The sequence below is a fragment of the Ruditapes philippinarum genome, unplaced genomic scaffold, assembly GCF_026571515.1.
Source record: "Ruditapes philippinarum isolate M1 unplaced genomic scaffold, ASM2657151v2 ctg24_1_1_1_1, whole genome shotgun sequence".
NCBI lineage: Eukaryota > Metazoa > Mollusca > Bivalvia > Venerida > Veneridae > Ruditapes > Ruditapes philippinarum.
This window is the reverse complement of record NW_026853760.1, coordinates 253,572-397,750: the sequence shown is the minus strand read 5'-3', so window position 1 is coordinate 397,750 and position 144,179 is coordinate 253,572. Positions and strand designations below refer to the sequence as shown.

The 144,179-nt window shown below is 32.4% G+C and overlaps 7 protein-coding genes and 1 long non-coding RNA gene across 9 annotated transcripts in view; 4 read left to right on the top strand and 4 right to left on the bottom strand.

Annotated features, from left to right (window-relative positions):
* Window positions 1-13,504, bottom strand: part of LOC132737758 (apolipoprotein(a)-like) — a 29,352-nt gene extending 15,848 nt beyond the window's left edge. For both annotated transcript variants that reach the window (XM_060725099.1, XM_060725100.1), the window contains exons 1-6: window positions 13,389-13,504; window positions 11,878-12,051; window positions 10,229-10,353; window positions 4,425-4,560; window positions 741-914; window positions 286-366 (exon numbers count right to left, since the gene is read on the bottom strand). In XM_060725099.1, the coding sequence (XP_060581082.1) occupies window positions 286-366; window positions 741-914; window positions 4,425-4,560; window positions 10,229-10,353; window positions 11,878-12,051; window positions 13,389-13,446 (748 nt within the window). In that variant the 5' untranslated portion in view covers window positions 13,447-13,504. The remainder of the gene's footprint in view (window positions 1-285; window positions 367-740; window positions 915-4,424; window positions 4,561-10,228; window positions 10,354-11,877; window positions 12,052-13,388) is intronic.
* Window positions 13,505-16,037: 2,533 nt separating this feature from the next.
* On the top strand, window positions 16,038-22,694 carry LOC132737779 (uncharacterized). Its single transcript, XR_009626777.1, has 3 exons — window positions 16,038-16,515; window positions 17,146-17,231; window positions 19,466-22,694. It is a non-coding gene; the product is annotated as an uncharacterized LOC132737779 (long non-coding RNA).
* A 3,004-nt stretch (window positions 22,695-25,698) lies between these two features.
* Window positions 25,699-29,256, bottom strand: LOC132737778 (uncharacterized). Its single transcript, XM_060725125.1, has 6 exons — window positions 29,197-29,256; window positions 28,184-28,315; window positions 27,678-27,725; window positions 27,363-27,424; window positions 26,647-26,737; window positions 25,699-25,953 (listed from the first exon to the last, which is right to left on the bottom strand). Exons 1-6 carry the CDS (start codon window positions 29,203-29,205, stop codon window positions 25,780-25,782), a joined length of 516 nt encoding a protein of 171 aa, XP_060581108.1. The 5' UTR covers window positions 29,206-29,256; the 3' UTR covers window positions 25,699-25,779.
* On the bottom strand, window positions 29,238-54,423 carry LOC132737763 (uncharacterized). The gene is made up of 9 exons (XM_060725104.1): window positions 54,334-54,423; window positions 35,270-35,416; window positions 34,593-34,733; window positions 33,154-33,192; window positions 32,619-32,680; window positions 32,249-32,339; window positions 30,408-30,614; window positions 29,532-29,657; window positions 29,238-29,330 (listed from the first exon to the last, which is right to left on the bottom strand). The coding sequence occupies exons 1-9, from the start codon at window positions 54,421-54,423 to the stop codon at window positions 29,238-29,240; spliced, it is 996 nt and encodes a 331-aa protein (XP_060581087.1).
* Window positions 54,424-59,941: 5,518 nt separating this feature from the next.
* On the top strand, window positions 59,942-100,154 carry LOC132737762 (uncharacterized). The gene is made up of 6 exons (XM_060725103.1): window positions 59,942-60,089; window positions 93,612-94,144; window positions 94,840-94,971; window positions 95,265-95,319; window positions 95,675-97,840; window positions 99,694-100,154. Exons 1-6 carry the CDS (start codon window positions 60,077-60,079, stop codon window positions 100,152-100,154), a joined length of 3,360 nt encoding a protein of 1,119 aa, XP_060581086.1. The 5' UTR covers window positions 59,942-60,076.
* On the top strand, window positions 65,604-74,347 carry LOC132737776 (uncharacterized). Its single transcript, XM_060725122.1, has 5 exons — window positions 65,604-66,137; window positions 67,788-67,931; window positions 70,281-70,359; window positions 70,728-72,874; window positions 73,860-74,347. The coding sequence occupies exons 4-5, from the start codon at window positions 71,110-71,112 to the stop codon at window positions 74,345-74,347; spliced, it is 2,253 nt and encodes a 750-aa protein (XP_060581105.1). The 5' UTR covers window positions 65,604-66,137; window positions 67,788-67,931; window positions 70,281-70,359; window positions 70,728-71,109.
* Window positions 100,155-104,226: 4,072 nt separating the features above from the next.
* Window positions 104,227-125,029, bottom strand: LOC132737760 (cilia- and flagella-associated protein 69-like). Its single transcript, XM_060725102.1, has 21 exons — window positions 124,726-125,029; window positions 122,708-122,770; window positions 122,271-122,336; window positions 121,511-121,697; window positions 121,013-121,111; window positions 120,506-120,658; window positions 120,174-120,351; window positions 119,513-119,688; window positions 119,017-119,138; window positions 118,426-118,645; window positions 117,176-117,344; window positions 111,135-111,216; window positions 110,205-110,397; window positions 108,622-108,759; window positions 108,294-108,370; window positions 107,468-107,665; window positions 106,902-106,988; window positions 106,443-106,507; window positions 105,663-105,705; window positions 104,873-105,004; window positions 104,227-104,395 (listed from the first exon to the last, which is right to left on the bottom strand). Exons 1-20 carry the CDS (start codon window positions 124,846-124,848, stop codon window positions 104,879-104,881), a joined length of 2,565 nt encoding a protein of 854 aa, XP_060581085.1. The 5' UTR covers window positions 124,849-125,029; the 3' UTR covers window positions 104,227-104,395; window positions 104,873-104,878.
* A 4,131-nt stretch (window positions 125,030-129,160) lies between these two features.
* LOC132737775 (14-3-3-like protein) lies at window positions 129,161-139,087 on the top strand. Its single transcript, XM_060725121.1, has 2 exons — window positions 129,161-129,428; window positions 138,331-139,087. The coding sequence occupies exons 1-2, from the start codon at window positions 129,267-129,269 to the stop codon at window positions 138,922-138,924; spliced, it is 756 nt and encodes a 251-aa protein (XP_060581104.1). The 5' UTR covers window positions 129,161-129,266; the 3' UTR covers window positions 138,925-139,087.
* The last annotated feature ends 5,092 nt before the right edge of the window (window positions 139,088-144,179 follow it).

The window sequence follows — 144,179 nt, the reverse complement described above, 5'->3', positions numbered from 1 at the left end:
AAACAAAATCATTATTCATGATAAAAAAAAGTTTTATTTGTTGAGTAAGTTTAAATAACATAAAAACTTTCGAGACATAACTTGATGTCGTCCCTCTGCGCATTATTTCTAACAACAGTAATTCCTGAGTAGAACCATTGACTTTTAATAAGCTAGCTGGGTAGCTTTTCTACCTAAAAGAATGCAAATTTCTTGTCGAGATTCGGAGTTTTTAAAGAAAAGTGGTCTTCCCAAAAGTGAATTATATAAATCTAATTACAAATGATAACCGATAGTCCTACTTACTATTCATTGACGCCTGCTCACTACACGAAGGTATACCACACGAGACCTTTTCAAACTCTTCAGTGAAACAATAAAGAACCCCTATTATGAAAATAAATAAATAAAAAAAATTGCGTGTGCTTTTTGAGTTTAAAATAGTGTACGTTTGTATTTAACAATCGGGACTTTACATTATTTATTTACACGTCTGCTACCACGAACTGTTATCTATTTTATCAAATAAATCGAGTGTTTAATGTGACTTATGTGGCCGTATATAAACGGTAATGTGTTATATAACCTAACAGCTGTTTGTAAAAAATGGGACATCTAACCTGTCAAAAATCTTTGAAACTAAAAACAGGGGAAGATTAAATTGCAAACATACAGTTATTACAAAAATTCTTTATTTTAGGACCAAGAAACTATTTATCAAAATATACAAAATAAACAATAATTATATGGAATAATCTTACCGTCATTCACCATGTCCCTACAGTAATTGTTTGATTGTGTAATATGAGCTGAACTGTTAAACTGTGTGTAGATCAACATACTTGGTGGTATAAGTGCCCATTTGTGACATTCTTTATAGGTATATGTATGTTCCCAATCTTCAGTATATGTACTTGTGCTACCTTCATAACATCCTTAAAAATTGAAAACATGAAATGAAAATAATCTGGAATTTAATATTACTCTTTCTGGTGTCATCCTATAAGCCAATAATTTTTTCTTTATAAACAAAGAATGTCAATAGAGTTATCGATTTCTATGCTTTGTACATTTATAATTCATTGTGAAAAATTGGTAATTTAGCATGTCTTTATTGTCAGTTTACATTGTTCGGCTAACATATTGGTATTTTAGCATGTCTTTTCGTTAGTTTACGTTGTTCGGCTAAAAATTAGTATTTTAGCAGGTTTTTGTGTCAGATTACGCTGTTTGGTTTCAGCATGTCTTTTTTGTCAATTTACGCTGTTCGACTAACATATTGGTATTTTAGCATGTCTTTTCAACACTTTTCGTTGTGCGGCTGAAAAATAAGTATTTTGGCAGGTTTTTGTGTCAGTTTACGCTGTTTGGCTTACAAATGGGTATTTCAGCATGTCTTTTTTGTCAGTTTACGTTTTTAGGCTAACGAAATGGCATTTTAGCATGTTTTCGCATCGGTTTATGTTGTATAGCTAACAAATTGGTTTTTAATTAATTGTTTATATTGCGATTTGTGATGGCATATCTGTATTTTACATATGTTGATACAAATTTACGCAGCTACCTTACTCGAAAAATAACGTCGTTATAAGAAACCTTTCTAAATATATTAACCTTGCTGGTCGATCTCGTACCGGACGCTATAAGAAATGATCATGCACTTATAATAATGACCTGTTAAGTCTGACCTTTAGAGTAATGTTACAATTTTAATGATTAAGTGTATTTATTTTTGTTCGTTTTTTCCATTCTTCAAGCACATGCCTTAAAAAGTACAGGTTAATTTATAGTAATATTACCAATTTCAAGAACTATTATTTATTTTTGTCACTTAATTTAAGTAATAAAGTCAAATTTACTATGATCGTTTGTTAGGAATGATGACTTAAGCTCTTGATAAATTCAAATTTTTGTTAAAGTACATTAATGATAAATATTGTTAAAATTATTTGTACAGTGAATGCATTCTTCATTTGATACATTTGCACACTTTGTTATTTTCTATGTTGAATTAGCTGACATATTTTACATATTAGCTCCTAATCATTGTGACATTGGTAATTTTATTATTTCATAACTTGAAACAACGAAGTACTCCATGATAAATGTTCTTTTCTTTTCTTCTTCTTCTTAAAAAACATGGATTGTTAATCTCACCATCAGTGGTGGTATATCTTTGTATCTAACCTCTATTTATACAAGTTTGCTTCTTTAAAAGGAAGCATTTGCAGCTGTGAAAGATTTGTATTATTCGAAAATTTGCATAAAAGGCACAATGAATGGTTATAAATTACAATTTATGTCAGCAAACTAAATTTAAAATAAATGTATATATATATATTAAAAGTAGTATCAAAATAAAAGTTTCTTGTAAAATTCAATAAGCAATTTTTCAGTTAATGTTTTGTTAAGTATATAGAAACATTTCCTCTACATGTTCCAAAACGGGCATGAAGTATGCTAAAGGGACTCAACTCAGTCAACTGAGGTTCAAAAGCCTAAAGACATAACATTTGAATTTTTTACATAAATGAGCTGGGGCACTTTAAACAGAAATATAAGCAAAGATAGTTAAGAAATATACTTTGAAATAAATTGAAAATCGTTTTTTATGCTTTTCTCAGCCTGATCTGCGTGAAATGTGTTTAAACGCTTTCATTTTGGGTCATTTTTTTTTAAATTTGAATAATTATTATGGAAAAACGAAGTGCGCGAATGATCTGAAATTTTGCACAAAGATTAGTGGTCTAAACCTACATCAAATGGTACATTTATCTGGAAAAAATATTTCAGTCCCATCATGTCAAAAAACCTCCCTTTAATCAAACAATTTTAAATCCCAGATTTACATAAAAAATGTGTATATCATTTGATTGGAAAAAAAAACAGTATGTAAAGCTGAATGCCTCCAACCCAATATTTGAAGGAAATCAAACTTGAGTAAAATGTGTGCCATTTTCGCCAAAAAATCTCCCTTGCGTCATTTAGTCTACCGGTTCAAAAGTTAAAGGAGCAGCAACATTTCGGTACGCGGTTCACTCGGTCATATAATAGTGCATGACGATTTTGCATCTATAATGTTCACTGTTACTATTTATTGGAACATTAAATAGTAAAACGTTATTCAGTAAACAATACGGTACAGTTTAAAAGATTAAAACGGATAGCGCTAAGTAACGTAAATGATAATTTCCAAATTTTTCTATGTATAGATTTGTTCCCTTCGATGCTATTTTTCCGTTTAAGTTAAGTCGTATTTTGAAGCGGAGCATGCGCAGCACAGTTTTTGTAGACTGCTCCTAATCATTTTACGCTTAAAATGAGATTCATTCACTACAATCAGATACGTAAAAATGGATGCCGCCAGCAATCAGACCTCTCCTGACCTCTCCAATAACACATTTAGTGTATATCTTGACATCAGTGGTTGTATTTCAAGTATCTTCCGTGTATAAAACGTGCATTTATTTGTCTCGTCATCAGTGGTGGATTACGTATCTTATTTCTGTTTATATAACATACATTTATGTTTTAAGTATCTTGCAAATAGTGATCGTATTTTCTGTATATAACCTCGCGGTTCTAATTCAACATGAACTGTTTATCTCGCCATCGGTGGTGTTATATTTTTGTGGTGTTATATTTTTGTACCTTACCTCTATTCATAAAACACATGTTTTGTGTATCTTTCTATCAAGGGTGGTGTTTTCTGTATGTGTAGAACATCGATAGTTTATATGGTATACTATTATATATTACCTTAATTTATATAACACATGTATTGTGTATCTTACAACTAGTGGTGATATTTTCTGTATCTTACCTCGGTTTATATAATCTATCCATCGGCGGTATAGTTTTGTATCTTACCTTGGTTTATGTAACATATGTATTAAGTACCTCGCTATTAGTGATGGTATAACACATGTAATACATTTTTGCCATCAGTGGTGGTATTTTCCATATCTTACCTCGGTTTATGTAAATATGGATTGTTTATCTGGCCATTAGTGGCGGTATTTTTGTATCTTACATATGTTTATATAAAACATGCATTCATTGGTTGAATATTCTGTATCTTAGCTCTATTCATATGACACATATATTAAATTTCTCGCCGTCAATGATGGTATATTTTTGTTCATACTTCTGTTTATATTACACATGTATTGTTTATCTTGCCGTCAGTTGAGAAAAATCATGTATCTTACTTCTGTTTACAAAACACATGTATTCAGTTGTGAATATTTTTATCTTACCTGTGTTAATATAAAATGTGTATTAAGTATCGGTGAAGATATAATAATGTTGTATCATACCATTGTTTATATAATACATGTGATTGCCATCAGTGATGATATATTTTTGTATATTACTTTTGCTTATATAACACACGTTTGTCTTGTTTATCTCGCCATTAAAGATGTATTATATTTGTATCTTACCTCTATTTACACAACACATATATTTCAAACATGTTTCACCGTCGGTGGCGAACATCACACACAGTGTCTTCTCAGTCATGAAACAACCATCATCAGGAATATAGTGACATCTCCATACATCATCGAAACTTTTTAACTGAAAAATTTAAATGATATGAGCCGCGTCACGACAAAACCAACGTAATGCGTTTGCGACCAGCATGGATCCAGACCAGCTTGCGCATCCGCGCAGTCTGATCAGGATCCATGCTGTTTGCTATCAGAATCTCTACTTGTAATAGGGTTGGTAAGCGAACAGCATGTATCCTGACCAGACTGCGCAGGCTGGTCTGGATCCATGCTGGTCGCAAACGCACTATGTTGGTTTTGTCGTGACGCGGCTCATATATTCAAATCATTTGTGTAATACTTGTACTATCCTCGGTAGAAATACCCAATCATTTAATGTTATAACCTAATGCCTACTATAAGTACCAAATTCCTAATTACATCTGTTTAATTGAAACTCTGAAATACTGTGCATGCATGTAATAAAACAGTTATTTCATGGGTTTTGTAGAACAGTAATCTGTTGAAAACATATATTTGTATATGTATGTTTTTTTTTCAATAAAATTGTTTATTTTGTTAATTTGTTAAAAATGAAACCCTCATTCACAACTTTTACATAGAAGTCTTTTGAAATTGATTTAAGATCAAAACTGATAATTCCCAGCTATTGTTAAGGTATTCTAATTACTAGCTTGATTACTAGATTATAATCATCTATAACAGAAATAATTGATTAATAAAGAGGTTAATCTTTAATAAGATTAATAAGTAAATGTGAACATTTTCTGGAACTGAACTGTAGCAGAGACTGTGAGAATAATTTATCAATAAACTGTGCTTTATTTCATCCATGTGCTCTTCATCTTCATGTTTGTAACATTTTTAAGCATGTATGTATTAAAGTTGTGTTTTTATGTGTTTAAAAAACTATGTTTGGACATCACATGTAGGTGACATAGTGCTTTTGACCCCTTTACAAAAATTGATTAAACATTACTAATCTTCTGACGCGTGTTGTGTATATGAAAAGCTATGAATTCAGTATCGCATGCATGCATTATTTCATCTGTTATCATACTTTGTTATCACTTCAATTTATACATTATTAATAATGTTTTAATGTTTATTAATAAACATTAAAACAAATTCTTTTCACTTTTATTAATTCATTTACAATATATGTAAATTTGATGGACCATGGGGGGGGGGGGGGGCTTTTGTCCTACCTTTACATTTTTATTGGGGGGGGGCTTTTGTCCTATGTTTAAATTTCATCGGGTTTTGTCCACCTTGTCATTTTTAGACCGGGAGGGGGCTTTCGTCAGGGGGGGGGCTTTTGTCCTACATCCTTGCCCTCGGCCTTACGTCCATCCCTGATACTTCGAGGCAACAGGTTTGACTGTTCCGACAACACCCATGAAAGAATTGTAAATTATTGAATTAATGTTTCATCATACTTTTTTATTTTCCATTAACTATTTTTTTTGATAATTTTCCAATACAAGGCAAATATTTGCATGCAAATTGCATTTATATTCTACTTAAACTCAAACAATAATTAGATAAATATTTTAACAATTAACCAGCTGAATTTATTGTAATTGTCCCACTCACGTTTGTGGAAATGTGCATTTACATGTAAGTGATGTCATGATGAATTTGAACCAAACTATACTAATGTACATGCTGACTAGGATCTACTATTGGCAACGGCTCATCACTTTCATTTCAAGCAGAAAAGATATTGAGTTTGATTGTGTGTATATATTTTGTTAAGACAAAACACGTTGTTACGTTTTAAGAATGCCATATCACGCTCATTTAAGATGACTTAATAGCACATTTATCAGCGTTATAACTATACTGCCACAGTTTTGACTAATTGACACACATATCAAGCATTTGTTTTACATCCCGAACTATAAATGATATACGAGGCATGTTATCAGCGACATTTGGGGGAACTAAGTCACGTGCCATGCAAACAAATTCCACATCTACTTTGCTCTAATGCATTCAAGAGGCCATAAATGTACAAAGGATACAAAATTGGTGAAGTCTATCCTTCTTGCCTTGTGCCATGAAGGACATTAATTATATTTACCAGTGTTTCCTCTGATTTCGTATACAACTTGACATGTGTGTTCATTGCACAGAATGCTACAAATGTAGCTGTATCGAAATAAGTTTCAAAATGAAGTTAATTCAACATGCCATTGTGTCAAACTGTACCGGAAGCCTTACGTCTGTCCATGAAACACACTGATTTTGACAGTAACACAGATTCCCAATGTTTAAGGATGACTGATAAAAGTGTATTTGCGCTATAATAATTGCGCTATAACTTAAGTATCAAGGTCATTTTTTATTTGTTTGGGTCGTCAGACCAAACAGATAAAGGTAGCGAAATTTCAGACACTGATGCTATTAATTGCAAATGCCGAAAGTAGTCCGCTTTTTTGAAGCGGTTACATCCCTTTATATGAACACTAACACCGAAAAATTCAGGGGAGATCACTGCGTAAAGACGGTCAAATGACAGGCGCATTAATTTTCAAGCAAAATAGTTCCCGAATGGTCGAAGATTTCAATATTGTTTTATTCTTTATAGATGTACATGCTTATAGTAAGCTCCATGATTACTTACATATGTGTTAAACAACAGTTAGCGTCGTTACAAACCCTAATTTAGAATAATATGATTTTCTTCAGGCCGCTAACATATAGTTTCGGTTTGGGCGCTCGCTTAGGAAGCGAGAGGTCTGGATATCAAATCCCAGTTAAGGCAACTCATTTTTTTTTCAATTTGTTTAAGTCATATAAACATTGAATTGAATATCAGTGTTGCAATTAGTCTTATAGCCAATTTACTACAATTAAAACGCCGCTGGAGAGCATTGGTGGCACTATACAAAAACAAATTGGTTTATAATCTCACAACCTTCACCTTTCTGACATTCTGAGACCCAAACAAATTCAGCGCCTTCTGTGCTTTGATTTCTTTTGTTCTCATCTTTATGTAAGATTACAATTAGCCCTCTTTTTAAAGATTTCGGGACAAAATCACTTCTCAACATCCATGTGAAAATATTGGCTATCACAGATCTTAAACCTCCTTTGCATAAAAAAGATGTTCACATTGAATCTGGTCGTATTTATAGCTAACGTATTCGGATACAATTGGTTACATGTTTACCGCATTGAAAAACTTAGCATTTAAAGCTGCACGCCTCCAGATGATCCAAAAAATATTTTAAGAAAATTAATATTGAGAAAAATGCATCAAACTTTTAAGAAAGGTAAAAACATTCAAGATAGGAGTGATATTTTACATGTTATGTGTGGTTTAATACTGATTTTGCAGTATTTTATCATCATTTTTATTGCGTTACTAACACAGAAAGGGCTGTTTTTTTGCATATAATGACCACTTTTTTTGGTAATTTTCGTGGATTGTAAATGCCGATTGCAATATGTAAATTACTTTATCACACACCCGTGCCGATTTTGCGACTCCGTGAATATGGTATTGCACGGCCGTGCATATATTTTGACGTGACGTCATTAGCGTAATTCAAACATAGTGTAAAGACGCGCTAAATGTTAGCGTTATACTATAGAAGCGTCAATGAAAAATGACTCTTATTTTACCTTAAACGGTCTTTATTTTGGGTATGTGATTAAAAGAATATTAAATTCGTGTAACTTCATTACTGAATTTATTGCACTCGTTGAATAAAATAATATTATGCTCGCCAGAGGCTCGCATAATATAATTTTATTCAACTCGTGCAATAAATTCAGTACTGAACTTACACTCTTTCAATATCCTCTATTTATCACACACCCGTGCCGATTTTGCGACTCCGTAAATATGGTATTGCACGGCCGTGCATATATTTTGACGTGACGTCATTAGCGTTATACAAACATAGTGTAAAGACGCGCTAAATGTTAGCGTTATACTGTAGGCGCGTCAATGAAAAATGACTCTTATTTCACTGTAAACTGTCTTTATTTTGGGTATGTGATAAATAGAATATTAAATTCGTGTAAGTTCATTACTGAATTTATTGCACTCGTTGAATAAAATAATATTATGCTCACCAGAGGCTCGCATAATAAAATTTTATGCAACTCGTGCAATAAATTCAGTATTGAACTTACACTCATTTAATATCCTCTATTTATCACACACCCGTGCCGATTTTGCGACTCCGTAAATATGGTATTGCACAGCCGTGCATATATTTTGACGTGACGTCATTAGCGTTATACAAACATAGTGTAAAGACGCGCTAAATGTTAGCGTTATACTATAGGCGCGTCAATGAAACATGACTCTTATTTCACTTTAAACGGTGTTTATTTTGGGTATGTGATAAATAGAATATAAAATTCGTGTAAGTTCATTACTGAATTTATTGCACTCGTTGAATAAAATAATATTATGCTCGCCAGAGGCTCGCATAATATAATTTTATTCAACTCGTGCAATAAATTCAGTATTGAACTTACACTCATTCAATATCTTCTATTTGTTTGTTCGCCTCACATTATCTTACTTTTAAATACATTTAAAAAATGAAAATTAACATGAATCTGGAGGCGTGCTGCTTTAATTGTCTCAATCGTTTGTTACATTCTTTTTATTTCAGTCGTTCTTTGCTGCAGAATACATTGTCAGTTTAACATGCAACTTAACTTAAATAGTACGCATGGGCTACCGAGGATGAATTTTTGTACGAAAACGGTATTTTCACTTTTGTATTATCGCTCAAGATTACAGACACTAATTCTCAAATTGTTGTTTATTAAGATCGCTTAAAGCGATAACGGTTTGATGAATTTCGCTCATTCATTTTTTTCCACCATAGAGATATTTTCATTCTAATTAACCGTACTTTCCTTTTTTACAAATAACTTTTTACTTAAAATCCAAATGTTAATGACAACAACAACATCGACTTTAGGAGTGTATATACACGCACATGAACATATAAATTACTGTGTATTAACTACCAAAATCATTATTTTTTAGAAACCGAATATACACATTATATACAACAGAAATTCAGGGAGTCTGTTGGTACTCGCCTCACCCCTCATTTATTCCACACACCTCTTTTATTTCTAAAGTGATTCAGTGACAATCTCGGTAATTTATATTGTTGGACTTCTAAAGTTTAGTGGTCTGTAACCGCAAATGAGATTTAACAAAACGCACATTTTAAAAAAAAATGTTCAAAAAGTTGTCATGGCAAAATAATATCTTTCGTGGTAAATCTTTCCATTTCAAGCATGGTAAAATATAAAAAATTCAACATTTCTTTCAGGACATCATAGCTTCATGGAGATCACTTAATACGGATCTCAAGATTCGGCATTGGTTAATTACATACATGACTTTCAAGGCATCCATATATGCAACTACATATGTGAATGCAAAATAAGAAAACTTTGTAATCATTTTTATAAAATGTAAAACTTAAAAAAAAAGATATCGAATGTAATCCTACCCTGCTGAGTTACTGCACGGCATTTACCGATTTTCGTACTGAATATTTTCAATGCAGTCTTCGTGAAGTCATGCGTTCTCGTGTGTGCATGCAATACGTATAAAAAATGTTACATCTAGAACACAAAATAAAATTTACACGGAATCTGACCGAATAACAATGCTAAAAACTGAAACAAAATTTTATGGAAATACGTTGCAAATAAACTAGATAAAAGATTTAAGAATATTTTACCATTGCGGTTTTGTTGTCTCCCCTTATTAGTTGATAAGATTTTGATACGGCAGCATCCTCACAAGCAACGATGGAACAATTTTCCACTTTTCTGACAGGATTTGTGGAGTAACACCACAACTGTCCTGTCAATGAATCAATCGTAAGAAATCATTTATTAAAAAAGTGCAATAGATAAAATAAACGGGTGGATAAATAAATAAAAAAAAAACCTGATTAAGAATATTGAGAAACTTTTAAAAATGTAAAAGGTTTGGAATTGACTTTCATGACGTTAGTCTTAGAGTCTCTTTACAATTAAACATGACTTTGAATTACTCTTATTATACATTTAATATGTAAATACATAATCCATTAAACTGATGAATAATCATTTACCTGATTTTACATATGCTCAGAAGTTGAAATATATAGAAAATGTTTAAAAATCCTAAGAATGATAAGAGTGATTAGATATTTGGTATTTGGTTAGGTGAAGCTCTTACCAATTTGTAAAAGTTATGAACCTCATCTAAGGGGCATACTGATTTACAAAATTCATACATCCTCATTAAAGAGATGCAAACTTTGTCTTGCGTACTTACATGAATTGTTTGAATCATGGCCGTCGCATTATAATTTTTCCTAAAGTATTTCTTAGTCTTTACAAAGATTTACCTATGATAATTTATAAATCTCACTGGTTTCGCACCATGATGACCTCGTTTTTATATAGACCTTGGTAGTAAAAACCTTGAAATAACCATTTTGTTTGAAACCACAAAGCATGTACTTACTGATCGGAGTATTAATCATCGGCATTGCCTAGTAAATCATTTATTTTTAGCTCACGAACTTACCACAGCACAAAGAATGAGAATAAAGATCAACAAGGCGAGGCGACGTTTAAATGTCATATCATATGGCGAAGGTGTACCTCGAGTGCTCTTGTGAGCATTATTTTAGGCATAAATTGGCCATCTGGTTAGAACCACAGACATTTTGTTACGTTAGCTGGTTTTGACACATAAGAATCCAAAAGTTTTGTCAAACCTTAATATTCAAACTCAGCGATCGTAAATAGTTGACCACAAATGCCGTCACAAGTTAGTGCACATTTATCGCACATATTGTAAAGAATGATAAAGGAAAAGTATCTATCTCGCTTCCAGTCTGATCATATTAATGTTAAGTTTAAATTTTCTGTAAAAAAGCAACCTTACGTATTTTATAAGGTGCCTGATTAATTATGGCATCTCGGATGAGTGTATTCTTTGGACGAAAGGGCAAAAGGCTGAAAACACGCAATCATGACGACATACTTTTGGATTGTTGTTGTTGTTTTGTATCCCTATTTTATCATATTTATGTCATATCTGATTCACCAAGCCGGGTTTTCTTGATAACTTAGAAGTTATCAATTTCTCCGCTGGTGACCGACTACTAAAGTAGTTATAGTACTTAAGGGTTGGAGACACATGACAATTAGACTGAATGTCTGAGATCAATTGTCCGCGCCTGATGATATATCTATACTCATGAAGCCTGAATTAACGGGTATCTTAGCGATAAGTCAAAACACGACGTGACTTAAATAAACAGAAATCGTCCGTTTTTATAATTGCATATCACTGTATCAGTTATTAATTATTTCAATATGTTTTTCGTACCAGATGAGTTCGGGTCCCTGCAATAGCTTCCAGCCTTCTCAATGGAACCGTCAACACTGAAATCCCATGTAGAGTTTACATCTGAAATATGTGCATCCCATCTTTCACAATGAAAAAGAGTCACTGTTACATTAAGATAACCACTGTAGTTAGCTGTAGTTCCGTAATAACATGCTTAAATGGAGAAATAAAACGAGAAAAAAGTGATAGATAACTATAATAAAAAGTAATATTAAAGACAAATAAAATTATCAATTATAGATACGGTACTAACATCACCTACATTGAAAGCACTGGAATACAGAATGATTGGCTGTCTGTCTGTTTCACTGCATTGCATTACCGACAGTTTGAAAAGAACATAGATAATTGATGAGACTATGTTGCCAGGGGGATACTGTTAAAGGGTATTAAGAAAATGGTCTCTTGATAAACGCGTTCTCCAATCAGTGAGTATGATATTCATTTCTACAAATAATTCAACTGGTCAAATTTTTAAATAAAATATTAAATACATGTACAGTAACATTTAATAATTAACATATTACTTTGTTGATAACAGTTAAAATATTGAACATCATTAACTTTAGGTACCTGATAAGCTCTACTATTATTCTCGTTATTTTGGACAAAAAATTCAGATCTATTGCAAAATATTTCAGTAAATTCTTACGTAAAATAAAATGTGCACTAGAAAAGGTAATGAGATCTTAATGTAGTGTAAAATGTTTTGTGGGAGGAAGCATTGTTAAACAGAACTTAAATAGCTGAGCAATTTAACTAGAATGTTAAAGAACTAGCCTTTACATTTTATTTTAGAACTATTCTTTTACATTTTATTTTATAATGGCAAGAACTATCTTTTACATTTTAGTTTAGAACTGTCTTAGAATGACAAGAACTATCATTCACTTTTTATTTTAGAATGGCCAATGAAATTCCCAGATTTCATTTTATAAATTTAAAATGACCAATGAAAATCTTTTTATATTCTGTTCTTCCCTGTGAATTTTACAGGAAGTTAAACTGATATTGGAACGGCCTTGGCCGTAAAAAATCAACTTAGTCTTTCTGTAACAAAGTTGAACCAACATTATCATTAAGTCAACTCTCCCTACCTTGCAGTGTTGAACTTGAGAAGTTACCCTTCTTTTATTCATTGAGCAAGTGTTGATATCTATCCTACTGATAATAAGACATACAATGAGCTGTGTTTTATTCAGAAAGTAAAACACAAATCAAATTATACGGGTTATGATCTGTGTTTAAGAAATAACATCGGCATGAGAGGTGTATATCGGCAATTTAACAACGGTTTGGAGTTTTGATGCGTAGGAATTGACCACGAAGGCCGTAGGCTGAATGCCTCCAGATGATCCCATATATTTAGTAATATACGTAACATGAATTTTAATTTACAAAATATTATTTCTGAAAAACATATGAGTTATTTCAAAACAAAACTGGCAAATTTAAATATGAAAGAAGTACCAAATTGTTTTTATACTCACGCGTTTGGAATCCTAAAACTGAATATGCTGAAACTGTAAGATAGAATAATAAAATCATTGTTGTTATGATTAATTAAACGTTCCGAAACAATGTTCCTTTATTAGTGAGGTCTTTTCTATCGAGCATCGCTAATTTTAACACAGACTTTACCACACCTTTGTAAAATTATTGTTTTATTATAATTGGCCGGTGATATTTGCTCCCTTTCCAATTAAAATCAGAGTATAACATGCGAAAGAAAAAAAGAATCAATTATATTTTGTAATTCAGCAAGTAATCAATGTGCATAAAGCATATTGAGTTACCAATGTTAGAAAGGATGGTTCTATATTATCTTTTGTCTATATATTATTGTGTATAGTGTACGCGGTGCACATACCACGTGACATTTTAGGCAGAAAAAAATAGATACAACTGACGGTGCTGATTTTCTTTTCTTCCATGACTTTTTAAATGCTTGAAAATTAAATATAGCGTACACCACTCTCATTCTAGTGAGTAATATATACTTAAAACTGTTTAAGGGCAGAAGGAAAACTTCAGTATTTTTATGGAAAGTGAAACAGCATATTTGAACAAAGAGGACTTTTCATCCCATAAAAATTAATAAAATATTTACAATGTTACGGCATAAAAAAATGACAACTGGACCGTCTTTTGTATTTGTTATCCACCACAGTAGGCACCGTGATATATGTAAATGGTGTTTTCACGTTAAAGCAGATTTCATATTTTTACATATTTTCATATTTGATTTGCCCATGTTATTGTAAATAAACTTAATTGATTTGAGCAATTGCTTCATATAATATGAGGAAATGTCATGGTGATCTCAGTATGGAGTGAAACTAAAAGACTGGCACAAGGCTTCCACTCACCTCGAAAACAATATACGAGAAATTATGTGTATGAACGTTTTACTACTATGGGTTTATGGAGGCATACTGCTTGCATGAGCATCTTTTCTACCTCATAAAGCTTTATAAACATCGTCCCTTTGCAGCGTGAAAAAGTTTAAAATACGATTTAACCCTAACCATGATAGATATTTTAAATTGAATTGCTCATCTTTTCAATCTAGATAATGTCATTCTTAATATTTAGGAAAAAGTTTTAAAAAATCAGAAAAGACTGACTAGTGAACAGTGCAGACCAAGATCAAATGACATGGATGTGCCGACCAATCCTGGTCCGCACCGGTCACGTGGGTAGATTCTGTAGCCACCAACATGCTGAGGGCTAAAACAATAAAATAACATTCGGTACAACACTGGGTTGGTGTCACTTTTTTGTTACGACAAAAACTTTAATTCACTTTTTATTAGTTTTGAAACATTTGTATAAGTAATGTTACCCATTAATGCTATCTGTATATATTGATTGTAAGAATATAATTATACAAAAAGTAACTGTAATTTGTCTTTTTCTTATTCATCATAAATGAGTTATATAGATTCACACTGAACATTACATAGGTTAAAGAAAAGTAGTATTTAATATCATTAACACAAAGGAATAAACAACATTATAAAATATCAATTTCTTCGTTTGTACATGCAAATAATGACTAAACAAAATTTTAGATCATATTTTGTATCCTATTAATTCGTAAAAAATAAAAGAAAAAACACTTTGCAATGAAGAGAGCTCTGAAAAGGTTCTTTCAGCTGCGTTAATTAGTACCTTCTTATTTCAAGATTACAATTATAATTTTTTTGTTAGACACGAAACGCGTTTATTATTTTTATTCATAAATAATTATGACAACATAATGATATTATCAGAGACTTTAAACAAACACGAAAATGAACATAAAACTGTTTTTATGTTATGACAAAGCTTTTCTTTAAAATATATAAAATGGAAAAAGCAAATATATAAAAAGCTTTTCAAACAAAGACATTATTTATAATGTATAAAACTACAGTACAATAATATAAATTCCTGAAAAAATAGATGTCAGCACAAGGCTATAATATAACCGGTACCCTTGGCCTAGTGGTTAAGGCGTCCGCCTTCGGATCGGGAGGTCGAAGGGTCGAGCCCCAAAGGAAGCGTTAATTGAAGGACTAGTGTTTCTCATGGGACTCGTCCGTAGTTAAAATGAATGGTTACCGATTTCTATCCGCCTTGCGCCTGGCATAGTGGTAGGAGTTGGGAGATACATGGTATGCAAGCAAAAGATGTCTCATAAGTCAGAAATGGCCGACCCTTTCAGTAGGGGTGGCAATATAATAAACAAGACCTTTCATAAATGTAGGCACTATTACATTTATTATATATTTTCCTGAATTTACAAGTATAGGTTTATTTTCTGAGTGTAATGATTTTGCTTATATCAATAATATACATGTATAACATTTACAAAACATTGCTTAAATCGAATGTCATATGACAAAATTAAGTTAAAATAAACCCCGAAAAACAACTAAAAAAACGATATTGAAATATGTTTTTTAAATTCAAATGCTCTTCTTTAAATTTTTGTGAAAGCACCAAAGGTATAGTCAAATGGTTTTACTTTTTATCTCCTTATCTGGGTTAGACACCTCGACCTATTATCCACATGTTAGTTCCTCTTCTTTAGTTTAAGGACATTTTTAATTTGAGAAGTTTATCTGAGAATGAATGTTACTGATAAGGTAATTTAGTTTGTATACAATAGTAAATAAGTGTGGACATAACTTCTCTTTCAAGAGTACACAGTAGTGTTTGAATGTGAACATAAACATACTCTAGAACTCGGTTTTAAATGCGAATATACTACTTGGTATAAACAGAATTGTTTGAATGAGAATATAATCAAACTACAGAACTAGGATTAACAGTAGTGTTTGAATCAGTCGTGTGTGTGTTAACACTCGGTGAAATAATATTCTAACAGTTTAAACTGTGTATTTTTTGGTGTCCTCGAATGTAAAGACAAAGATCGTGAACCTAAAGGAATTACGTGACTTATACGAGAGACATTTCGTCTGAACAGAACTCATTGGACATTGTAAACGACTCATACAATTGAAGGGGGAGGCAATTCTTTGCTGTATGAAATAATTAGTGATCAGCTGATCTAAATTATGACGTTATTGGTGATATTATACCTGATTTTAGAAACCATTGTACAAATTGGTAATATTATGTTTTTGTTTTTAATATTTGCTCATTTTCAAATAATTAAATTAAAAAATAGAATTGGTTAACTTTACAATCGGTCAGCTACACTAGAAACCGTAAAGAAGATATATTTCGTCATATCCTACACTGTTTCGGTATAATGCTTAGTTTAAATGAAATCCATCGAAGTCCAAAAGCATAAAAACTTAATATTTATTGCATAAGAAAACACAAAAATGAGTTTTTTTCTGCTATTCTTAATCCGTTTTACTTAATTCAAATGAGTATTCTGGCGAGTGATCTGAAAACTTTGCACACAAGTCATTGGTTCAGCACTACATCAAATGGAAAGAAAAATATTTCCGGTCCCGTCATGTAAAAACAAAATCTTGGTGGAGTCCTTTAAATATCATTTTTGTTTCTTATTCTAATAACTTCTGTTCTGTTCTAACATAAAGTTATGAATATTTCGTTTTTTACTGACATGTTTTTGTTTATGTTTTTCTCGTTTTGTTGTTGTTATTGTTTTTGCTGCATTTTATTATTATTAGAAACATTTTATTTCAAGAAGGTAACAAATTAACAGACATATGTCTTATTTGCAATATTAAATACAATTTATGTTGCTTCTATGTATTCGCACAGAATGTGTTTGTCCCTATGGATGGATTAAAAATGGAACAGCTTGCATTCAGGTACCGACGGTATCTCCGACAGTTCAGGAAACAAAGGTATGATAGTGTTGCTTCTAAGTGACTTCAACACTACAATAGCCTGTTGTGTAATTAATTTGTTCAACCAGATCAAGAATTTATTGTATTGTTCATTCTAGTTAACTTCACTGCGGTCTCATATATCATATAAACAGCATCTTTCTAAAGTTAATATTTGTGTAGTAACAATAAATAAAATAATGTTTATATATATCGTATACTTATGATTCATTAATATGTTTAATAATGATCAATTAATTTATGCTTATTGTTAAAATTACCTTAAATGTGTTTATATATTTTTTAATTTGTATGTTTATATATATTGTGTAATTTGTATGTTTAAATAGTGTCTTATTTGTATAATTGTATATTATGTAATTATTGCATAATAATAAAGTTATTTTTTATCTAATTTTTATGTAATTATTACAGATAAGATATGTATGCGTTTTGTGTACGGACAATATATAGAGCTGTGTTTTCCTTTGTGCAATGCGTTAACAATGTAAACACTTTGTGTTTGTTGATTGTTTTATGAATATGTTTTTTGGGGGCCAGATGGTCTCAGTGCAAGGTTTCTAAAGTTATCGGCCCTTAATATTGCCCCTATACTTACCACTATATTCAATAATAGCATTCTAAACAATACATTTCCTAAATCATTCAAAAATGCCAAAGTCTTTCCTGTTCTAAAAGTGATAAAAGAAACTATAGGCCAATTTCCATACTTCCCTTGATATCACTTATTCTTGAACGTCATGTCAGTTCACATTTAAAGCAATACCTTGAGAACAATCAACTTCTATACCAACGTCAGTCTGGATTCAGGTCAAATCATTCATGTCAAACTGCACTGATTAGAATTATTGATGATTGGATTACAGCTATTAACAAAAATGAAATAGTTGGTTCAATTTTCCTTGATCTCTCTAAAGCTTTTGACCATGTGGATCACTCTATTATTATTAAAAAGCTTAGAATGTATAACCTAGACCCTTCATCAGTTGCTTGGTTTTTCCTCCTATTTAGATTGCAGAACCCAACAAACTTACATATCCGGTTTATATTCAAAGTCAAGTTCAGTAACTACTGGAGTTCCTAAGGGCTCAGTGCTAGGTCCTATACTTTTTTAATCTATATCAATGACCTGCCTTTGTCTATGGAAAAAACAGAAACTAATATTTTTGCTGATGACACCACCCTTTCAACCTCTGATGTATCCCTTAAGAGAGTAGTTAAATCTCTTACTCATGATCTTTTAAATGCCAACAAATGGTGTGATTTGAATCGCATGTCTATCAATGTTAACAAAACTAAGGTCATGTATATTTCCTCAAAAAACAAGCAAAATTATATTCATGAAAGTAATCCTTGTATTTCATATAAAACAGAGCAAATATTTTGTAGCTCTGAAGAAAAATTATTGGGTATTACAATTAATAACACCTTGTCTTGGCAAAGCCATATTGATAATGTTCTTAAAAAATGTAACTCATTGTTACATTTATTATCACGTATAAAATTATTCATATCTATACCTGTACGTAAAATGTTTTACAATGCATATATTTTACCACATCTTGATTATTGTTGCATAATTTACGGTAACTGTACGTCTTTTCTAGAAGATAAACTCATTAAGTTCCAAAAGAGAGCTGCAAGACTAATTCTAGACAAAGAGTATGACACTCCATCTGCTGAACTTTTTTATGAACTCCGCTGGATGACCTTTTCACAGAGGGTTGTTTTTCAAAAAGCTATTATGATGTTTAAAATAACGAATAAGCAGGCGCCTTCCTATTTATTGAATAATTTCATTTTATCACTCGCACTTTGCGTTCATCATCTGATTTTCAACTTTATATCCCTAGACCAAATACTGAACAATTTCGTAAGTCTTTTGTTTATTCTGGATCTTGTATTTGGAACGGCCTTCCTGATTATATTAAGTCTGTTACATATGTGAACCATTTTAAAACCTTATACTTGAGGTATTATCACACATTGATGTATGCAAATTGATAATCTCCTGTATGTTTTTACATTTATGTATTTTAATAGTTTGAATATGTTAAATTTATATTGTTCCTTGTTGAGGGCCTCATGGAAGATTGATATGTTTGGTCTTATTATTATTATTATTATTATTATTATGTGTAAACTGTATCTGTACTAGTATAAACAAAGACATTTTAAATAACAAATATTGTAATGATACAACATAACATTATGTTTTTTTTTTATTACAGAAACTTCCTGTGCCTGTATCAAGGAGCTATACTGATCCAGTGAACATTGTGTTAATTATAATTGTATTAGTGGTAGTACTTATAATTTCTTTTAAATGTGTCAAACGATTTTGCAGGAGGTCTAGGAGCAAGAATTGGGTTTGAAACAAAATGAAATATATCACAGTTGTTCAGAATCATGATATTAATATATCATGTCAGATTTTTTCAAACGTTAAATCATATTATTTGTATATAATATATATTGCCCTTAAAACGAATTTTTTCATTATTTTGTCATTTATTCTTCAAGCAAAAAATGATATAGAATATTAGAATACATTCATTAATGTAACGATGTACAACAAATAATATCATCTTATTTTAAACATTTTATTGTGGCTACAGTATCTGTGTGGTAAGTTTAATTAATAAATGGGGAACGATCAATCATTGATGGAAGTGAAATATTAAATGGTATAAATAAGGTTAAACTTTTTTGTTTGAAACTGACAGACAATTATAGTTTTATTTTTATGATGTCAGTTACCATACTGGAAGAAGGATATGTATAAATGTTAACAATATTCTTAGAGCCGCATGTCTCCAGATGAACCACAATATTTCAACAAAATCAAACTTAAGAAAATTGAAAAGTGAAAGATTTTAAGAAAAGTAATATGATTCATTATTCAAGATTAATTTTCATGTAATGTGCGACTATTTACTGATTTTGCAGTATTGCTCACCTTATTTCTCCTGCGTGATTAATGTCACTTTTCATGACTTATCTTAAAGTCAAAAATGGTTTATATACAACAAAATTTGTTTTTCTTTCTCACGTTCAAAATTTGTATAAGAATCGATGAGTGGCTCACTTTTTCCAGACATTTTATTTAGTAGCGTTTGAACCAATTCCTTGATAACCTTTTTTCTTCTAACATTTTTGATAACTGCTTTTTGAGTGAAAAGTAACTGTTTTAGAGGAAAATAAGAGGTAATGAATTTATCATCATATAATATTTTGATTGGATGGATGAGACAATAAAAGGACTGGCGCTGACATTTTCTAAAAGTATTCAGACTTGATTTCTAATATCATTCAACATTGATGTGTTCGGTCATAAAATGCTTTCTCTAATTTGGTTTAAACATATTTATTTAAGCTCGATTGCGAAACACAATCTTGCAACTTATATTAATCACTTTCGAATCCGCTTCCTTGGACCAACCATTACTGGTGTCATATAAAAAACACAGTCGTGGCCGGAGTAGGGCCCCTTACCCATGATTTCTAGGTTGAGAGACAGACACCTTAACCATTAGACCACCGCTGCCCTTTCTCTATTTTGATTGTGTGCGTTACGTGTTTTTGTTTTGCAAGCATTGAAAAGGTCAGTTAAATTATTTCATAAACTCCTCAACTTTTGCTAAGCACCATACGTTAATTTTTATATTATCACAAGTATAAAACAAATTTCTTTTTGATTTTTGAAACATTCTGATTCAGCAATGTTTTGCGATAGTCCCCTGACATGAATCCGAGTTGATTAATCCGTAACAACTCGTCTAGGTAGCATGTAAATCATGCACTCCAATATTTTGGGTGTACATTCACATGCGACATTACCAGCTTAATGCTAACATTATGCGGCTAATGAGAGAAGCAGAGTTATGGAGGGCTGAAGGGATTGCGCAGCAGGGGCCACTTTCCGCCAAGTTGGTGCGGTGCTTGTTGTACACTACAACTTCATCATCAGAACCTGGGAAAGATACCGGCTACATGTTAAACCCGCCAGGAGGCATGCTGGTGGTCGGCAAAGGGTCACAACACCAGCTGAGGGTCAGTTTTTGGTCGGTGGTTCAGGCACGTTGTGCAAGGTTTTCGACAGCAACTTCTCTTCGAAATGACCTTTTGCTAATGCTGCGGTGCGGGGGTCCGTGCTCCCACGCAGACGGTACGTAGAAGGCTGTATGAAGGTAATTTGCGGTGAAGACCTTGCATACGTATCCCCTTGACTCGTCGACATCGCCAGACCCGTTTGGAATGGACCATGGAGCTTACACGGTGGACCATGCAACACTGGAGACACGATTTATTCACTGATGAGTCCAGGTTCTGCCTAGGCGTGTTCGAGTCTGGAGAAGATGAGGTGAACGGTTTCAGACTGCAAATATTGTTGAGCATGTCTGCTACGGAGGTATGTCAGTTATGGTATGGGGAGGCATCAGCTGGGCTGGACAAACACCTGGTTGTGCTTAATAAATACACATCAGCGATACATAGACAAACAGGTTAGGTCGTATGCTGAAGCAGTCGGTGATTAGTTAATTTTAATGGACGATGATGCCCGTCACAATAGGACAAGGGTGGTCGAGGGCTACCTAGAGAGGGAGTCTATTGAGCACATGAACTGGCCAGCTCGCTCACCTGACATTAATCCAATAGAACACATGTGGAATAAGCTGCAGGTTAGAATAATAGTTCGTCAGTTGCAACCCAGAAGCATCCAGGAGCTTGGAGCCATGTTGGTCCAAGAATTGGCAGCCATATCCGTTAGAACGATCAGAAACATAATAGGGAGTATGAAACTGCCATTGATAGTCACAGGTCACACACACGGTATTAAGTCTGAAACTGTAAACAAAACAACAAAAAACGAATTCAACAAATTTGGAAACTCGCTACATGTTCTGAAATTTTCAAAGAGGGGGAAGGGATCATTCTCTTCTCTAGCACAAAATCAGTGTTAAATTGATTTACAGGGTTAAATTCGTCCTTCAGCTGAATTTATAAAACAGTAAATCAACATTTAAAACCTTTCGCACGGCGTTAGTTACATTATACCAAAAATATATTCAAACTCAAACATATGGTGCTTAGCTTTGAGTAGTATATTTAAGCTGTGTTGTATTTGGGTTGCCATTTTTACTTACGTTTTATAATTTTGTGATTTTCTAGTTTACACTAAATGGTGTAGCCCCCGACATTACCATTTTTCTATTTCACAACGAACAGGAAGATATATTTACGAGTACCTAAACTAGAATAGTCATCCTTGAAACGTCGTGCACGGTAATGGGCCATTACTTTGCAAAAGGATTGCATTCCATTACCATAACTTTGGGGTTTGGTGCTGTATCAGTACCAGTACCATTACTTGATTTTGGGCAAGTAATGCGGTACATTACCATTACTTGGACCAAGTAATGCAGTATCTTTACCATTATGTTGAGCATAAGACAATTACTTTTTGCCAAGCTAAGATGTGTTGTAGCTTATATTTACTAAAAGTCAAGCTAATCATGTACATTTGTATACATATTATTAAATTTCTTAATATATGAGACACTTTCAAAGAGTTTTAAGTTGTAATATAGGCATATAAACATTAGAAAAAGTTACTACTATCTACCGTTTTATCATTTCACTAGGTTTCACAATGTTTCTAAGTTGTAATGTAATATTGTAATACCAGAAAAGTCACTTATTTTTCACTACTTTCAACAGGTTGCTTAGAAATTGTTTACAGTCAAGAACCATTGATAGTTCAATGTACACAATATAGTTTACAACATATTGTCATTCATTTAATGACTAGTTATGGAAGTTGTCATCGTTAAAAAGACATCTGTCTGGGTGGAACACTTAACCCGCCACAGAAAAAAAACTTCTACACTGGGGCAGAAGTACATGGGGTAATCAGGTATTTGGTTGCGCAGACTACCAGATATCATGGAAGAACAATACATGCACTTTGTCTTTACATGCCAGCAAGTACAATAATTGATTCAATTGATACTAATGTTATAAATCAGTGCAGACATATAAGTGAGAGGGGACATTGAATTTTTCATGATTTGATATTTTATTTGACTGATTAAGGCTATCACAATTTTATCTTGTGTTCTTTGTATGCACCTTCATTACCTGAATTTTGCATTCCAGTACTATTACAAGTAATGAAAATTTGTATGCAGTATCATTACATTGCAATACTCTCAAGAAAAGTAATGCATTCCTACTGCATTACCATTACCAGTATCATTACCTCAAGCCTGTTAATGGGCCACACAAACGATACATGTGAACTCTGATGATAAAAGTATGTTCAGTTCTGTTCTGTTCTTAAGTAAATATTGTGCAAGTAAGTTATTTTTATTAGAGTGACATTGTGTTATGCAAAGTATTTTAAAATAATCATAGAAAAAAAAATGGAAATACAGTGGTCAATTACGAATTATTAATTTCATTTACGGAGCATTGCTTATAGAAGCAAAGCATGACAGAAAGTGTATACACTGTTAAGATTTTCTTTTATTACATACTAATAAATGAAACATTGAGAAATATTGATGAAATAAAATGAGTATTTTCATTTTCCGTATTTTCACTTTAAAACTACAGTGAAACATATTTTCCGTATTTTTACTGGTAGTTTGTCGGACTACTTTCTTCTTCGTAAAGCTAATACACAAAATTAAGGTAGAAGTCTTAAGAATTATAAGGTCAAAATAGAGAAAAGTATATAATAAAAAGAAAATTCAAGTTTTTTTCTATAAATACATGATTTGTTATCAAATTGTGATATGAAAATTATCATATTTCATACCAAATTTGGAAATGTATTTAGAAGTAAAATACTGTGAAGTGAACAAAGAAAGTAATTTACACAATACAACGGCACTTACAATCCACGTAAATTACCAAAAAGAGGTCAATATATATATAAATACATCTTACTGCGTTAGTAACGCAGTAGAATTTTACCTTTCTTAAGATCTTAATACATTTTTTCAAAAGATTGAATTTCTTGAGATATTTTGGCTCATTTTGAGGTGTGCAGCTTTAAACAATCCTGGAGATTGTTTAGATATAATTCGCAATAAAAAGAGAGTTTCAACCACTACACCATCGTCAGTACAAAGTGTGCAGTGGGAGAATACCACATCTCAATTGCGCTAAATGCGACAGCTCTGCTTTAATTAAGGAAAACTTATGATATATTCCTGTTTCATAGTTTTGTTTGAATGTAACATATGTTCTCAGTTTTGCAACATTTGTAACATTGTCAGACCAATTGATTTATAATGTGAAACTGAACAGTCTTCGATACTGTTCAAATTAACTGGAAGTTAGTTGTCATACAAATATGACACATAAACCTGTTGTAGAATATGCTTAACGTCTGAACAACATGTGTTTCCAACCAACAGTAGTATCATACAGAAACACTTTCTTTGTGAGTTTATCATCACCCATATGTGCAAGTCTATCCTAAAGTCTCAGTATATTATCCCAACGTCTATGTTGAGCACAAATCCACACAATATCACCAGCAATTGCTTGTGTAAATCTATGTACACCAATAAAAACTGATTGCTCAATGCTGATAATACCTAGTGTGTTGTAGTTTTTGAAACCCCATATTAAAGAACAATTGTCAGTTACATGCACTGCACAAGAGTAATGTATTTTTGTAAATATGTCGTAAAGGCAGTATCTTTATTCTGAATTTTAGATATATATGCGCCCTGATTTACAAAGATTATCAGCACAGTACGAAAAGTATCAATGCTCTTGCATTAAAACACCTAAATACACTGCACGACAGAACTTAGTCGTTGTTTAATAAGGAAATAATGAGGACCATATAGAAATAAAACACACATCGCAATTATAATAATAAATAGCCTGGATAAAACATAAAAACTAAATTATTATTGGTCTTTTATCAATTTATTTTATCTTATAGGCATATTTTATATATATATACATGTAAACATCCTAAGATATCAGTTTCAAAATAAAATATTTTCCACAAGAGATTACATTTTGCTTTCTTTGCTATTTTCTTTTCTTTTACATTCTTAAGAGTATCAAACACGATATAAAACAAACAAATAATAAAAAAACTCCGCTTGAACCTCTCATTGATGAAAGTCTCATTTTTTAACTTTCAACACTTATAAATGAATAAAATAAAAGTAATTTAAGATTGAATTTTTATAACATGAAAATTTTACCAGAACTTGATAATTTTAAAACTTCTTGATATATCTGTATATTACTAAGTGATTCAATTAAATAAATATTTTAAACAAATTTAATGATTCTCTATGCTATGTCTATATATCAGGAAAAAAATTATTTAGAAAAATAGAAGTCATATATACCGAAAAAAAATTCAAAATCTTCTATCTAGTACCTAAAACAATGTGCTTCAAACTTACACAAAATAAATCTCTACAAAACCTTCAGAAACAATACTAGAAAGTAAGAATTTATACATGTAAGATTAAATTATCAATCTCTAGATTTTGTTGTTATTAATTCAGGATTCGTCCCCGTCTGTAAGAAGCCTTTGATAACCTTCCTTGACGACTGCATTACGACGATGACGTTTATAGCACGTGCAGACGACAACCGTAAGTGTTAATGCGGTTACCATGGTTGCAACGCTGATTCCAACCAAAGTTCCCATATCACTTCCGTAACCAGCAGGTGCCTGAAAATCATATTAAAAGTTCCTTAAAAAATCAAAGATTTTAATTTTAAGACTTGTTTGCTAAAATCTTATACTATAGTATTGGTTTTCAAAGTCATTTTCTTTCGAGGAAAAAAATTTAAGTACATGTATGACTAAGGCATGAAGTAAAGTCATGATACGCAATGGATGTGTCAGTGGATAAGGGTCTTAACAAAAATTCGTTCCCCATTCAAATAAACATAACCAGATATATTTGTGCCCGTTTACGATATAGAGATCAATTCAAAAGCATAAATCAGCCGCTTACGATCGGCACATCGACTCATTTGGATGCACATCTGAGAATTCAGAGTAACAACCCAGACCAAGCAATCATTTTTTCAACTTTGACGCCTAAGTATGACATTGACCTTTCATTTACAATTCTGCTTCTTGTGGATAAGACTTGTCGTTAAGGTTGACATTTGTACAAATATATTTTCGATTTCAGACAAATTGGACTGACACGTACACTAACGAACTAACACACGTTGGTACACCGAACCGACTGAAGTCGCTTTTTCAAGCAGTCTCTAATTATCACATTATTTACAGTCGTTCTTGAACAAACTTAATAATAGTTATCATTTCAAATGATCTTTGTGAGTGACTTTGACTACTTTTGACTATTTTATAGCTGTCTTAATATTTGCAAATGTTTAATTTAAATACCTGTAACAACGCCAAGCATGTAGTGGGGTCATAATTGCATTCATCTATAAGATCATCTACAACTGATGTAAACCAGGACCAGGGCTTGAAACTAAGGGAAAAAAATGAATAATTGTGATATCGAAATACTGGCCATAAAAGATGCGTTATGGTGATCCAGACGCTTTAGAGAGGTTTGGCCGGAAGTGGAAAAATGTTTAATAATTAATCTTTGGAAGTTAAATTTGATGTTAGGGAAGTAAAGTCAATGGTTAAATAATCACCCATACTCTCATTTGAAAATAAAATATAACTGATTCACATATACAGAAAAAAAATTATTAAAATAATTACGCGCTTAATGTAAGCATTTACTATAACGCGTCAACGAAAAAATGATTAAATTTTTCTATAATTTGGGTATGTGATAAACAGAATATTATATTCGTGAAGCTACATTAGTAAATTTATTGAACGAGTTGAATATGAATAAAATATCATCATGCTCACCAACGACTCGTATAACCATAATTTTAATCAAATTATTCAATAAATTAAGAATTGGACCTACACTGATTGAACATCATCTATTTATGTGCTGTTTGTCTTTGTAACACGAGTTTTTTGTGATGTCACGATAAAACAAGTGATTTGATATGAAAGAAAGCATCTCTTTAGAAATTTAAAGGAAAACTTTATTCTACAGGTGAGAATCATATTATAAAAATAGATAAAACCTTTGAAATGTTTCTGATTCGCCAGGACAAGAATTCTCAACACAAATCAAACCTTTCGTCATCTGAAATTAAAACGCATGGAAATATTGTATATTATTTTTATTATTCTGTTAACAAATACGCTTTAAAGTAAAGGTTTCTGTTGCGTACATTCATTGATCCCTAACCCATTGAACACTCTTATCATACTAATGTCAATACTGACCTTTAAATATTGGTGCATAACGAAACATTTAAAACAAAAAGTTTTTTTATATAAATTATTTTGTGACATCCTATTCGACAATACTTTAAATGAAAATCCACGCGGCTTACATGTGCTTCCGGTGACTCGCAATTTTCGTTTGATGATTCATCATTCTCCTGCAATTACAAAACACAAATGTTATCCTTATTATTGTTATTCAAACATGTCAGAGTGTAAATATTCTAAAATATTAGAAAGAGGAGCAGTGGCCACGTGGTTAAGGAGTTTTCCTCTCAACCCATGTATCATGGGTTCGAACCTGACTAGGGTCACGACCATGTTTCTTCATATGACACCAGTACTGGTTGGTTCAAGGAAGCGGACTCGACAGTGATTAATATAAGCTTCAAGAACTTGTTTCGCAATCTAGCTTAAATAAATATGTTTAAACCAAATATTCTAAATAACGAAATGTTGAATAAAGCTATTAAAATATCTACATTATATCAGTTCGCAAATTAAATATATATCATATGTATATAGATATCTAAAGAAACATTCCAATAGAGGGATACTGCATCCACATGTTTCTATAAATGTGACATAATAATAACAACAAGGAACTTTTTATTACCTTTTCTCTAAGGAGGTCAGCGAGTGTCACGTGTAATGCTGATATCACGTGCATATAACAAGGTGACTCTAATCGGGGATTTTGTTTCATGCCACAAACTAGTTTCAACACTTCAGTTGTATATACCATTTGCTGAGAAAAAAATTGAAATTCAATATAGAATCTTCAATATAGATCTTTAAACATAGATATAAACTTTCTTTTAAAAACGTATTCTGTCATTAACTTTACCACACTTATATGGACTTGTCCATCTTTCACTTTGTACAAGACAAATTAATCATTTTAGGGAAATTTTCAAAATAGTCTTCTCTGAAAGCGAACACTGCAGACTATTATCGGATGAGGTGATCTTCGTCTGCACTGGAAGCATTGGGAACATATCGAAAACCCTTGGCAAACCCTTAGCAGTTTTCATTAGAGGTGTAACATTATCTATTTAAAAAAAGTTCCCTTTGTTTGAACAGACAATTACAAAATGATTCTGCAAAAATAGTACAGAGTCGTATTTGTGTACTGCAAACGATTCATTAGTTATATGGAACCATTGATAAAAATTCAAAATTGATACAAAATGAATCAGATTAATGCACAGTGTCCTTTTCGAAAAAGTACATACGCAGTTTGTAATTTATCCCAATTGAGTCATGTATGGATTTCAAGTTTCACAAGCTATGGTAACCGGTTTTGTTTTGGTAAACATATGTTACAAGCAAGAATTGATTTAGGACATGTGTCACATTTATATGGTTATCTATTCAAATGTATGTAAACGCTCTCCGAGATTATCCAAGCTATCTGTTAATCAATATATACACAAATAAATGCTATTTTGTTATAAAGCTTGCAATAAGAACTTTAAAAAGAATTGATCATGTGCAAGTTGACTAAAACAGACAGCAAACAAGTAAGAACCGGTTTTAACACGATTTCACAGGAATTACAACCCTATCCAAAATAAATAAGTAAATGATAATAATAAAAACAAACAAAAAATTCAATAGTAAACTTACCGAATACATGGAACAGTTATTAAAATTGTTGACCACTCTTTCTAAGCACACCTACACATACTTTCTGCTATCTCTGAGTGCATTACCATGTCAACCCTCTCTACTATTAATGACTGCCAATAATCAAATTTATCCTGAAAGGAAATGTAAAATGCTATCAATTTAAATAAAACAAGCGACATTCTTAGCATGTATGTAAACAGACGGACACTGCCCTACTTACAATATTGAGCAGCCATTTTTTAAAAAAAAAGATTACTTCTTTAAGATAACAAACTATTACGAGATCATTTTAAAACTTAAAAAAGTAAGCATTAAAGACTATTTTTACAAACTTTGAGACACCACGATCCTTTTGTGCAGCCTATCATCAATGCATCTAGCACAGAGTCCGAGAAGAACACCGAGTACAAGTCCCAAAACGACACATCCGCCATATCATCTGGTACTGGGCAAAAATTCTGAAAAAGTAAAGAAATGATTAAGTTTGCATCGTTGAATCATTTTATTGGAGACAATATTGTTCTCATATTGAAACCTGGTGTAAAGCCTCTTTAAAAGAACCTGACCAGACCAGACGCTTATATTACTTTAATTTAAGAAGCATCCGTAGCAAATCGCTTGTCCCTTGCTTGCCAAAATATCAAAAAAGTAAAGACTTTGGAATTATTCATGATGTCCAAATAGCTTTCAGATTGTCAATGGTTTTACCTGAATATAACTTGTGCACAGAATGGCACCTGATATCACCTTACAGCATTGCCAGTCTTTGCCGGACTTTGCAAACAATATAACATGTTGGCCGAAGTGTATTCTTATTTTATTATATTTTATGTATTTATCATAAACGTATTATTTCATTGTCAGGATATTATCGTCTTCAGCCAAACGTCTTGGTCAAAGAAATATACACAGGATATCAGAAAAGGAAGATTCACCTGAACATGTGACTTCAGAAATAACGTAAAACGATATTGTATTATGATGTAAATGCTCTTTTGCATATAGCTAGAATAATTATATCAATTTTTTGTTGCATATTGCTAGAATACTACCAATAGTTTTCTTTCAAAATAAATATTAGCGCTTTTCCATGCCTAATTGGTCATCTGAAAAGTACACCGTGCAATATCGAACGATAAAGCACTCGAAACATTAAGGTCTAAATGTTTTGTTTTTTAATTGAAAGCCTCTGGTTGAGTTAGTCCTACCTGGAATACGGCATCTGTGTAACATTTTTCATCCTCTGGCGGGTAACTCGTAGACGACTCCGGCCATGTAGTTGATGATGAATATTGTGATGTTGTAAATGAAGAAGTTCCAGATGTAGCCGTGTTTTCTTCTTGTGGCTTCACTTCCAGTTGCGGCGCTTGTTTACCTGTCGTTGTGACGACATTTCCGTTTACTGGCGTTCCTGTCTGGGAAACATTAGAAAGAAAAGACTGTAAAGCTGCCTTGGAACTGTCATTCATCGGTCTATTTGCCACGTCTGTTAAGTTTGTGTTCGAACCAAAAAGGTTCGTCAGCCAGTTACTAATAACTTGGCCAATAGTTTTAGAATCATCAGCGTGTGAAGCGTTGTGATTTCTTTTAATTCTTTCTAACTTTCCATCAACAGCATAGCATGTATAAACCATCAGTGCTAGACAAACTGCCACAAAGCTTAAATTCCGTAAACACATTTTTGAGAACGAAACAAGAAAAAGTACAGACTATTCTTAAATATACGATCTAACGCATTTCTCTAACTGTGATTAAAGATATAAATTACTGGGGACTGACTTAATGTCTTATTGATCGTATTTGTTTTCATGCTCAAAGGTTCTATATAACAGAGAGCAACAGCTTGGCACGGATAGAAAGAAACTAAATAGTGATCTTCTGATCAATATCTTTAATTTGGCGGAGTACATTACGAAACCGTTAACACTAGTTTTATTTAGCGGTGTACAACCAGCATTTGACGTAATCGGGCATAAAGCAAATGATGCACAAATACACCTTCATTTTGAAGAGTACAGCAAATTGCTGAGAAGCGACAATACATAATTATTTGAAACAATATCTGTGATTAGAAATTTATAATGAGTATGTCGTTTCATTAAAATAAGGACAAGGCGTTGGCCTAATCCTTCAACAAGAAATTGGCACAGTTCGAAACATTGCATAAAGAACACTTTTTATTGTTGTAAATCTACAATGTTTGAAATAACCGTAAATTATTTAAGGAAAGGAAGAGGTCTTTTAAAACAATAAAAAGATATATTCAAACACAATGATACAAATGAAAGTTAAAATTAAACGGGAGTGTTTAACCTATGTTTTCGTGGCGGATACTGCAATAATATGAGGACTAAATATGACTTCGCTGGAGCAAAAAAAAAATTATGTAAAAATGCTCTACAAAATTACGAAGACTTAGAACTGTACGAGTCTCGATACCGCCAATAAAATCTAACAAGAATAAACAATTCAGTACGTTTTCAAGAAATGAATAAAATCCTTTCTTGACTTTTTTCAGAAATGACATACAATACATGTATATACCTTGTATATATACTGTTTTATCTCCGTCAGTTATGTCATATGTACGCTTAAAGGATTAAGCATGCAACATTGAACAAGTCAACCAAACATGAAAGGTGAAAACCTGTTTTGCTGAACAATCCATGTATGATAATGCTACCTATTTTTGTAAGAGTGTTTGTCGTAATTATATTGGTGTTTATTGTTGTTTCTGTTTTCTGTTTATATACGTATAAGAAGACATTTTTGTTTATTATGTACTGTTAATAATTATGTCACCTTCTCAAAATAAAGTTATTATTGTTATTAAGTTTAAAAAAGAAAAGAATATTTAACTATGTTTTGATTTTAAATTGCATAATAAACAAATGTGATTATGTTTTGCAAATAATGATGTACTTATTTATGTCTTAAATTGACCAGTAAAAGTTTGTTTATTGGCAAGAATAACCGATATCAAGTATGAAAGACCTGGCAGACTAAACATTGTTTTATATAACAAAATTATATATACACCTTTATTTACCTGTTCTGGGACGTCACATGATGATGGTGTAAGTTTACATTCAATCATAAGATCATCTTCAACTGACATAAACCATGACCATGGTGTAAAACTAGAAAGGAAAGCACATCATATATTATAAATGTGTACCAAAAAATGTCAAGTATGCACGCTTAATAATTCGTCAATTTCGATGCAAGTGGCAACAGAACACTGGCCGATGTGTTTCATTTTATTTCTAGCAAGATGAAATTCGTAGCACAAACCATATTCGAACAAACATTATTGATAAACTAAACTACATTTTGCTGATCTTTCAAAATAATATGCCTGTAAATACACTATCTTATGCTTCTGGTTGTTTATTTCGAAAAAAAGTAAACCTTTTTACCTATGGAAAGTTTTAGATTCTTTCGGACAGGCCACTTCAGCACAAATCAAACGCTTCGCCATCTGAAGATATTCAATTAAATATGATAACTATACATTTAATATCTTAGATCTTTTTTTACCGCCGCTGATAAATAAATAATGTGGGATAATCACTTGACACTTGTGGATATTTGGTAATTACATTTGTACTAATTAGTCCCGGAAATCGGTAAGGTGGACCAGGAAACGGCGTATAACCGCACCAACAAACTATCAACGTTTCTTTAAAGGAGAAAGTTATTTCATGTTTTGGAGAAATGAGGGGGAAAAGAACAGATTCTACATAGTGGAACTTATAGACGTTTCTTTCAAGCATATAATGAAAACTATCAATTAACATAACCTCCGATAGTTATATTTTAAAAATGTCTTTCAGTTTGTAATATAATATTAGAATAGCCTCTTTATATAAACAAATGTCTTACCCGTATTTCGTTAATTGTATTAGAAAAATAACAAAGAAGAGTACATTATTATCATATATTGTAACTCACATACGCCTCGGGTGACTGGCATGTGGACACCTCATTTTCCTGAAACAAAAAAAAAGTATCCGGCAATTTATAAAGAATTCGCTTTCACACAGACATTCTGGTAGATAAAGGTGGTACTTTATATTTCTGAAACTTAACGGATACATGTATTTACAAACAATAAAAACTTGCAAGATGTCAATGGTTGCATACTTAAACCTTTTACCGCATGAGTATATTGTGAAAAATGGCCGTTACCATGGCAACGGGGGACGTCTCAATATTGCCAAATATCACTATTTTGCATTATTTTCTCCATCAAAACTGATTTCAAAGTAATGCAACTTCTCAGTGGATTGAGATAGAGTAAACGGCTTTTCAGCGTAAGTTACACATTACCTTAAGATCGAGAGCTGAAGCTATTTTTAGCCTGTCACATGTCCAAAATTTTCTTGGCGATGAGGGCTACTGCCCCCTTCAAACCCCCAAACAGAAGGGAACACATCCCCCTCTGGCATCCCTTTGATGTGCCTTTTTGATAGGAGGCGGCGCCGTAATATGATCACTTTTTAACAACATTTCTCTCAAACGAAACCGTGTTTGGGATCTAAATAGGGTATTTTTTCACTATTTGATGTCTCAAAAAAGTGGGGGGGGGGGGTGAAAAGCCGTCAAAACACGTCTATATGATGTAAAAGGTTAGACAAAGCTAAAACCACTTTACTTGACTCTGACTAATGTTAAGTATACTCTAAGCGTTGAACAAACGATTTTGTACTTTTTGTGCGAGAACAAGATAGAAGAAAAACAAATATGATGGTGTAAATGCATTTCTCGTAAAAAATAAATCTGTGGAAACGTTTAATATACAGATGAAATTGATCAACTTTATTTTTAAGAGTGTATGCTGTTTCTATTTTATGAAAGAAATGATACTTGAAAATTAAATTGATAACAACGAAACAATTAAATGGCTATGCGTTGCATTGGTATAGTAACTTTAGTTAAAGACAAATTCACAAACCACGGTTATCGTAACGTCACTTACCCAAATAACGTATTTCGCAAGACGCATCACTCTATATATGCAAATAGTGCTCTAACGGTTTCCGAAAAGTTACAGAGGTGTATGCATCGGTGCAATATGACATAAGTAATTTTAATGTACACCTTCTGAATATCAAACCGTTTATATATTATGTATTTTCGAGCCTGTAAAGAATCTTGACATGTTAAATGGTCCATTTTAAATAGTAATAAGATTATATCACGAAATCAGCTTAAATTTCTGTTATAGTGTCATCTAAAAAAAAACTTGTAATAAAATTTACTTGATGTGGTGGATCGAACTTGCAATCAGTGTTAACACTTGACCGTTCTTATTAAAGTTTTGAATTGAATATTTGTACGGGATTGGGGTAAGTCGGTCGATTTTACACAACATGATACAAAATTCTTACTACATTGTCTCCATTTCTTAGAACATCAGCAATGGTTACGTGTAAAGTTATCAGAACTTCCTTGTAGCAAGTTGATGTAAGGTTTTTATTCTCTTTTAGATCACATATAAGTTGCATCACTTGTGTTGTTATTTGCATTTTCTGAAAAGTAAGTACTATTTAAACACAACTTAACTGATGAGGCTAAAATGGGCTTTTGACTCTAGAAAATATCGCGTTATACGTTTCATTATATCATTTAAACCGTGTTTCATTAATTGTAACTATGCAAACTTAATATATATAAATATAGTTCGTTACCACAATGCATGTTCAATGATTAATCTTGTCAATATATAAAACTCTTCACACATATATATTCAAGAAAGTTGATTTTCTTACTATATATAATTGTTAAAAGTATGTGTAATAATTCTTTGTCATTTTACGTTACTATAATATAACAAATTATATAACAAAATTATAACGTACAATTGTATGTATGAGTGCAATAACAAATAATGAAGGTTAAGCTAAAGACTAATGAGGACTTAGATGTAATAGGGACTTTGTTTAGGTGTAATAAAAGTTATTTCATATAATAATGTTCTGTACATCATCTTGAAGTAAGGCTGGGGAAAAAGTAATAATAAACTATACACTGACAATAGAACACAATTATTTATAGTTCTATATACCGGATATAACGAACAGTCCACGAAGTTGTTCATCATATTGTTCACGCATGATTGTAGTTCTTGTGTACACATATTCGCGGACAGCAACGATCTTGTCGCTGAATCAATCTTTTCAAAAATCAAAGATTCCCAATAGCCTGTAGAATCCTGTAATATATAAATAAAATTATGTACATCTAACTCAATTTACAGCATATTTAATAAGCTTACTAAACTGTATAAAATTTTACCAGTACGTTCTATCAATAATTGTTTATATCAATAGATTCAGAATAATTAGATTAATAGTTTTTATTCAATAACGACTTTGCCAACGTTTTTGTATGAACTCAAGTTGACATACACTTATAAATATCAAATATTATGCAACCACCACTTAAAGAGCTTAGTCCGTGTGGAATTTCATATTCTATATTACAACTAGCATATTTAATATCATAGTTATTCCTTTGTAAACCCATTACATTTACCCCCCTTCCTTCAGTACTTCGATATGTTTTTATATGTCTAACAAGATTTTCACTACCCAAACTTTAAAAGTAATCACATTCTTATGATAAGTGGAAAATGCGAACATAATGTTATGAAAAGGAACATGTTTGCTAGGCCTATATCAAAATATCAAGACATGCTGTATATCCTGGCCCCGTGTTCACAAAGAAAAGATCAGGATCAGGGTCAAATGTAAACATGCCGTATCTTGTAAAAATAACAATGACTTTATTCTAAAATTTCATAAACATGCTATTTCAAGTCCAGTTTTATCAAGTTAATATGTAATATTTAATTAATGGAGAATGTTTGAGTTTTTGAACTTGATTCTGATCCTTAAATCTTTGTGAACACGGAACCTGGCTATTATTACTAAACTAGAAAAGATGTACATTATACACATTGTAATAGTATAGATTTCATTCTAATCGCTCTTTTGAATCTATACAAAACTAGAACTGCCACTATCATGGCGTGAATACCCCCGCATACCACTTTGTCAGAATCAACAGTGGCCATTTAGAGCTTAAGGACAACCTCCCTGCCAAATCTGAGGTTACTAAGCCAGTGCATTGCTAAGTTATGTATTCTACATGCTTCAAATGTGAAAATGTCAAAATCAATACATTGCAGACAGGACATTCTTTAGCAATTGAGAAGAAAAGCTTTTTTTGTCAAGGTCCCTGTGACCTTGACCTTTGACCTGGTGACCTCAAAATCAAAAGGGGTCACCTTATAGTCATGATCAACATCCATGCCAAATATGAAGACTGTGGGTCAAAGGAATCTTAAGTTAATGGGTGGCAAACTTTTTGAAGTAAAACTCCCTATGACCTTGACCTTTGATCCAGTGACCTCAAAATCAAAAGGGGTCATCTACTAATCATGATCAACATCCATGCCAAATATGAAGACTGAGGGTCAAAGGAATCTAAAGTTATAGGGCGGACAAGCTTTTTGAAGTCAAGGCCCCTGTGACCTTGACCACCTGGACCAAAACCAATAACATTTACAAAGCTAACCCCGCAAAATAACTTATAAAAATTTTAAAAGGGGGAAAGCTTTTTAAGCAATCCCCTTACCTTGGAACCTTTACCTGGCCTCAAAAAAATAGGTCACTCAAAGCAACCCCCATCCAAAATAAACTAAATTAAAAATCTTTAAACGGGGCGCAATAAAAAACCAAACAGGCCCAAACAATTTTTTATATACCCCTTTAAATTTTTTTTGGGTAAAAGCATAATTTTCAAAATTCAAAATTACAAAAATCCCCATTTGGGGTTTTATCTATAAAAAAAATTAGAAAAAATTTTTAAAAAAAATAACCTGGGGCCGGGCAAAAAATCAAACTAAATTTTTCCCTTGATGGGATTTTCCGGCTTTTTTACAAGAACAAAGAAAAAAAAAAGAAATTTACCTGTAGACACCAAACCGGGGACATCGTTTTTAAAGGGCGTTTACATCTGTCCGGAAAAAACAAGAGTCCCATCGAAAAAACACGTCGACTTTCCACCGGAAATAACAAAATACTGGGAATAATAAAATCTTTAACGTTATAACATTTTATTACTACACTATATTCAATGATTTTCTGTAAAAAAATTGTTTTCATTTTCAATCGACTGTTTTTCAAAAATAAAAAAATTTTTTTTTCTTCAACACCCCATCACGTCACATCATCCCCCACCACACACCAAAACTTTTAAAAAAATAAAAAATGCAATTTTTAATTTTTTATAATTTTTTAAAAAATTTTAAATACAACAACAAAAAAAAGCCCTTTCAAGATTAATTTTAAGATACATAAAAAATTTAAAGGGGCAAATTAACATATTTAGGTTTCACAAAACATTTTAGATATATGATAATAAGCTGCTACCAGAAATAACTGAAATTTAAAACCCTTTAAAAATGTGTACAATAACATCTGCCATTTTCTCCTTTACATTTGTAGACATTATTCCTGCAGACGACACTGTTTAAGATTTCGTAAAGATTTTTCAACTTCCCGGTTTCGCATTTGTGTTGTCAAGGGTTTTGTAAGCGGTTTAGCGTTTGAAGATGACATTTTTCGGGCTTTGTTTTTTTTTTCAATCTGGGCCCCCGAATTTAAAAAAATTCCTGGGGGGGCATTAACCACCAGGGGCCACCTGTGTCGTTCTTTTTGGCCAAATAAGTGACAGAAATCTGGGGCACCAACATTGAATTACCAGGTCGCTTGACTCACTCGAGTTTCCTGTTTAAATTACCATTCACAAAAAAAATATGCAATATAAAGTAAAAAACATAAATATAAATAAACCCAAACACATTAATTTCATTTTTTTAGAAAGACATAAATAATTTCGCAACGATCGCACAGGGTGTAAACTAAATCAAAACGAAATAAAGTAAATTGTTTGGGTAAAAGGGCTCCTAGCGCATAAAATTTTTGCGAAAATTTGTGTAAAGCAAGGGAAAAAAAAATATCATTTAAATTTTTAAAAAAGGGCAAAATTACGAATAAAATTTAAAAAAAAATAAAAAAATCGGGGGTTTCACAGAAGGCCCCTTAACCCCTACCCTTAAAGATATAGAGCACTACACGATTTTTTTGTTAAAAAAAAAACAGTTTGTTTTCACACAAGTAATACTATTTTAAAAACCTACTACTAAAAGGGGTACACAGATATAAAGTTCATTAAAAGAAGGGCTTTTTTTTAAAAAAAAGACAATTTAATTTTGACCCTAAAGAAAACCAGATTCCCCATACATATATTTGTAGTTCTTTATCTAAATAAACAATTCATAATAATTTTAAAATTCAAAAATATCTCAATTTAAATTTTTTTATAATAAAATAAAACATCAAATTTAAATAACATTTCTATTAGCATATAGCCACCTTCTTTATCAAAGCAGTAAACATTAAAAACAATTTTAAATACGGAATACCGCGTTAATGATTTATAAATAAAAAACAAACCATTAAAACAATTCCATTAAAACATGTAAAAGTAAAACAATTCAAAAAATAATAATTTTAAAGCAAACCATTTTGCAACCCTATTTTCAATGAAATTTTTTCATCGACTGCACAAGTTTTTTTTAACAGAATTTATTTAGTGCGATTGTGGTTGGAAGTTTAAGCTTATAGACAAGACTTCGAATCCGTCCTGCCAACCAACTATTACTGAGCCATAATTGTAAAGTCTTGCTCAGAAACAACGACTTGCCACTGACGGGGTTTGAACCCATGCGGCTTGCGATCATGAGATTACTAGTCCGACGCGTTAACCACTCGGCCATGCCGCCACTGCACAGTTCTGTCATCTTGCACTGTCGTATATAATGAGGGTTACTACTTGAATACCTTCCAAGGCTAAAGAAGAACTTCAAAAGTAAATATCATCAAAAGAACATATAGACGATACTAGCCCTATACTAATGAAATATTCATGTGCAACTTGCAAATTTCTACGTTTCAGTCTGATTTTACACCAACAACGATTCACTCACAAAATAAGTTCAGTCTTTAACGTGAAATATAATTGGATATTTCTATATCTATATAATATTAATTAGTTCGGTGACAGACTGAAAACAAAGGGTCAGGCTTTTGAAAGTGTTACACCCAATTAAAGCAATGCGCAGCCCAGATTCTTTCCAAAGTAAGATGATCTAAAATTAAATTTCGTTTCACATCTTTTTTATCAATCTCAAATAAATGGAAAAGTCTTATCACACTGTTGATAACTAATTTATGCTTTAAAACTAAACAAGTTAAAAGCAACATACTTAATCACCTTGTTTCACAGCAATTGTTTTGTTGTAACAACTTTCTTGGCAGAAGTGTTAATTAAAAATAAACTAAAAACAAAAGAAAAAAGTAAACCTCTTCTGAAATTGACGTTGAAGATGCTAAAATGAAAAATGAGAAAATCAATCATTTCAGTACTATGCATTCTTTATTGTACACTTATTTCAAAAAGGCTTAACAAGTTCAAAAATATTAATAAAATTTACTTGCTTTTGCCCTGAATTTATGATTTACGTCCGAAGTGGGAAACTTTTGTGTCCACGGGGTCACGCGGACAATATTTCAGCAAATTTCGTCCGTATAAGGGTCCTGCAATTTGCAAAATCTGTGCTGAGTTTACGATTGTATTGTCGCGTTTATCACGCACAGAAAATAACTGCACAATCACGTGTGTCCGTTTTAAAGCAGAAAAATCATTGACATTTTGACCATTAATGTCATCACCATTATAAGCATTTCAATATTACTAAAGATGTAAACATAACAGTTTCATTAATACGAAGATGGATTCTCGTGAATGAAATATTTTACACAAAATATCTTGAATGTGCAGAAGTGATAATAAGACCATAGATGTAATATGACAATCTTCATCGTCACATATATTGTAATGGTCTAGAAACTTAAACCTGCTTACATAATTCGTTCATTTTTACTTTCTGTCAATCATGGATGCTACTTTCGTTCTGAAGCCTTACTGGCAATAGCACATAAGTTGACTGGTGTCTTTTCACAAGACATCAATTCAATGTCATGTATAGTGGCAAATTTTATTCTAGTCTGTAAGTTAAGTTGATATCCCTATATTTTTTCCATGCCAGAATCGTGTTGTGTCATGTTTTAACAACTTTTTTTATTTTTTCCATTAAAATTGAACAACCATTTTTAAATTAACCACCTTTTAGCAAAAAAATCCATGTCAAAAAAAACCCGAAATTTAAACCTTTTACACAATACCGGGGAACCGCACATTTCCCCACTTTTGGCAGGTCCAATCAAGACATTGGGAAATTTACCCCAATCCAAAAACGGACTGTGATTTAAAGGGGTTAATAAAAACTGTTTACAATTTTTCCTAATCTCAACTTAAAAGGGGCCAAAATTTTGAAAAAAATTTTTTAAATTAATTTTGAAAAAAGTATTCATTTTTTGTGAAAAAAATTTTTTTTAAATTAAAATTTTATTTATCCCCTTTAAAAAAAAAATTTTAAAACCAATTTTTTTAAAATAAAAACCAAAAAATTTTTTTAAAAACCCGCAAAAGTAGCATTTGCCAACCAATACTCCTTTTAAAAAAAGCAAAACAATAAATAAAAAATTTTTTATTAAAACCCTTTCATACACTTTTGTTTTGAAAATTTTTTTCCCAAAAGATTGAAATTTTTAAATGAATCGAAAAACCAATTACTTTTTAAATCGCAAAATGTGAATCCCTCTGTAAATCGACGTTTTTAAAAAATCAAAAAAACTCTGGTTATACTTTTTTATTCGTATTTACAAAATTAAATTGGGGCGCAAGCGCGCCTCTGTCGCCGTAAAATTTTGGCACGGGGGGCCAATGGGTTTTGATAGCACAATTTTTAAACCAAAAATGGACACAAAGGGCCCTATTCGGTTTTTTTATACCCAAAACGATTTTCCTTACCAAAAAAGCGCAAAAAATTAAAAAACCAACGTACGCCACGGAGAATTTTTTTTTTCAAAAACCGTTTTTAAAACCGTTTATTTAAAAAAAGAAAAGAATGAAAAACGGAATCGAAATACTAAATCCTCTCATCGCCCCCATCATTCCACACAACCACAGCACCCACCGCAAAAAAATTTTCATCCAAAATAATAAACAAAATTTCCCCCTTTTTTAAAATGTAAAAACCAAAAACCCAATTTTTAAAAGTGTAAAAAAAAAACACCAAAAAAATGCAAAAATATTTTCCATATCTACTGCAATATCCCTTAAACAAGAATATATTTTTGTTTTCCTAGAATATTTTGTATATTTTTTTCTGCTTGAAAAAAATGATCCAGGGGCCCTTTAATTATATTTAAAAAACTAAAATTTAAAACCGTTCTTAATAAATAAACGAAAACCGCTTTCCCGGGAAAACCACTTTCAAAAAAGGAACAACGGGCCGAGGGCCCAAAACCCCCAACTTGGGGTTAAGGAAACCACCCTTTGTTTTATTGTATCATCCCTCTTGTGATTTATCAGGGAAAAAAACACATCCCAGACACGTAATGGCACATTTTGCAACCAAAAAAACACGTGAGAAAAATTTTTAAAATGTCTTTAAACAAGGGCTATAACATACGCACATCAAATTTACAATGAAAAACCCCAAACCAAAAATTAACAAGTTAAATTTCTGATTTTGACAAAAAAGGGCAATAACTTTGCATAAATGGGGATATCGCAACGAAAAACCCAAATTTTACAACTTTTATACGATTTAAATTTATTTAAATTTTTATCCTCTCAAAAGCACATCGCACCACAATAAACGTTTAATCTTTAAATTTATCTGGGGGAGGGCCGGTATACACCAACAGTTTTCAGAAATTAGGAACAATGTGAAACATGGGGAAACTGTATTCAACAAAGGGAAATTTGTTTAAATGGAGTAAAAGAGTAAATTATAAGATCTTCGCAAAAGCAGCATAAGGTGTAAAAACTGGCAATTTATATTTAATAATCATATGGAAAAGTTAAATCAGTAAAGTATGCAAGTGGTTGTGTAACAGTCTTCTCCGGTTCCGGTTGTGAAAAAACGCCATAAAAATAGCTACAGTGTCTTAAGGTTTTTATTATCTTAAAATGCATTTCTGTCACAAACTTTTGGTTTTAAACATTACTTTTTAACCTTTGCAACGACTTTATATTCAAGACCTCGGAAGGAAAGTGGTTTTTGAAGGTTTTCTTTATTTCAACCTGTGTTATCAGACGCTTGACAACTGATTTCTCTCGTCCGAATAACAACGATCGAGTCGGGCGCTTGATATTAAAAACATTTCGCTTCTCACTAACCATGATGATAAACATAAACTACAGCTGTTTTGTCTGACGCTAATCTCTTTTAATAGTGTGACAGTTGTGTCTAAGAATGAGGGTGCCCATGATCGAGATGAACAGGTAAACCAGAACACAAAATGATACATATCATGATATAAACTTTCGGATTATGCTTGAACATCTGCATTTGAAATTCACCAGAAGGAGCACGACTCAACCAATTAGAGTCAATAGCAGACTTTTTGCTCTACTATTATCTGGCGACATAGCACTAAACCCCGGTCCTTTTAAATGTGGAATTTGCTTACGCACATTAACAAAAAACCATAAGGCCATGTGCTGCGACCAGTGTCATAAATGGATTCATGTAAAATGTGCTGGTGTCGCACCGGCCAGATATACTGAACTGGGAATTGTAATAGCATTAATAATATCCATATCATTTTCAATTTCTCAAACTCTTTGTTCGAAGATCTACAACCATCAACGTCAGTAAACTTTGTGTCAATAAATAGAAACATATCAACAACTGATTTTGATAACCATGTAAATATAAACAACAGTTTCTGTCTGGTGCCAGATCCAGAGGAGGACTGGCTTATTAACAACAATAATATATCAACACACATTGAACTATCAACAGACCCAGAAGATTGTGACTCTAAATATGACATATTTGATAAACTCTGCAATATGTGGAAAGAAAATAGAAAAGACCAATCATAAGTTATTTAAATATAAACAGTATACGTTATAAATTTGATGACCTACATCAAATACTTCATGATAAACTATGTGACATGCTTATAATTTCAGAAACCAAACTAGATATATCTTTCAACAACAATCTATTCACGGTAGACGGATACAAGATGGAAAGAAGAGATCGAAATTCCCATGGTGGAGGGATTATGACTTTTGTACGAGCCGATCTCCCCTTTAAACGTAGAAAGGACTTAGAATCAGATTCTCTAGAAGGTATTTACCAATGAATTTTAGATCATACAAAAGTTTTAACCATGAAGATTTTAATAACGACCTGGAACAGGTACTATTTCATGTTGCTCATGTTTTTGATGACATTGATGACGTCTACTGGGTCGATGAGATGCTCCTTAAACAGGTCGTTGATGATCATGCCCCTGTGAAAGTAAACAAACCCAGACGTAACCCTTCTCCTTATATGAACTCGAGTTATAGAAAGGTCATCTACAATACACGTCAGGCAAAAAAACACTTTTCTCAAACACAAAAGTAATGAAAACTGGTTAAAATTCAAGAAAATGAGAAATATGAAAACAAAGGTTAAAAGGGGCTCAATCATTACATATTTTCATGAAAGGTGTGGTGGCGGGCCAAAATCAAAAGATTTCTTCTGGCCTACCATCAATCCCTTCTTATCACAAAAATCTACTAATAAAACAGACAACCCAATAATACTGAAGAAGTCAAATGGGGAACTCTTATCTGACCAACCCACAGTCGCCAACACACTTAACTCTTTCTATGTCAACATTGCAAAAAACATTGGTATAGAAGAAAATGAACAAGACACCTTCACACTCCCAAGCATAGATAAAATAAGTAATAATCGTCCACAATCACAATTTACATTCAAGCTGGTCACTGAACAAGATATATCCAAGTCCATAAAAAGGTTAAATCCAAAAAGGATTACAGGAGTTGATCAAAATTCAAATTCCACCAAAGATCATTATTGCAAGCAAACCCTCCCTGGCCTGGCCCATTAGGGATTTATGTAATACTATGTTAAGTCAGGGTCAATTCCCAGAAAATCTAAAACTTGTCCAAGTAACCCCAATTTTTAAAAAAGATATATAGAAAAAAATTATAGGCCAGTAAGTATTCTACCCACCATGTCCAAATTATATGAAAGGGTTATCCACGACCAACTCTCGGGTTACTTTGAGGAAATTTTTCACCCTTATCTGGCAGCCTTTCGTAAATCATATGGCTGTCAGACTACCCTACTAAGGCTAGTGGAAGACTGAAAAAAGGCCCTTGATGAAAACATGTTCATCGGAGCAATACTAATGGATTTATCAAAGGCCTTCGACTGTCTTCCACATGACTTAATTATCCATAAATTAAGGCTTGTGGTCTGTCTGATAACGCTTGTAAACTAATGAGCAGTTATCTACAAAGAGGAAACAAAGGGCTAAACTAGGGGATTATACCAGCCAGTGGGATAATATTATGAAGGGCGTCCCTCAAGGATCAATATTAGGGCCCCTGGTCTTCAACATTTTCATTAATGATATATTTTACTTCATAGAAAAATCCACCCTTTATAATTATGCTGATGATAATACTTTGTCCATCTGGCATAAAAATGCTACAGTTGTCAAATCTACCCTTGAGGATGAAAGTAATATCCTCATAAATTGGTTAAAATCTAACCAAATGTAGGTAAATCCTGAAAAGTTTCAAGCTTTTTCAGCAGGGGTTAAGTCACATTTTCATTTGCGAAAAAGCTGCAAAACAGTTAAATGTCCTGCAAAGATTAAGTAAATTCCTCTCTGTACCTACCAGGCTTATCATATTCAAATCTTTTATCAGGTCAAACTTCAATTACTGTCCCATCGTGTGGCATTTCTGTAGTAAAGCCAACACTGACAAACTTGAAAAACTCCAGTACAGGGCTTTACACATTGTTTTCAATGATTTTACATCATCATATGAAAGTTTCCTTAATAAGGTTAAACTTCCCACACTCCATTTAAGCAGGTTAAAACAATTGCCATCGCTACTTTCAAGTGCTTACACAATATATCACCAAAATATATTCAAAACTTGACCAAGTTTAAGACCTCTGTTTACAATTGCAGGTATGATCATATTCTAGAAGTGCCTACAATACGAACCACCAGGTATGGACAGAACTCCTTTCGTTTTGAGGCTGCCCGGGTGTGGAACAGCCTCTCTAGTGACATCGGAAGAGTAGAAAACTTCAAAGAATTTGGGAGGCTGGTTGGCACCTGGACAGGCCCAAAATGTAAGTGCTCAATGTGTCGCTTGTAGCCTTTGGTTAAACACATGTGTGTTTAACATGTGCTTGTATGAGATAAACATGTTCTAAAGTGCTTCTATGTATAGTCTTTAGATGTTGCAAAGTTATGCTTATAAAATGCTTAATGTTACTTTTTATTTGCATTATGTGATAGTCCCATGCAATTTCCTTGTTTTTATATATATAATGTATATTTTTATCTATTATATTTCTTTTACAGGTATGTACATAGTTGTATATGTATATCTTATTTTTCATATTCTTCTTCTTGTAATTTTTGTAGATTTTAAATAGCTCATGAGCTAGTGTTTTCTGTTTAAATGTATCCGACGTAAGCTTAAAAGGAATGTTAGTCAAAATGGGAATGGTGGTAATAAATTAAGAACCTGTAAGTGATTATAAAACTGCACATTATTGTAAACTATATTTGCCACGTAAACACATGTCTGCACTAGCGAAATTCAGATGTTGAGTAGCTCCCATAAAGCTTGAAACTGGTAGATATGAAAGCATCACTGTTGTCAGTAGGATATGTCCATTATGTAAAATTACAATTGAATGTGGAAAACATGTACTGTTATTTTGTAATGCATATGAGCACATAAGGTTACCTTTGTCAGAAAAAGCTCGTAACTTATGGCCAGAATTTGATGACCTCTCTGATGAAGATAAACTTGTACTTATTCTCTCTAACAATGATATTGTTAAAGTGACAGCCAAAACCTGTTACAATACTCTTCAACACCGCACAAGTAAGGATTTTCAGACCACTTAGTGTTTAAGTTTTTTGTTGTTTTTTTTTAAGTTAATTTAAATATTGTCTTTTAACAGTTTATAGATGATCTGGTGCTTATAGTACTTGATAGTAAATTTTATTGTACAAATGTTACATATCTGTTTAAACATTAAGTTGTTTTATCTACTAACGTATAGTACGGTCTGACCACGGGTGATATATTTAATTAATTTGCGTAAAAGTGCCACATTTTACTACACTCAGAGATTTATTATCAAAATATCTTATGGCATTTATTTTTTTATTTTTTTTTTAAATTGTAGATAAGTGGGAGTAATCTAACTTTTTATGTAAAATGTTCTTATAATGTTGCATTACTGTAATCAGTAGGAACTAACTATCAATTGTATACGGATAATGATACTTCTAGTATATACATGTACATGATATTCTTTTGTAGAATGGTCATATGCACTTTTTAATCAGTTTTAATATGTTTTCTTTATTAATGTATGCATATGAATGAGACTGAAATAAACTAATAAACTGTGACATATACGTTCCGTGCCATATACGGTCCGACACGCCGCGCCTGAGCAATTTAATTTTGTAAATACGAACTAATAAACTTTAACCTATACTTAATAAACGTGATTTCAAGTTATGTCACTGAAAAACAATAGTACCGAGTACCGGTTTTTGTGCACTGCACTTCTTCTCAATCAGATCTATCATCCTATGAAGATTCAAGTTCATAGGTTTTATAGTTTAGGTAAAATGGCTGGGATAAAATAAAGTAAGAAAATAAACAAAGGTCAATAACTCAAACATTATGGAGTATCGTTTTTTTTTGTGCACTGCACTTCATCTCAATGAAATCTATCATCCTATGAAGTTGTCATGTCCAAAGCTTTTATGCTTTAGGAGAAATGGCCCAGACAAAACTGAAATATGAAAATTAACAAAGGGCAATAACTAAAAAATAAGAATTGCGGAGTACCATTTTCTTTGCACTGCAATTCTTTACTATAAGATCTATCATCCTATGAAGTTTCAAGTCCGCAGCTTTTATAGTTTAGGAGAAATGGCCCCGGATAAATATAAAGTATGAAAATTAACAAAGGGCAATAACTCAAAATTTAAGAAGTACATAGTACCTATTCTTGTGCACTGCACTTCTTCTAAATGAGATCTGTCATCCTTTGAAGTTTCAAGTCAAAAGCTATTGTTTAGGAGAAATAGCCCGGACAAAAAATATGAAAATTAACAAAGGACAATAACTCAAAATTTTAGAAGTGCAGAGTAACTATTTTTATGCACTGCACTTCTTCTTAATGAGATCTATCATCCCATGAAGTTTCACGTGCATAGCTTTTATATTTTATGGGAAATGGTCCGGACAAAAATAAAGTATGAAAATTAACAAAGGACAATAATTCAAAAAATAAGAAGTGCACTGCACTTCGGGATATTGAAAGAAGCATGCATCAAGGCGACACAAAATATTGAAACTGTTGATCACTTGCTTGTTTAATGAGAACATCAACATAGATTGTGTTATTATATGTTAATTCTTATTTACTTCATACTGTATAAGACAAATCTATTTACATCTTGAAGGTATTTTGCAAATATGTATAGAAAGCAACTACTAGTATGACAATTTCCTAGTATTAGGTAAATAATAAAAAGTGTGCAAATATTTATATTACATTCATAAAAAGACAAAAATGTACAAACTATCGGTTTAGATATCTAGACATCAGTCTCCTGGAAGTAGTCAATTTGATGTACAGGAAACAAAATGCAATAAATAATATTATACAGAATGCACAAGTTATACATGTACATAAATTTTACAATGTCTCTAAAGTGTGTACAATTGAAAATGCACAATAAAATATATATTCCTACTTATATCTTTAAAACATTAAAGAACAAAAAGCTGTAATGTGTCTACAAATATATACATGTATATATATATATATATATATATATATATATATATATATATATATATATATATATATATATATATATATATATATATATATATATATATATATATATATATATATATATGTTGATCACGTGATGTCATGGTGAGTGGTTTTGCTTTTTCCGCGCGTTAAATAATAAAGAAAAAGTGGAATAAAACAAATATATCATGTGGAATAGTTAAAAGTTTTTTTAGTATTTTGTTTATGTGACTTGTTATGGAAGCTTCGAAACGCAAAAAAGGGAAAAATAGAAGTAGTGGAAGTAATAGTGATAACAGACCGAAAAACAGTAGAGTAGGAGGTTTTCCAGGGAACCAAGAAAAGATCAGTGTAAGTGAACTTTTACAAGAGGCAAACTCAGTTTTGTATAACGATAACAATATTGATAATTCTGAAGTATTTATGAACAGTTCACAAATTCCACTTAACGATATGGCTACCAATCCTAAACAATCGAACTCTAATCAGCAATCGCCAAGCATTGCTGATGTTATGAAATTTCTAGAAAGAATCGAAGGCCAGCTGACAAAAGTTAATGTAAAACTGAAAAATTTAGATAAATTGGAAGAAAAAGTTGATAAAATGGATAAAGAAATGAATAAACTATGGGTTAAAGTGAATGATGTAAGCACTGAAATGAACAAAAAGATAACGAAGCTTGATGATAGAGTTGAAAACCTAGAATTTGTAGACAATTCAGGAAGCGATAAAATCAATGCTCTGATTGACGAGAATACCAAAATTAAAGAATCGCTGACATACATAAAGTCGCAGTCGATGAGGAATAACCTTATCTTTCACAAACATAACGGAACATCCTAATGAGAGACCGGAAGAAACGGAGAGCAAAACTCCGCAATTTTATGAGTAAGGAGCTGAAAATTAGTTTCGATCAAATCAAAGACATAGGCATCGATAGAGCCCACAGACTGGGACCACCCGAAACAGGGAAATTCCGTTACCAGAAGTATTGTATGTAAATTTACTTTATTTAAAGATCGTGAATTCATCAGAAAGCAAAGCAAAATCTCAAAGGCTCCAATTATTATATAAATGAGCAATTTCCGCCAGAAATAATTGAGAAAAGAAAAAAACTAATACCACAAATGAAAGCAGCCCACAAGAGAAACAAGAAGGCCTGGATATCATACGACACATTATATATTGACGGAGTGCCAGTGAGGGATAACTAGGGAAGTGCGGAAAATGGAATTAGTGTGTTAGTCTGGAACTGTAATTGGATTTGACTAGTGAAAAGTTGTGCGATGACTCATTTTTGAATAAATTATTTGCTAATTATATAATATTTATGATTGAATATTGGGGACCAGTATAAATAGCCAGATTGAGTTACCAAAAGTAAATCATTGTTTTTAATTTATTTCAGGAAATTTAGACATAGGAATGCTAAAAGATGTAGTGGTGGAATAGTTATATACATAAAAATCAGATATTGTTCCAGGTATAGAAATAGTGAAAAATCATTTTGACAGTATACTATGGTTGAAGTTAGATAAAATATTTTTTCAATCTCATCTGATATTTATTTATGCTGGTTTATACTATGGACTGATGATAGTCCTGCAGCTAAAGTTTACAATGTTAATTTATTTGATTTACTACAAAATGATATATATGAATACGAGCAGTTAGGCAGAGTGTTATTAGCAGGCGATAATAATGCTACAGTAGGCTTAAACCCAGACTATATTGTATGTGATAGTTTTGTACCAAATATTGACCCTGAAAGTTATTGTCCTGACCGAATCATTAGCCGGGCCTCAAAGGACAAAACATGTAATTCACGCGGCAGTCAATTACTTGATCTATGTAAGGCTACTACATTTAGAAATAGTAAATGGTCGTCTTGGTAGTGATTTCAACTCAGGTGAATTCACGTACTTGAATAACAAATCATGTAGTACAATTGACTACTTATTAGTGCGCGAAAAAGATTTTTCCATAATCCACGATTTTACCGTTGACAATTTTCAGTATTTTCAGTGATCATGCATCATTGCGTTTTTAAATATGTTGTGATCGTATACGTGATTTAAGTCAATCTGATACAAATTTGATCTTTACGTATTTCAAATGGAATGCCGACCATGAGAAAAACTTTAGATGCAGTTTAATTGCCAAGTTGCCCGATTTGTAACGAGTTATTATTAAATCATGGCAATCGTTGATTTGATTTCTGTTGACAATATAGTCAATAAATTTACTGGTATTATTTCGTGAGATAGCAGACCCATTATTTAAGGAAACCCGAAAAAAATTGTAATATACCGACTATTGATGATAATAACAAAAACTTGGTTTTGACCATTGAATGTCGATCATTAAGATCTATTTACGAGGGCGGCACTTAATAAGTTTAATGGGAATAAAACTCAAGAAAATCACATTGAACTGAATAATGCAAAAATATGCATATAAACAATTAATAAGAAAAAGAAAAAAAATTTACATTATCAAAAAATGTCTAAACAATTAACAGAATTAAAGCATGGCGCGACCCCGTGACTTCTGGCGATTTATTTAGAAAACACGATAATAACAAGACTGACTTTATCTAATGATGATTTCAAACAGTATTTTTCGTCAATGTTTGAAGATATTCAGGTACAATGTATCGATGAAGTTGTAATTTTTTTGTCAACAGACGAAATTAATATTAGTTCTGATGATGATGTATCTAAACGATTAAATGAGCGTATATCTATTACAGAAGTACGCGAAGGAATTATGCGTTTAAAGCGTAACAAAGCTTCATGTCCAGCTGACAATTTACTAAATGAATATTTTTTTAAATGCAGCTGACATTTAGACGGCATTTAGCGGATTTATTTAACATTGTTTTTGATTCAGGTGTTTTTCCAGAGAAATGGGCCGAAGGTTTCATTATACCGCTACATAAAAAAGGTGATGTGAATAACGTCAATAAGATGCGCGAGTCGTTAAGTGGTGTGAGAGTCAAAAAAATTACCAGATGCGCAATTCGGTTTTAAGAAAAAAATCATAGTACCGTATATGCAATCTTTGTACTGCAGAATTTAATAGAGCAAAGCTTGAACGACAAAAAAAACGTCTGTATTTGTGCTTTCGTTGATCTGAAAAAAGCATTTGATTCGGTGAACGTGACGCCGTTGTGGTTTAAACTGTACACAAAAAAGGATTAAAATGGTAAAATTTTAACAATGTTTAGAAACATGTACAAATATTGTAAGTCTAGTATAAAATTTAATAATGAATTTTCTGATTTTGTTGAAAGCGCGGTGGCTTACGTCAGGGGCAGACAAATCGCCGACATTTTTTCCCCTTATTTATTGAAGACATCGAATCGTTTTATTTGCAGCAAGATAATACAACTGGCCTAAAACCATTAATGAAATGGCCTAACCATTAATGAAATTTGTCTCTAATTTTGTTTATTTGCGGATGATATGGTAATAATTGTGGCGATTCTGTAGAAGATTTACAATCGAGACTGAATTCTTTACGCGAATATTGTGAAAAATGGGGGTTAGAGGTAAACACTGCAAAAACCAAAGTTGTTGTTTTTAGGAAACGAGGGCCAGTTAAAAGAAATGAACATTTCATTTATAATGATGAACAGTTAGAAATTGTTGATGATTTTCAATTATTTGGGAATAACGTTGAATTACACTGGTACTTTCGCTTTAAAATATAAAGATGTCTAAAAGCCAAAGCACTTAGGACGAATGCATCACATTGTTAAATAATATCAAAAGATATAACATTCGTCCGATATTTCATTGCAACTTTTATGCATTCGTAGGATCGATATTAAATTATGGTTGTCCTATTTGGGGGTTTACTAAGTTTGTGAATTAGAGCGTATTCATCTACAGGTTTTGCCAAAACAATCCTTGGTTGTAAAACAATCGACAAGTAACGCAGCTATATATGCAGAATTGGGTCGCTATCCTTTATATGTATTTCGTTTTGTACATATTATTAAATACCTGGGTCAAGATTATCAATACGGATACTATGCTATTAAAATCAGTTAATGCACATTCAATTGGCGCAAGTATTATAATGGTAGAAAGAATTGGGTTTTCCATGTTAAAAAACTGCTTGATGTATGGTTTTTAGCTCTGTTTTGTAAATCATGAAACATAAATTTCAAATTATTTGTAAATTTGTTTCAAGAAAACAGTAACGGATTGTGCCTTACAGAAACTATTTGGAGATATTGGAGAAAATGAAATACTGAAATCCTTGTACATACATTTAAAACCGAGCTTTGGTATATCGGATTACTTGATTAAAATAAATTTCGTTTAAAATACGTAATAGCATAACTAGATTTGCGCGTGTCGTCGCATAATTTATTTATAGAATCTCTTAGACATGGGCGTAATCGAAAACCCAAGAAATGAAAGATTATGTTATTTCTGCGGTAAATGACATAGAAGATGAATTTCATTTTATAATCACATGCAAAAAAAATTCTGACCTGAGAAACAAATTCATACCAAAATATTATGTGAAAAATCCGAGCATGTACAAATTATTGATTTATTAAGTTCTAAAAAGAAAAAAATCTTGTTAAATTTGGGAAATTTTATAGCAAACAAGCATTTAAACGCAGGAATTAAATCAACCGAATCTTCAGACATAATTATAAAAATGTTATCTTGTCAGTAATATTACCTTATTCTTTTCATTCTCCATGTTTTGTTAATGCAGTCCAAAGATGTAGTTTTATCATTGTATGACACTTTGCTACTAAATAATGTTAACTTTGATGATTACGTGGTGTTTAATTATATTTGAATGTATGTATTTTGTGACCATGTGCATTTTGTACACGTCTTATATGAATAAACTATCTATCTATCTATAATATTCTTTAATCAATCAATTCCTTGTTTTCAATTGTAACTGTTTTTTCTTAACAAACAAAGAAGAATAACACTCTTGCCTTGTAATTACAGGCAAATATAAAATGTTTGATTAGAGAGTGCAATTTTTCCTTCTTTATATCGTATACAGTCTTTATCAGCTTATAAGAACAATCTTTCTCACGTGACAATAGACATTTTCTAAATTCCCCACCTAAACGTTCCATAAATGGATAGGTAGTGTCCCATGTTTAATACTGAAAAGAAAACACATACACTTGGTGTGTGGACCTAAAAACGCCTTTAAAATCTAAATAAAACGTATATTTGTCAATCCCAGCACATGTGCTGATCATATTTATCAAAAATACTTAGTACGAGTCGTACAAGCCGTTTTGATAAAAAAACATCATATTTCAACGTCTATAATTATACACTAAAAAAAATGTTCGCTGTACTGGAAAAAAATCAGCATATCACCATGTATTTTTTTCCATTTCCAATAATTTCACCATCAACATAGAAGATATTATTTTCCACGATGATGATCAATTTTAAACTTTAACATCAATATAAACAACGCAACAGTCGAAATAAACATCAAGATTATCGCCGTTTTACTCCACTTACAAAAACGTTTGATAAATACACGATTGGCTGCCCAGCTTTGCCGTAGTCAAATGCGCAGCGCTTCAAATGAAGATGAGAGCCACCTGGCTATAATCAAAGCCATTCGGTAATATGTTGGTTCCCATATTCAGAATATCTTTTATATTTGATGGGGAACAGTAAGAGAATATCTTTATTTTTGGCGGGGAAAAGTTGACAGTGTGATCAGATAAAAAAAAGACAAACAAGATTTTAGAAGAATATTATAATTATTTTATTTCTCGACTTCTACATTCAAAAAATACATCATAGAGGAGTAGTTTTTGATAAGTTTTATTTTCTGTATACAACAGCAAAACAATTGACTTTTGTGTACAAGTAACAAACACAAAGTGCACTCTTCAAAGTTTCTGTTTTATTTAGCGTCAGTTATCAACATAACTGCCATACATTCAGAAATAGACGAAAGAAATTTATCTTTCTCAACGTTATGGTTTTGAATATATTATAACAAACCTGCAACTTGTATGCCAAAAGAATCTGAGCACGAACAAACATTCCATAGAAAATCTGTTCTTTCCAGTACTGCTCAGTCTGAAATGTCATCTTCTTTTTCTTCTTCTTCATAGCTCAGGAATTTCGTAATTGTTCAGAACTTTATCAAATAGAAACCCCTGCTTCAGAACAGCATACTTCAGAGCTTCATCAGCCTGATAGTCTTCTGTTTCAATGAGTTGATTGACAGTGTTCTTTATAGACATAAAGATGGGGTCTTTCTTCATAACATTAAACCAATGCACTTTACTACCAAATGTGTTCATAATGGATTTTCTGTAAGTGTTTTTCATATTTAAGAAAACATTTTCTCTTGCTTCATTTTCGCTGATATCACTATCTTCGTCCATCATTTCACTGACTTTAGTTTCAAACCGAGATTGACACTCTGTAAAAACTTCCTCGGAAGTCGTAGACATTTCATAGTCGCTGTCATTGTATTCGTTCTTAGTATCCGACTCCAACGGAAAAACTTGTATGGAACTCTCTAACATCGTATCTTCGTCCGAATCCATATTGGTATGTGTAGATCTTTTATGACGCAACATAATGTCCCGTCTCCCAAATCCTGTAAAACGAATATCATCTTTTATGACTCTAAACCGCCCGAAACTTCATGATTTATAAACAATTTATAATAAAAAGCTGAAAGACACCAATCACATTCATGTTTATTTCAATCAAATAAATAAAATTTTGGAATCGGAAAATAGTGATAAGATATATCTTCATAGCTACATTTGTATATCTTACTTGTTTGACTTTTTGTACCACTTTGTCTGACAATTATTTAACAAATTTTTATATCTTATATAATTCATGTTCAAAGTATACGATTTCTCTATGTCCTAAACGATAGAGGTACGTTACCTTTAAAACAAATATAACATTGATACATGGTTTTCCAACTTCTAACTTATGAATTTCTAGATTATGAATGAGGAGGAGTGACGTGAGGAGGTAATTTATACGCTTTGTTTGTTTCCCATATTCAACTTGTATGGCTTAGTTTTGTTTTCTGTACATGCTTTCTGTCGTCGAATTTTCTTGTTTCCTGACTTCTGACTGGAACATTGACGCTGCCGTTTTTTACTGGCATCCTTCATTTGTTGCAGTTCCGTTTCTATTAATGACACTATAGGTTTTGACTGATTTTTTATTATGCTCTTTGCTATGGCTACCATCTGCGCCCTTGGAAGCGCCATCCGTATATACATTTCGGATCAAGGACTATGGTAGTGGTAGTGTTGGTAGTTTTCATTCCAAATCACGACAGTAAGCCACATTTAATTCACCAGAGCACAGTTCAACCACCGCATCGTTCCTGGGCAGGCTGTCAAACAGTTTACCAGTACTAGTTACCTTCACTTTCGCTAGGAATCGAAACTTCTATTCATGCCAGAGCAGAGGTACAGTGCGAATGACCATTGAAAGGATTTCATGATCAATCACAACGAAAGTGACCTGAGCCGTCCGGGAATCGCCCGATTCACAGTCCAACGCTCTACCTATTGAGCGAATCGGACGGATGTCGAGGACTTTGTCGGGAGGTACTGGTTTTTATCCTTCTCCTTAATTTACTTTTAGGTACATGTGTATATCAAACAAATCCATCCCTATTAATGTTTTGGATGAACGTCTTAACATGTTGAAAACTAAGTATATACTAAGTTTAATAATTGTTAGTTATTTATTTTAAAACTTTTTATGAGATGATAAAATGCTTCATTACAATTAAAAGTGATTTCGCAAATTCATCGACCATCATATTAAAATCAGAGACGAGAGACAAGTTACCAGCGCAAACTATACATAATGCTACTCGGGTGTCCTGGTGGTGTTAAAAGCATTTCTCGGTGTTTTTATGTACGTTTCATTGTTCGTTATAATTATTTTAGGTGCATTGTTTTGAGGCATTCCTTATTACTTTTGAAACACTCCTCATTGCTTTCGAGACACTCCTTGTTGCGTTTGGGGCACCCTTCATAGCATAGCTTTCGAGGCTCTCCTAATTGTCTTTGAGACACGTTTTATTGATTTTTGAGGCAGTCCTCATTGTTTTTGGGGCACTCCTTATTGATTTTTGATATTGCTCGCGGTCTTAAATTTATATCTGCTTTGTTTTTTGTAAAGCATACGCATCCTGATCATTAATCCATTGCATGATATAGTTTAAAGACAATCTTCCAGGACATTTCTTGTTCAATACCTGAAATAGCTTTCTGGGTCCCGAAAATGCAGCAGCCTTTTTAGATTCAAAGTAGTAATGTTTAACCCTTCATTAATAGACCTTTCAATGTAACGCGTCGAAAAACTGAAAACATTTTAGTATGTGTTCATGACCAGGGGCGAAACTAGGCGTACTCCTGTACGCCCATGCGTACAAATCAATCCTGTATTCTGAAGATCACCGAGCATTGACACCATGCTTCTTATTCGGCGAGCAGGTCGCCCGCAGTAATTTTTCCCCAAACCTTTTACTCTTTATTTCCCGTATCGGCCCTTCTGTGTCCTCTCCTGTTTTTGGTTGGGTACCTTCTGGGTGCCCTGCTGGTGTGGCTGGATTATGTGGGGAGCTGCGTTCTACCAAAGTCGCCTTGGATATTTGATTTTTGTTCTCATAAGCAACAAATTGGTGTACTTTCTCAAAGATCGTTGAAAGACATGCAAAGTTCTCATGGCATATTAATCAATTTATTGCTGCAGAAAATTGCTTTGCCGTACCGAAAAGGTAGAAAAAGATATAGAGTGTACAATGAATCTCAATGATATGCATTTATTTAAAAAACATCGCCAAAGCCTTGTTTAAGTTGTTGAGATGGTCAGCAAAACATTGCGATGAGTCATCAAGCACGTTCTATGCGAAGTTACATAATTGTTTAAGTCGTATATCTGTTAATGAATTTATTTTACCACAAAATATCTTAAATGAATCCTTTAATGTATATTTAACCCACATAATCTATGTTATACGCAACGATTTTTTTATTAAATCATAGGTCTACATTTCTGAAAGGAGATTTTAAAATACCTTCACATGTTATATAACGCGGCATAATTAGTGTTGCACTTTTCTCATATTCGGCAATAGAAAACGCTAAAAAATATTACTGTTATCAATTTTATCAAATTATGTTTTCTTACCCTTGTTAGTATTTCATGTAGAGACAGTAGCGGAAGTTAAACTGTCAGATATTTGCCGTCAAACATTTTATATTTTACTTCAAATAACTTGTCTCTAATGTATATGAGGCAATGTATATGAGGCAATTTCAGTAAACGTTTAGCAGCATGATTGTGCACAATATAAAATAACAACAACAGCCTATGCATACACGCTGGGAAGACGCCTTCCCAGAAACAAGGCAATGTTTGTAGCAGTGGTATATTTTTCAATGTTAAGATTTTTATGATATAAAAGAAGAATTGCAAATAAACAAAAGTATCGATTTACTAAACTTATCTCGTATAATAATAACATATCCGGAACATCAAAAAATTGCAAAAGAGCATAAATTTCTGGAACAACTGTTATAAAGATAGGGTAGTAAATGCCGAGTAGACAAGTTTGCATACCAAAGAAACAGACGTCTAGCTTTGTTTAATTTTAAATTTAAAATAAATTTTACTGAATACGGGAGATTTGTTGCTATAACATCAGTTTTAGAGTCGCAAAATAACAAATTTTTGCTGCAAAAAATCGATTATAAATATAAAAAAAGTTTTATGGTACATGTATAATGTAAAGAACTTGTTCATTTTACATATTTTAAAACTAATAAAATGAGTTTGAAATCATCACCAATATGTTGTCAATATAGCCTCTAGATAGTCACGAAATGCCAGGATATCGCATCCTCTTTCAAAAAATTTCTCGGGGGAACATGCCCCCGGACCCCCCTAGTTACGGAGTACATATCAAAATAGCTCAGTTATGCCCCTGATGACAACGAAGTACTTGTAGATTAAAATTTAAACATTGTTTAGTGGAGCGTATTTACATAGAGGAAAAGCATGCGTGAGATAAACTTTCATGGTTCATTTGCTAGATGTTTCATAATAAAATGATAAAAAATTTCAGTTTTTAAAAAAATGTGATAAGATGCGAACTTCCACATTGATATATTGTTTAACTGAACTATATACGCCTTATACACTTTGTTTAATAAAGATAACATTTGAAAAAAATTGTGATAAAATTAACTGTGTGACTTTCAGTAAACTTTATTTAATATCGCAATTTTTGTTTGTCTTTCATCTTACACTTTTACTGAACTTGAATATATGAAACAAAGTGAATGAGTTTAACAAAAACAATGTGACGCCTAATTAACTTACATGACATTTAAACAGTCATTTCAATTATAAGCTATTACTAACATCACTTGTTTATGTTCGCAAAAGTGACTGTAATATTCCACAAAACAGAAATATTCCCTATTTGTTTAGCACGTTAAATTCCACAAGATTTCTGTTTATCATCGAATATTTTTTCTTACACTTAAAAGAATAACAAAAGTGAACACAACCGTTGAACACCACTGCTGTTCAAGTCAATGATTTTTTGTTATTTACTTGTTCATGTTTTTTTTTATTAATTTATTAATATTTCTTAATGCAAACAATCTGAATACAAGAATGACATGAGAAAAACAGTGGGTTTGTGTTGCAATATTTTAGATTTCAATACTAATGATATTAAAAAATGATATGTCCTTACATTTTCAAGTGAAACAGTTAAAGGTATATATTACAGGAGAGCAATAAAGTTTGTCATGGTAACTAACTTCCTTTAAAATCATCATATCTTGCACAAAGTAAGTTTTAAATATGATAGCATACGTCAAGGATTTTTTTTAAATAAAAGTTTTGTTGTAAAAACAACTTACTGTTTGTCAAAAAACGGTGAAGTATTCGATTACCATGGATGCCTAACCTGTCAAACACATCTTCATAGTGTTACAAATTAATTTTATTTTGGGTGGAGATATCACTCAGTGGCAGCTTTATGTATTTCCTAATTGACACAGAAGAAACTTCGATTTATTAAATTGGATGTAAATGCAAATCATTAGAATACATTTGTTAAGTCTAACCTTAAAACATATCTCTATCGTCCACTATCTTCTTTAATACTGTTATATTTCTTTCATTTTAAAGTCTGCACAAGATTGAATGTGTATGGTGTTACTGCAATATACAGCAATAAGACCAGACTTTCAGGCATATTTTGTACCACCAGTGCCTTTTTACGTAATATTTTGTACTTTTTACTTTTTCTCTCTACAGAATGCTTTTTCATGTTTACATTTAATTCTTTATTTTTTTTAAATTGCACTTGAATATTCTTTTATATACCTATTTGAAACTACCATAATGTGCATGAAATATAGTTTATTAATAAATTAAAAAATACAACTTTGATTTACCAATAATACTGTTTGCAGATCACGTGCTACTCCATGTACTCCATGTAAATAATCGCATACTACATGTAGTACAGCTTAACAACGTTGAACAACAAACATATTATCGTATTTCAAAAATTGGATGATTGCCAATTTATAATGTGTGTATTAAATGCGGGTACAATACTGATATAACATAAGACGATAATCAATTATCAAGTTATGTTATTTTACGTTTCAATGTTTAGACTCGTTTCCTATTATATTATCGGTATCATGGATATAGTGGAAATTAAATGATTAATAAAAGTAAGTGTCACACTCTTTTTGAAATTTCAATTATTTAAGGATCGTCATGATTTATAAGGCTGTCATTCTTATTGTTTAAATACACTATTTCTGTCACTCCTTTTGCCCGCCCGCTTATGTCAAAAGGGAGAGAATCGGATAAATAATCCAGGGTTCGTTTATTCGGGTGAGGCGTACAGTTGAGTTCACACTAAACTTCCCAACCTTGTGCACTTCTAGTGCACTAGAGCTGAACTAGAAGTGCACACCGTGTGCACTTCTAGTGCACTAGACCATATGACCAGGCTGGCCAGGAAGGTGACACCTAAATGGTTTATTGGATGATTGTATATCAAGTGACAGGGGGTATCTGTTGTTAAGCTGCTGTAAGAAAAAAAAACTTTGGGAATATAGTTATGGCCTATATTCATGAATATAAATAAGTAAATTTTAACATTTTAGGTGCTTTAAATTAAAAAAAGAAATTTATTTATTGTAATCATATTTTTTATTACCAGTATTTTAACTGTAGACCTAAGTGTAAAATAATACCCCTTAAAATCAAATTTATAGAATTAATAAGGTTAAATTTAAATATGCTCGGTAATGGATAATTGCGTAAGTGTTTTTAAAGCTATTTTTAATGGCCATAATGATTTCAATTTGTCTAATGTACAAATAAGAAAATAAATGTGATAATTCTGGCCCAATTAATTTAGTTTGTAACAACATAAACTTTTTTTTCATAAGCTCAAACAAATCAAGGAAAGGTTTATATTTAAGCTAAAATATTATTTCTATAATATATAACTTAGAGACAATTCCTCATGTTCAATATTGAAAGAGTATGTATACATTGATTTTAAAACAATCAATATACTGTGATAATTTAGTATTCAACTGTGTAATGCTTGCATATAAATGATTAAAATATTATCCATAAAATAAATAAATTTGATAACTTTATTCATGATTTCAATATTAAAAATTTAATGTATAAAGGGGATACTTTTATTGAAGAGGAAAATCTCAAGTCATGCTGTGTGTTGGTATTTTCTGAGAGGGACTGTTTTCATTATACCACTCTCCTGCTGATAAGAGGGCCTCAGGGTAAACAACAAAGTACAGTCAATTTTGCAGATTATAAGTATGCATTGAAATTCCCTGGTTTTCTCAAAATGCATGTTAGACATAAGCCTGGGATTCATCAGGCGTTGGCACTCAGGCTAGTTAGTCATATAGATAAATGACCATAATTTTTGTATAATCAAATATACAAAAAGAATCACAATGGCATAAATGCATATTAGATATTATTGTCTCTAAAGCGGAATTTTCTATATTTATCCAAAATTCTTGCCACTCTGCATAATAATATATAATTTAAGAGGCAATTCCTCATGTTCAAGATTGAAAGAGAATATTAAATCATTGATTTTAAAACAATCCATATACTGTGATATTATGTTTTTCAACCATGAAATGCTTGCATACTTTTTAAAGATATAAATAATTCAAAATTTTCAAAGAAATCATGGAGCTAAATATAAGTTTATATATCTGTGCATGAAATAAATAAAATTGATAACTTTATTTAAGATTTCTATATTAAAAATTTAATGTATAAAGGGAATGCTTTTATACAAGAGGACAGTCTCAAGTCTGTGTGTGTTTGCGTTTGTTTACCCTCGCCACCGGAAAGAGACCATATGGGCGAGCAAGTCTCAAGTCATGCTGTGTATTGGTATTTATACTAGTCCCCTGCTGATAAGAGGGCCTCAGGGTAAATAACAAAAATGCAGATGTATACAATATTTACATGTATTTAAAATTTCCTGTTTTTTTTTCTCCAAAATACATGTTAGACATCTAAGATAAATGACTATATTTTTTGTATAATCAAATGTAAAAACATAATAATAATGGCATAAACGCATGTTAGATATTATTGTCATTATTGTCTTTGAAGTGGAATTTTCTAATCTTATAAAAAAACTGGTTTAAAATCAATATCAGTGTTAACTATTCTGGAAAGACCTCATACCAATATTTATCCACATTTCTTGCAATTTTGCATTAAAATCATCTTTTAGTTTCTGAACTGGGAAATGTTAATTTTTTCTATCATAGATTTGACAAATTTACCTTGTCAGTTTTAATTAACACATTTAAAAAATAATATATTTTAAAGAAAATTTTTAAATACATGATTATATAACTTTTGCAACTTCTTTTTCACTTTAATGCAGATCTGTTTTTTGTTTTTTTTTTAAAAATAAAATACTAATACATTGTACCATACATGAGCAGAAAACAGTTACAGAAGATTGAAGTGTCAAAAGTCATGCTGTGTATTGGTGTTTTAATGTAGTGCCCTGCTGATAAGAGCGCCCCTCAGGGTAAATAACAAAAGGCAGATGATAAATATAAGTAGGCAATGTAAATTCTGTATTCTCTGGATGTTGGTGCAAATAAATTTCATTACAAGTAGTACAAAAAAAAGAAAACTGAAATATTTTTTGTATTTTATAATAAACTCATAAAAATAATCATATTGCATAATTATGTTACAATGCATGAAAAAAAAAAGAAAAAAGATTGGTGTCGTCTCAAAAAATGGAATTGAAAGATTTTCTAATCTTTTTGTTAATATCCACATGGAGCTAAATATAAGATATATTTGTGATATCCATGTCAGTTAAAGTATACTAGTGTCCCACAGGTACATATCAACATATCAATACTTAATCCACAAAATATCAATACTTAATATACCACCATTTAAATATTTATTTTTAAAATAACATATATCATTTCTATAAATCTTAGGTAAATCTCAGTTTGAGAAGGTTAGAGAGATTATAAATGAGATAAAATTGATAAATTGGTAATAATTTGCCCCCCCCCCCCCAAAAAAAAAAAAAAAAAACAACAACAAAAAACAAAAAAAAACTTTATTGCATTTCAGTTTTTCATATTTCATTACCAGATTATAATAAAATAGAATCATATTAAATGCCAATTAATTTTGTTTATTTATGCACTTATCAACATTAAAGTTATAATTATTTTATTTTACTTATTTTAACAATTAAGTTTTAAAATCAGTAAAATTAATGACTTTTGAAAAATTATTGTTCTAAATATTTACGCCATATTTTACAAAATCCAATATTCACAACTTCAAATTTATTATGAAAAACTATTATACATATATCAATATTTATCTATCTTTTTGTAAAAGTCATTGAAATAAAAGGTAACTGCTTTATACATATAATAGGTCTGGTGCACTACAAAGTGCACTTATGAAGTGCACTAGTAGTGCACATCTAGTGCACTCCTAGTGCACTTTGTGTAACCTTTAGTGTGAACTCAACTGTAGTTTCTCATTGGACATTGAGGTTAATGATCATTTGTCTTTCACCAATCATAAAGAAATCATGTGAGATTAATTGTCGGTCACTTGCGGAGAAATTGGTATTTAATGGTTAGTTATAAAGGAAAGTTTGCTAAGTAGATCAGCTATATATGGCACAAAAACATATGTTCAAGTCGGCGTTAAAATCCTGTAAAACAAACAAACAAACTCACTCCTTTAAGTCTTTATATCTCATGTGTAAGATTTTAGAGAATTAATGAATAAAATGCACATTATTTGTACAAGAAGGTTAAGATTTTACACAAAAGTAAATTGTGATCAATCTTAGTAGTAAGCTGTCTATATTACATCATATATATCAAGATATATTTGATACATGTATTATACCCCGGTCACATATTCACGGAATACGCCCACGGAAGAGACACGGATTAATTCCGACATCGTCCGTAGCTACCCGTACTGGTCAGTAGCTCTCCGTATTGTAACCGTAATCAATCGTAGTAGTCCTTGTATATCCGTAGCGATCCTTGACAGTTTTTGAACATGCACAAAAATTTGCTACGGAAAAATCAACCGTAGCGTATCCCTGCTAGTCCGTATTAAACCGTACTGATACGTACTGGTCCGTACGAAAACCGTACTAGTCCGTACTGATTCGTAGTCCACCAACTTGTCAAGGATTTCCACGGTTTGGTACGGAGAACTACGTTTTTGTACGGTTACCCTTCGTTTAAGCTACGGTTTTAATACGGATTAATACGGCATTGTCACGGAAAGCCACGATCGTTATACGTTGTACTACGGAGAAGCAGGGATTAGCACGGTCTTATACGGTTTATTGCGTTGCAACACGAAACGGTACGGAATGGTACGGTCCACCACTGTTTAGTACGGATGAATTATTTAGTATCATGTACTTTTTCACGGGTAAAAATACTACCTTCTTGTTAAAAACAGACATATTTGCGACAACATTCAATAAATGATAATTGCCATTTACTGGCTGCAACTTTATTGGCTCAGAATGCTTAGGCAGTGATCGAGCTGCTTGCTGACATGCATAGAGGTAAAAATATATATTAATATCGTACTACAATTCATAAGTAATGGAATAACATTTAATGTTACATATTTTACAAACATTGGAGCGTAAAATTGGAGTAAATATGTACAAAAACGAAGTATATCATTAGCCTCGGACGCTGGCCCTTGAGTGATAATAAGATTAATTAACAAGCTGTTTACATATTTTTAAAACATAAGCATTCACGATAATTAATGTAATTGTAAAATGAAATTAAAAGAGAAGCAGTATATTGATCAACATTTTTCATTAATGATTACTAGTCCATATCAAATCAGGTATGAAAAGACAGACGAGATGGTGGACTAGAGATGGCTTTTACGAAGACCGCTTCATATTTAGTATAAAGCTCTCATTGCCGAAGATCCATCTTTCTTCAAGAAATTCACTATAATCGGACCTGATGTGTCTCGGGGGTCGGACGCGATTAGGCCGAATCCTCTCCGACAAAATCATTGAACTCTGCAATTCGTTTTCTAGGTGTGTTTTTCTCTTGTGAGGCATTTTTAAAATGAGCATGCAAGAGGTTGCGGGCGGATGTATTAGGTCCGTATAGATCCGTGGCAATCCGTTCATCTCCGTATCAATTCGTTCTTCTCCGTATCAGACCGTACTTATTCGTACTAACCCGTGCTTATACCGTAGCAGACCGTAGTGTATCCGTAGTGCGTCCGTCCTGATTCGTGTCGCTCCGTATCAAACCGTGTCGGTCCGTAACAATCCGTGTCTCACCGGGGGCTTCTGGTGGTAAATCCGTCGGACTCTGTACTCATACCGTTATGTGGTCGTACTGGAACCGTAGCGGACTACGGAATTTCACATTTCCGTAGTAATCCGTGAACGATTAGACCGTAGCTCTTCCGTGGCATTATCCGTGAATATGTGACCGGGGCTTAAGGTTTGCATAAAATCATACTTCCTTATTCAAACACATATCGTATAGTTCATCAAATGTATTTAATGTCTACAGCATCTTGTCCCTAAAAATACCATAGTTTCAATTCTAAGCATTAAGTGCATGTCAAAGACAGTTTAGTTTTTCTTAATACTTTTATTTTAGTTATGTAGAATGTCGCGTATGGGGAAAATTGAGCATTCCAGGACCAAAACCTTATTTGTTTTAAAAAATGGAATAAAGAGATTTGTTGAAAGAAACCTCAAAAACCAACATCATGAACTCCTCAAGGAGATTTCTAAAAGTGCGAATGATCGAGGGATTTTCAGTTGTTCAGAATGTACAAAAGAGAACTTACTTACAGTACATTCAAAGGATTCGTGTCCGTCAAAAAAAAGATGTCTTTGCAAGAAGAAATCAATAGACTTGAGACCTTGTCCAAACGGAATATGTGACAAAGTTTACGAGAGGATCATCATGCTTCACGCCACATATTCTCCAAACATAAAGAACACTAATATTAGCCGTTGGTGTAAAGACTATATGGAACTAGCCAAGTGCTTTATGTTACATAACCCCGAGTCTATTGCTAAAACTGATTTGATGGACCTTTTACATATAATGGCCAACAATACTCCGATTAGAAAGAAACTAGGATTATTAAAATATAACGGATCGGAACCCGAGGAGGACTTCCTAAATGAGGTTTGATATCATATTTGTTCTTCAATCACTTGTGCAACTTATGTCTTTTTTGCATTGGAACAGTATAAACGTATTCCTGTATTTCTTTATAGTGTCGCTCTAACTGAATGATATACTTCCATCATGCATTACTTATAGCTTCTGTTTGGCCGAATGTGTGAATATATTGTACGAAAAGACCCCACTCTTAATCCCCGTTGTTTTATGAAATATTTATTTCTGCTTAAGCCGTTACTACAGTGCATGCATGGTTTTATACTTAACTACAAAATGATATATCAAATAAAAACTATAATATATTTTGTACAATTTCAGATAGCTATAAACGAGAAAAATATTTTTTTTTAAAAATGAGTTATATTAACAAATAAATGTCACTTTATGTCCAGATTTCTTTTTGCATTTACGATTATAGTATTGCTTTTTAACTCACCTGAACACATGTAACTTATCTGAGCTTTGGGATCGATAGTTGTCTGACGTTCTTGTTTGAAGTCATCGGTTCAAGAGAAAATGTCACTGAAACCATAAATTGAATTTGATGAAACTTGCTAAGCAATGAAGATTCTCTAGTTATTGTGTTTAAATGGTTCTTCTAGTGTAAGTCAAATAGAATAGTTATTAAAATCATCAAACCTCCATTTTACAAATGTTTATGGTAAAGAACCATCCGTTGGGGACATTTAAAAGGTCATGACACGTATTTGCCAGGCTCAGTTCCTTTTGTTTTTTATATATACATGTGGGGAAACATTTAAAATATACTTGTCTGAAACCCGACGGGTGAAAACTTTTGTCTAAAATGTCAATAGGGACCAACGTGTATTCCCAGGGACAATCATCAACCACTAGGCCATTTTCCTTTTAGTGAACGATAGTTTTGCTACTTAGGATGAAGGCATCTTTATTTATTGCATTGTCCTTTTACAGTTTTCATTTGTTGACTTTCTTTCAACTTGACTTGCCTGGAACTTTATGTCGATGACAATAGTGTACGTTCGCCAATATAAAAATTTATAAATATGTTTTTTTACTTTTGTCATAGAGCCTTTATTGCACGCGGCGGGTAGTAGATATTCGAAGTCCAGTCAGCAATGGGGAAAATTTTAGTCTTGCTTTTGTTTAGTTTAAGTTTTTTTTGTTTAAACAAAATTACACTATTTTCAGACTGTCTAATAAAATGATTTACTGGTATTCAACATATCACCGAGCTTTAAGGAATTAAAAAATTAACGTTAAACTTAAGTGATAGTGCCATGTTTTTATTTTTCATCTCTTTATTAATCTAATAGATAACGTGTCAGTGAGCCAGTCAATTACTTTATGAATTTATACTTAAGTTTCTACTTTTTCGCAACAATCCCGAGAAAAATTTATATTCAACTGTAATAGAGAACATTAAAATTATTGTCAGGGCTGATTTTGTACATAACATGTGACTGTTCACGTCATTTCTTTTTTTTTGGGGGGAGGGGGGGGGGGTCTTTGATGTGTTGCATCAACATTAAACTTATTTATTTGCTGATATGAAGAAAATTTAGTTGCAACAACAACGGTCATCAGAACTCTGTTATTTCTATTCAATCTTTCAGTATGTCTAACGATAGATGAATTTTACGTTGTAAACATATAAACATGATTTATATTTAGGTTATCCAGTGCTGCAAAAGAATTCGACGACAAGGCCAGGTTGATACAAAACTGTATCTTGAAACATATCACTATCAGATGATAATGCTATTGCAGGCTGTATCTGATAAAAACTCCAAAAAGGCTATTTCTACACTTACAAAGGTTTGTTGTTTGAAATTATTTTAAAGCAAAAGCTTGGAGTTTATAATAAAGATTTTAAAACGAATAGACAAAAACAATATTTTTATCATTTGAATAGTCTACATTGATATTTTTGTCAGTAATAAGGATGTGCATAGATGTATGTGTTTTAAAAGAAAGGTGTTTCGAGCGTAGTGGCCAATGTTTTAAAAATTACCATTTATTTTATTTTATTGCAGTACATTGTATATGATATACTGAACTTACATATTATTAAACGTATGAAAAATTTGCTTGTACTTTGCCTACTAGTTTGAAATTATAGTTATTATTTTAGGTCAGTTTCGTAGGGGAACTCAGTACTTTCGATTCAGAGTAGGGAATATAATTTCATTTATTCCAATTTTAATTAACTATCAGCGTGTGTAGCATTTAATAATCTAATAGAGCTACATACCTCCTGATAAGCCATAATATTTCACGAAAATTAAACTTTTGAAAAGTGTAGTAAGATTTTAAGAAAAGTAAAAATATTCAAAATTCAAGAAAAATGTTGTGTGCGAATAATGACTGATTTTTCAGAATTGCTCAACATATTTCTACTGCGTGAAGGGATATTTATATTAATACTGACCTCTGTTTTGGTAATTTACGTGGATTTTGTTTGAAATGTGTAAATAACTTTCTTTTTGGCTTGCAGCCACGGCTGCAAGCCATTTCATATGGAAAACTTGTTCCGGTTAGGTGGTTTCCTGCTTACATCTGTTGGTGCATGATTGAACGGGAAACCAGCTGCAATCGTGCCAATCGCAACCTTTCGGCCTTTTCCGTCACTCTTCGGATTAATGATAATAGCCGATGTAGTTCCGATTGCAATCGTGACAATTCGGGCGATTCCGTCATACTGCGGAATCAGACGAAGTAATATAACGGAAATCTAAGCTATTTTAGTTACTTCGGTAATCCCAGTTTGTTTATATAAATAGGATTTCTATTTTTACTTGATTACCGTAATAAATTATAAACGAAATTGTTCCGTTTCAATTGTTTTTCAAGACGCAAAAGTTAGTTTCTTTTGTAATTGTTTTTTGTCTGTATCAGTTTTATACAATAGAGAATGGTAGTAGTATTCCGTCTTCAAAGGGTGGTCTTGCATGATCGAGTTATATTTAGATCTACTGAACTGGTGAGGTAATCTAAAAATAGCCCATGCATATCATTAACCTTGCCACATAGCGCATCGTCTTTTTGTGATCGTGTAACATAGTTGATACATGCTTATTAATTAGTGCATTTACTTGTCTATAAAGCAAAGGAATGATTTCGCTGCGAAAAAGGGGGAAATGAAATGTGCACACTTGTTTTCCTTCAGTATCACGTTAGTATTTTTACGATTGATCATTTTCTTTATTAGTTTTATACAATAGAGATAAGAGAACTAAATAAACCCTTTATGATATACAAATACCGTAATTCAAAAAAAAAAATGTGATAATAAATTGAAACCAAAAAAAAAAAAAAAAAACAGTCTAAAGGGTTGGGATGAAGGCACAACTGTGCAAGCCTTTCCTTTTAAAAGGAAACTTTATTTTCACTTCACAACATTCTACTTTATAAAACATTTTCAACATTTTCATGAAAAGTATCATGAATTTGGAGGCATTTTGCTTTGAAGAAAACGAAAAGTTTTGTACATTTTGATCAAATTGACAAAGATGTTTAAGTAAATCCCACCAAATTTTTTATCTATTGTTTTAGTGTCAATTTTACATTCAAAATAAATATTTTTATCACACACCCGTGACGATTTTGCGACTCCGTGAAAAAAAGGTATTGCATGGCCGTGCATATATTTTGCGTGACGTTATTAGCGTTATACAAACATAGTGTAATGACGCGCTAAATGTTTGCGTTATACTATAGGTGCGTCAATGAAAAATTACTATTTTTTTTACTTAAAACGGTCCTTATTTTGGGAATGTGATATATATTGAATATTAAATTCGTGTAAGTTCATCAATGATTCTATTGAACTCGTTGAAAAAAAATATTATGCTCGCCATCTTTGAAAATGCAGATGACAGTATCCAATTAGATTTCATACAAAATCTCTCTAGAAAAGATCTGAGGAAAATTCAAACAACGTTTTCCATTAATGTCTGAGCAGACTCAATCAAACCGAGCCTGCAACATTTTCCATTTTGTTGTTTTTGGCTTTATTTAGGGATTCCGTTTCTCTCTATTTATTTATATCCATTTAAGATCTCAGCATAAGAAACAATATCCATTCTTAATTGAATCATAGAATTATTACAACTGATTAAGTTGAAAATGGCTCTACAGAACTGACATTTAGCTTTTGTGTTGTAGGAGCTTCAAAATATAAAAGAGACTGAGAGCGGGTTTAGCTTTAAACTAGCAGAAATGCCACAGAGCATGAGCAAAGAAGGTAATTTGCTTTTTTATGTAACAATATAATTCTAATTAGAGTATTATGTGTAACAAAAAAATATTTCATTGATAAATTCTATCAACATCATAAGAATTCATTACAGCTACACCTATAAAACAAAAAGAAAAGGAATATCTAGCCCTTAAAATTATACATTGAGAAACTTTGATTTCTATAGGTTATTTAAAACAAACATGAGTATTATGTCTATTTTAATTACCATTGAAGGGATGTTGTTATCCATTCCATATAACGAAAGGAAATACTTCAAATATGAAATTATGTTGCGCATACAAGTCATTAAGTTGTTAGATATATATTCTTCTTGTCCTCGTTTTACCTTTTATTTTCTATCCGATTTGCAGACTTTCTGAAACGCATTGAGAAGCATTTTGAAGACTATTGGATTGACGCAAAAAACGATTTTGAAAATGCAGATGACAGTATCCAATTAGATTTCATACAAAATGTGAGCATTTTAAAAGACCCAGAAAAAGTCATAGATACAGATCATATCCCTCGTCACATTTTAAAGGAAACCACCATGACGCAAGAAATTCTAATTGAAAATAAAAATCACACAGAGAACCTAGTTTTTTACAACTCAAGCCATGAAAAAGATTGGTTTTTGACAACATTTTAAGATGGAAATTCCAGTGTAATCAGATTAAAGAGTTTACAAACATACTGATTTTGTCTGAATTATATGCTAAAAAGCTGAAAGTTTCTATCTTGGAATTATGCACCATGGCATACAATGCTCTAGAATCTGAGAACGATTTTTTGGTAGTTGTCGACACATCAAACGAACTTATTGAGAGTTGTTTAAAACAGTTTGAAAACTGTAAAAAGAGGCATACTTTTGTGCGCCTAATTTCAATGACAAAGCTGTTAAAATACAGAAATCAAGACACACAAATTCTTTTACTTGGGGGAATAAAAGAACTAATTATAAGTGACAGTGAAAGGGTATATCTTTCAAAAAATCCAGAAAGTATAAAGTGCTGCTTGCATAGATGTTTCAGAAAGATAAAAGGCCGGACTTTAGAAACAATTACATTTAAGAACTTGGAATTTGAAGAGCAGCTGACTAAGATTAAGGTCCCGGCTAGAGATGGTTTGAAAATTATCAAACTGAAGGGGAGTAAAATGATCCCGGCTGCAAATTTTGAACAGCTTGAACTAAAAAACGTTTCATTCAAAAGCTCTGAGATCAAAACTCTCTGTGAGAATGTAAGGGGAATAAAATCGTTGTTCATTTCAGGAAATGAGAAACACATTTTTGAAAATATGAAAATAATTACATCATTTTGGTACTATTGTCCCACACTTGAAATGATTGAGACAGCAAAATGTACGATTGGTCAAAACAAGTTGTTCAGAATTAAAATTGAAAAGAATGAGATTGATGAATGCTGTAAATTTTCTTTCTCCAAGCACAGTAGTTCTTGTACGATAAATGAGTTAACATGTATGGTGCATCATGTGATCAACAGACAAATGCTATCGCAATTTACAAGAGACGATTTCGAAAACTCGAACGGGAAGGCAGAAAAGCAGTTCATAATGGATGCTATATGCTACCGTCTTCTGCAAAGACATGACAGTTACGTAAGTGTTTATCCGGCTAAATACAAAGGCGAGGGAGAAACAACTTTAGTTTGCTTAACAAAAGAAAACAATCAGAATGTTTTACTCCAAACTTTACCAGATCTTGAGCAAAGACGTGAATATGTAGGCTTCAAAACAGAGGAAAAAAATGTATATTCCTTCTCCGCGGCAAACGTTTCATGTCCACAAGAAGTATTTGATGATCAGCTCAAGAAGTATTATGTGAATCATTTTGATAACATAAATGAAGTCATTGCATTTCATGCGGAACGATTACTGAATGAACATAAAAACTTGATTTCCGTTTCTGTCAGTTTAGGAAAAGTAAGAAATGAATATGTGGATGTCACCTTAGGTCCGCATATTGTGTTGTATGTCAATGCAAAGTCTTACATACCATTTTTTGAAAAAGCGTTTCCCGAGGAATTAAAACACAACAATTATGTAAACATTGTCTATCCTGTGGATGTTCGGGAAGGATACTTCATCTCTATGGCGGATTCAGTATCAAATCGACGGGCTCAGGACAAACTAACAAAACTGGCGATGGGTTGTAGTATTGGAGCTGAAAACGGAAAGACCGGGGGAACAATGGGACCTCTGGTCGAATATAAAACTTCAAACAACCTTACATGCCTGGGCTTTTTGACTGCGTGTCATATATTTAGAAAACCGGAAGACGCTTGCCGTGCACTAAACACAATTGTTGTCCAACCATCAGACATAGATGAACTTGTGGATCTAAATGGTGTGATAAGGCAAACACCTAACAAAAAGTGTGGACAGATTGTCGCATGTAGGTACAGTGAATATGTAGATGCTGCCTTAGTCCGAATTGACGAGAGACATCCTACTGCAACTAATTTCATCTCACCAACGTACGACGATTTAAACAATGCTGGTATGTTAGTATACTTTGAAAAACATGTATATATATTTTAATGCCGTATACTTTTTATCTTAATTTCGCTATTTATATTGTGCAATTTATGAGAGCCAAATATAAGGTATAAATGGCTGACCGATTTTATTTATATCTTCTCTTACTTAAACACTGTGCCAAATTATAACATAATGTCATAACGTTAGAAATGCCATACCGAATCACCCTGATTTGAAGTTCAATCGTTTAATTTCTGTGCATGTATTATAAGGTGCATTAATTATTTTATAAGTAAAAGAAATATCTTACAATATGGAAAAGACGATAGAAGAATGTAAAGCCTAAAATTAAGTAACTCCAAATTTTGTGTATCTTTTTTGATCCGCTTGCTTTCCGCTCGACATAGCTGTCACAATGGCGGTGCGGTGTATGTACCTGCCTACGTCCGTCCGTCCCTCTGGATTATGCTTGTCCGAGTCGTAACTCTGTCATTAGTAGGCAGAACTTCAAGTTACTTAGACAAATGTGCACAATAATGAGATGTTGTGTCGCGTGTAAGAACCGTATAGTTGGGTCAATTGTCATGGTCATTCTTTAAGGTCAAATGCAAGAAAAATGGTCGCAAACAGCTTGTTCGCACCGTAACGCTATCACTAGCTGATGGAATTTCAAATAACCTGGCACAAATGTTCAATATAATGAGATAGCGTGTCGCGCGCAAGAACCACAAGACTAGGTCAAAGGCCAAAGTTATACTTTAAGGTCAAATACAAAACAATGTTCTCAAACAACTTGCCTATTCTCAGTAAGGTATCTCGTTTATTTTTTTCACGTCACAACAGTTTGATGATCGTTATGAAATTTCTGTAAACATATACTAGGGAGTAAATTGTTAGTTACATGAAAGAAATTCCAAATTTTGTGAGAGTGTGTTTTGCAAATAAAAGTCGACGTAATTATTTATGAAAAATCGTGATACTAGTATACCCTTTTTCTTTTACAGGATTTTCACCGTTTGGCAGTTTTGGTCTCCCGAAATATCAACATGGGAGGTCATTACATGAGTCACAACTCACTGTAAGAAATGGGAATGCTGATAAGAGAATAGTAAAATTTGGAAAGGTTACAGGCTTGCGCCGAGGAGACCTTATGCTCGATCAAACTGTCGTGCGTCTACGTAATTATACTCTAAAAGGTCATTGTCCCTCAAGCCAGCCTCTTAAAGTAGAGTTCCGCCATGAACTTAAACATCAGATGGCTGTTATGTCATCACCAGAGAGTTCTTTCTTTCAAAAAGGAGATTCTGGGTGCGGTGTGTTTCTAGCTGATAGCAATAATGATCTGTGGTGTATAGGTGTTGGAATAGGAATGCTAAGTGACTCCGTTACAATTGTCACACCTATTCATAAAATTTTAGAAGAACTTCAGTCGTGTGTTGGAATCAGTGAAATACGACTTAAAAGTTTTGAAGCAGAGGAAATGATTACATAAAAAAGACATTAGACTCTGTTAGTCGATAAAGGAAGATTTGTGTTGTGTCAATAAAAGATATTTATTGGCACGGGACCATAATGGTGGACATTTAAGGTTTATATGTTTGATAAAAATATTGAAGTGTACTGCTGGTACTAGATAATGCTAGACGTATTGTAGTGTGAGATAACTAAGCATACTACAATAAACGAAGTTTAGGGGTATATAGGAGTCAGCTTGTCGGTCGGTCGGTCCGCATAATGTAGAGACCTTGCTTGGTATTGCATTTGGACACCCAGGCGCCAAGGTCACAGTTACTTAAAATAGATTTTTTTTCCAGACAATAACAAGAGTAAAGAATGATATAATTATTGTAATCAGACTTGGTGTATATAAGCTTATATAAAGACCCCAGTGGTTGGTATTACATTTGAACCCCCTTGGGTCTAGGTCACCGTAACTAAAAATAGAAAATTGGTTTCCAGACAATAATTTGAGTTAGGGATGAGATATCGTCAACAAACTTGGTGTATAGCAAGTTTGTATGAAGACCACGGATCGTTTTGCATTTGGAGGACCGAGGTCAAGGTCAATGTCACCGTTACTAAAAATAGAAAAAAATGGTTTCCGGACAATAACAAGAGATGGAAATGAGATATTGTAATAAACTTGGTGTATAGCAAGCTTGTATAAAGACCCTGGTGGGTATTGCATTTGGACCCACGGGGTCGAGGTCAAGGTCACTGTTACTAAAAATAAAAAATGGTTTCCGAACAATAACTAGATTTAGGAATGAGATTTTGTAAACTTGGTGTATAGTAATTTTATATAAAGACCCCGGTGGGGATTGCAATTAATTGAAACAGGTGATACTTTATTTACTATAGGTTGAGTTCAAATTTTTCTTCAGACCACTTATTTTTCAAAAAGTCATAGTACATGGTGGGATATTAATCACCTTCAGTGATAGGTTCTAGTTCTAGTTTATGCACTTTCTATAATAAAAAATAACCATTTCCGGTCATTTTTATGGAATTGTTCGTGCATAAAACCGTCATACCTGTTGTATCATTATGCGGGTCGAGATACCAGCTTCCTTATTTACATTGCACATGTCCATCGGCTCTGTCCCGGTTGCCTGAAAGACATTGTGCATGTTCATCGACTCATCTCCAGCTCCAAAACATTGACTTGAACAGTGACTGTACATGCGCGCTATCGGAACTTCCAAAGACAGTTATGAGCAACCGTTCTATTTTTCTTACAGGCAATTGTATTTTTGAATTATTACACATCACTTTGAGCTAAAGTTAAATATTTTACGTCTTTATTTAAATAGTTGAAATAATGCAAGTAAATTTTGATGTCCAGCCATTAGGGACATTTATATCCCCAAATATTTGATATTTTTATGAATCGTAGGACTGACTCTTTTACTTCGAGGTTTGACAGTCTGTACGTGTTGTAGTAAATCTGCAGTATTCTTGATATATTGTTGCACATAAAAATCTAAGTCTTATTGCTATTACAATAAAAAAGATTTAACTGTTACCGATGGTAAAATCATTTGCGTTAAACTACGGCCTTTCAACCGGTGACATTTAATTTGGTCAACGCAATTTATCAACTAAAGAAAAACTTTGCGTCTTGTCTGAACTTAATCAGTCTACTTTTACCACTAGAGCTCATAATACAACACAGTGAACAACATAACATACCAGCCTTGGCTCGAATGATTCTGCTGCCCTCTAGTCACGGCTGGCGCGAGAACAAAAACATCAAGTTAACAACATCCCCTAATAAAAACCATAAATAAAAGCCTAATTATAAAACCAACCAATCATATATGCTCGCCCATATGGTTTCTTTCCGGTGGCGAGGATAAACAAACCCATACACACAACCACTCATCAGACATACAACAACAGCTCCCTTGTTCTCGCGTAGCAATATGAAAGATTCTAAGTGTCAGGTTTTTAATTTTTCCACCTGACAAACTTAGAGGTCATAGTGGTTATAATTATTATGAAATACAGCAAAACCAGCTTCATATTTGGAAAACTACTTATTCTTAGGATAATAAAGATTACGTTCTTTGTTCTTACATGTAAAATAGTAAGTATTTGTATATAGAAATAAAGGCATTTAAAGTCATTATACTATGTGGACCTGCGACGAAGTTTGTAGAGCACTCTCTTTTCTTTTAGACAACATTTATGTCAGGTTTGGTAATACCCTATTTAAACAGATCATAGGAATTCCTATGGGTTCTAATTGTGCACCCCTGGTCGCCGATTTGTTTTTATACTGCTATGAAAGAGACTTTATGTTGAGTCTCTCTCTGAAGATAAACAACAAAATGTTATAGTCGCATTTAATGATACTTCCAGATACCTTGATGATATTTTTAATTTAGATAATCCTTATTTTGTTCAACTGGTGTCTGACATTTATCCGCATGAACTACAACTTAATAAAACGAACTCTTAGTACATCATTTTTGGATCTTCATATAACTATCAACAACAATTCTATTCACACGAAAATCTATGATAAAATAGATGACTTTGACTTTTGTATAGTTAATTATCCACATTTGGATGGAGACGTACCCCATGCATTGCATGCAACATCTTACGGGGTTTATGTTTCTCAGTTGATTAGATTCGCTAGAGCTTGTAGCAACGTAAAGGATTTCAACGAGCGGAATATTTTTATTACCAGCAAGCTTCTAAAACAGGGCTACCGCTATCATAAATTACGGAAATATTTTACTAAATTTTACAAACGTAACTTTGATTTAATTTCTAAATTCAATAGTGATTTAAAAACTCTTCTGCGACAAGGGATTAGCCAGCCTGGTTTTTATGGCGATGTGATTTACAAACTTCGTAAGATTTTGGGTCATGGTAATTTTTCTGCTGTTTTTACTAAAATCATTAAACGTTTTATTAAAAGAGGTTATGACCCTACTATTTTAAGACATACTGCATGTTTAGTGTTCAACCCTTTTACAGTTGGGAACTACGCTTTCCTCTTTTGATTGCATCTGACGGACCAAGTGGGAGACTCTATGATTGATAGTTCATAAAGCCCTTTGGGACTGAAATGTCTTATTGTTCGTCTTCTGCCTTGCTTCGTCGGGCCCTTGTAGGTGATTTTCTTGTTGCTCTGTCTTCCTTTAGGACATTGAGTACTTTTGTTATGGTCATTGGGTTTACTTTTATATGTCTCTACATGATCATTTAAGTGTTTTACTTATTTAACCTTTTGTAACCATTACTATGTTAGAATTTCACTTGGCGGGGATTCATTTTATTTACACTGTCTCGTTTATAGGAACATGGTGGGTTAAGGTGAGGTTTGGTGCACCATTAACCGGTTTAAACTCCCCAGCAGTCATTATTATGCTGCTGACCGTTCCAAGGTGGCGCCCCACTGTGTTCCTCAGATGTATGTCTATGTTGTTTCATACTGTTTTGGTGACACTTTTTCTTGTGTCCCTTGTTGTTTTCTCGTCTACGGTAAGTATTTTTCCCCATTGCCTCTAGTTTTTATTTCTTTGATTACCCCCCCCCCCCCTTCCCCCTGTCTCATGTCCCTTCCCCTTTGTGGGCCTATTATTATTTTCTTTGAATTCCCTAATCAGTTACAAATTATTTATCATTTAATGATTAACCTGTCCGTGGTCTGTCTTTGTCCTGTCCTGTTTTTGTTTGGGGTCCGCCTGGGCTCCTTGCCATTGGTTCTTGTTGCTGGGTCATATGGGGGTTGCGTTCATTGAACGCCGCCTTTCCTTGTTGATCTTGTTTATCATATTTTGACTCAAGGTACTCCTTACTTGAATTCAGTTTAATCACTCTTATAATAAGTGGACTGCTTTTTAAATTTATCTTTTGACAGCTTATGCAGACTTCATAATCTCTAATTCCATTTTATGCAGTTTTGCCTGTTGATTTCTCGTTTAGGGCACACGCAATTCTTTACTTAGGGGCCACACGACGCTTTTCATAGATTGACTCTAACATGTCTCATTAAAGGTTCCGTGATAACAGTATGAACACATCTGCGGATGCTTCTGAATTCAAAATTTCACCATTACTATGTTAAAATGGCGCTAAGGGTCGTAGACAGTAAGTTGCACCTTCCAGTACTCTCCATGAACAGGCTCAATCAGGCCGACCCTGCACATTTTCAATGTTGCCATTTTGTATTTTAGGGATTCTATTTTTTTTCTATCCTATATTATCCTCCAGCCTCAAAGATGTCTTACAACATAGAATACAATGACTACTCCTCATAAACTACTGGTGCAATTTCATCCAAACTTTAACAGGAATAGTCAGTACCAAGTCTAGTTGTACAATTTTTTTTGGTAACGTTATGCCTTAAAATGATATCATGTTAACCTTAGTCAAAAACTGTTTAATAATAGTATATTGCTACAGCTTTCCAAAACATACTCATTTGCTATAAACATGAACTTTCTTTTGCATATTTAGTTCTGTTAGCAATTGGTATAATAATAGTGAATTAGTATTTTTATTACTTATCGTACAGATTGCATCCGATATTGGTGTAAACTATTAGTCATTCCACTATTAGTGCTGCAAATCAGCCCATTTTAGTAGCCTATTTAGAGGGGTAACTGGTCTATGTCAGCCAACAGCAAGTTTCATATACCAAAATGTTAGTCTGGATCTATAGTTTCTGGAATGGATATTCATTTGGCTCTACCCCGATGCGAAGCTAAGATATCCAAGATGGCGTCAAAGATGGCCGCCAAATCCCTAATATTCTAGTATATTTACGTTGGCTTATTTCCTTTTTTCAGTTTTGTAAAATCCAAATTGAAATTTTGCATAAAATTTCTTATTTTCAACTTACTCATGCTATAAATTTTTGACTTTATTTTTATTTTTTTTCTAGTTTTTCATCGCCTAATTTAAACGAAAAGAAAAAATATGTTGCAAAACTGGGTATGCTTTCTGGAATATGTGTAACTTATTAGTTTTATTCTTGTTTAAAATGAAACAACATTCATGATTTCGTTTATACAGCTTTAAAACTATATCTACACATATTTAGAATAAGTTAGAATAAGCGAACTATGCCATAAATGTGTTTTATTGATCTAAATTCATATACAAAGTGGGTTGGGTATTCGGAACGGGGAGTCAACTTTAAATTAAATACTTTTTAGTTTTATATTATAATAGTGATATTAAAAAGAATAACAATTTTATTAAATTAGGTTTTTGTGATGAGACATTTTACCTTTCATAGAAAATGCCCTGCATGTGTGTCTAAATGTTGAAATATCTCTTTTATTTGTTTTATGTACACAATAAGGAACTAATTTACTGTCCTGCAATTCGGTATTTGCGTTGACCTTGTGCTAGCCTTTTGTTAAGGATTTGTTTGCAAGTTTGTTTCTATTTAGCCATAAACATTCATTGTTAGTCTTCAAATGTGATTTTGATTATACTTGTAGGTCACTGTTCAAGACCCATAAGCAAAGCATTTATTAGGAAATAATAATATCTTTTTATTAACTTACAGATTTTTTCGGACAAGATTAATCTCCACAACCATCAATATTGTAGGTTACTTCCCTCTAACATGTTTTTATTTCAAAGAATTATACTACTTTATGAATAAGAGAATTTCTTTATTATGCAGGCTGTTGATTTTAAAATATTCGAGCGTGCTGTTTGACATGCAGCTTTTGTTTTAAAGGCATTGGCTTAACATATGATAATCTACAATTGAACCATATTTGGAGTTTTGTCATTATTGATGACTGATATAATATGTACCATGTATACATAAAAATGTAAAATGTAATTTGCTACAACATTTAAAAATGGGTAGGTTATTCAGTTTACAGTAAGATACTTTTCTGCTAGACTGAAATCTGAATTATGAATAAAATATTATTTAAATATAAATATATATATATTTGAGTGAATTGAAAAAATATATATTATTTTTTTTTTAGCTCAACTATTCGACGATTAAGGACAACTATCCTAGTCGCCCGAGCGTCCCCGGCGTTAAAGTTTGCCGTACCATCCCCAAAGTCCATTGACATATGACATTGAAAACTTGCACACTTGTTTACCATCATGCCCCCTCCACTTGAACACTTGAGGAGGTCTATAAAGCATTTTGACAGAACTATGCCCCTTTTCCAACTTTGAATTTAAAAGTACCCACCTCAGATGATTTCAAAAATTCTAATCGACATATCGCTTTGAGACCTTGCACACTTGTTCACCATCATAATCTCAACCTGTGGTACAGAGGAGGTCACTGTATCAAAGCTGTTTTACAATATTAATGACCCCATTTTTTTACTATCAAGCACTGAGAATAGTCGAGCACGCTGTCCTACTGACAGCTCCTGTGTTTTGATTTTGAGCACTTTGTTTCAAGTTTGTTGTTAACTTCATGGGAAGGAATTAAGAAAGAGCTTTCACTTGGACGAAAAAATAGCTAATCTTTTCCTGGCGGGTACTTGATAGTAATACTATATGTGCTAGGGTGCGTAGAGTAACATTGCACTTTACCAGTACCGTCCATGAATAGGCTCAATCAAACCGAGTCTGCAAACAGCAGGTTAACAGTGTTATATTAATAGGTCCTTCGGGATGGTGATGTTTGTGTCGGTAGTTTTTTCAATCCAGATCACGCGGTAACCATATTGAATTTACCAGAGCACAGTTCAGCCACCGAATCGTTCCTGGACAGGCTGTCAAGCAGTTTTACCAGTTTCTAGTTGCCCTCACTTTCGCAAAAAAACTGAAACTTCTGTACATAACAGAGTGGTACAGTGCGAAATAAATCGTAGAAACTATTTCATGATCAATCACAACGTTCGGGAATCAAACAAGGGGTGCCCGATTCACAGTCCAACGCTCTACCTATTGAGGCTAACCGGACGACTTGGTGTTTCGGGATCATTGATTGCAAAACTTTTATAGTTGAGGATTGGATACTACTTAGTCGGTACTATGATGCGTGAGATATGGGGTCCTCTCATGAACAGACCCCCATCAAACTGAGTTTGAATTATCAACTTTGCCATGTTTAATTGCTCTTAAAGGATCTTCTCTTTTCCTGATTTTTACAAATCATAATGTCAATGACATGTTAGTTTACTTTATTTACTTTTATATTGTTACTTGGGGTTTTATGTTAAGTCTCTCTACTATTTCCCAACCGGAAGCTATACGTTGCATGAAATAGCACTTACCGTTACCTGGATGATATCCTTAACATGAATAATCAAATTTGATCAAGTGAAATCTTAAATATATCTAAGTGAACGTAAAATAAATGAAACAAACTCTGAATATTTTCAAATTTAAACATTTCATCATTAACAATAAGATAGTAAATAAAATCTATGCTCTTGTTTTTTTAAATAACGTTGTTAACTATTCACATTTACTTCATGCAACATCACATTGGGTATATATATTTCTAAGTTAATTAGATTTGCCTGGGCCTGCTGTCGTGTGGATGATTCTAATGAACGCAATTTATTTATTACTGGCAAACTTCTTTAACAAGGCTATCGCTATCATAAATTACGTAAATATTTTACAAAATAGATAAATACAGAAGTCCTGTCGTCGTAATTCAGATATATTTAAAATTTAATTGTACTTTAAAAACTTTTACGTCTTTGTATAAGCAGGCCTGATTTATGTGGAGATGACAGCTTATCTGTGGCATGCAGACTTCGTAACCTCTGATCCCCTTTCAAAGTTCCATGTTATTTAGTTCCGCTCATTGTTTTCTTGTTTAGGGCACACACATTCTTGTACTTGGGGACCAAAAGGTTTTTTTTATGGAATGACACTAACGTGTTCCATAATAACCAAATTATAAGCGCGTCTGCGGTTGTTTCTAAATCCAAAAGTTCACCATAACCATGATTAAATGTTGAATTCTGTTTAATTCGGTGCAAGGGGGCGTGTACTGTTGTTTGCACTTGACAGTGCCGTTCATGAACAGGCTCAATCAAACCGAGCCTGCAACATTTTCGTTTTTGACGTTTTTGTGCGTTCTTAATTGTTTTAATTTCGTCTTCTGTCTTGGTAAGTGATGTTCTGGTTGCTCTGCCTTCCTTTAAGGCATCGAGTACTTTGGTTATGGTAATTAGGCTTACCTTAATTTACATATTTACACGATCAGTATGTATTTTATTTATTTCGTCTAAATGTAACCATAACAGTTTGTTTAGAATTTTACTTGGCTGGGATTTATTTTTATTTACACTGTGTCGTCATATAGAAACATACCGGTAGTGGTAATTGCAAGTTACCTACTATCCACGCCCTCTAGCACCGGCTAAAGCAAAATTCTCAATTTTACATAAACTGGTACACTTTTAAAGGAAGTGAAGAACACGTCCACAGATGGTATTCATACAAAAGTGATCACGGTATCTTCAATGTAAAATGTTCGTTGCAATTGCACGACATACAACATATTGTCCACAAGAAATAGAGAACAATGGGCGAAACTAAAATAAAATGGATTTATATAACGGGATCAAAGGTCAAAATATAATCTTTAAAAGCAGGTAACATATCCAAAGGCTTATTATACCACTATTTTATCCAAAGTGTTTATTATACAATATTTAAAAAGAAATACTAGAACCACACAACTCGAAAAAGGTCAAAATTAGAAGGAATTAAAATAAGCACAAAACACAATTATAAATATGCCAAGAACGATTTTCATATAAAACATTATGTTATTACATTATTGTTATCCGAACTACTATGCAAATGTTTCATGAAAAACCGAAGGTCATCAGAGTAATAATCTATGTAGATAAAATATCAAAAACTTTTTTAAAATGACTATTTTGTCAATTTAAGAAACTTTAAAAAGTAAATTACATTTCATTTGACATAATAAGGTGTGTAACATTATAAATGAGCAGAGGTTGTTTTGCATACATTGTACTTTTTTCAAAATCCTTAGGTGAACTTACAACAAAATCATGCTTATTAAATTGGTAACATATTTTTAGATCTGACAGGATACCTGTAATAGTATCACACACTTTGAAAATCAACCCCTTATGTGTATGAACTTTACGTAAATATTGTTCATTCCATAATAATCAATATAATCGAGGGGTCAGAGTTCCTTTATATTTTAATTCATAGGTGGGTGGGGTACGATTCGAACAATAATTCATTAAATAACCACAAGCAAATTGTCATATTCCTGGTTTATTATGTTAATCAGTTACATGGACTTTTTTTTTTGCACTAAAGAAGCTATAATTTGACAGAAACACAAAATTTGTGGGAAATAAGTGATAGAACAATAAGTACCAAGTTACCAAAAACCTTACATTGAAAACCATTTAAATGTACGCGCCTCTCATTTTATATGTCCTTTAACTGCATAATTACAAAGAAAGTTTCTTTAGATATGATATGAATGCCGATTCAAGCATTACTCTCATGAAATACATTACAATAGTGGAATAACAAAATAAGTAATAAATATGTCTCTGTTTAAAAATTAAAAGACAAGAGTATCATAGCAAAAAAACCCATTAAGTTTAGCATTATTTTGCTTAATTACTTATAAAAAAAAGCAAAAAGCAATCCATTTTCTCAAAATAAAATTAAATCTCTTCGGTATAAAACGCTTAAAATAATATCTTCCGTGCAAAAATTTCCACTTGAATTACAAAAGCGGAAACAAATATGAGCAAATATTAATATTCTAGAATATTTAGGAAAATTTGGCGGCCAGCTTTGACGCCATCTTGGATTTTTAAGCTACGCATCGGACTTGAACCAAATGAATACTCATTCCGGAAACTACAGACCAAGACGAACAATTTGGTATATAAAACTTGCTGTTGGCTGACATAGACCACTTCGATGTCATTTTACCCTATGAATTTGCAGCACTATATGCCGTTACCCAAAACAATGTTATTTAATGTTAAAATCACTACATGAAGCTGGTAGAACTTGTTGGGCTAGCAAAATACGAATACTTCTGTACAGTTATGGATTTAGTTATATATGGGTTTCTCAAGAAATAAGAGAAGTGAATATTTTTGTTAACAATTTTAAACAACGCTTAATAGATTGTTACACTCAAAATTGGCATGATAAAATTCATTTGGAAAGTCAATGGTTGCTATGGAAGTCACAAGTTGCTATAAAAAGACAATGGTTGCTATGAGAGTCACTTGCTGTCAACAAAATCCATAGTTATAATTGAAAGTCACTGGTTGCTATGAAAGTCAGTGGTTGCTAAGGAAAATCAAGACAAGACATTTGAACACAGCAAGCACGCGTCAATACAAGGGAATAAAACCTAGTTACTTTGAAAAGTTAGAGGTTACAAAGAAAAGTGACCGATTGCTACGAAAATGACTGGTCACTATGAAAAGTCATAGACTTACCGACTGCGCAGATGTTGATGTTATAAATTGAGTTCACTTCAGTTGAAACACGGCAGGTATGTTTAGAAACACATACATTTTAGAGTGTTCCATTTTTAAGATTAATAACCCTACAAAAAATTATTACGTCCTTGTTATGCAAGCTGTGCTAACATTTTATATGACTTTGCATGGAAAACTAAGAACTATCATATGCAAGTAAACCAGTTTTACTTCGATCGAGTGTCTTTCTTAAGCTGCGGTCTCACTTACTCCCGGCAGAGCCCAGGACCAACCCGGTAAGTTACTGGGATGATCCAGGACGATCCGGGGTGAAATTATTGTAACGATCACACTTACCCCGGCAGCACTACGGTAATTCCCAACTAACCACCCAGGATGCGCTTCGGACCATCCAGGCAAAGCCCTGGTGAAGCTACGGTTCATGCCGGTGCTTCCCCGGCCGTTCCCGGATGACGCCGGGAGAGCCCCGGTTGACCCAGGCAGAGCCCCGGTCGATCCAGACAGAGCCACGGCAGAGCCCAGGACGATCCAGGCAGAGTCCCGGTTGAACCCCGATGGATAGAAAACGCGCGAAAATGATCACATTGATACATAATATTTATTCAATATCATAACTGTTGTTCCAGAACAGTATTTCATGATGATTTTCTGAAAAATCCTTATGCAAGACTGGATAAAAGGGAAATGGGAAGGGTTTTGAAATCAACGCAAATTGTTGTGATTCTTTTGAAATGAACCGGGCTTTGCCGGGGCTCTACCGGGATCAACCGTAGCTCCATCGTCTTCTTCTGGGGCTCTGTCGGCATCTTCCGGAGCTCTGTCGGCATTCACCGGGCTCTACCGGCCTTCACCGGGGCTCTGCCAGCATTCACCGGGCTCTACCGTAGCTCTACCGGCTATATTATGCCCCGGATCATCCACGGTTTGTGCCGGCAGAGCTAAGGTGCTTCTCTGGCGTAACCCCGGTCGTTCCCGGCAGAGCTAAGGATCAAGCCGGCAAAGCTATACTTCCCAAATCATCCCGGACCACCCCGGTAAAGCTACAGTCTCACTAACATCCCGGCAGAGCCCCTGAAGACGTCCGGGGTGATCCGAGAACGACCGGGGTACGACCGGGAACAACCGTAGTGCATCTGTAACTCTGTCGGCAACGTCCAGGATGATCCCGGAACATCTGGCATTCGACCCCGGATGGAATAAAATATTTATTATCACCGGGGTGGTCCGGGATGATCCGGGAAGTATAGCTTTGCCGGCACCATCCTTAGCTCTGCTTGGAACGACCGGTGATGCACCGTAGTTCTGCCGACACAAACCGGTGATGATCCGGGGCATGATATAGCCGGTAGAGCTACGGCAGAGCCCCGGTGAATGCTCGCAGAGCCCAGGTGAAGGCCGACAGAGCCCCGGTGAATGCCCCGGAGGATGCCGACATAACCCCGGAAGATGACGATGGAGCTACGATTGATCCCGGTAGAGTCCTGGCAAAGCCCGGTTCATTTCAAAAGAATGTCGACATTTTGCGATGATTTCACTTGTTTGTATTAAAACCCTTCCCATTTCCCTTTTATCCAGTCTTGCATAAGGTTTTTCAGAAAATCATCATGAATTACTGTTCTGGAACAACAGATATAATATTAAATAAAAATTATGTATCAATGTAATCATTTTCGCGCGTTTTCAATCCACCGGGGTTCAACCGGGACTCTGCCTGGATCGTCCTGGGCTCTGCCTGGATCGACCGGGGCTCTGCCTGAGTCAACCGGGGCTCTTCCAGTGTCATCCGGGAACGACCGACGAAGCACCGGCATAAACCGTAGCTTCACCTGGGCTTTGCCTGGATGGTCCTGAGCACATCCAGGGTGGTAAGTTGGGAAATGCCTGGGAAAGTGTGACCGCAACAATAATATCACCCCGGAACGTCCCTGGTCATCCCGGTAACTTACCGAGATGGTCCTGGGCTCTGCCGGGAGTAAGTGAGACCGCAGCTTAATATTAAATATGTTATGCCATTCGGGGTCGAATGCTGGATGTTCCCGGATCATCCCGGATCATCCCGGACGTTGCCGGCAGAGTTACGGATCTACTCCGGTTGTTCCCGGTCGTACCCCAGTTGTTCCCGGATCACCCCGGGATGTAAGTGAGACTGTAGCTTTAAAAAATACTTCTTGTTCACTATTACTTTCTTAAACATACAGTAAACATAAATTTACAGATAACTGAAGTGAAGTGCCTGGCATTTATGTATAGATAAAACTTTATGTAAATATTGATTTGGATAAGTGTTTCGTGGTATTCTCTATATTTGCATATTTTTTCTGTTTACTTTGTTCTTCTAAACATTAATTTTGGTGGGTATGAATATATTGAAAACCGACCTTAGGAGAAGGCTAAGTGGCATGTTATTTGCATAGAGGATTTTCATACATGTATATCTGTACAAAAAACTAGATTAAATAAACAACCCCATCTAGTTTGAGTGTCATATAAACGGTTAAGTTTACATTACTTAAAGTTGTATGAGATAACAAAGTATACACTCATGTACATGTATATACATGTATAGACATTTTAAGGGACTCGACTGACGGGACTGGAGATATTTTCCGGAGATTTGTGTACCATTTTTATTTTTTTTATTCATTTATTTATTTAATTAATTAATTTTTTATAGTTGTTATTTGTTTATTTATTTATTTTTTATAGTTGTTATAAGGTCATATGGCGACTGTCCAGCTGTCTGCTGGTAAAATACCTCATGTGCCATTCCGTGAATTATTTCAGGCAAACACGGGCACCTGAGTAGAACCACCGACCTTCCGTAAGCTAGCTAGATAGCTTCATCACATGTAAGAATCTAAAGTGCCTGTTTTGATTCGAACCCACAGCAGTAAGGGCAAGTGGTTTGAAGTCAACGACCTTAACCACTCAGCCACTGACTCGGTGTAGGTCTGGACCAATAACTTATCAGAATTTTTTCGGATCATTACATCACCCAGTTTATTTTAACTGTGCAAACCTACCCAAAAATGAAAAGCGGACTAAGAATTGCACCAACAATCGATAGGCCTATTCAGTTTAATTCCACAACGAATTTTAACCGTCGTATAGTGTCTGCTGATATACAAAATAAAATATGCAAGTATAAGTATAAATTTTTGGATATTCCATCCCTTTTTTGAAAAAGGTTCTAATTAAGAGCGTTATCTATATATCAATTGGTTTGATCATTAAATTATAACGATAACCTAAGATCGGAATTTATTACCTATATTTACAACTGCATTACACTTAAAATTGTGTTAATACCTTTTTATATATGTATTGTATTGTATTTAAGAGAAGTAGCGGGTCATGGAGCTGTAAACAGAACAAAAGAGAACAAAAAAGTCGTTCCTGTTGTATATTGAATACATATGTTCAATCTCAATGCTATCTTATACATTTTGTACTGTAATGCGCATGTCCATTATTTTCCCGCCACTTATATACTTGGAACATTAAGTGGTCATTAAACAATAGAACTAGCAACATGTGTCTGTGTTAAATATTACACGTGCACGCTCTGTGTACATATTAATAAATATACAATTATTACAATTCCATAACAATAGAATAAGGGGCCATGGCCCTCTATTAAACAAAAGAAAATAACAAACGATATGGCCCCCTTAGTCCATTTAAATGGCATGAAAGATCGGTGATTATTAGCTGCGCACTCAAGTGCACATAAAAGGAGAAAAAAAAATGCATTGACGATAAAACGTGAGCATACGGCTTTGTTACGCGTTTTTAATATGCGTGACTCGGGGCGACATATTATCTTAGCGTACTGCAATGATGTCCTCAGTAAATTCATTGTAAAAATATAACTGAAATGACTTTGCACTAGCAACAAAAAACATGACGAAATGGTTTTTAAACGTTACAATTGATATTGAAACGCGAAATTACCGCGTTCTGCATTTACTTGTAGGCATGAAAAGCGCTCATGCTCATTCAGGTCTACTGGATTAATGTACCTATTTTTGTGCATTAACATTTAAAGGAGCACATGCAAATTGCCACTTATATACTTGGAACATTCAGTGGTCATTAAACGATAGAACTAGCAACATGTGTCTGTGTTAAATATGACACGGGTAGTAGACAAAACAATATGTTGCAAATGAGTGCCTATGCATGGCACAAATCAGCACCATAAAGACGAGGCAAAGTGTAGGATTTGATCCCTAACATTATAATCAATCAATTAAACGAGAACAGTAGCTCATTATTTATAAAACATAATTTAAATGTAATCTATACTGTTAATGCACAACATTATAAACTTAACGATTGTTAAAATGTATGAGCCTAATACATGTAGGTCAAATGATGATACGCTTTGTACTTCCTTAATACAGAAAAGTACAGGGAAGACCCGTTGCTAATGTTGAGAGAACTTGTGGGTCAACCCTTTTGCCAAATATGCCATGTCATTGTATTGTATTGTAACTGTCTACATGTATGTATATGTCTTATTTTGGGCAATAAAATATGTTTAAATCAAAAAAGAAAAGTACGAAAGCGTCCTGGTGCCAATTTAACATGTTCTATAAAAAAGATAACTCCTACGTAGGAGATAAAAAAAAAGCCTAATAAGGAGTTTATAACTCCTACGTAGGACTTTTTAAGTCCTACGTAGGACTTTTAAACTCCTACTTAGGACTTTGTAACTCCTACGTAGGATTTTATAAGTCCTACGTAGGAGATAAAAAAGCCTAATAAGGAGTTTAAAACTCCTACGAAGGACTTTTAAACTCCTACGTAGGACTTTAAAACTCCTAATTAGGTTTTTTTTATCTCCTACGTAGGAGTTACAAAGTCCTACGTAGGAGTTTTTAACTCCTAATTAGGCCTTTTTATCTCCTACGTAGGAGTTATAAAGTCCTACGTAGGAGTTACAAAGTCCTACGTAGGAGTTATCTTTTTTATAGAACATGTTAAATTGGCACCAGGACGCTTCCGTAGAAAAGGGATTTCATCAGGTACACTATTAACAAGTTCTTTTTTTTCCATTACCACAAAATGCTTAAGTTGGCATTAGTCAATAGTGTCACATACAAAATATTTATGTAATAAAAAATAATGGTAATGTTAATAGAGAATACCATGCTAGTGTCTGATATTATAAAATTTATCAAGCAAGGCTAAGAAAAAAATTGAAAGGGCGAGGCTCTGCCGAGCCTTTCATTTTTTTGTCGTGCCGAGCCTGATGTTAAATTAATATTAGAAACAAATGGACGGGACGAGAATATTTAATTATAACATAAAACATTTAATGCTGCTGGCATTTTTACCATTTTTGGACAGACTCTGGTCATCCATGGGACTTTTTGATCGGAAACGGTCAAAAAGTAAGTGTTTAGACATTCATTATAATGTAATATTTGGATGAAAATAGAACATTTTATTGCGAAATTTCATGTTAGTAATACGTTAATATATTACATATAATTACTGCTTTTGAAGCCTGTCGCTATTATTGAATATTTTAGTTATTGAAATAGATTTATTTTGTCCCTGGTCTATGTTTTAGCATCTAGATAATATTTTTAAAATATTTGACTTTAACATTGGTAATATTATAAATTCGTTGATTTATAGAGCTGTCATGATTTTTTTCTGTCAATCAGTAATTGGTACTAACAAGTAACATATTGTTTCCAATTATAGCACATTTTTATGTTTCCAATTAGTGCCTTTTGAAAAAAAGCAAGACCCCGGGGTGTTAAATAGAGTTATTATATGATCTAAATATAGCTGCAATCTCATTGGTCCAAACAGTAGTCAACAGAACTTTTTATAGAATCATATTCACTGGGTGTAGTATCATATTCACTGGCTGAATTGGATTTTCCCAGTCTAAAAATAGATTGAGACTCATATTCAATGACCATATATCGTAGACTGTTAATAACGCGTGCTTATTAAAATATAATTGTTGCGTTTTGTTCTTTATGGTATATTTCTCGATTAAAATATCATTACTTTACAATTACAGTTAAAAGTTACACCGCAATGATGAGTATAAACTTGAATTACTTTTATATGCCAACGTTCGCGTAGTTGTTGCACACCTTTCACGTGCCTCTTTTTCCCGCGCTTCAACGAAACAGGCATAAATTGTACGTGCATAAAGTTGTACTGTCTGTGATTTTCTTTAAATTCTGATAGCCTATTCATATAATAAAACAATTATTGACTAGTGTGCCCTTGAATATGATGGTGATATTCACCGGCAGAAAGTCATATTGACCTCGGCTATCGCCTCGGTCAATATGTCATCTGCCGGTGAATATCACATCATATTCAATGGCACGCTAGTCAATAATTGTATAATAATACGGTATTTGTAAAATCGATAATGTTGATTAATTAATTAAAGTCTGCAAACTATGAAAATTCTCCTGAAACATATAAAAAAAAGCAGGTGGCCATGTCTAACACTAAGCTGTTGTTACGTAATGGACACTTTACTTATCAGTTCATGTCAAAAAATTGTCAGAAAAAAAAATCATGCAAAGGACATTTATAAGAAAGTAATTATGGATATATCATTGTATTGTCGATATTTGTCACCAGATGTCAATGTACGGTATCATCTGAATCAATGACAGCTCTATTTTAAATCCAGATTTTAGTGAAAGAATTATCGTTTTCTTTAATCATGGTAATATATGTAGAAAGTATTTTTATTATTATTACTATTATTATGAAGAAAAAATGATAACTAAACAAACATTCCCCAACCTGAGATTATATTGCTCTGTTGTCTCTCTAATTCCAAAATGAAGGCAATTGTTCCACCTAACAGTGTTGAGTAATGCTGTTGGTGTCATGGCACCACGTACACCTTTGATATACAATTGATCGACTTCTTTGTCGGAGAGTGACGATGCAATTCGTGGTTTATTGCCTTTTCTCAACCTTTTTAGACATTTTTGTTTGGCCTTTAATGCATCTCTTGTCAAAGAAAATTATGGGCCATTTCCTCTCATTATGAGAAATGGATATTTATTTCTCTGCAGTTTTCGGTCAATACTACTGATAATGTTACGTAAAGAACTCGGTTCATATTCGGTACCATCTGCTTTCTTTATAGACAAAATAAAGTTTGCTAAATATGAATCAAGTTAATTAATAGTAATCTCATTAATCTCTCTTCTTTCACCTTTTGTTTCAAGAAATCTTCAGAACTTATTTATGTCAGTTAAAGTTTTCGCATGGTATTTTTGTTATCTTACTCTTCAATTAATTTATTAACATCACCTGAAAATAAATTCAAAAATTCTGATCTTGTTTCAGGAGGTTGTTCAATTGAAGTTGGCAATTCAGGTTTGTTTCCAGCAACAGAGATGGACAACAAAGGGGCACTCTCAGAAAGGCTGGTTTTAACAAGGCTAGGTGGTGTTGGTTCCGTTTCATCATCAAAATAAGCGATTTCTAGACTGTATCTGTTCAGGAATTCATCTGGATCAATTTCTCCAACATGTTGTGGTTTAAGCTGATCCCAAATTAAGTCAAATGTGGTCTGACTCAAAATAATCAGACATTTTTGAATGACTGAACTGCACAGATCTTGGATTAAGGATACTGTAGCAGAAGACAAGCTGATAAATTCTCTACTTAATATTGTTATTTAATTTATTTTTATTAACGGACATGTTTTTTTTAAATTTGTTAAAAAGTGTTAAACAATTCAACAAAATAAAACAGTAACAATTTTTTGTCTGTTTTTAATATGTTTTATTTTCATCGTATCAAAATATGCAGTATTTGTAGTACCCGGTGTAAACAGTAGACCGGAAATGACCCGAAAAGGTAGCTCTGTCAAGGTCAAAATGTGTATTGATGAGGTGTCTGATAAAGCTTGGGGTGACTGATAAAGCTAGATTTATCAGGCATGCACTTTATCAACAGAAATCAATGTAATGACATGATAAAACATGCCCATTCAGAGTTCGTATTATATTACTGAAGGTTTTTTTTTTGTATGATAACGTCAGTAAATACCATTCCTTTGTTATCTGTTTTAAATATTGGGTATGTGCCAGATTTAATTGCGATCTTCTCATTCTACCCTTTCAGTGGCTATTGATTCGTTGCGATCAATGTGTTATGAAAAACTTGATTATATTAATTTAATAAGGACTCTTATTTTATTGTATTTGTTTTAAAGTTTTCATAAAGTTAAATATTCAAATGGAAATGTTGAAATACGGCAATTTATTTTAAACATAGTGTTAACTTAAAATATTATCTACATTTAACACATAGGAAATATTATAAGAGTGAGTAACTCGTAGTTTTTTTTTTTAATTTAAGTTATGCTAAGGATTGGTATCATGAAACATTTTTCCCCCACCTATGGCAATGATTCTTCGTTTAATTTTACATACGATATATATTAAAAATGTATGAGGTTACTTATATATAAGATAATAACGATAATATATTTTGGTGCTATATATATATGTTGTTTTTGAAATATAATATATTATGTACATTTCACTTTTATACAATTAATGAATTAATTAATTATCTCATCCATAAAAAATACTTAGCGTCCAAAACAAGTCGAAAAAATTAATAAAGGTAACATCAATCCATTTATCCCAGTATTTCACCGTTGTGATAGGTAATATAATAATCATTTTAGTTGTTAGATATAGCCCAGTGACTGTTAGACTGGCTTTTAAGTCCTTCATCATGAAGTAGAAACTTTAGAATTGAACTATTATCAGATGTATCACGTTTGTTATACATGATTTTTAGTTAACAAAATAAGGATGGGACAGAAGACAAATATACTGGAAGTATTCAAATCAGGAATTACCGAATTTGTGGAGATAAGTGTTAAACAGCACCATGACAAATTACTGGCACAACTTCCAGATGTCGAACAAAGTGGTTTTACAACATTGGCATCCTGCTTCGAATGTAATAAGTATAACCTTAAACCAAGACATTCTAACAATGTATGTCCATCACCGATCAGTTGCCTCTGTAAATATAAGCAGAGAGATAAAAGAGCTTGTCCTAATTACATATGCGATTTTATATGTGAAGGAATCATTGAGGACCATATGAAATATTCACCAAATTTCAAAACAACAGATATAAGTCAATGGACACAGAACTACTGGGATATAGCAAAATGTTACATGGAACATAGCTCCGACTCAGCCGAGACAACAGATATTTTAGACCTTCTCCATCTTATCACAAATAACAGATTTTTACTTCAAAAAATTCTCCAAAATACAACAGATCTCTCCAGCGAACAACTACAAAAACAATTGGACAAGGTAATATACAACTTCATGTTGCTAATCTTTCCACCGTTTTAAGCATACAAGTGCACATTGCCTACTTTTAACCATATGTTTTTTGAACATTTATAAATAAAACTAAAATATGTATAATATCAAGTGACTTTTGCCAGTTATAGATGAATTTGTCTTTAAGGAAAGTTTTCTTTCAGACTTGGTGACAAATGTAATGAATTCCTTACCGATTTAAATAGTTTCCTTCTCCATCTTTTGCGAGTACCATATTCGTGTAACTAGTGGATCTGTCATGTTTGATCTATATATATTGTAACAAGAAAAGTTTTATAAGTCATAGATGTTAGTGATTTAATCGGATTTTCAAAGGGTCCAATTCTTTAACATAGATTTATAAGCAAATATGTTACCATTGGACATCTAAACATGCTCAGGATTGTGTTTGGTTTTACCGTAAAAAAATGGTGATATACTAGTATGTCAATTTTGCCTAGATTTATTTCAGATCTTGAACTTTAATCATCATCTTACACATGAGCATTAAACTTTTGCAGCTTGCCATGCCATTTATGATTAACATAAATTCTATGCATTTAGATATTAAGTTAACGTGAAAACGCATTACTTGTATTTTATTTTATTGTCAACAAATGTGGTTTGCATTAAAGCATGTATGAAATTCAATTTAAGTAAATGTAGCCTAATCTATATTTCAGATAATCAAAAAAGGTCGACGAATCAAACATCCAGCAACTTCATTTACGCCTGATGATTTAAAACATATGCACTTAATTCTATCACAATTGGGAGGCCAAAATGCATTGCGAGCAAAGGCAAAGTTAGAGGAGGTACGCATTAAATCATTCAATCATTCATTTGTGTAACAAAAATGTAATACTTAGAAGAATCAAAAATTTATAGCAATGAAATATCAGACCATTTGTGAAAATAAGATACCATATCATTCATTTCATTACTTACAATATCTTTCAATCTATAAATTGTAATACAGTTTCAAAGTATATATAAGATTCATTAACCGATTCAGCATTTTTTCACCACTGCTATCTATTGGGACTTCAGTTAAAGGTAAGTGCACTTAATACAGATTTTATTTAATATCTTTTATGTCCTGTTGTAGATATCACCGGAGATCGTCAAATCTAAAGAGTTGGAAAAAAGCTGTAATAAAAAAAGTAAGAATATTTTTGAAAAATGTCGTTTTTAACTCAATGATATTAATTGCAATTCAAACTTTGTCATTTTTATGTTTCTCGAAGAATCAAATATGTTTGCATATACATTAATTCTGTTTTTTTTCTGGTTTTTTTTTTTTTTTTTTTTTTTGGAAATGTTGCTGATGTTTTTTGATGTACAAAATTAATTGAATAATACAATCACTTATCTACAATAAGTCGATATTGATTATTGATTTATGTGCCTTTTCAGTGAACTTTCTTTTTATTTGACAATACAGTTTATAGGTTTATAAGGTATATTGTTGTCACAGTATTTGATATCCTAAACATTTTGTTTGTGACTTTTTTGCAGAACTCCAAGGTTTTACTTATAAATACTTTAAAACTGCAGAAAATGCCTTTGTCTGCTCTGCACAAAAAAGTACCAAGGCAGATAATTTCGATTCGAGATCATTTGACCTGTCGTTTGAACAAACACTTCTTGTCGGAGACTCAGTGAAAAGTTTTGAAGAATGTGAAATTTCTGAAAGCAGCGTGGTCGACTTAATTTACGGCACTAAAAGGTATCGTTCAATTTTTGTTGAAGACACGGAAACAAATCAAAAGACTTCCAATAAATGGAGCAATAAAGAATGGCTGATCTATAATATACTGAATATCTATTTCAAAAGATCTTGTAAAGATGGTGACGTTAGAAGTGGTTCTCCTCCTTTTCCTCAAAAAGAAAAATACACCGGGTTAATATTAGTATCCGAGGCTGTGTCAAAAAGAGAAAATATACCTTTCGAAACATTTAAAACCATTGTTAAAGATATCTTAGAAGAAAGTGAAAGGTGCTTAGTCATTTTGGATTGTAGTTATGAATCTGATTGTAGGAAACACTTTAAAAAGCACACTGTAATCCAGGTGCTTGAATCTATCAAGTTTCGTGACCAAACTTGCGGGAAAAGACCTCTAACTTTATACGTGAAGCCTAATCAAGTGAATAAACTTACTTTAAAACATGAAGGGATAGAAAATGTTCTACAGAAAAGAACTGCACGTATTATTCAAAACATGCTTTGCAAGTCAGTTAAAAAGGTCGGTCAAAAAAGTATTTCGTTGACTTTTGAGCGCATCGCCTTTGAAGATATTTCAACGAAAGTCAAATTGACTTCTGTTTCCGAAATACCATTACTTAAACTGCATGAGTGCGTGTTTACGCCAGAAACCGGCAACAGTGTGCGATCTATTGCAATAACTTCAAACAATACAAATATTTCTCATTATCTAGATCAAATAAAAGAAATCGCCTATCCCTTACTCCGAAATAATACAAATACAGTCAGGTTCACATCATCAGAAATAATAGCTGGGAAAAAGTATTTCTGTATAAGTTTAAGTTCGGCGAAAATGGATAGCTTGGCACGAGATTTCTTCGGAAAACCATTGCAAAATTGTAGCAAGGCAACTATTCACGCATTGCTTACTTTTGAAATGGCAAAAATACTGATGTTATCAGGATGTGATATCAACGATTACAGCCTAGCAAATGAAGACGATAAATCGCTTATTCTTAGCAGCATCAGGTATGGTCTTCTCATGTCAAACTCAAATTATGTAAATGTATACCCGGCTGAATGCCATCTTGAAAAACAATATTCAAATGATGTTGTTTTTGTTTGTTTCATGAAAGACAATTTTGATATTGACAAAGAACGTGCATTTGGGAAATATCGAGGTTTTCGAACTTTTCAAAGAAGTTATAATGACGTTTCATCGGAGACTTTGACTGCAGAATCATCATACGAATCAGATTATTCCATGGACGAAGAGCAGAAAAAATGCATTGAGGAAACTGTAGCTTCTAATGCCGATAAGCTAATGGAAGAACATAGTAATTTAGAAATGATAAGTGTCAGCATGGGAAGAATAAAAGATGACAAACTTTATGTAAATAATAGTCCACATATAGTGTTGTATGTCAGGCTTAAATCCTTCATTCCAAAAGGTGAAACAATTTTCCCAACTAAGTTAAAGCATCCCCATAAATCGATCGAGTTTCCGGTGGATGTAAGAGAGGGATACTTTAAAGCTTTATCAGATACTGTTCCTGCGGCGGGATACCAGTCTCTTCCTACTGTCAAACTCAGTAACTTGGTAATGGGATGTTCTATAGGAATTAAGGGAAACCGAGGTAGCGGTACAGTAGGGCCTTTTGTACAGATTGAATACGGAAACGATGATTCAAAAAACACAGGTACAGGTTTTTTGACAGCTTGTCACGTTTTTGGCGGTCCTTCGAGAGTCCAAGGCATTTTAGGTACTCTAGTAGTTCAACCGTCTGATGGAGATGAGCTCTTTGTCAATGTTTCTGCTCAAAGAAAGGAATGTGACTTAACAGACGACAAAGTATGTGGTAAAGTTGTTGCGTGTGCTTATACGTCTGAGGTTGATGTTGCCCTTGTGAAAATAACTAGACGACACCCACTTAAAGGGGACTTTATATCCTGTGCATACGGAGATTATTTAAATGCAGGTAAGATTTTAAACGACTCAAATTGTTGGTGAATCGACTTTTCATTTAAGTCTTTCAATAGATGTCTGTTTGCTACATTACTTTTTGACTTTGACAGTATCATCTCTCAAAATTTGAAATCAAAAATTAAATGCAAGTATTTCAAACAGACAATAAATAATTAATATCTATATGGCAATAAATATAAATATATTAATTCACTTGTTGAGATGTCTATCGTAAATTTCCACACAGGGGTCAAAGGTCAAATTTTCAATAAATGATTCCTCCTTCTTTGTAGACATCAGACAGATCTTGTTGAATGATCCTAAGGCCTTTAATAACTCTAGCTAGCATTAACGAACTTTAAACTGTGCACAGATTTTATAACAAATAATATTATATCACCATAAAGCTGATCACTTGGGCTTGGTCCCTTGAAATCTGTGATCTGTATAGATGGCCTACTTACAATCGCAACTACTCGGCCCTTGCCGTCAGACTTCGGATTAGGACCTCGAGCACAATAGTATGAATACACAGAACGGATGAGGTATTTCGGTCTAACCTACGCTAAGAAACGAAACATGTAAACAAATAGTAATTTAATGCTGGGAGTTGTTGACAAGTTTATTTCCAATATATGTAGTAAAAGTCCACCTAAAATAAGTGAATTCATAAGTACAAAAGCATACAAAACATTATTTACATATTAATTATTATGGCTGTAGAAACCAAAAGTTCAAAAAACCAACCTGTTGACATTTAGTCGAATTAGTTTAAAATTGAAGATAATAGCCGAGGCAGTTCCGAATGAAGGACCTCGAACACAATATTAATAGTATGAATACACAGAACGGATGCGGTATTTCGGTCTAACCTACGCTTAGAAAATTATCATGTAAACAAATAGTAATTTAATACTGGAATTTGTTGACAAGTTTATTTCAAATATTTGTTATAAAAGTCCATCTAAAATAACTGAAGTCATAGCTACAAAAGATTTCTATATTTTATGAATTCACTTATTTTAGGTGGACTTTTACTACATACAATGTATATTGGAAATAAACTTGTCAACAACTCCAAGCATTAAATTACTATTTGTTTACATGTTTCGTTTCTTAGCGTAGGTTAGACCGAAATACCGCATTCGTTCTGTGTATTCATACTATTGTGTTCGAGGTCCTTATCCGAAGTCTGACGGCAAGGGCTGAGTAGTTGTGATTGCTGTTGTGACACGTGACCGCGTTAAATGAATTATCTTCTCCATTTATATTGGCTACTGCGTTAGTAACGTAGTAGATTATGGAAAAGAAAAACCAGATATATTAACGCTTTTGTCAACATTCTTTCTTGAATCTAGGTGTCAGTAATGATGGATTTATACAATAAACCTAACTAGATTAGTATTTAAAATACTGTTTACTTGAAATTTTATTTCATTTTTTTTTTTTCATTTTACCATCTGGAGGTCAGTGGCTTCCATGTGTTTCTTCTTTCTTTAATGTATTTATACCCCTTGAACAAAAGCCCTCTTTATAAACTTTTTCTCTCAAAAGCCATTTTGCTTACATAAACGAGAAAAGTTCAGTCTGCAATAAACCCCTTCAATTGGGTAGCTGCGGTAAAAAAAACGGACAAAATTGGTAAGTAGTGGTTACTGCAACAGAAATATTATTCAATCACTAAATTACACATTTATTGATCAAGTGCTTCAGAAAATGTGGAAGTTACAAAAAAGGTTTACTATACGAGTTTTATGGCCAACCTTCGTACATATTTATAATGTAAAGAAAACTGTAAGAATCAACTTAATAATACATATTACACCAGTTATAATTATATTTGTTGTACATTCTTTTTATATACAGAATTGAGGAATGAACTAAAATACGAAGATGGTTCTATCTCGGATCCAAATGCCGCCTGTAACAAAAAGATTTTAAAAGTTGGAAAAAGGACGTTACTCACCTCAGGAGAATGTTCAATACAAGCTGATGTGGTTAAAATATATGATATTGATAACTTAATCATCACTGATCCTCATACGGAAATAAGAGAGCAGGTTGTCATGAAGAACATGTTTCATTTCGGCCCCTCTGAGATCCACCCTTGGATCCCAGATGTTTGTGATGCTGGTGACTCTGGCGCAGGGGTGTTTCTTGTAGATGAAAATGAAAAACTTTCGTGCATTGGAATGGCCATAGGAAGGATGGAAAGAAAGTGCGTTGTAACACCAATAAAAACAATACTTGAAAATCTTTCGACTACCCGTCATAAAATCCCTAAATACGAAAATTTAAAAGTAACGATGAAAAAGTTTGATGAATAAAGATTTTTAATCAGGTACAAGCGGATACATCAATTGTTTCAAACAGAGATGGGAAGAATTTACGATTTATATGCATGTCTTGCCTACTTAAGATGTTTTTTTTTTGTAAAATGCATCGTTCAAACTGCATTGGTCGTGTTAATGAACATTGCATATATTGGCATAAAAATTCAATTTAATTAAAGATCAATATGTAACATTTATTGTCTTGATATCTCTTCTTAACAAAGATAATTTCAAATAATACGTACATGTACTCTGCCAACTTTTTCAATTTCTGTTTGTTAGTGATCAAACCTCTGAATACTTTTATAGTAACTTTCTCCTTAAATTTTTTATAAACTTAACAATTTATTTTCTAATAGGTTTTTAAAAGAGGGCCGAGTTGACCTGTGCCGAGTTGACCCTTGCCGAGTTGGTACAGGACCGACTTAACTCTTAAGCATTCAAATGACTAATGATGCAATTTAAGTAATTGGCAAGTAATTGTAGTTTCAATATTTCCTGCCAAAATAAATTCACACGGGAAAAAATCAGAATTCGTAGTAGCTACGCTCTTCGAAATGAAATTTTTTAAAGGGGTTTCGTGTGATTTGATTTTCATTTTTTAAAGGGGTTTCGTGTGATTTGATTCAACACAAATGATAAATGAAGACAATGAAGTAAATTTCATGAATTTAGTCGGCAGTCACCAGCGGCATTGCTACGAGTACAAGTTATTAATTTGCTAATCTACAAAACATTAATAATATTATTGAAAAGAAGAACAAATAAATTACCACGTATACAATTTTCTTTACGAAAATAAATTTTTTCACATCATGAGCTTAAATAATCAGTTTAAAAGTTCAATGTTTGATTCAGGATCAAGATCAGGACTAACTTGCAAATTAAATTTTAAAATTTTCTTATTGGTTCTTTGTTAGAACTAACGCAAAACTGACATAGAAATAACGCAAAATATTAAAACTAGGTTTGCTATGGCTGATTATTTTTTTAAAAGATAATTCTTATTTTATTTTACGGTAGAATTGTGATTCTACTTTGGTGCCTGCTTGTGTCTGAAGAGTTCCTCTAACAATTAAACGTGGGATGTCGCCATACGACATTGATCAATCGTAATTGTTTGACCTGTGTGGAATGTTTTGTTATTCACTGTGGCTGTATTCGGATCACTGGAGACAATAAGTCTACATTTTAAATTGTTAGAACATTTTCGTAGGAATACTATATGATTATATTCATGTATTAAAGAATGTTTTAAAATTTATTTGTTCAGAAATTTTATGTGTATTCATAGTAAAATAACAGCTGGTGCACTGGGTAATATCACTAATTTTGTAAAAACTTTTCAGGTCTTCAAGGAATTTAGACATACGCGTATACATTGTATTTACTAATATAAATACATACGAGTTTACTTGGAACATTCAGCGCCAAACTGACCAAAAATCATTAATTGTCCAACATATTGAACCTTCTTTAATGTGTCCAACTGATAGAAATCAAGGTCGCATGACAAATTGTCAGAAGTGGGCCATGATGGCAAAATATCGCTTATCTAGTTATATGGGTTCTAAATGACATGGAACAGTCAATATGGTAAACCATTAAGTCTTCAACTTATACTGACATCACAAAGTTCATTTTTCCATCTGAAAAAGTGCACATGTAAAGAAGTTACTGTGGCTAACGAAATTAAATAGTGCCATGGAAGTCACCAGTTTACTAAACCAATGGTTTCTCTGGAAATCAGTGGTTTCTATGAGAGTCAATGGTAATATTGAAAGTCTATGTTTGCTATGGAAGTCACTGGTTGCTATGTAAAAAGTTAATGCTTGCTATGGAAGTCACTGGTTTCTATGGAAATGCACTTTTTCCCATGGAAAGGTATTGGTTGCTATGGAAAGTCTAAAATTGCTTTGAAATGCAATGGTTGCTATGGATTGTCAGTGGTTGCTATGGAAGACTAGGGTTGCTATGGTATATCAGTAGTTGCTTTAAAAGTCACTAGTTGCTATGGAAAGGCAATGGTTGCTCTGAGTGTCAATGGTTGCTAAACACAATCAATAGTTACAGTTGAAAGTCACTGGTTGCTACTAAAATCACTTGGTGCTATGGAAGTCAGTGGTTGATATGGAACATCAATGGTTACTATTGAAAACAAGACAAGACATTGGAACATAAGCAAGCATGCACCAAGGCAAGGGCATAAAATCTAGTTCCTACGGAAAGTCAATGGTTGCAAAAAAAGTCACTGGTTGCTAAGGAATTTACTGGTCACTACGGTAAGTCATTGGTTGCCATGGAGGTTACTTGTTGCTTTGGAAAGTCAGTGGTTGCTAGGGAAATTCACTGGTTGCTATGGAAAGTCAATAGCTGTTATGTTATGGAAATCACAGGTTGCTATGGGAAGTCAACTGTTGCTAAAATAAGTCATTTGTTGCTGTGTAAGTCACTGGTTACCATTCCTCCTGGGTGGAGTCGATTTATCTTGGTAGTCATAATCAATATCTCTAAGCTCTAGCTCTTGTTAACTTTTACTGTATACATATAACAAAAATCTATGGGCCAAATTAGGGCTATAAATTGAATAAGCCTGGTACAGATCCCCTAGACAATGTGTTATGCCAAATATCTAAGCTTTAGCCTTTGGTAGTATTAAACAAAGATTTTTTTTAAGTTTTCACTGCATAAATACAGGTAAAATCCATGACTCAAACACAGAGCCAATGGCTTTAATTTAAACTTGGTAGAGATCTACAAGGCAATATTTTATGCGAAGCAAATCTGATTTAGCCTTAAGGTTTCAGAGAAGATATTTTCAGTTTATACTAACTACATACATGTATAAGGATAATCTATGACCCATGGCATGGGACAATTTTCACCAAAGGGATATTATTTGAACAACCTTTCTAGAGGTCAACTTAACGATGGTTCCTGCTGAATATCTAAGAACTAGACCTTGCAGATTTCAAGTTGACTTTGAAGAATTCTATGTATAAGAAAAGCCATAACCTCTGGGTGGGGCCAATTTTCACCCCAACAATTTGAACAATTATTGTAGGTGATGATGCAAGCCAAATATCTAAGCTATAGCCCATTCACTTTCAGAGATGTTTAAAGACTTCATTTTGAAAATCTATTTAGCACCTCTGACCCAGATGTTCAATGTAGCAGAATCTTTTGAACAATTCTATGCTGAGAGAATACAAGGGAAATTCATAAAATTTGACCTAATGGCTTCAATGGAGAAATTGTTTGAAAAAAAGATGATGGACAGATTGTCATAAAAAAAAACTTGCCTTGAGCACAGAAGGAAGAACAAACTCATTTTCATTATGGATGGAATGTTTTATTTTTTCATGTTGCATATCACGATAGAATGTTTACAACAGAGGTCAATGTATACATATGTCATCACTTTAATACCTTATACTGTAACATACCTAGAACTTTGTCTTACATTGTTGCAAACCATGTTTCCTTTTAACCTATGCAACAAATGATAGACGTTTTGACAAAACTTTTTAAAAAGCAATATAACATAATATCATATCACAGAAAATAAGCTGGTATTTTATGCACTCTTGCTTAATAAATTCATTTTAGAAAATGCATGGAAGCTCTAATACTTTTCACACATACCATCCAATGGAAAACATTGTACATGTAACAACATGATTATCCCATAAGTCCTGTACACTTATATATAATTAAATTGTTGTTTTTTTTCCCTATAATTCAAGTTCATGTTAAGTTGATGCCATCTTACTTTCAAATTATTGTAAAATAATGTATTAAATTCAAACATATTGTAACAATTTCAATATTTTTTCTCTGTCATACAATTTTTCAGGAAAAAGAACAAGTAAGATGAAGACATTATAATGATAAACATTTAATCTTATAATCACAGAATTTTTTAAAAGAATCACAGACATTGAAAACAGCCTAAAACTTCTAGAGATTATTCACCAAGCACTCAAATTTTCAAGTACAAATTCCAGTTCTCTTGAATGTGAAAAATACAACATAATTAAGGCAATTTTATTTATACAATATAATGTAATTTATAAAACTGTTAACAGCATTAGACATAATAAAACACAGATTGGAATCACAAACACATGAATGATATGAAGATCCAATATATCTAGCAGCTTGTATGATGTATAAATATTGTTAGTTTATCCCTTTTTTATATAAAAACAATCACAGAATCCATCATCATTCATCTGAAAATAGTGAAACATGTTGATAATATAAATATTGTAAAAAAGTGGTATTTCTATACATTAATTTTAAAGATTGATACCCAAAGCAAATATTTTTTTATAAATCTTACTTGATTATTAAATATTCTACATTGGAAATCTTACCACTAAAACAGCTTTTTATCAGGTTTATTTTCTATAACTGCTGTTTCTAGTTATGATAATAGGCAAGATCCGAAGGGCAACAACATTCAGAAGAGAAATATTTGGTTGTTGATATTATGACAGACTAAATTTATATTAGAACCTTACTTTGGAAAACTGATTCCGTTGTTGTACAGAGCTGATTTATCTCTACAGAGGGTTTCTCAGCAGAGGTATTTAAACTTTACTAGAAAGGAAAGAATCATCTGAATGTGTCCAGAAATCACGCAACTAAAATTAACAAACAATATAAACATTTCTTTTATCAAAACTATATCTTTTTAAAACACTTACTACAGACTATGCTGGCTGTTTGTTTACTCTGCGGACCTTTCTAGTGCCTGTCATAGGATCATACTTGGATAGTGGTCCACCAGTGAGTTCCAGAGGTGTACTATCAATGGTGACATTTCTACTACTGAATGCCTGTAAACAAGAGAAATGTTAACTGATGTATACCTATTTAATTTTGTAATTTTATTTACAATAACACTCATGCAGGTTTGTATAATATTCAAAAACATGAGCAAATCAAATATTAAAGTAAACATATAAAAGAAATAGGTCACAGTGATGCTTTCACAAAACAAAAATAAATATATAACACAGAGGACAACAGTATAGATTTATGTTTATAATGTGATATATCATATATTAAAAACTAGTTTTTAGTATTTGTTCTACATTATTTAAAAAAAAAATAGGTAAAGATACTGTAAAGCACTAGACTATTATTACATTGTTTTCATATTGTGGTTGTTTTTACAAGTGAGAAAACAAAACATGAACATGTCTAACTCTATCTTATTTAACTAACATGAAAAGACTAAATCTTTCTTAGTAGAATAAACTGTTTCCTAACAAATATATAAGTTTGAAGTGAAGTTTAATGATTATTATGTGTATTTGCTATATGCTTCCATTTATATCTGTCAATTGTGATACTGTGGTATGATCTATATTATACAACAACTATGCTGCCAATTAACGGACAGATCAATAAAGATCTATACCTAAAATGGTAAATTTAAAGTTATTTAATTAGTCTTAAACAATAATTAAATTAAAATATTCATATACTTACTGTTGTTTTAAGATTGGGCACGTCTGTTTCGTGAAAGAAGTCACTGGAGAAAAGGAAATGAAACTCCATTAACAAAATACAAACAACATATGCAAAGCTAAAAACCAAAATAATAGGTATTGAGGAAATAACTACCTTATGATGAACTACATAACAAAAATGTTACAACAAAAGTTACCTAAACTATGAATTCAGTGCTGAATATTATGCTATGATTGTCAAAAAACTAAAAATAATTTCCCTTGGAACTCCTTTTTTTTCTTTTCTTTTTTTATAGTTTTTCTTCAAAAAGCCACTATCACTTTTTTCAAAGGTAGTTCAAGCATATAATATCAGGCAGGCACGTGTTCAGTTATCAAAATTTTAATTATCAAATTATTGTTAAAGGGAAGGGGACAAATGGCCTCACAGTTAAGGTATCTGTCACTCAACCAAGACTCAGTTGTGATTCATGTCAGACTTTTATCAAACATAGCTTCCTACTATGATGCTAATACTAAAAAGTTGCAAGGCTTGTTTCACAATCGAGGATTATTATAATATTTATATGTTTAAACAATCCGCCCTCAATATGTTAACATGAATACATCATAAAATATTATTGAATCAAGAAGATTAATTAGACAGTTCACTCATAACAATTGCTAAGATTTATGCTCAACATTGTCTAGGCTGAACAAATAGAGAAATCGAAAAATCTTCATAGTGTAGCAAAGACTCCTTAATTTGCCCATTTCCTGCTTTATCACTGAAGCAAATTATACACATATAACTACTTACGATGTTTTATATTCATTTGGTATTCTTGAGGCTTCAACTGAATAATCTTGACGCTCTTTGGCAGCCTACAATACAATATATCAATTGATAGCATGAATTTCTTATATTACTAGAGGACTATGAGGAAAACAAAAACACAATAATATAACAAATAAGGAAAACTATCTAGATTTTATGAACATGTACTTTTAAAGAAAATATGTAGATACAACAAAACATCTTTCCTGTTTTTACCTGTTAACCACAGTTAATATACCTTTGATACCAAGAAAGATGAAGACTAAGTTTGTAATTCTGTTACATTTTCATTTATTCCAAACTGTATGTCCTTACAAGTAAACAATACTTTCAATTTAAAGTACCAAGCATAAAATGTTCTTCTTTCCCTGTTTAAACATTTCACTTAAAATATATTAAGCTGGTGTTGTACATGTCTACAGAGATATAAAAGTTACAAACCTTAAGAAGTTCATAGTTTGATGTCCTGGCAACATAATCAGAGAAGTCATTCAGTTGTTTCTCTTTCTGTCTGTAGTTTTCTCTAATCTGTAACAAAGAAACATATCCTCTATTGATACAAACTATTCCAACTGCCAAACGCCAGGTTAATTTAGTTCATACTAATTACATTCATAGTTTTTTTTTTATCATAGGATATAGTGTAAAACCATGTAGAAAAGAGAATTGGCACAAGTGAATTGTAATTTAATACTTCTGATAAAATATGCGCAATGGTAAACTCTACACCAGTCTTTTGCTAACAATTTAATAACAATAAGTAGCTATTACCGGTTATTAATTGAGTGGGGACTAGGGAGGGAGGACAACTTGTGGTCTGCAGATATAGTGTTGCACACCTTATTTTCATCAGAAATTTGTCATGCCTGGGATTCAAACTTCCTGAACCCATAGTATGTTACAATGAATACAAATTCTTAAATACCTGAATTTCTTGTTAATGAAAATCAAAATAAAATTGTCACTTATCATAAAATGAAAATAATTTTCTTAAAACCCATTTATACCTCAGCATAAAACTCTTGTTCATTGAGCACATCCTGACTTTGCTGGGCCTCCAGTAATTCTTGTTGAGTTCCAGCCACAATCTCTGCACGGTTCTCTATCGCACGAGAAATGGCTTCAACTGCCTCCATATCTGGTGTTGTTGGTCTGACCTTTTCCTGATCTAACTCTGACAAGATCTCTGTCCACACCTCACCCATCTACAACATAAAATACATATGATTTAAGAGAACACTGCTTATACCTCATCCATCCCCAGATAAATCCATTCCTGATATTCTAGAGTTGATATTTTTTATTGAGGTCAAACAATAATCATTTCATCAAGTGTAACTTTTATGTAATGACAATTTCAAAGATTCCTTATATTTTGTCATTACTTGTCTTTACAGTTTAAATGATTTATAAATGAGAAGTGAAACAATCCCATGACATTAAGCTCATCTGTTCTTAGTGTTTGAGCACAAATCAAGAGCAATGTACCTTCACCAAGGGAAACATTTCAGCAAAAATCTCACAAAGGGAAACAATTCAGCAAAAATCTATGCAAGAGTTATAGATACAATTTCAATAATGATATACTAAGAGTATCCAATATGGTGTCAGACTGGTCACAGATTTACATGTAAGCCTGTCTCAATACTGGTACTTTAATGCTGCTAGCGATTTCAATCAATATACATGTGACAGTTTAAATCCCAAGGGAGATTTTTTTCCAATTTTTCAATTAATATTACTGATTTTCAAATTTTTTTTTCTGTAAAAGTATGAATATATGAATATTCAGCAACATTCTATCACTTTTTTTCCCCAAGAAATACAACTGACCTTGAAGTCGAGGTATTTTTCAATGACAGTAAGAGTAATGTGGTCTTCAACAGTCAACCCAGGTAAATCTGTAAACCCTGTAATGATAAAAACAGACTCAATGTAAATAAAGCACATTTTCAAGTGCTGATGCAAACAATATAAAATCCAGTCTCATATACAAGAAAGTATTTTCCTTATCTTTAGTGAGGTCAAAACCAACATTTACTAAAATCTTACAGTGCATATATGGAACAGCAATTGTTGTGCATAAATAAGCAAACCATGTCACGGCAACTTTTTGCAAAGTTTAAAGCACATAGAATATTGAAGGTAACTAATTGTTTACCTATTTTACAATAAAGAGAGTATATTTTTGCCCGCATGTTTTCCGACACATCAACAATGGCTTGAGACATGCAATTGGCTGGCAGAGGTATTACACCTTGACCCTCTTGTAATTTTCCCATCAATGGTCGCCTTACATCTGAAAAAAAACATTGCAGAACTTTGAAAACAAGCAATTATCATAGTATTGCAAGCAATCCATAAGTCCCCTACCGGTTAGAACCCCATCAACATTCTGAAGGGCCACTGGCCATTCACTAATGTTTCAATTTTTCTCTATTTTAAGTAAATTTGTTGGAAAAGTTCTTTAAAAGTTATCACAGGAAACAGTTTTTATGAACAGACAGACAGACGGACTGAAGGACACTCTAAAGTTAATATTTGAAACATCCCTGTTACCAAAATTGAACATTTTAAAAAGCAAAATTCTTAAAGAGGAGATATTTCTCTAGAATTAAAGATGCAATTTCATAAAAATTTCAGCTCTTTTTGACTAATCACAAATAGTGTTATATTTGCCATGTTTTAAGCCTATTTGTTGCCAAGGCAACCAATATTTTTTCAAAATAGGAAAAACAGATAAGACATGCATAATCTCAAGACTGCCATCTACCCATATGTCAAGTTTCATAAAAATATTTCCAGTACTTTTTGAGTTATCACTGGATTCAGTTTATGTGTAAAATTTGCCATATTTTCAGTCTATGTGTTGCCATAGCAACCAGAATTTTCAACATAGGAAGAAAAGAAAAAGACGTGCATAATCTCCAGACTGCCATCTACACATATTACAAGTTTCATAAAAATATTTCTATTACTTTTTGCGTTAACACTGGATCCAGTTTATGTGTAAAAATTGCCATATTTTCAGTCTATTTGTTGCCATAGCAACCAGAATTTTCAACATAGGAATAAAAGAAAAAGACGTGCATAATCTCCAGACTGCCATCTACCCATATTTCAAGTTTGATAAAAATATTTCCAGTACTTTTTGAGTAATCACTGGATCCAGTTTATGTGTAAAATTTGACATATTTTCAGCCTATTTGTTGCCATAGCAACCAGAATTTTCAACATAGGAACAAAAGAAAAAGACGTGCATAATCTCCATACTGCCATCTATCCATATATCAAGTTTCATAAAAATTCTTTCAGTACTTTTCAAGTTATCGCGGGATCCAGTTTTGTGGACGTACGGACTGACGGACAGACAGACGGACGGACAGACGGACGGACAGACAGACAGACGGAGGGTAAACCTAAAGTCCCCTCCGGTAAACCGGTAGGGGACTAATTATTTCTTTTTTATTTATATACCAGAATTATTATTATTGTTCCACTAATAAATTCTAAATATGCATGCAGCTATAGTATGTCATTTATGAAAATACAGAATTATGATTAAAATGCTGTTTTATAAAATCATGTTTCTCTCTGAACTCTGAAGTATCTGAAACACTAATAATAAATCTTAAATAAGTGTTGCCCATGTAAAAAATAAAGTTGGAATAAAATCCGTAATATATAATACAATTTCTCTAAAAAATGTCACATCAATGTTTCAATAAAAATAATAAAACCTACCAGAAATAGCGCCATTTGGGTCTCGTTTAACACCAATTTCTCTTTCTTCATTTCTCCAAATTTCACAGAAAAGGTGAGCAGCGGAGATGTTCTCATGACCTCTCCAGGTCAGTACATGATGGACAGTCTTTGGATTCTCACATAAATCCAGGAGACAACCTAGTATCAGGTTATCCATACCTTTTGGACATTGCTAAATAAAAAGAATAATGTTTTACTGTATGCAGAATTTATTTTAGGTTATTTAGTATATTTTAGGAAGCTGAAAGCTTATAGACAACTAGTACTGATCAATAAATGTAAAGTCTCTTGCTAAAAAAAAAACCAAAAACAATGGCTTGCCACTAAATACGGGTTGAACCCACACAATTAGCGCACCTTAGATTACTAGACTGATGTGTTAACCACATAGTGATGATTTATACATACCGGTATGATGTATGTAAATTATCATATCATACAGAAATGTATCATTGTTTAAAGTTAAAATTGTAAAAATGAAAACCAGAACCATGAATTTATAATTATTTTAAACAGTTTTATATAGAAAAAGACAGGTATCATGATATAATAAAATCCTAATTTTCAAGAATAACCAATAAAACTTTTACACATGTAAACAAGTCTAATTAAGTGAAATAAAATGTTGAAAATGGAAAAAAAAAACATTATTTGACAGGTCATTTTTATACTTAACATGACTGTGTAATATAAACAGATATGTAATGGTTTCATTACATTGAGAATAAGTGAATATCAAATATATCTCAATGGAGCGAGGGGATGGGGAATAATCAAAATGAAGTTATATGCTGAGAAACAATTTAATACAGAGTATAAAGTGAAGTGTGAAGTGGGCAGATAGATTATTATCAAATACTATATTTTATCTAACAATTTACTTTATATAAAGTTGAATAAAATAATTACCTGTAAAAGGTCAATAAGCAGGAAAACTCCTTCCTTCTCTAGAAAATAATCTTCTGTTGCATAGCAACCAACAATAGCACACCTGTAAAACATTTATACAATATACACTAGCAGCCATAAATAACATGTCTGAAATCTGTTGATAAAACAAACATAACTAGAAATGTGTCCATAGGACACGGATGCCCCCAAAAAGAATAATGTTTTACTGTATGCAGAATTTGAGCCACGCTATGACAAAACCAACTTACTGCGTTTGCTACCAGCATGGATCCAGACCAGCCTGCGCTTTCGCGGATCAGGATCCATGATGTTCGCTTACAAACCATATAACAAATAGAGAATCTGATGGCCAACAGCATGGATCCTGATCAGACTGCGCGGATCCATGCTGGTCGTAAACCCATTATTTGGTTTGTTTTTGGGAGTTTCATTTTTTTTAGGTTTTTTATTTATTTTTGGGAAAGCTAAAGGGCTTTTTAAAAGACAACTAGAAATTTTGATCAAAAATGTAAATTTTCTTGTTTAAACAAAACAAAAAAAAGGGCCCTTTAAACATAAGGGTTTTGAACCCATACAACTAGTGCACCTTAGATTAATAGACTGATGTGTTAACCACATAGTGATGATTTATACATACTGGTATGATGTATGTAAATTATCATATCATACAGAAATGTATCATTGGTAAGTTAAAAGTGTAAAACCATGAATTTAGCATTATATTTTATAGCATTAATTTATTTTTAAAGTTTGTCCGGACTACTTCTCTTATACCACTAATGCAATTTCAATGAAACTTTACAGGATTGATCTGTAGCTCAAGTCCTTGCGCATATTGCACAGGTTTTCCCGTTGAATGATTTTTGGCTGAGTTATGGCCCTTTGATAACAAGAGCACCGCTAGGCGGAGCATTATATGCCCGAAAGTGTTTTTTTTTTTTTAGTAAGGATGAAGCATTTGTAAGACATGGAATTCGCTGTTCATCCTATAAAATTTACAGCTGTAGGTTGATTAATACTTAAGTTATTAATAATGACCTTAACCTTTGACCTTGTGACCCCTAAATCAATAGGGGTCTTCTACCCTTATACAGACAATCATCCTAAGAAGTTTGAATATTGTGGGCCAATTGGAACTTTAATTATGCTCTAGAAACTGTTTTCAGTATTAAGGTAAAAGTGACTTTGACCTTTGACCTTGTGACCCCAAAATCAATAGGGGTCTTTCTGCCCAATATGGACAATCATCCTATGAAGTTTGAATATTGTGGGCCAAATGGAACTTACGTTATGCTCCGGAAACTGTTTTTGCGTTTTAAGGTAATTGTGACCTTGACCTTGACCTAGTGACCCCAAAATCAATAGGGGGTCTTTTTGCCCAATATGGACAATCATCCTATGAAGTTTGAATTTGTGGGCCAAATGGAACTTACGTTATGCTACGGAAACTGTTTTTTGGTTTTTAAAGGTAATTGTGACCTTGACTTTGACCTAGTGACCCTAAAAATCGATAGGGGGTCTTTTGCCCAATATGGACAATCATCCTATGAAGTTTGAATATTGTGGGCCAAATGGAACTTAAGTTATGCTCCAGAAACTGTGTTCAGTTTAAAGGATATAGTGACCTTGACCCAAGTCCTTTTGACCCCAAATCAATAGGGGTCTTCTACCTAATATGGACAATCATCCTATGAAGTTTGAACACTGTGGGCCAAATGGAACTTCAGTTACGGAAACTGTTTCCAGTATCAAGGTAATAGTGACCTTGACCTTTGACCTTGTGACCCCAAAATCAATAGGGGTCTTCTACCAAATATGGACAATCATCCTATGAAGTTTGAACATTGTGGGTCAATTGGAACTTAAGTTATGCTCTAGAAACTGTTTTCAGTATCAAGGTAATAGTGACCTTGACCTTTGACCTTGTGACCCCAAAATCAATAGGGGTCTTCTACCCAATATGGACAATCATCCTATGAAGTTTGAACATTGTGGGTCGAAAGGAACTTAAGTTATGCTCCAGAATCTGTTTTCAGTATCAAGGTAATAGCGACCTTGACCTTTGACCTTGTAACCCCAAAATCAATAGGGGTCTTCTACCTTATATGGACAATCATCCTATGAAGTTTGAACATTGTGGGTCAAATGGAACTTAAGTTATGCTCCGGAAACTGTTTTTAGTTTTAAGGTCATAGTGACCTTGACCTTTGACCTTTTGACCCCAAAATCAATAGGAGTCTTTTACCCAATATGGACAATCATCCTATGAAGTTTGAACATTGTGGGCCAAATGGAACTTAAGTTATGCTCCGGAAACCAAATTGCTAACGGACAGACAGACAGACAGACAGACAGACAGACAGACATACGGACGCCAGGGGTATAACATAATATGCCCTTTCGGGCATATAAAAAGATGTTTTTTTCTGTGTGTTGCCAGATACACAAAAGCTTGTCCGGACTATTCCTCATAAACTACTGTTGCAATTTCATCCAAACTTTACAGGAATGATCAGTACCAAGTCTAGTTGTGCATAATGTCAGCATTTTCAGGTTTAATGCTTTTTGTCAGAGTTATGGCCCTTTAATAATTTTTATTTTTAAAGTTTGTCCAGACTACTTCTCTTATACCACTAATGCAACTTCAATGAAACTTTACAGGATTGATCTGTAGCTCAAGTCCTTGCGCATATTGCACGGGTTTTCTGGGTGAATGATTTTTGGCCGAGTTATGGTCCTTTGATGAAAAGGTGTTTTTTTCTGTGTGTTGCCAGATACACAAAAGCTTGTCCGCACTACTCCTCATAAACTACTGGTGCAATTTTATCCAAACTTTACAGGAATGATCAGTACCAAGACTAGTTGTGCACTGTCCGTCTGTTTGTCCGTCTGTCACAAAACTTGTCCCAACATGAAATTGGCCATCATGAGGCGACCAGGTGAACACTGATCGCTCTTGTTATACACAACATGACTGTGTGATATAAAAGATATGTAATTGTTTCATTACATTGAGAATAAGTAAATATCAAATATATCTCAATGGAGCGAGGGGATGGGGAATAATCAAATAAAGTCATATGCTGAGAAATGATTCAATACAGAGTAGAAATGATTCAATACAGAGTATAAAGTGAAGTGTGAAGTGGACAGATAAATTATTATCAAATACTACATTTTATCTAACAATTTACTTTATATAAAGTTGAATAAAACAATCACCTGTAAAAGGTCAATAAGCAGGAAAACTCCTTCCTTCTCTAGAAAATAATCTTCTGTTGCATAGCAACCAACAATAGCACACCTGTAAAACATTTATACAATATACACTGCATCCATAAAGAAACTTGACTGAAATCTGTTGATAAAACAAACACAAAAAATGTGCTCTCTCACAGTTAAGACTCAATACTGTTAAACTTGTATATTTTGACATTTAAATCCCTCTTTGCTTTAAAGTTTAAAATACAAAAAGCTTATTACATAAATTTGTTAGGATATGGGCAAAGTATAGGATTTCGAAAAATAAAACAAGCGTCATATCAACAAGAGCTGTCGGTAGGACAGCAACGCTCGACTATTCTTAGTGCTTGATAGTAAAAAAAATGCTTGATACAGTTACCTCCTCCTGTTTACAGGTTGGGGTCATGATGGTGAACAAGTGTGCAAAGTTTCAAAGCCATATGTCAATGGACTTTGAAAATATTTGAACTATTACAAAAACTTTAACGTAAATTCTAAGTCGAAAAAGGGGCATTATTCTGACAAAATGCTTGATAGAGTTACCTCCTCCTGTCTACAGGTTGGGGTCATGATGGTGAACAAGTGTGCAAAGTTTCAAAGCCATATGTCAATGGACTTTGAAAATATTTGAACTATTACAAAAACTTTAACGTAAATTCTAAGTCGAAAAAGGGGCATTATTCTGACAAAATGCTTGATAGAGTTACCTCCTCCTGTCTACAGGTTGGGGTCATGATGGTGAACAAGTGTGCAAAGTTTCAAAGCCATATGTCAATGGACTTTGAAAATATTTGAACTATTACAAAAACTTTAACGTAGATTCTAAGTCAAAAAAGGGGCATAATTCTGTCAAAATGCTTGATAGAGTTACCTCCTCCTGTCTACAGGTTGGGGTCATGATGGTGAACAAGTGTGCAAAGTTTCAAAGCCATATGTCAATGACTTTGAAAATATATTTGAACTATTAACAAAAACTTTAAAACGTAGCATTCCTAAGTCGAAAAAGGGGGCCATAATTCTGTAAAAATTGCTTGATAGAGTTCCCTCCTCCTGTCTAACAGGGTTGGTGTCATGATGGTGAACAAGTAGTGCAAATTTCAAAGCCATATTATGTCAACTGGACTTTGAAAATATTTTGAACTATTAAAAAAATTTTTAACATAAGGGGGTTACCCCGACCCCCGGACCTCGGGTGACAAACAAAGTTTCTACTTATTCTTATCGAAAAATTTCGAGTTTAAAAATAAACAAGTTCATTCCCCAAACACATTCAAGGGCCATTTTAAAAGAAGTCTGGGTGTCCAAGACCGTTTGTTGTTTAATTTTGGATTTGTTTTCAGAAAATTTGTACACACACATTCACTCCCCCCTTTCTCCAAAAAATTTCCTAAAACCAAGATTTTATTCATTTGTTTTTTTAAAAGTTTTTTGTAAAATGCAGGTGTCTTTTTGTCGCACCTTTCCCTTCTATCCTCAAAAATGGGGGGAATAGAAAGGGAAAAATTTTTTTCAGGAAAGTTTTTTTTCCCACTTTTTTTTGGGAAAAAATTATGTAAATTTCCTTTTTTTAAATTTGCCCAATAAATCCAATATTTCCATGCCAAGTATTAAATTTTTGGGCCATATGAAAGATGTTAGCTTTCCATAATCCTTCATTTATTACAAAACAGGGGAAACCAAGAAGCAATTTCCAAAATATTGATTGTTCAACATTTTAAGGAATATCTTTAAATTTTTTGAAAATATTTCCCTTAGTTTCAGGTTTTTAAAACCAGTTTATTCACTAAACTTCTTTTAATTTTTAAAAAAGGGATTAAGTTTAAAGCAGCATGCCCCAATGAATGCCTAAAATTTTTTTTAAAAAAATTTTAAAAAGTATTTAAAAATAAACATTGGGAAGTTTAACATTTTAAAGTAAATTACAAATTGCAAAAGCGAAATTTCAATTACGTTTAAAAATTTTCCAAAAAGAGGTCAAAAAATACAAAATACCTTTTTACTTTCCCCTTTGTAACGCAAAAAAGAAATTTTAATAATTTATTTAAAACAAAATCAGTTTTTATTCGCACAAAAGTATGTAAATTTAATTTAATTTAATATTGAATCTTTTTTCTTTTTTAAGATCCATATACATTTTTTTAAAAATTAAATTTCTTGAAATATTTTGGCTCATTTTGGGGGCCTGCAGCTTTAAGATAGAATCTCACCTTTTCTATGCATATCAAACCCTTTACAGAGACATGGGCAGTATCATCATCCCTATTTAGACTGCATTTCCAAAAAATCTTTTTTGCATCATCTTCTTTTGTTTCTTTTTTTTATAGCATTTTTTCAAAAAGGCTGCAAAAATGTTATTTAAACCCTCAAAAAATGTAAACAAAAAACCAAAAAAAATACTATAAGAAAGGAAGAGTTTAAAAAGTCTTTTGGTTTTCATTTAAAACCTATACTTTTAAATTTTAAAAACAGAAATTTAATAAAGGTAACACATTAATGTTATTAATATTTTGCATCTGATACCTGTGCAAGTACAGAAATATATCACAAGAAAACATTAGTTAATGAATGTTTTTATAAAATTGATGTGACAAAGTAAGAATTTATATGATAAAACTATTACCACTTTTTGATTGAAAGTTTGGTTGGATTTTGAGCTAAAAAATAGTGTTTCAATGTATAGAAAAAATGTAAAATATTAAAATCCTAAGGACTAATTAAATATATCAGACAGAAACTTGAAGAACATGTCTCTGAGGCATAAAAATATTCTAATTATGACCAGATTACTGAAATACATACTTATAATCTGATTGATAGCCCCCTGATCAGCGAGGTCCTGTAATGCTAGTTCATCTCCAGTAGATACTACACTACGTAAAACACGAAGACAGTAACGCATCTGTGCTCGCTTGTTACCACGGCCACCAACACCATGTATACTGTTACCATGACCTCCAAAATCCTCTACAATGATGGCAAAAAACAAAACTTTAAGGACTTTAATAGACTTCCATGATTGTTAGACAACGTTATTCATTTTTTTAACTAACCATGCTGGTTAAACCAATATTTGTATCATATGGAAAAAAAAACCTGTAGCAGTGACTCCCGCTAGTTACTAGAATCAACATCCCTGGATTGAAAGTTAGATATCTGCACAGTTACCATTTTATATCAATTTAATTAAGCAATGTCAATTTATATATTTTTGTTATCTCCTTAACTGAAATCATCATGTATATACATCATGATAATAATTAATATACGAAAAATTGCAAAGAAAATATTTTAAATAATTCTGGGCAATATAAGAAGAAATGATATATAAATTTAGGATCTACACAATCATTTACCTAATAAATGTAAAAGTATTTTTTGTATATAGAAACTATTAGTTATATAAATAATATATATAATAAATTTATTACAGCTCCAACAAATGCCTTTTTGACAAGATGTTACTATTTCATGACAGACATAAAAGAATATTGTTTCCACACTATTAATTTAGATAATCATTATAAATACTTAACCATAACCAACTTAAAACTATTTACAAACAAAATGATTTATTCAAACTAATGTGCCTGTACCATTTGAATGTATGTACAAAGAAAATTAATCAAAAATCTACAACATAACCTTTGCTTATTGCTAGAAAAATATCCTGTGCCTTAAAAAAATGTTTACAAATACCAACATGTCACTTCTTGTTGCAAAATATTTTGAAATCATAAAAGTTCTACAAAATATTTTCCCATAAAACCGAAGTATTATAATATATAAAATTGCTACATTAATTTACCAGCGTTTTCATCAAACATGCTAAAACTGATCATAGACATGTCTCTCTTATATGTGTATGTTACTGAAAATAAATAATGACCATATTTCATACGTCTTACACAAACACATAACTGTCCTCTAGCAGAAAAAAACATACCATTTATTGCAACTTCATATCACAGTAAAATGAACACGAAAACCTTCAAATTATTCTCTTTACATTTTGACTTCATAAAAAATGAATAAATTGTATTGATACCTGCTCCCACACACCATTCCAGTAACAGTAGGATTCTAGTACTGCCCTGTACTGTCATATAATCCTCTAACATCTTCGGGCATAGAGCACATAAACATGACATGGCTTGAAGTTGTAGTTCCTCAAATTGTGCTGGTGTCCATTCCCTGGGGCCAGACTGACTCTCATTGGCTCTCACAAATGAAAACAGAGCCAACATCAAATGACCCTCTGATAATATCTGGAACAAAGACAAAATAATATCTTTAAGACAGTTGTTTCTATAGAGTCTAAAAAAATAAACAAAACATCTTCAATTTAAAAAAAAAATCCAAAATATTTTCAAACTCTAGTTTTACTTTAATTCAAATATAGACTTTAAAACTTTCAGTTTTGAACTGGACTTTTTAATCAATGGTGTGTGTACATTTTAGAAAATAGCCTGCGTCATCATGCAAGGCATAAAAGGCCTAAATGATCTTAACTTAACGTTAATTAGGAAATATACTCATATACTTAAACCATTAGAAATCAAAATGACTTCAGACTGAAAAAAACAAACTTTTGTATTTCAGCATAATAATTTATTTATGTAACAACTACAAGACTTACAGGTAAAACTGTAGATTCTTTACTCAATGTAACCATGATATTAAACAGCATTTTCTTCAACTCAAAGTCTTCATGATTCTGCATCAACTTCAAATGTTTAACCAAAGCATTATGGCTTTTTACTGTAAGAAAATAACACATATGTAAAATTCAAGATATTAATTATTAAGCTGCCTTCCCATCTATATATCCCATATATAAATGTATTTATAAAGATTGACACTAGACATTTTACAAGCACCATCCCTCTATCTTAAAGCATGCAGCTTTAAAAAGACTTGTCTATCTTTCAATCGAAACAAAACCATTCATCATTTTTAGGGATTTTTTTAAGTAAGTACTGCCTGGGGCACAAGTTTGTTGGCTGATCTTGGTCTACACTGGTGGCATGGGTAGAATCTGTTGCTGACAGCAGGCTGAAGGTTAATGACTTTTTTTTCATAACTCTATTGAATTACCGAGATGAAGTGAAAAAGCAGAATACATAAATACATACCTTCTTGAAAGGTTGCAAACAAGACTAATTGTTTAGCAAATCCTGTCTCGACAAATGGTGCATCAGGACATTTGCTTGCTACAATAGACGCAAGGACAAGTAAATCATTTCTCAACTGTCTGTCATAATGACTGTAGCCTTGTGTTAATTGGTAGATAAATGCATCACGAAGTTGACTGAAAAAAAAAATAAAGATGTACCAATGCTTTTACAAAACTCAGAAGTGTAGCATACCCTCAAAATACATTTAATTATGGATTTATTTCATCAAGAACCTCATATGAAGAAAGTAACATGTAATGCACAACTTCAAGACAATAATCTTTGTGTTCCCACTTGACTCGCAGATTACTAAAATTTTCATAGGAGGTGCCTAGGTTTGGAATGACTTGACTAATTTCTGTTAGCTATGATAAGGTACATGTACGTTATTGAAAGAGAGATGACCTAGTGGTTAAGGTATGTGTCCTTCCATAAAAGACATAATGAGTTCAAGTCCTACTTTAGTCCTCTAATAACACAAATTCTGATCAGTTCAAGTAAAACAAACTTTAGAGTGGTCCAAATAAACTTAAAGCTTTCATCACATCCCACCTAAAATAAACTATAACTTAGGTCATGTAAATTGCAGTATAAATGTATATAAGGAAGGCACTTATACCTGATACATGTAAGGTTATTTAACTGTGAAGTTAAGGTAGCTTGATCTCCTTTCTCTAGCAAGTTCCATAAAATATCTGATGAGCGAAACAAAAGCTGTCCCGAGGGGTCGACATCCATTAAACGTGAACAGATACGATGTGCAGCATCTGCGCGTAGCATTGCCTCGCATATCTTCGCTGAAATATCAAAGTATTCTTCATTGTAACAAAATACATTTAGAAATACTGGAAATCGAATACTAAGAAAGAAAATAATTGAAATAATATGTAAAGTAATTAAAACATACATTTATTTTACTTCCAAAATCCTATACATAAAGTAAATTCTTACCAGATGTTTTAGAGAATTTCTGAAGCACATTCAGCACAGCTAGTTTGACTGGTAAATCTGTCTCCAGCAAGGTCAGGGATTTCACTAAAGTCTCTGCAATATCACTGTTCTCTACTACTTTTTGGTTGTATTGTATTGTTGATGCTTTGTGATCTATAAATATATTTTTTAAAAATCACGTAGGCCGAGAATTTTGACATCAAAACTATGACAAATTGTAACAATTGATTGCTCTTTTATCAATCATCATTGCTAATTAATAAGGTAATGTTGATAAAATATAAAAACTTATTAAAACAGTATCAAAGGTGTAAAATCAAATTATGTTAGACAGATATTAAAATACTTGTACCTGAAAACTGGTACAAGTCAGATATCAAAATCTTATTTAAAAAAAAATTTGCTGTAATTTCAGTGATATCAAGCTGTTAAAAAAAAGACATCATTCTGGAGTTATAAACATGTTTTAAAGTCAACAAAGTGATTTTGAAAATCATGGATACTTACACTGAACTTCTTGGTTAGCTGGTGTTTCTGAATAAAAAGCTAATAATGTGTCGCAGATTTGTTTCCTCACTTCCACTGAAACCACTCGCATTAAATAACCTGAAATTAACAAATAAAATTTCTCAGATACCATTTTAACTTTACACAATTGAGCACAACATTGGAATTTAGGTGAATATTTAGAAGTCTTTGAAGATGCAGACAAACAAGCAAGAGAGAACTTTTATAAGACATGAGATTTTTATGTCAATACTTTTTACAAGTTGAATTATAAACCAAATCTACTATCTGATAACAAATATAATCATAACTGGAGAATTTGTAACTACATACGGAATAAAAAAAATTTAGTTTCCTACAAAAGGTAAGTTGACAGTTAACTGTCAATAATAGAAAGTCTACAACATACTGTCTCACCATACTAATTATGTTCCAAATGTTCAACATAGATATATTATACATAAGTTCTAACAAATGAACAAACATCTGCATACATACCAAGCTGAGAGATTGACTCTATCACAATCTGTTCATATATAAGTTCATCAGAAGATTTCTCCTTTAAGAAAGGCAGGCTGCAGATCTTCAGTATATCAACAATGAATTGTTCATATCGAGGTTGTTCATTGACACGATCAGCACATACATTCAATATTTTGAATACCTGAACTAAATCTTTCATTGGCTGTGAGTTGAGTTAAGTTTCAATATTTCAAACAATAATTGAACTTTCTGATAAAAGTTTATTTTTTATGAATATTTAAGAAATGCTCAAACTAGTGAAAATATTCTAAAGTGTTCAAATAAAGAAATTTTCATTTGAGGCATTTATATCCTACAGAAATTGTCTATCATCTGTTTGAATTGGCTATAATATACTTTACAAGTAAACAAAATAAAATAGTGATAAAAAATTTAAAGTCAGTCATTTTTTCCCATAAAAAAAAACATGCAAACTTACCCTGATACACAACACATTACTACTGAATACTATCAAACTATGTATTTACTTTAAGTGCTACGCCAAATAAAAGTTTTGATGATTGAGATTTAGTTACTTAATAAAAAAATGTGTCTGAGTATAAAGCGATGTTAACTGTAGGAAATATCCATCAGAGCATTTATAGATTTTTATTAAATGAAACTAAGTCCGCTATCACAAACAGTAACACTACTTTTATGATAGATTGTTAGATATCAACATTTATACAACATTTCACAAGAGATTCATTATTTTTAAAATGAGATTTAAGGATACAAATCCTTTTGGATAATGTCTCAGCAGTCGCTGTAATGCATTTACATGTCTGTCATACAGCATAGCCTGAAAAACGAAGTGAAGTTTAATTTTGATAGATAATAATAGTATCAATACAGTCATAGTCTCTATGGCAATTTTTCCGTGTCCAATTTAAAAGATGTTATAAGGTAACATTCAGTCAAAACATAATGCATTAATTAAATTTACTGATATATTGTAGTATTCAAAAATATTTACCTAAGCAATAAACAGATAAACTGTAAACTTTGCAATATGCAATTTTGCAGCAATTATGCATTAATATTACTAAACTAATAAGCAGGGTTCTGACAAGAATTGTGTATTTTCTTTAGTATATGTTGCTACTCGATCCTAGCAATGAGTGACAAATGGCATTTTTAACTTATGTATAAGTAATAAAAGAATAAACTTACAGAATGTGGATCTGTCAGCAACTTCACTACTCTGTTAAGATTCATTGCCACCAACTTAGATCCCTGAAATCAAATAAATACATATCACTTTATCTTTTATTATTATAATGGCATTTTATATAAATGTTTAACATTTTGATTGATCAGCTATCAGTATTAGCTAACATAAGACTGCTTATCTACTTCTAGTCTGTAGACGCTTGTCTCAAATTTTATTAGTTTCCAGTTATAAATTAAATAAAATTGTTTTTTTTTGAAAATTTAAATATACAAAATGACCTTTCCTCAAAATTGTATTTTTTCTATTTATTATCATACAATAAATTGATTGAAACATCTTTGTTTATGTTGTGTTTACACTTATATGTTTGAATATTTTATGACTGAAGAGTCTGACAGTCAAATATTATGGTGATTTGCAATAAAGCATGGTTTTTAAATAAAATTTCTTTATATTCTTTTATAATCAATTTCTTAATTTGATTTTATTGCTCCTAAACATTGTTTTGTGTTGACAATATTTACAAGAACATTGAAGTTGAAAATTCTGATGTTAAGTGCATTACCCAACTTCTTTCACTAGCTGTAGACCACTCAGGATTTCAGCATATCAAGCCATTATCTGATTTTAAAATAGATCTAAGTTATATATATGTCACGGTTCAGTGAAAGTGGCTGGATAGCTCTGACAGAGCCACAGTACAGTATTCTGAGGGTCCAGATTTGAGTCATATATGGTCAGGCTGCACATTTTTTTCTCACCCTGTGACATTGTTATATCAACATATAGATCTGCCCCGACACATGGTACTGTAGTGAGCACAATTTCCATACCCCAAAAACCATAACAGACCTCAAACACATGTGTCAGCATAATCGGAATTAAACATATACTCGAACCCCATGATACCGGTGACTCCACGGTACCGGTATATTCACAAATCTCGCGATATTTTTGTCAACACCACCTACCGAGTGTTTATATTGGCATGCTCCCAGTAATATTGGCTATTTCAAAGTTTTAAAACATTTTCATGAGTTTCTGAAGGAAATATTTCACATATCCTACCTTATTTTTATTTTACTATCCTATTTTTCCATTGCATAAATTAGTCTCTCTACAAAACACATTTTTTTTCCAAGAAAAATAAAAACTGACAGGTGCTGACGTCATTCAACCTCCATTACATGTCACTTGACCTTTTGAACATCATTTTTGGCGGGAAAAAATTAATCTATGGAAAGCCATTAGTGCATATAAAATAGTTTATGAAAATTAAAAAGTCAGTTTCATTCAGTCTTTTAAGGGAGCCTGTGTAAAGTGCCATATTTGATGTTTTATCTTCATCATATAGAAATAAAATTGATTCAATGATACAAAAGGACCAGACAATCACAACAACACTAAAATTAAGTGAGGGGGATTTTTGAATCCAGCCACATGGTATAATAATATACACCTGTCATTGGGAGAAAAAGATTCTAAAACAGAGATCCTTGGTGTCATAATGACTGTCATAATATTATGAAACACACTTATATGTTTTTTAGCTTTTTCGAATATAAAGAATTTTTACAGAATGCTAAAATGAAAAATTTTTGTGCCATTATATCATGCTGCAATGCTCATAAAAATTTAAGCTACATTTTTTAGCAGTGCAACCGTAGCATTAAGAGTCTGTTTAAAATGACTATAAATTAAATGGTCAAAAACCAGTTATTACATTCGAATGAAACAGATTTTAAGTAATCACAAACTTCGGGAAAATGTTAATTACAGGTTTGAAATTCAATGCAAAAGGTTTTCCTTCATTTTTTCAATCAGTAAATTTTTTAATTGAAAAAGATTGAAAAAATATGTACATACAATCGTGACGAACAATGGGCCTAACTAGATGTTCAGTTTGGAAAGAAACTAGCTGTCAAATTTCAAGGTCTATCTAACTTTAAAAGTGTGAAATGTATGTGAAACAATTATCAAAAAGTGTTTGGTTGATGGTCCCTAATCATTAGCGCACCTGTAAAGCGCCAATGTCTTCGTCAGTGATGACATGTGTAACAACGGGCACTGTTGGTTTACTCTCCATCATTCCCGTTGAAGTTGCAAACTTTTCGGTTTGCATCGTCTGTAACGCTGCCATTATCTTTCTATTTAAAAAGAACAGAAACTTCTAAAAATACAGTATTTTCACTGATGTGCCTGTACAAATATATTAAAAAGACAGTTTGTGAATATTTAAGCCATTATTTTCTTTTTTATCCAAATCCAAAAATGACAACATCCGCCATATTTTATGCGTTGCTATGCGTTACGTGCATTATGGGAAGGAATCAGACGGGTTTAATTTTTAGGATACAATAATATATCTTTGACTTTGCTAATTATCGTTGTGGTCGTAAATTTTTTGAATATTAAAAAAAACTTCATTTACGAAAGGTAACATAATAATATTGATAAGTATCTTCATAGAAACCTTTCTTTGGTACATTATATGTTAGTTAAGGACAGAAATATATGATCAGTGCTTTGTAATATCTTTAAAAAAGTCAACCTGTAATTGAATAGCGGCTGCTCTTGTAAGGTTGTCGAAAAAAAAATATGACAAAGTTCCTTGTTCTACAATATTGTCGTATAATCTCCTAAATGACTGGTGAAAATGCTTTAAGTGAATTCTGTAAATATAAGCGAATATGACTACTTTAGGCATTACTTTTAGTTCCTATTGTCAGCTTCAAGTAGCTTTTAATTTCTTGTGACTACTTAAGAAAAAACATGCGCTGATGGGGTACTTCATTGCCAAAGAAAATAATATTTGAGGAGATTGGAAGCGCGAGTCGTCGCATAGAACTTCTAGAAGATAACTGCAAGCACGGATTTATATTTGTAATATAAATCCGTGCTGCAAGGCAAGTTGCTATCTTGTTAATGCTTTTTGTTATATGCTCTAAAATAGCTGCGATCTCATTGGTGCAACTGATAGCCAACAGAATAAATTATAAAATCATATTTACTGAGTGTAGTATCATATTCACTTTTCCCAACCTTAAATAGAATCAGGCTCATATTAAATGACCATACGGCAAGGACTATTAAATACGTATGAGTGAAACATATTCACTGGGTGTGCAATGTTACCATAGGCTGAATTGAATTCCCTATCTTAAATTAGAATCAGACTCATATTTAATGACCATACAAATATAAGCTGTCAATTGCTTGTATGTAAAACAAAATGTATTGATGAGGCATTTTGTTCTTTATGGCACAACTCGCAATGAGCTTCAATTTCAAAATTAACTTCTTAATTAACAATAATAGTTAAAAGTTACACCGCAATGATGAACTTTTTGATCACTCTTGTTAAAAAAAAATTGTGCAGCGTTTGAGTAGCCATAAAACGTCTGACGTCATCTTCACCTAATGAGCGTTGGTTCAATATTGAATTTTTTGGACGAGTTGAATAAAAATTATATTATGCGAGCCTTTTGCTCGTGCAATACCATTTTTGTGGAGTCGCAAAAAGTGGTATGGGTATGTGAAAAAAAGACTATAAATGATGTATTGAATGTGGCGTGATACTAGTTAACCGTTTAATTAATGTTATATTGACCAGGGCAATAGCTTCAATGGCTTACTAGTCAATATTTGTATATTATCACATAAACAGCGGCGCAGGAGTGTAATAAAGCCATTTAAGAAAAACAATATTACACTAGTGTAATAACACTTTGACGTGACGTCATTTGCACTATATATAGAGGATATTTGTTAGTTTTGCATGTAAGATTGAAATATAATTTCACTGAGTGAACACCAGATGCAATATTTTCACGAGTGGCGTAGCCACGAGTGAAAATATAATAGCTGGTGTTCACGAATGAAATATATTTCAATCTTATATGTAAAACAAATAAATTTTCTTTTTATTTCATGCTTTTTAAGTGATTTTAAGTATATTTTTTACTGATTTTGCCGTGTAACGTCGCGCATTCTCCTTCGTGACGTCATCACATCATGACGTCACATTATCAATTTTGAAATATAGTTCTGTTAAATTTCTCTAATTTTGCTTCATTTCTAACATGATGTATGGTGACATCGACTTTCTTTTCCTAAAGAAGCAAAATTTACGTATGACGGCACTTATTTCAGTCTGTTGTTCCATTTAGTTTAATTTTCTTTTCATCCACATTCAGATATAGTCCGGCTACAGTGAAAATTATATTTTATAAATTTCACTAGTGGTTTATCAGAATATAATCATCTGATATATTACAATAAAACACTGGAAAGCATGAAATAAATACACATAGCGTTAAAGCGCGCTAATGTTAGCGTTACACTATAGGCGCGTCAATAAAAATTGACACTTTTAACTTTTTACCGCTCTTATTTTATATATGTGATAAATAGAATATTATATTCGTGTAGATTTAATACTAAAGTTATTGAACTCGTTCAATAAAACAATATTATGCTCGCCAGAGGCTCGCATAATATGATTTTATTCAACTCGTTCAATAAATTTAGTATTAAACCTACACTCATTCAATATCCGCTATGTATCTACGTGCAATTATTTGTAAAAGTTAACCAGTTTAATTTCAGGAATAGTTGTAAAGATAGCGTTATATAACTGGTTTACACAATGTAATCCTTGCTGCGCGATTTTCAAATTCAGTTTTTGTCACCAGTACTCCATATAATACAAATATAATCAAAACGAAGTAAAACATACTGGTAGGCATTGTAAAACATTTCTTTTATTCGGCGGATAAAAAGTACGATATTTTTTCAGAGACGTAGATAACTGTTTTTTACATCACTGCTTTTATAGGAGGGAAATTTGTTTTTGTAATTCATTACAGACGTGCTTTCTTTATATATTCCATGTTAAGTTTTAATCTAAATATATACCTGATAAATTCTGTGATTTCGTTTGACATACATGTAGGCATAAGAGCTGAAATATATTTTTGGTGGTTCAAATAGAACTTCAAAATAATATAATAATATTTTTTGTTGAAATTGGAAGATACCCATGAAATGAAAATAACAAAATACTTCAACGGGCTTTAATTAATGTATTTTACAAACATCATTGATATAACTCTGCATGTCAAAACAGCTTCTTAATATTTAAATGTTCCGAACATTAGCATCAGCTCCGTTCATTTTATAATGTCGTTGTTGTCTTTAAATACGCGATTGTTTCTATATTGTTACTTCTATGATATTGATAATTCATTTGTATTGCAAGTCATAGTCAAGATTTAATTATGTCTTTTAAGACGAATTATATATATCTCTCTATCCTACATCATGTGTGGTGCACTCATTGCACCCTTTCAAGTATTATTTAATGATGATTTCATGTCTAAATAGGCTATTTAAATATTGAAAACAGAGTTAAACAACTGAGACTTAATCATATGCATAAGATTTTTTATGATAAGTGTCCAACTTATATGAAAACAAATTTTGTTCGGATGTCTGATATACACAACTACAACACTAGATCAAATAAGTTTAATTTTTCAATTCCTCTTTGCAATAAGACATGTAATAGCACCTTTTTCTCTAATGGTATTAAAGATTGAAATAGTTTGCCAGATGATGTACAATGTATATCAAATCCAACTTTATATAAAAATTCTGTTAAAAGCCATCTTGCTTCAATATGGGCTGCGCAACATCAAAGTGATTTTTATATTACTAAGTGGCGACATAGGTTCGCCAAACTTTATTGTTTTTTAGTTATCTTATTTTTTCCTGTGCCTTTCTTTCTGTGATAATGCAAACTACTGTGATTGAATAATTTGAAGGTTATCTTATTGTCTACTTTTATTTGAGGAATGAATGTCTCTCTGGTTTCATCTTGTTTCCATCTATTTGGTTAACAGGACCCCATTGGAAATAAGCACACCAGCTTAATGGGCTATCCTTGTAACCATAGATCACTATTTAACAAAACCTTTGTATTGAAATTTTATTGAAATTCTTTTATTTCTTTTATATCATGTTTATCAGTAACTTTAAACAATATTCTGTGATAATTATAATTCTGACTATTGTAGTGTCTTAACCTGAAATGTGATTTTATTAATTTATTCATTTGCTTCTTTTTTTAAATACATTTATCCAATGCCTCATCTGATCTCAGTCATTAACTAAATTTGTTTTATTTATTATTAATATGAAATGATATTTTAATTTGGATAAACTTTTATTTTATATATATATATCTTATTATGTAACTGTGATCTATGTTGTTGCTAAAATAAAATAAATAAAAATAAATAAAGGCTCATAATTGGAAATAAAATTTATTCCCTTCTGGTATCACAATTTGAGTGTTTTGCTTCCTTTTTGTTACTTTGCTACTTAAGCATAAAGTCGATGGATTAAATGATGAAAAAGATTTATTTTTTCGTCTACAATTTATACTTTTTGAAACCAGTCTAACAGGTTTCCATTTCCGCCGAATTCTGTATAATCAGGAAGCCAGTAAACTTTTCGTTTTCTCGAATTTTCCGAGCTTGGTATCAATATTCAACCATGGCAAACCTTAGCAGAAGCGATCTTGTTGTTTTTGCTAAGCTCGCAGAAGATGCCGAGAGATATGACGATATGGCAGAAAAAATGAGGAAGGTTGTAGAAATGAATGAGCCTCTGACAAACGAGGAAAGAAATTTATTGTCGGTTGCATACAAGAATGTTGTAAGTTTTATAAAGCTTTTACTTCTCTGTTACTTATAATTTTCACAGTATGGTGTCCATTATAACCCTTTTTATATCGCACAATTCGTACTAGCACACTAGTCACTTCTTGGTTTTACATTAACGAAGAAGGACCAAAGAGATCTGCTATATGGTTCTTGTGAGACCTCTGGTGGAATACTCCTCTATCATCTTGGACCCATTCACTGAAGCAAATATCTGGAAACTGGAGATGGTGCAGCGCCGAGCGGCAAGAAATTGAAGAGTGGTCTTCTTAGACTACAGAAGATCTAGTCCAATAGATTAGACGTTACAGGCTTGTTATAGTTTTATGTTGGTCAAGCCTGACGTCTAATAGTTATTGCTCAAAAACGCGTAGCATTTTGAAAAATTAAAAAAATGTCTGTTGACTAGCCTTTCAAGCTTTATTCAAAAGCTTATCTTCTGTTCTTTCAATTGCATGGTCTATCATTAACAAAAACTTTCAAATAATGTACTTATCAATTAAAACTAAAATATAAATATCAGTCTATTTCGCTCATCCGCCATACTGGTTAAGTAAAGGGTTTGACAGATTGATTTTAATTTTTTGAACGGAAAAATATATTCGAACACACTAACGGTGCATGGGCAATTATTTCGTTGAAAAAATATTCCGTTAGAAACTTCTGGACTCATTTAAACGCTTGCATTTGAATTAGCCAATCAGATTTCGCGCACTGTATGGCGGCCATTTGTATATCGGCTGTACTAGGAATTTAATTAAATGAGAGGATTTAATCATGACTTTTCGGATGTGACAGTTCAATTATTTTGTTAAAAGGTATTTATTTTTTAGTTTTGTTCATCAATAGGTCAAAATTAATGTAAATACACGCTGTTTTAATTGTTTAACCTTTTCCCTTATAGAAGCGAGAATCGCCGTCTTTTACCATTCCCTGATAGAAGCGAGAATCGACGGCTTTATCGATTACCGCATGTAAGCGAGAATCGCCGACATGCATGATCTCAATGGAAGCGACTTTCGCCGACTTCAATATTTACCTGTCCAAAAATCAACAATTTTCCCGGAAAATAGACCTGTAAATTGTGTTATCGTAAAGATCAACATTTTATGAGGGGATTCCGTGCATAAAATTATGGTGTTACTATTTAAAGTTTTTGTATAATTAGCGACCAACCAGGTGAGGGGTTTTCCTTACGTCACGCAGTTAATGAGTGCGCGGGTCAATGAAATTAAATATAGAACGTATCGTAAGACAGGAACAAAAAGTGTCTAAAAATAGCAACTAATGAATAAATAGTATTTATATGATCACGGGTCGTTCACGTGCCAGGCATGGGTATAATGGATTTTGATGTTTGTTTTGGTTTATGATAGCTGACATGTGTATATACACGGATTAATTAACGTCCTGACTAGGGGTATCTCTCTGGCCCCTGCAATAAAATATTTCCGGTAGCAGCGGCGATTTTTTTAGAAAATGACCGACAAAGAAATGTTTAATAGTTTAAATTCTTTCATGTGCGCTATTGTTTTCAAAACAGACACAGCATGGGGCCGTGTATTATACGACATGATAAAATCATATCCCATATATCATCTTTGATGTCGGCAACATGAAAATGCCGAAAAGGCCGTGGAACTGGAGTATGTCTTTCCTTTATCATCATTTGATCTAAATTAGATCTATAAATGATAAAATTTAATTAAATTCATAATTCATGAAGAAAATATATGACCATGACAGCAGAAATTCTGAAATATTTCATTCAACAGTTATATAGATCTACATGTATTACAGAAATGACAGTTACTATTATGAAATAAATTATAAAAAAAAAACTAATAAAATAAATTAAAAAAAAAAAAGTGAGATTTCTTTTTACTGGTATAAAAAAAGGTAAAAAAAGAACTTGTTATTTATTTCACTAAAAATGAATGCTGCATAAACCAAAAAAAAATAATAATAAATTAGCCATATTTCCCTAATCCCTGTAAAAGAGAGAGAAAAATTATACATTTTATTGTTTTTAACTACTGTAATTATACTGTTATAAAGCCCACAAATATAAAATTTATACCACTGGAAAGATAATTCAAATCTCTACAAATCTTACATTGACATATATATTGTCAAACTTGTAATTAAACCATTTCACATTAGTTAAAACACATAAGTAGCCTAATCTATCTGAAACAATGGAGAAAAAAAACACCATCAAAGTATATAGTTTATTACTTTATAACTCATGTAGACATATTTGTATAAACCCAACAAATATGATATTTATACCATTGGAAAGGTATTTCAATTCTCTACAAACTTTTATTAATACAAAAATTGTCAAAAAACACAAAGCTTAATACTTTATTTTCCAGTTAAAGTATATAGGTATCTAATTTGACCAATTTTACCTATAATTTATCATACCCTATATGGAGATAGTGTGTGACTCCTTATCAGTAGGATATTGATTATTGATTATCTATCTGGCTACTGTATTATGGGGTGTAAAGCAGTAAATTAAGGGGGCTGTATCAGGGAAAAGGTTAAATTCATTAGATCTAAATCGATGTCTAATGTCATTTTTTTTGCTACACGATTTTGCAAAGATCTGTTAAGACCTAACGTAACATGATAAATGGAAAATGTAAAATATCAGATTAATGAATGATAAATATGAAATAGGTTACGTATAGGTCTTATAATTAGGACTACAGAAGATCCAGCAGTGTGACGCCGATGCTGCAATACTTACAGGGTAGACAGACGTTTCACTATTGAGACGGTTCACACCAAGACTTTTCACTCCCAAATGGGAAGACGTTTCTCACCCTTTTAATACCAAAATTATTTTGATACTTATGATATACTAAAATAGACATAAAATATTGAATTGAACTAAAATAGACCTTAAATTTAATAAAAATAAATTAAAAAGGGGGATTTCACTTTTTTGTCAATGACTTAATTAAAACTCAGTACTTTAAGTTCTATCATTTCAGTTATCTTATCTTCTTTATTGTTGTTTTGAAATAAGGTGTTTTCTATATTCTTTGATCCATATGTGCAATTATCACATTATTTCACTTAAAGAAAAAATATTTTTAATTAAAAGAACACTTTAATATAACTAAGTTACTATTTGATCTTTTGTATACATGGACTCATAGGCAGTTTTAATTTAAAGCATAACAATCTTGTAACAACAATTAACTTTGAGTAACATGTTTTTTGTTATTAATTTTAAACAAGGGATAAAAACTGTTAAATTATTTAATGCTAGTATATATATATTATATAGTGCTTTCGCGATATACATGTATGTCAAAAATTTTAACGGCCATTGAAATCAGAAATATCTTTAAATTAAATTAGAAGCAATGGGACTTTTTCAATATTTGTCATGGATAATCATTTTTTGGACTAAAATGCATTATTATATAAACAAAACTTTTATGGTCCAATAAACAAACTGATTAGTAAACTGTTGATGCTTAAGTTTTTGCAGTTGTTTATACAACTGATTGAATAGTGGTGTCAAACTGTTAGTTGAGTGGCCTCAGTGTTTTTTATACAACTAATTAGGCGATGAGATAAACCACAATTACTTAAGTTTGTTTAAATGGCTACTGTTTTAATAAATTGATGAAGAAAATAATTTTTAAAAAATACTTCATTTTATACACATGTTTCGCATTTAATTGTTTACAACTCAAAAATTAATCATTATATAGTCAATAAATTTTATATATTGATATCTTTTATTATTTGAATAATATTAATTACTTTACTGGTAGTGATTTCAATATTTAAACTGATACTTATAATATGTCTTTGTTGTTCTTTCTATGTTATTCTATTTTTTTTTTTAATTTACTATAAATAGAATTTTCTCATGTTGTTACACTTATAATACAGGGCTCACGCTGTCAGTCGCCATTTGCGATTATTTTATAAGATTGGCGATTATTTTTGCATTTTGGCTACAAAATCTGGCGATTATTTTAAATTTCTAGCAGTGTTTACATAAGGTGTAAAAATCGATAATGAATGCAGTGGACCCAATTAACACCAGCAGGGTAGATTTAATTGATCTGTCACGCGTTCGGTTGCTTACTATTGCCTGTTCGTTGCTTTACTATTTGCCCGAGGTGATAAAAATACATGCAGGTGATAAAAATACAAATGAGAGATGTAAAATTGTTTAAGTACTTTAAAAGATATTGTCCAGCATTATAATAGCCATCAAATATCCGTCAATTAGCCACAAAATAATCTTCTTAAAATTGATAAACTGGATATTGACCCCAACCCAAAATTTACCGTAAATTGCAGTAATGACAAAATTTTGATTTTTTTGTTTTAAGCTGCTTTGACTAAATCGCCAGTGGAAAACATTGAAAAAATATTTTTAAAAAAGTAAATTTACTTCCAACCAAATATTTTTGCACAACAACCAAAATTGGTGGAATATTTCTTTCAGAAAACAGAAAAAATCCGATTGTCACATATTTTCCGTGACACCGATAATTTTGATATGTATTTAAAGGTGAAAATAAGCTAATGTTTCTGTTTAAAAATCTTTACTATTTATGGCAGAAAATTTGTATTTACATTTTGGTGATGATGACATTTTTCAGTAAGTTATTCAGAAAAAAGGCTGCATTCTGTGAATGAGTTATTTCTATAGAAGTGTTATTTCTATAGGCTAATATGACCTAGATCTACTTCAGTTTGTGAAATGTGGAAATTGACAGTGGTTATAGCTGATAAAATTTGATTAGAACAAACAAAAGAAAATTGTCTGATAACAGCATTATGTAAAGTTAACATAATGAATCTTTAATTTTATTCTTATACAGTTATTATACTATATAACATTTTTATTTTGTTCTATAATAACAATTAAAGTTGTGGTTCTATGTAAAAAAAAAAAGGTAGTTATCAATATACACAAATGTATCAGTTTATTTGAGAATCTTTATATAAAACTGAAAAAGTTTTATATGTATTGGCATGCCGAGCAGTTCCCGTACAAAAATCGTAGTTTACTTTAAACATTATTTTTTTTACGCTCACTCACCAAAATTTGAATGTTACATATCAATATTCGGCTTGTCCACACAAATCATGGAAATTCAATCATGTTCTAAAACATAGAATACCACCCTTAGTTATGAGGGGCCTCATATGGGGTTTTATCCATTATTTTGTATGAAGAGAAGTAGTTCCCGTACAATAAAATTTAATCCATTATAATTATACAATTTTATTATATCGGACCCTATTTTTCATTTATAATTGGGTTGAACAGACCATTTTCTAAGAGATAAATAGATGTAATTCAGGAAAATAGAAAGTAGACTAAACGAGTGTATCTATTACCCGGTACCCGTTATCCCAACGCATTCACATGCGATGGCAATGCTTGTATACATGCTATTTTACAGCATCAAAGCCATAAAATTTATTTTATTATAAGTAATATTTTGGTCAAAATTCTTGATAATTAAACAAGTTTTTCATCACATTGCCTTCTTATCTGTAAACAGGTGGTATTAGTGGAAACCCCTTTTAAACATGCCTAACGTGTGAGTATGTTTGCGCATGCGCACAAGGACGGGAATCCCCCAGATAAAAAAAGGTCAACGTTTTGACAACGCACAGGTGAAAGTGATTTAAAATGAGACTTTTTATACGTACTGCCGAACTGACACTTAGATTTTGTCTCGTTTATGTATCTGCTTGAATTTGAAATGAATTTTTGAAGAATGCACGTAAAAATCAAGCGTTTAAATGAAAAATACGGGTACTGCTTCTGTACGGGAACTGCTCGCATGCCAGTAATGTTTATTTAATCAACTGCTTATATTGTTGATCGCTAAATCTTGAATAGTCCGCTGAACTTTTGGCTATTATTTTTTTAAGTAAAAAATATTGGCTATTATTTTATTTGAGCCAGTGTGAGCCCTGTAATAAAAATGATATTTCAGAATTATGTCTTTCATTTACACCTCTTATCACTCAACCCATAATAAAAATGAGTTATCTTCTAATAATTCATATTAACAATACCACTGAAATCAACAAAATGAAACATTGAATTGAATTTCCTTTTTACACTGTTTGATATTAATGAAATTAAAATTTGTTAACTTTCCTAGTAAACATCTCTAAAAATTGGGAGTGAAACGTCCATATAATTGACAAAATGGGAGTGAAACGTCTAGGTGTAAACCGTCTTAGGAGTGAAATGTCTCAATAGTGAAATGTCTTGGGAGTGAAACGTCTGACATTCACTTACAGTGGCCTACCCTCCGAGAACACAGAGCCCATGCCAAGGTGACCACGATGTACCTTTTAGTAAAAGGCCTAGTCCCTACATCCAATGGCAACCTCACCCCAATCATCTCTGCTCGAGGACATGGACTTCACTACCTGGTACCATTTGCAAGAACCCAGTGCTAACAGCGATCCTTCTTCCCAGACACCATCCGCCTCTGGAACAGTCTTCCCCAGACAGTTGTAAGCTGTACAACCATAGACAGCTTCAAGAGGGAAGTACTACCACTCACTCTACAATAGACTGTCAGGTGTTTTTACCTTTTTACCAGCACTACACATAGTACCTTTTAAATCACTTTTGTACATACATAGACACCTCTCGCACCGCGCTGTGCTAGTACGAGTACACGCCGGAAGGTGTCTGTACTATATTGGATGAAGAGCCACAGATACTTGGGGTGTGGAGCTTTAAAACACCTTTTAAGCGTCAACATCACCGTTTATTTTATTCCATTTCCAATATTTTCACATAATCCTTTGATTCATCAACACAGAAGATATAATTCTTCACGATGATACTTCAACATCAATATAAACAACGCAACAGGAGAAATAAACATCAAGATTATGAATTTATCTCCGTTTTACTCCATTTACAAAATCTTTCAACAAATTCAAACGCTCTCCAGATTTGCCGTATGCAAATGCGCTGCGCTTTGAAGATAAGAACCAGTGGAGCCATTCAAATATGTGGGTTCCAATAATTCAAAGTGGGGCGTATTTGTATACAGCAAAGCTGGGGAGCCACGTTTGAATTTGTCGAAATGGAGTAAAACGGCGATAATAATTCAGTGTGCAATCCAGTGGTGTAGCTACTATTAGGCCATGTAGGCCCAGGCCTACAAGTTGGTCAAGAAACTGACATTTTCAAAAGTCCCAATAATACAATAAAAACAGGCGGATTTGGTTTGGTAGCGGGTTCAAGCCGTATGGTCGAATCACCTGTGGTTTAAGCATATGCATGATTTACTGTTCCCAGTAAAGTTTTCATCTAATCAAATTCATATTAAACCCCCCCCCCCCCCACCCCAAAGATCTGCCGAGGACGAGATAATGCGCCATTAGCGCTAAAAAAATAAGAATGGCGCAGGAAAATCTGCAGCAAAGGGCCAAGGGCGCATCTAATATCTATGCCAGACTTATAAGAAAACAATACTGTCCGCTAGGTTATTTAGTCATCCAGTCAAAACTGGTACCAACAGCAGCACGTTACCCATTCCCCTGTAATTACGCATATTCTTGAGTTTATCCATTCCCCTAAAGCTTTTGCATGTATTATTTGTTAAGATTTGTGATAACTTTGTCATAAAATTGCTGCACAAAACCTTTACCGTCACAAATACCTAGTGATTATTAATGACCAGTAGATAGCCCCTATTGATTTTTTGGTCACTAGGTCAAAAGTAAGTCCTATTAACCTGACCACATAACTAATTAGCTGCGGATAGGGGGCCTACATGTTTAACAAACATGTCTTGTTTTGATAATTTTCCTTCAAAATACTTTGGAATACGCATTTTGATGTTCTTAAACTGCACTTGTTTTCAGCTTCTCCAGACCCCCTTTTATGGGCCTATGAAAAAAGCTGGCCCTGCAATCAAGCTGTATCATCCTGTGCCATTCTGTATTTAATTCCATATATAACTTTATACTCTATTTATAAACTTTGGAAGAATATTTTTGGAAAAAAAATCGTTCAATATCAAATTTTTGTAATTACCAGTATTAAACTATGACATAATTATTTATTCTATTAAAAAATGCCAAATATGCACTTATGTATGATTTATTATTACTTCTATAATGCCGGGTGGGGCTTATCAAAAATAATTATCAAGTGTTATCGGGCAGTTACCATAGCAGTTGCATGATAAATATAGAACATCAGGGAACAGGTCAGTGTATGAATTAGGATGGGTTCAGTTAAGATTAGGAATGGGTTTAGTTTCTGGACCAATGTTAGAAAGGTTAAAAGATGTTGAAAAGTTCAAGCTAGAGCTAATAACAAAAGAATTAATGAACTCTATTGAAATGTATTATAGATTGTTAGGTACATGTAGCACCAAAAAATTCTTTTTAGCTCCACTTTTTAGAGAAAAAAGGTGATAGAGTTGTGACCCTCTTGTCAGCCTTGTTAATCTTTTAAATGTCCATTTTCTGAGATAACAGCAATTTACTTCAAACTCTGACAGTGGATGTAGAGTTGTCAGATTTTGACATGTGTTCTTAAAGCGTCATTATATCTTAAATGATAATAACCTATATACAAAGCATAATGTAATGGAGTTTCATCTGGCAAATTTTGAATAACATGTGTAATCATTTCAAGTTGCAATTCTACCAACTTGCATTCAAATACCTTTGGGATTTAAACCCACACTCTATTTAAACTCTTTTCTCTTCACTGAAAAAAAAATACATGTACTCTTAATATCTACCATAATTGACATGTCTGAGTCTAAAAGTTCAGTATATAAAACATTTTATGTGTTGTTTTTTTAGGTTTTATTATTATTATTTTATACATGTATTTGAAATTCTATTTTTAGGTTGGCTCTAGAAGGTCATCATGGCGTGTCCTCTCCAGTGTGGAAAATAAAACAGACCCTGCTTCAGAAAAGAAAAAAATGGCGGCCACAGACTACCGCCAGAAAATTGAAAAAGAGCTCACAGATATTTGTTCAGATGTTTTAAAGTTAATTGACAACCATTTGCTCAAAGGAAAATCTGATGATGGCCATGACAGTGAAAGCCAGGTCTTCTATTTGAAAATGAAGGGGGATTACTTCCGTTACCTTGCCGAGGTCTCACTTAATAATGACCACAAAAAGGAAGTCACCGAAAAATCAGAAGAAGCCTATAAAGCAGCAATGGAGACGGCCAGTGCTTTACCTACAACACATCCTATTCGTCTCGGGCTTGCTCTAAACTTCTCTGTATTTTACTATGAGATCATGAATAATCCAAGCAAAGCATGCGATCTTGCAAAGAAAGCTTTTGATGATGCGATTAATGAACTGGATAATTTGAAGGAAGAAACGTATAAAGATAGCACTCTGATCATGCAATTGCTGCGAGACAACCTCACATTGTGGACATCGGATCACGGAGAAAATAACGCAGATGATGATCAAGATGAATAAGGACACAAATGTTTCGATACTTTCTTCATATATGGACATAACAAAATGAATGTTTGAATTTTACTATTGAAGCATTTTTGCTTAATTGGCTTTTACCTGTCACATTAAGCCATTGTTTATTCGTATATGGACACAAAGTAGTAGAGAAAATGAAGTTTACAAACATAGTACTAAATAGGTTATATTAGCAGACTTTGTTCTTTTAAGTTATGACATTAATTTTGTGAGTTTGATATGATATGGACTTTTATAAAATGATAAGTGTGTAGGTTAGTGTTCAGTATCACACTGGCTCAGAACTTCAAAACAAGATTATACTAGTTTAAGAAAGTGAAATTTAATAAACGTGTACATGGTTAACTTGAATTTTAAAAGTCGCATGAAATTTAAGATTTGAACTTAATCAGTGGAACTGGTACAAGCACAGAAGCATGTGGTATTGTGACTCCTGAATTTTATATGATAACCTCATTATGTACTCTATAATTATCTGTATATCTTAATATCTGTATATCTTAATTGTATATTCAGATTTTGATGTTTTTGAGGTTGTTTTCCATACACTGTATGAAACTTATAAGTACTTTGCCTAAAGATCTGTTTTCATAACAAAATTGCATATTTAAACTAATAGTCAATACAATAGAATATGATACAATTTCTGTATTGCTTCATAAGCCACCATGCAAAAACAAAACCTATTTTACAAGTAATTTGTTTACATATTAACAGAAAACTCGGTGTAGATGTATATCTTAAATGGAACAGAAATAATGTCAAATTTGAGTTAATATCCTGTATAAACTTTTATTAATCTAGTTGACTTTTTTGCATGGTTGAGTGACTTATCATTGAACCACCATTGATTGGTCTTTTTGGAATATAGATTTTATCTACAGGTTAAAATCTGAGTACTTGTAAGCTTCATCAAGTTTATGTGTGATTAATATTGGAATATTTATAAGTCAGTTTATTTTAGTAGTTAAAGAGTGAAAATAAGAGTGATAGATTATGTATTTAAGTTTGACAAAGGCAGTGTGTGACACAGACAGTGCATTACATGTTGTAAAATGATGATTGTATCTCAATGGTTTTGTAACCTATCATCCCAACGATGAACTGCAGTATTCTATGGCCAAAAACAAGAAAATGATGCCAGTTTTAGTTTTGAAATGAACAATTTCCTAAGTCATGAAAATCTTTAAGAAGCATGTACTTATTAAGTACTGGCCAACATACAGAAAGGAAATATCCAGTTTTTGTAAGATAGTAACATACATAAAATTGGTAAAAGTGTATCCAGAAGAAAATTATTTGGTGTTAAGTAAAAAAAATGAACAGTTCATTAATACCAGTGTTGAAAGTGATCATTGTAATTGATATTTAATTGGTATTTAATTGTAATGTTATATGTTGTAATGATATGATTGACATTTTATAAATGATTTGTTAAAAGAAAGCTTATTGCTTAAGAGCTTAGAAATCTTAACTTCTGGCTTATAGAATCTTTGATTAGGCAAGCGCACATGTACTTCTACTTTGTGTTAGTTACTATGAAATGCAGTTCATATTTATTTGTGTAAGTAGAATGTATTTTTGTCAGACTTCTTGGATTTTAAGGCGTGATAGGTTGTTAGTGATGCTGATATATGTTCCATCAATGACATGTCTGTAAAACGTTAAATGTTTTAATGAAGGGATCGGGGTATTTGTTAAAAACAGTCTGAAATATGATATCTATGACTTAAAAGGGTGATTAAAGTTTAAGCTTTTCAGTTCTAAACATTAGGAATTAAGGGCGATACAGAACCTGTGCATTGTTAATGATCAAAGAAATCTTTATTGTCAATTAATAGCCAGTTAACTTGAATTTTGTTCATCTTTTGATTATAACTTTTTATCGTTGAATGTAAAAATTAATTTGTTTGTTTTTGTTTCAAGTTGCTTTTATTGGTAAGAAATTCATTTTTAAAACACGATTATTTCTTTACTATTTTGTTGTTAGATGTATTTCAAGATATTTTTTATCAAAGATATCTAAGTGTTCTTAAATTGTCTCTAAGGTCAAGGTCAAAGTGTTTTTCCTCACAGCATGATTGAGATTCTCAATACGGAGTGTTATGTTGGCCAATCATTGGCCCTTTGGCCCGTTCAAATTCTACCTGGGATTCTGTTTGTTTGACTCTTGAGCTAGCTGTACCTGTGTGATTGTGGCTTACAGTGAGTCTAACATGAAAAAACAAAAACAAATCAGTTTCATTGTATATTTGAAATCAAATAAAAAGAATACAACAATTCATGTATAAATTATTTGATAAAGATGTGGGGTATTGTGTTCAGAAAGTCAGCAAATTGTACTTGAGTGTTCAAGTTTGCCCCCGGTCTGAAACCTTCATTCAAACCAATAATTATTTTATCGGGAATACAACCATTTTATATGGTGTTCATGCATTTTATATTACACATAGGCTGCATTATATACTATTATATATATAATTTTATACTCATATATATCTAAAGCATAAACATGATAAAGCATAATAGTTATTGAATCTCTATCTGTTTTGTTATTCTTTTAATCAAAGCATTGTTTGTTTAATTGTTGAAAGAGACTGAAAAAAAATATTTTTTTGTAGTATTTCCTAGAAAATAGTGAAAATACTTTCAAAATGTTTTCTTTTTAAATGCATCATTTTCTTGGAATGGTTTTGTGTTTTTTATTATTTCTTTAAATAGATTAATATTGTCATGGTTTTTCTTTTCGCCAGCATTTAGGCAGCTACAATATTTTGTTCACTTTCATTAATTTTTAATCAATCAGATAACATAGATCAATATCTCAATTTAAAAGTTACATAACATTTTCATGAATATAAAGAAGAGCTACTTAGCAAAAGAATGCTTATTTATCATATAAATCAGCTTACAATTATCTTAACTTGGAGAACGATCTAGGACAATTTAGAAATTGGCTCTCAATTTTTTCAAATTTTCTTTATTTATAAATGTAGACAGTACATGTATGTAGTTGTAGTTATTTATATTAGTTATTTTTTGTTTGTATTCTGAGGAACTCACAAGGATATACCAACTTTAACAAGATTACTCTTTAAATTATGTCCTTTAACATTTTATAAGAGACAGTGAACCTGAGGCTGTGAGTGGCAATTTTTGCTTTAATGACTGTATTACATGCTTTATATTAATTTTTAAGCAGTAATGTTCATTACTTTGATATTTTGTGAAACTGAGACCAGTCTTGATAGCTAAAACCTGGTTACTTATCTTCCTCTAAGATTTTAAATTGACCAATGATAAGAATCCATTTTGAAAGACTGGCTCCCCTTAGTTTTGGACATGAACTTATCTTTATATAAAGAATAAACAGTTCTCACAGTCATACATTAATTTAAGAAATGTAATAATAAAGGAAAGATAATTTATTTCCATTGAATATTACACAAGATGCTCACCATGACAGGGAAAGAAGAATCCGCAAATATTTTTGGACATTGTTTTAGAACTAATTTGAACAATAATAAGTAATCTATGTGTATTTCTTTCAAAATTAAACTCTGTGTTTTGAAATATTTGTGTATGGTGTTTGATATATCTATAAAACATAACTGAAAATGTTGTCTTGTAATGATACATAGTCATTGTCTCGCCATTAAAATATTATCAATGGATTTGATGTTGTTATTGTTTGTATTAGATTAACAGTACTAATTAGTTTACATAGCCATACACGAAACACCAGCCTCTTACCTTTAATTAGCTGAGTGTGTGCTTGATGTCATTGAAGACAAATGTCATTGGATTTTACAACAGCCCCTTGTTAGTTGTTATGTTGTTTTTAAATATTCTCTATGCATGGATGTTATCTATCTAGCATATGAATGTTGATGATCTCTGGCTGAAAGTTGAAATGGTTCTAGGTTTTAATGCCGACATGTTTAGGTCATTTCCTCCGTTATCAAAATGTCAGCTGAAGAAAGGGAAATATGTATTGACATTTTAAATTAACGAGTTGATTCACGAATTAGTTCATTATAGTAAGGATACATGTAGGTCTTCCTTCATCACAAGTCTATGCAGGGAAGGTTCATTATGAACAAGTCTGAGTTGTATAATTGTGTGCGTGAAATCGCTTCAATAAAATGAAGAAAAATATTTCTCTCGTATGTACTCCAGTGATGAAAATGTATGTTGGTAGACATCAATTTTTTATTTTTTTTGAAAATTACAAAATGTACAAATCAATAAGTATTTACTTTGAAAATAAGGTATTTAAAGTATTCAATATACTTTATGTCTGATTGATTAAATATAAAAGTTACATACCAGAGGGTAAGTACCATAAATGATGTGCAATGCCTAAGGTCATAGTTCATAAATCATAAGTAGATCTGCATTAAATTCTTTGTATACCTTGTGTGTTAAATTATTACAGGTAAAATCATTGACAATAAATATCATTTTGAACTATAATCATATATAATTGTAATATATTTAACTGTCACATTACTGACTAGCATTTGTAAATGATTGCCAATATTTCCAGTGACAGAAGCATCAATGACTTGCCCATGCCAACAGTTCAGCATGTAAATTCATACAGTTTGACCTGGTTATATACTATTAAAAAAAAAATTTTGCTCCTTAACATCTCTATAATTATAGAGAGTAAAATTGTAATAGGTAATCCCCAAACTGACAACGGGGTTAAATCCATTTCACAAATCTAGTGGATATTGCCTTATTGAAAGCAAGGAAATCACAAATTGAGTAGGTAAATGTAAACAGTCTCCTGGATCATTAGGTAAATTGTTCAGCAGGTACGTGTATTCTGCTAATGTTGAAGCTTTTCAGAAACTAAACCATAAATTACTGAATTTCATTTACATTAAATATTTCATTCGGCAGATTTTTGCTTTGAAATAACTGACATGGAAACCCACACAATAGGGTAAAATCTCACCAGATTGCTGGTGAAATAAGCCTTTTATCTAATGTTATCAAAGTATGGTTTCATTTGAATTTTGTATACTAAATATATGTACAAGTAGAACCAGCTTATGTATCATTTGCATAACCATCAGTAAATATCATATCGCTATGTTCAAAATATTCAAAACTAGTTCCGCTTAACTGACCTTGAATATGCATTGAAGGAGAAAAAATCTACTAAATAAAAACTTAATCCAAGCATGGGTTATTCAATCAATTAAGGATCTACTGGTCCATAAAATGAG

What these genes read in the sequence shown, in the direction of transcription:
- LOC132737778 (XM_060725125.1), bottom strand. An exon ending in CTGACCTCCTTAGAGAAAAG is followed by an intron (nt 27,726 to 28,183) that starts GTAATAAAAAGT and finishes TTGTAATTGCAG; the next exon opens with GAGAATGATGAATCATCAAA. An exon ending in GAATCAGAAACATTTCAAAG is followed by an intron (nt 26,738 to 27,362) that starts GTTTTATCTATT and finishes TTTTTCCCTTAG; the next exon opens with TTTCAAGCCCTGGTCCTGGT.
- LOC132737763 (XM_060725104.1), bottom strand. Translation starts at nt 54,423, where the DNA reads ATGACATTTCAGACTGAGCAGTACTGGAAAGAACAGATTTTCTATGGA. An exon ending in TTTTGGCATACAAGTTGCAG is followed by an intron (nt 35,417 to 54,333) that starts GTTTGTTATAAT and finishes TATATATTACAG; the next exon opens with GATTCTACAGGCTATTGGGA. An exon ending in CATGTGACGTCCCAGAACAG is followed by an intron (nt 30,615 to 32,248) that starts GTAAATAAAGGT and finishes AATGTTTCCCAG; the next exon opens with ACAGGAACGCCAGTAAACGG.
- LOC132737762 (XM_060725103.1), top strand. An exon ending in CAAAGGCAAAGTTAGAGGAG is followed by an intron (nt 94,972 to 95,264) that starts GTACGCATTAAA and finishes GTCCTGTTGTAG; the next exon opens with ATATCACCGGAGATCGTCAA. An exon ending in AAAAAGCTGTAATAAAAAAA is followed by an intron (nt 95,320 to 95,674) that starts GTAAGAATATTT and finishes ACTTTTTTGCAG; the next exon opens with AACTCCAAGGTTTTACTTAT.
- LOC132737776 (XM_060725122.1), top strand. Translation starts at nt 71,110, where the DNA reads ATGGCATACAATGCTCTAGAATCTGAGAACGATTTTTTGGTAGTTGTC. An exon ending in CGACGATTTAAACAATGCTG is followed by an intron (nt 72,875 to 73,859) that starts GTATGTTAGTAT and finishes TTTCTTTTACAG; the next exon opens with GATTTTCACCGTTTGGCAGT.
- LOC132737760 (XM_060725102.1), bottom strand. Translation starts at nt 124,848, where the DNA reads ATGGCAGCGTTACAGACGATGCAAACCGAAAAGTTTGCAACTTCAACG. An exon ending in GACATTATCCAAAAGGATTT is followed by an intron (nt 121,698 to 122,270) that starts GTATCCTTAAAT and finishes CTCAACTCACAG; the next exon opens with CCAATGAAAGATTTAGTTCA. An exon ending in TGCCCAATCTTAAAACAACA is followed by an intron (nt 105,005 to 105,662) that starts GTAAGTATATGA and finishes TCTTGTTTACAG; the next exon opens with GCATTCAGTAGTAGAAATGT.
- LOC132737775 (XM_060725121.1), top strand. Translation starts at nt 129,267, where the DNA reads ATGGCAAACCTTAGCAGAAGCGATCTTGTTGTTTTTGCTAAGCTCGCA. An exon ending in CGGTTGCATACAAGAATGTT is followed by an intron (nt 129,429 to 138,330) that starts GTAAGTTTTATA and finishes TTCTATTTTTAG; the next exon opens with GTTGGCTCTAGAAGGTCATC.